This window comes from Manis javanica, chromosome 7, assembly GCF_040802235.1.
Source record: "Manis javanica isolate MJ-LG chromosome 7, MJ_LKY, whole genome shotgun sequence".
NCBI lineage: Eukaryota > Metazoa > Chordata > Mammalia > Pholidota > Manidae > Manis > Manis javanica.
The window spans coordinates 548333-688322 of record NC_133162.1 but is presented as its reverse complement, the minus strand read 5'-3'; the positions used below and the strand labels follow the sequence as shown (position 1 = coordinate 688322).

The 139990-nt window shown below is 58.1% G+C and overlaps 3 protein-coding genes across 10 annotated transcripts in view; all 3 read left to right on the top strand.

The window, feature by feature from the left end:
• Positions 1-27544, top strand: part of ADGRA1 (adhesion G protein-coupled receptor A1) — a 32390-nt gene extending 4846 nt beyond the window's left edge. Inside the window, exons 3-7 of the mRNA XM_017657678.3 lie at positions 3491-3618; positions 5144-5267; positions 9785-9930; positions 23890-23988; positions 24809-27544. Coding sequence (XP_017513167.3) covers positions 3491-3618; positions 5144-5267; positions 9785-9930; positions 23890-23988; positions 24809-26009 — 1698 coding nt within the window. The 3' untranslated portion in view covers positions 26010-27544. The remainder of the gene's footprint in view (positions 1-3490; positions 3619-5143; positions 5268-9784; positions 9931-23889; positions 23989-24808) is intronic.
• Positions 27545-45169: 17625 nt separating this feature from the next.
• KNDC1 (kinase non-catalytic C-lobe domain containing 1) lies at positions 45170-96518 on the top strand. 8 transcript variants are annotated; one of them, XM_037011628.2, is made up of 31 exons: positions 45175-45470; positions 51896-52094; positions 52695-52753; positions 61476-61622; positions 61981-62095; positions 63242-63870; positions 65064-65178; positions 65957-66028; positions 66113-66174; positions 69618-69776; positions 71580-71657; positions 72212-72302; positions 72764-72911; positions 72988-73646; positions 73893-74037; positions 74802-74902; positions 75622-76037; positions 80857-80886; positions 83899-83992; positions 84064-84161; positions 84331-84551; positions 86129-86242; positions 86903-87050; positions 87141-87320; positions 87842-88045; positions 88537-88619; positions 88850-89000; positions 92405-92527; positions 92600-92659; positions 93373-93530; positions 94921-96518. In XM_037011628.2, the coding sequence occupies exons 1-31, from the start codon at positions 45369-45371 to the stop codon at positions 95150-95152; spliced, it is 5193 nt and encodes a 1730-aa protein (XP_036867523.2). In that variant the 5' UTR covers positions 45175-45368; the 3' UTR covers positions 95153-96518. The 8 variants fall into 8 exon arrangements, with proteins under 8 accessions (XP_073096191.1, XP_073096192.1, XP_036867527.2 ...); XM_037011631.2 differs by having other exon boundaries at positions 45176-45470; positions 73522-73646; XM_037011629.2 differs by having other exon boundaries at positions 45176-45470; positions 74805-74902.
• Positions 96519-100306: 3788 nt separating this feature from the next.
• UTF1 (undifferentiated embryonic cell transcription factor 1) lies at positions 100307-101519 on the top strand. Its single transcript, XM_037010933.2, has 2 exons — positions 100307-100883; positions 100955-101519. The coding sequence occupies exons 1-2, from the start codon at positions 100307-100309 to the stop codon at positions 101446-101448; spliced, it is 1071 nt and encodes a 356-aa protein (XP_036866828.1). The 3' UTR covers positions 101449-101519.
• Positions 101520-139990: the final 38471 nt, after the last annotated feature.

The window sequence follows — 139990 nt, the reverse complement described above, 5'->3', positions numbered from 1 at the left end:
TTTTGCTTTATCTACTTTGAGGGTTAAATGTCGCCTCTGAAATGTAGAAAGGCACAGTTGATTCTCCAATTTAGAGAAAAGAACCAGGAGACAATGTCGTCAAAGCCCTGCCTCTCACCGCACGCATACTGTTGGTGTGGCCTGCCTCGCTGGCTCAGGGCCCGCCCCCCACCTCTCGCCCCTGTGGGCAGCCCCAGAACCGGTTCCTTGGACCAGAAGGAAGTGCCACTGAAGGCAGGTGACCTCTTGCCCGTGGAGTCACTGGCCAGGACACCGTGCCAGGTGACGCCTCTGCACCTCACCCTGGAGCTTTGAGACGTTTGTGGTTGGCAGGAAAACCCATTCTGATTTCGGATTCGGCCTATCTTGAGGGGCTCTGTGGTGCAAACAGAAGCTGGCACTTGAACAGGGGCTGGGGACAGACAAGGCAACAGGGAGTGGCCTCAGGGCATGGGCATGGTGGAGACGAGCCCCAGGCACCTGTGTTTGCTCTACTATCTCCCACTCCCGCCTGCCATTCCTGCCCCCCAGCCAGGAGTAAGGGGTCTGACCAAGGTCCATAGGGGGAGCAGGGCCTGGGCCCACCACAGTGACCCCCAAGAAATGCCATGAAGGGGCTTCTGACTGTGGGGGACTCTCCCCCAGGCCCTTCAGCTGCAGTGGCGAGCCACTGGGGACCCTGTCCTGATGGAGTCATGAGTGCACTGGGTGGCTGGGTGCTCTCAGACATGGACAGGAAACCAGTCCCTGTGGCCTGCGTGGGCCTATGTGGACGGTGGTGAAGTTCTTCGCCCCCCACCCCCACCTGCTGACATCACAGGAGAGGAAAGCAGTGGACTCTGAAAAGAATCACATGTACAAGGGCCTGGATACCGGCCACGGAGGCCTTCCTGACCCCAGGGTGCTCTTTCCCGGCAACAGAGATGGCTCTTGGAGGGAAGGGCAAGCAGAAGATAATCTGGTGTCAGGTTCTGACCAAGAAAACTCTCTTATCCCTGCTGGCAAGCACTCTGCGCATCCCTAGGAACAGACTTGCCGCTGAGGCTGGGCCTGCCGGCTCACCCTCACAGACAGTATTTCCTGCGTCTTTGGGTGGCTCTGTCTCCCATCACAGAAGCCCATCCTCCACAGACAGAAGCTCCTGCAGGATGAAGGGCCTGGCGGGTGCCCCAGGAGGGGGCAGCGTGAGGTCAGGACAGGCCCAGGGGATCCAGACCCCAGGCCCTCCCTCAGCTGAGAGTGGGGGCCTTCCTGGTGGGCTTGAGGGGCGGGACCCCCAGGCCCTGTCTCCTTGACACCGGAGGCTCTTGGCACATGATTCATGAGAATTTGGGCTGTGTGCGCAGCACAAGCCCTGCTGTGGACCCTTGTCTTCTGGCTGAGAGTCGTCAGCACCCTGCGCCATCAGCACCTGCCTGTGATGACAGTCAGGCCTGAAGGGCAGTGTCCACCTGCAGGATGCGGCATGACAGCTGGTCACATCTGATTCTGGGCCAGGGGGTGATATTTCTGGTGTGGATGGCAGGTCAGGACCATTGTGGTCAGACCGTGAGGCATCGCTGGGTAGCCGAGTCACTCAGTGCCTTTTCCCTGGGAACCAGGTTCCACCTGCTATTGTCACGGCTGTGAGTCCCCCCAGTCACTGCAGAGGGCACTCAAGGTCAGAGGCCATGGCTGGGCACCTGGGTGCCCTTGACTCTTCCCGAAGTCCTTCTGAGCACGTCCGATATCCTGTGGCTGGCCAGGCCCTATCTTAGCCACGCAGACAAGGAACTGCCCGCCAGGAGGGGAGACAGCTTGAGCTCTTGGACACACCAGCTTCCTGCTTCCCCACCTAGAAAAGGCTAGGGCCCTTCACAGGACTACTCTGTCCATTTCCCACAAGACAGCCTGGGTGCCAGCCTTGAGGAGGGGCCACTGCCTCCTGCAGCCTGGACTACCTGGGATACTCGGGAGGAGGCCCCTTGCCTGGGGCAGGTGCGTGGTGAGGCACCCATGGCCTAGGGTAGTGCGGCCAGCCTGGGGCAGAGACCCCGACCACTGTCGTCACAGTCAGGGCAGCTCAGTGGGTCTCACACAGATGCCAGACAAGCCCTTCCAGAATCAGACAGGCAAGCCCCTGGGGCCACAGAAGCACAGCACAGGTCAGAGTGCAGGTCAGCGCATGGGTTGGAGCCAAGACAAGGCCTCCCCTTGGGCCTGGGCGGGGGGTGAGAGGAGCCCCACAGGATCCACCTGCAGGGCCACAGCTCCACAGGGGGCAGCGTGAGAAAGGGCCTTCCTCCAGCCTGGGACGGGAGGCCAGAGGCTGGGGCGCGGGCAGCTGGACTTCTCCTGAGGCCTCCCTCCGGGCGTGTACTCCCAGTGCCTTCTCTTAGAAGGACACAGTCCCATGGGATCCCCTACCTGTGACCTTAGGCCCAGCCATAGAGGCCACACGAGCACAAGGACCCCGCTGTGGCAGGGACACCACGCATGACAGGTGACCGAGTCACAGCACCCGAAGCTCCTTGGGCAGTGCTGGGCGCCAGTCAGAGGGCAGAGGGCAGAGGTGAGAAGGGTTTGAGGCCTCACGCCTCCTGAGCCTGGGAGCCAGCACAGGAGGGCCAGTACCCACAGCCCCCTACTCCAGAGCTTGGGGCATCGTGCCTGGCCAGGCTCACGCAACCCCCTGCGATGGTGCACTTTGCCATGCTTGCACCCACATCTTGGGAAGAAGGCCCAAACAGGGGAGTCCTGGGGCTGCACGGGGGTGTTCCTGCCTCTGTACCCCAGTGTCCAGCACAATGAGCCCCCACCTATGGGGTGGGGTCTCCATTCCACACAGGTCAACCCATGACCTCCCACCCCACCCCACCCTGGGTTTTATCCTCACAGGGAAAGCGTGTTGCCCGCCGACTCTGGCCTTCAGCCAACACCTGACCACAGTGCAGGGTCGGGCCCTCCGCAGGTCAGCAGGCGTCAGCAGGCTCCAGCCGCCCCACACCCTCTCCACGGAGGCAAGTCAACTCCATGTGGACTTGCTGAAATGTGAGGCAAATTCTCCAGGGAGACACTTACATGCAGGCTCTAGGGGAGGAGTGGGATCTGGGGAACTGGGTGTGTGTGGCCGCCTCTGTCCGGCTCCATCCAGATCCCACTCGAGCAGCGTGGGCACCTGTGGGCATCAGCAGCACTAGATTGGAGCGGCTGGAGGTCTCAGTGGCACAGCAGGAATGAGCCCTTTGGGCGCCACCTGCCAGAGCCCACAGAGACGCCAGCAGCTGAGCAGACCTGGGGGGCTGGAGCCAAGCGTGAGCGGGTGCCCACGCAGTGGCTCCACCGGCAGGAGCACGCACCCGAGCAGGCTCTTCCTGGCAGGGCGCCACCTTCTGCTGAGACCCAGCAAACCGCTCGAGTCAGAAAACGCGGAGCAGGGGAAAGGCCAGGCTGTGGAGGGGCTCCTCACTCCAGGCCACGCTGCTCACCGGGCCTGTGGTGCTCTCCCCAGGATCTGAAGACCGTGCTGCCCCTGCCCCAGGCCCCGGGGGAGTTCCTGCACCCCGTGGTGTACGCCTGCACCGCGGTCACGCTGCTCTGCCTCCTCGCCTCCACCGTCACCTACCTCGTGCACCAGAGGTAAGGCCCCCTTTGCCCCAAGGCTTCAGCGCCTTTTCCTTCACAGGCAAACCCTAGTGTGAGACCCCTACCCTCATGTGGCCGGAAGCCCTGGGAAGAACATCGCAGATGGCAGCCAGCTCGAGCTGGCCCGGCACCTGGTGGCCCTGGTGGCAGCCACGGCTGGCCAAGTGCACAAGGACAGCCACGCCCTTCCATTCCGGGCCTCTGTCGGGGTCCTTGCACATCGGCCCACGTTCTTATCAAATCAGATGAAACAGGTTCCACCCACAAGCAAAGCCTGAGTTCAGACGGCCCAAGAGCCCGCGATCAGGAAGCCAGGGGGCAGGCAGAGCCCTCCGCAGCTCTGCACGGTGCTGTCCGTCCCAACAGCGGCCCAGGCGGCCTTCTGCTGAGCAGGGAGTGCTGGGCGACCTGGGTGTGTCTGCACCTCTTGAAGATGCTTTGGGAAGTGTGGGGAGGGGTCCTGGCCACATTAGAGTCCAGCCCTGAATCTTAGTCATGAGCAAAGCCAAGGCCGTGGCCAGAACCACAGTGGCGGCAAGAGGCCTCGGTGTATCCAAGGCCGCGGAGAAGCTGTGGCCACTGTCATACTCTAGGCATGGGCTGGCCACATCAGCCGTGGCCATGGCCGGGCAGGGCCCAGTCACGGCATGGTCACAGTGCAGGCGGCATCCTGGGACAGGCACGGCCACAGGGCCACACTGGAGTCAGCCCCACCAGAGCCCCTTCTTGAGGTGCCAGTGTCTGCCCAGGGCAGAAGCACCGTCTCCCTCCAGGACGGGACAGGTCAGTGTCTTGGGCATCGGTCCTGTCCTGCCCCCCACGACCAAGGTCAGGACCTCTCAAGGGCTTCTCCAATTCCAAATTCTGGGGTGGTTAAAGCCCAAGCATCCAGCTGCCACCAGTCAAGGTGGATTCGGCAGGTCCCCTTTCTGCTGTTAGCCTTCCCGTGTGTTACTCCCAGCCCCAACTGTCCGAGCTCTTCTCTTCAGTGCGGCTCCCACATGCATGGGGCGTGGACAGGGTGTGGATGGGTTGGGAGGGCATGGGCGGGGCCTGGACAGGATGTAGCTGGGCGTGGGTGGGGCCTGGACAGGCTACGTGTGTGGGCGGGAAGCATGGGCATGGCCTGGACAGGGTGTGGCTAAGCATGGGCAGGGCCTGGACAGGGCCTGGGTGGGGCATGGAAGGGTGTGGGCAGGGGGCATGGACAGGGTGCAGGCAGGAGGGGGTGGGAGAATGGGTGTGGCTTGGACAGGGTGTAGCTGGCTGTGGGCGGGGCCTGGACAGGGTACAGGTGTGGGCAGGGAGCGTAGGCTTGGCCTGGACAGGGTGTGGGCTGGGGTCTGGCCAAGGTAGGGGCGTGGGTCGGGAAATGGCATGGCCTGGATAGGTGTAGTGTGGTGGGTCAGGGTGTGGGCGGGGCCTAGACAGGGTATAGGTGGGGCGTGGGCGGGGCATGGGCAGGGCTCTGCATTTGCTCGTGTCCGCACTTGGCCTGAGATGCCTCCATTCCCCGCAGCGCCATCCGGATCAGCCGGAAAGGGCGGCACATGCTCCTGAATTTCTGCTTCCACGCGGCTCTGACCTTCACGGTGTTTGCAGGCGGCATCAACCGCACCAAGTACCCAATCCTGTGCCAGGCGGTAAGTGCCCTCTGCCTCCAGCTTGCTGAACGTGTGCTCACCACCCTCCCACCGAAGGGGAATCTGTGGTAATCGTCCTCTTCGGAAGTGCTGTTCGCGTGTTTGCTAAGGTTTCTCTTCAGAGGAGTAGTTCCGCCTCCAGTGAGCCTGGATCACAGCCCCCCCGCCCCACGACCCGTCTGATTATTTCCTCGGCATTCGATCTAAGTTAATTTACTGTGCGATGGGACGGGCTTGCGGTGACGTGCCAGGGTGATGTCACTGCCCAGCCCGTGGTGCTCACCCCCGGCGTCGGTCTGGCTCTGCTCCCCCAGAGCTGGGGCTACCTGCACCCCCACCCCGGCCAGGTGGGAGGCCACAGATGCTGATGCACTGTTCCTCATCAGGGAAACGCTCTGTGACGACACACGGGGGACCCGGCACAGAGCTCCCTGCCAGGGAAGGGAGAGCAGAAGCCTCCGCGCATTGAGGGCAGGTCCCGGAGGGGTCTTCTTCCCGCCCAGTGGCCCCCTCACCACCACTGACTCTCTAAATGGGAGAAAATAGCAACTGCCCTTGCGCTCCTGACAGAGCTCAAGGGAGGGCATTCCATCCCCTGAGGCCATTCCCGCCCTCCAGACACCCCATTTCCCTCCCCTCCTACTGCCCTGCCTGCCCGTGGGCCCTGCTCAGCCCAGGGGACAGTCACCTCCAGTGTGACCCCTGGGCAGACAGTGACCTCCAGGTAGTATTGGCCTTTGGGTGGACAGTCACCTCCAGGTGGATAATCATCTCTAGGATGGACAGTGACCCCAGGGTGGATAGTCACCTCCAGGTGGAACGTGACCCCACCAGGTAGACAGTCACCTACAGACAGACAGTGACCCCTGGGTGGTCAGTCATCTACAGATGGACAGTGACCCCTGAGTGGACAGTCACTGCTGGGTGGACAATGGCCTCCTGACGTCCAGGTGGCAGTGAGTTCTGGCACCCAGACAGTCCAGGTGCAGCTTCCCCATGGATCACAGCGTCTCTGGTCTGTATTTGGTGGCCGTGCATCTGGCCCAGCCTCATGGAAGCGTCCTTGGCCCGGTGCCCATCGGGAGGGGGGGTTGTCAGATGGCTCCTCTTGCAGCCTCAGGGCTGTGAAGTCAGCGAATGTTTATGATGGCCATGGGAGCTGCTGAGGCCTGCCTACCCACACCTGTGCGCACCAGAGCCACCCCCGGGCCAGTCTGTCCACTGAGATGGCCTGTCCCCTGCACAGGACAGCAGCTGGCAGATGGTGGGGGGAGAGGCTGTTCCCACTGGGGGCCTTGAGGAAGCATCAGCCGTGAGCCCCTGCTGCTCATGCCCTCCCACCTGCAGGCAAGGTGCCGTGGCCTGAGACGGCTCGGCTGCTCCGGAGCCCAGCTGCGGGGCGGCCCCCCCAGGGAGGGAGGGAGGGAGACACCCGCAACTGGGCCATACGTCCCATCTGGAAGCCGATTCTGCCACCTGTTCTTGGACCCCAGCAAAAAAGTCGGCACACCCTGAGCAGAGGTCCGCGGAGGCAGGGGTGCCTGGAGGAGCAGCGGTGCTCGGAAGGGCGGGTTTCCGCGGGTGCGTGCCGAGTGTGGGGTTCCGAGGACGGGGGACGGGGGAGAGGCCCACAGCAGCGGGGGCGTCCGGAGGAGCAGGCCCGCCCAGGTGCCGCAAGCTTCCTTAAGGCTTTTGGTGACAACCAGAGCGAGCGCGCAGGGAAATCCAGTTTGCACCGTAAATGCGGCGCCAAGGAAGGGGCCGTCTGAGTGCAGTGAGGTAGATTCTATCTGTGTGCCCACACTTTGTCATGTGAGTGCCCGACCGATGGGTGAGGGGCCCGTCACCAGCAGCCCCCCAGGCCCAGGCAGTGCCTCAGGGAACCAAAAACCTGGGAGCTGTCCCCTGCACCCATCCCCTGGATGCCAGTAGCTGTGGCATCTGATGCCTGGCAGGTTAGTGGGATGGACACCCAGGAAGCAGGGGTGGGGGTGGGTGCAGGCCTGGAAGGGTCCAGGAGGGCAAGGTCTGTAGGAATCGTGTTCCTGTGAGAAATGATGGACTCTCTTCGGAGGGGACTCTCAGGACCCCCACCAGAGGAAGCCAGTCCCTGAGTTCTGGAAGAGGCCATCTTGATCCCCCAGTTGCCCGTCCACAAGGCAGCAGGGGCACAGTGATTCACCCCTCCATTTGCATACACCTTCTGTCCCACTCGTGCTGTGGGGCTGCTGGGAACACAGCCATACGCCCCTGGGCTGTGTGGACCCGGGGGACAGACAGCAAACAAAGGCTGGAAACAGCCCCAGTGTGTCAGGGAATGAGCCGACAGCAGGGCTGGGGGCCAGGGAGGGAACGAGCTGCACAGACCCTGGCGAGCCCTCAGGACATCCGCCCTGGGGTGTCCGACATTACAGTCGCTCCGGCAGGTGCTGCACAGGCACAAATAGAAGTGTCCGTTACAGTTACTGAGGGTCACAGCCCGCCGGCTCGCTTCAGCTTGGCACTTGCTGGAGGAGACAGCCCCCTGGACACAGGTTGAAAACTGGACTGGGCAACTGGACTGGCCGTGGGCGCCCGGATGTTGGGGCAGCCTCATTCTGGGTGTGTCTGTGGGTCAGCACTTGCGAGGGTGGGCTGAGCGGAACAGACGGCCCTCCCAGTGTGGGTGGGCCGCTTCTGACCCCCGGCAGCCTGAGTGGAGCACAGGCACTACAGGAAAGAATCCTCCCAGCCTGGCTGTCCTCAGGCCGAGACGTCAGTGCCCTGCCTTTGGACTCAGGCTCAGACTGGAACTTAGGCAGTCCTGGGCCTCCAGCTCGCTGACAGCGGATTTGGGGCATCTCGGCCTCCCTCGCTGCATGAGCCAATTCATTATAGGAAACATGGTTTCCTTGGACTGGCAGCCAGGCTGGCCCCCACCCTGACAAGGGACACCACATCCCTGGTATGTGAACACAGACTCCAGCCAGCCTTCCCTCCAAGTGTCGTTCAGCCTTGCAGTGAAATGATTGATGTATGAGAGATGGTCCAACTCTCTGGCTGGTTGTTATGGCAACAAAAAGATGACTGTGAGCCTCATTAAAGTGCTAAGTGACATCACGGACACAGAGGCTGTGCTGGCCTCACGTAATGAATGTGCGTCAGCACTGGCCCTGGGTCCAGAAGCACGAGTCCCCCTTCCTAGCATGGGTCCCGTGACCTCTCCACTGTCCAGCCTGAGGTTGGTGTTTGGAGACAGAGTCTGGCTGTGTATCCCTCCCAATAACCCCAAATGTGCTTAGCCTGGCGCGGCTCAAAACAATAGCTGGAGAAAGCGCAGGCCGGCCCCGCTTGCTGCCCCGTCCCTGCTCCCAACGCCTTCACAGCCTGGGGTCAGCTCCCGCGGCCAAGGGTCAGGCTCCTCCGAGGGCCTGTCTCCCAGTGAATCATTTCTATTTACACTGCTGACAGACACACGGCTGTCCCCTGAGAAGAGAGCCAGGCCCTGTTCGGCTCGGGTGCCCAGAGCTCTTGGCCCTTGGCTCCCAGCACCTTCCCGCCTCGTGTGAGGGAGGGCTCCCTGCTTGGGACCAAGCTCGGCTCACCTGGCGCACACAGCCCCCTTCATGAGGCCCAGGCCAGCCCCCCAGGAAAGGGCCGGACTCCCCCACGTGCGGGGATCCCATCGGAACCGTGAACAGAGCTCGGGGATTTTCCCATCATGCCCCTTGGAATTTCCATCAGTTATTATAGGCTGTTCTCATAAGTAAAAACTGAACTCTGAATGTGATACATCGTCATCATGGTGCAACATTGACTTTGTTTGGGAAATCTCCATATTCCTTAAACGTTTATGTCCTTTCCAGTCGTAGCCATATTTTACTTGTCACTGGGAGATGTCAGGTCATTACTTCAAAGACGACCTCGTTTTATTGGGTCAGATGGAGACGAACGAGTGTGGAGCCCCTAATTAGCCAGTGCAGCCAGCGCCAGCCATGGGGCCAACGCGGGCTCTGTTGCCATAGTGATGAGCAACTCCGACTTGGAGACACATTGCCATGCGACCTCCCCTAATCCCCAAATCCCAAGGGGGCAGCCGCAGGCCTCTGTCCCCCTCCTCCTGGTAGGCAGCTGTGTGGGGCTAAGCCCAGGGGACATGCGCTCAGGGTCCCATGCCAGGACCACACTGGCCACAGGCACATGGCACACGGGTCCCACATGCAGGGACGCTGTGCATGCTGCCCAGGGACATGTGTGTAGCTGGCCCAGGCTGACTGCCCCTAGGATGTTGTGCACACAGGCCCATGGGACCCTTGCCCCTCTCTCTGCAGGACAGCAGAGCTTCACAGCCAGTGTCTGCTCAAGCTCTGAGGCCCAAGAAGGGTGCACCTGCCCCAGGACCCCCAGGCGCCTCCTGCTTGGCCCACTCCCTGTCACCACTGAGCTGTCAATGGAGGCTGCAGATGGGGCAGGGGCTCACTGGCCTTGGGGGGAGCTACAGTGTCCACAGGAGCGTGCTGACCAGCCTGTCCCCCTAGGTGGGCATCGTGCTGCATTATTCCTCACTGACTACCATGCTGTGGATCGGCGTGACCGCCAGGAACATCTACACCCAGGCAACCATGGAGGCCCCTCCGCGCCCGGGCGCAGGCCCACAGCCGTTCCCAAGGCAGCCCCTGCTCAGGTACTGAGTGCCCACCAGGCTCCAAGAGCCCCCAGCCCAAACCTTTTCCCTGGGTCTCCGCAGACTGGCCACAGGGGAACTAGGAGCCCGGGGCCATCCTATCTACATGGATGGCCAGGAGCAGGGGGTGGAGGCAGAGTGCTGGGAAGGGGGCATTGGGGTATCGGGGCAGGGGCTGGGAAGGTGGTGGGTGTGCCCCGTGCTGCCAGCTCCTTGCCATGGGCCATGGTAGAGGCAGGTCCCGGCTTCTGCTTATTTACGGGCCTCGGGGAGCTAAGGCACCTGCTCTCTGTCAGAGAGGAGCCTCCGCCTCTAGCTGCAGGGGGACTTCAGGCCAGGTGCAGGCAGCTTTGGGGAGGGGCCGCTGCTCCAGCCTGCAGGAGGTTGCTGTGAGGGGCAGCTGCCGTCACAGAGATGGAGGCCTGTGCCGGGAGGCCATGGACGCCCAGCCCCTTGGACTGAGCTCTGACTGGCTCCACCTCTGTGTGCCTAAAAATGGTCAGAACTCATTTTGAGGCAGATAAAACCTGCCCTTTGTTGTTCAGTAAATCAGCTGACCTCCACCAGAGGTTTGTGGCACTGATTTTCAGACCCAAACAGACGCATTGCCGCATAGTGACCAGGTCCGCGGTGCCTCTGCACAAGCATGGGCCCGACAGGCAGGATTTCATTATCTCCTGTCTCTTGCCTGGATGGCGCCGGGTCCCAGGGCTTAAAAATCGCTCACAGAGGGTCTTCTGGTCTGTAGCTGACTGGAGCGTCGCCTGGTGCTTAAAGAACGAGGCCGAGGTCTTGGAGTGTTCTGGCTTCGAGATGCACAAAGCCCGCTGGGAGTCTAGGAGCTGCTGGGCCCGCGGGGCTGTGGGCCTGGGCTTAGTGGCCATGCCTTGGGCCAGTGGTGTCAGACCAGAGGGTGCCCTGGGAACTTGTATTGCCTGAAACCATGGTCTCCTCCCTCCCCTCTGCATCCCCTCCTGTTGGCACAAAGGCCTTAACCTTGGGGGGCATGTGGCCCTGTGACCCCCGTAGCTCCCTTGGTGACCAGCACATCAGGTGGGCGTGCGGGCCTCTTCCAGGCGCAGACACCATGGCAGGGATCGGCTTTGGGCTCCACAGGGCCTGCCTCCTGCACTGCCCTCACCGGCTCTCGCCTGGGGCTGGGTGCACCAGGCTTGCCTTTCGCATGGACCAGACCCCAAAGGCTGGGGGAGTGTGATGGGGGCTGGGGCCTTCCCTCCCGGGATCTGCAATCTGCTGTCCACATGCGGGGTCGGAGGCCTCTGCCCTCCTCGTCCGCATGACCCCAAGGCAGAGGCACCCTCACTAGGGACAGTCTCCTGCCCTGGGAAGGGTGCCCGTTGATTGCATCGCTGACCCTGCTCCCAAGGCTGGAAGTAGCCTGTGCGCTACCAACACCCTGAGTCTTCCCGGGGAAGAACCCCAAGGCTCATGCTATTGGGTGAGGCAGCCCGTCATGTGCAAGCTGACTGGGCAACACCCGGTGTGGGGCTGGACCCCCGGTGGGCCGGGCACGGCGGGCAGTGGTACTGGCTCTGCCAGAAGGAGCATGTCACCCCCTGGCTCTGCTCTGCAGTTTTCCAAAGAAAGACAACAGGAAAGGGAGTGAGAAGTGTCTGTGTGAACTCAGAGCAGCTGGTGTTTTGAGAAGCGGGCAGCCGATTGTCTGATTTCTTACACTGACCCTGGCTGCCCGTCAGCCACAGAGGGGACACCCGCTGGCTTCAAAGCCACCAAGGGGTCTGTGCACGGAGGAGTCCGTCTGTGGGACCCCATCAGCCCTCACTGCCCTGCGGCCCACCCATCCTGGGGCCTGGCCACTCTCTCAAACCCTCTGCTGCTCAACTTTGGGGAAACCAAGCCCATTTCAGGGATTTCAAGGAAACTGCAAGAATATGAAATTCTGCAGGACTGAGGAGAAGGAAGTTTCAGGCACAGCTCCCCTTTCTGTGTGAGCTCTGGGGCCACGTGTGGCCAGGCCAGCTGTGGGGGACTCCTACTGGCAGAGGGGCTGCCAGCACTGAGACCCCCAACTCTTGGCATCGGCCGTGCTGCCCTCTGGCGAGGGCCAGTCCAAGGAGCAGAGAGGACAGCCTCCTTTTCCAAGATCGTTTTGGCTGCTCAGGGCCTCTTGCAGTTCTGTGTGAACATTATCAGTTTTACCATTTCTGCACAAACAGCCATTGGAGTTTTGATCGAGGCTGCGCTGAATTCACAGGGCATTTCAAGAATTCTTAGCATCATCCACCACATCCAGTCTGTAAATACAAGATCCCTCTCCCCTGATTTGGGCCCTTAATTTCTTCCGGAATGTCTCACAGTTCTCCGGGCACATGCCTTGTGCTTCCTGGGTTACATTCTTTCCTAAGCATTTAATATTTTCTGATGCTGTTGTAAGTGGGACCGTCTTCGTTTTCTTTTCAGATCGTTCCCTGCCTATGAATAGAGATACAGCTGACTTCTTGTGTTGGTCTTAGGTTCTGAAACCCTGCTGACTTGGTTTTTTAGCTCTGGGAGCTTCCTCGCGGACTCCTAGGGACGATACATAAGTGGTCATGGCTTCTGTACGTGTGGAGAGCTTGATGCTTCCTGCCCACGTTGGACGGGTTTTGTTTCTTTCTCTTTCCTAGTGGCTCTGGCTCCAATGTCCAGCCAAGGTTAACCTGCCCTGTCAGTGCTGCTGAAGGCTGGTGGGTTTCGTTGATCCTTGAAAGAGCCGGCTTTGGTCCCACCAATTTTCTCTATTGCTTTCCTATTCTCTATCTCATTTACTCCTCTCATCTTTATTATTTCCTTCCTTCCTTCCTTCCTTCCTTTTAGTTTACCTGCCTCTACCTTTTTCTAGTGCCTCATGGTGTAAAGTTAGATTATTGACTCGAGAGATTTCTTCTTGTGCTGTGGACACTGACAGCTGTAAATTTTCCTGAGCACTGGTTTGGCTGCAGCCCATAAGTCTGGTATGTTGTAGGGTTTTTTAATTCATCTCAAAGTAATTTCTAGTTGTCCTTGGGATTTTTTCTTTGACCCACTGGTTAATTCAGAGTGCACTATTTAGTGTCTACAGTTCATTAGGTTTTAGGGGGAAAATCCTCTAGAATTGTGCTGAAGTTTAGCGGCAAGCAGAATGAAGGAAACTGGCCGACAGAAGCGGGACGTGCGGTGTAGGTGGAGAGGGCTCTGCTCCGTTCCTTTCTGTGCTTAGAACACTCGGTGGGCAGGGGGCAGGGGCGGGAGGCTCCAGGGAGTGTCCTGCATGTGGCCCACAGGGAGGATGGAGTGGGGGCAAGTGATGGTCCTATGGGGGCCCCACCTTTGGGGAGTGTCTTTCCTGAGGCCCCAGACCCAGCCCAGAGGTCCTGAAGCAGAGCCACCAGCCACCACACGGATGTGGCCGTGGCTCAGAGTGAATCGGGCCCCCTCCCTCCAGCCTCAGCCCCTGGCTGCAGGGGTGGGCTTCAGACCACAGAGGCGCAGCCCCTCAGCCCTGCAGGTGGTGGGTTTGGGAGCAGAACAGGTCCTGCTCGTTGAATGTTGAAACCAGGTTCTGGGAATGCAGCGGCTGGGCTTTAAGGCCGTATGGCTGTAGGGGGACACAGAACGAGGTTTGGAGGAGGACCTTTCTTACGCTCACAGAGAGGGGACCACAGCCAGCCCCCTGGGGGTGCTCAACCCAGTGGGAGGACTGACCCCTTCACAGGGCCGGGGTGGGGCCGAGGGTCATTGGCACTGGGGAAGTTCATGGAACACAAACCAGACAAGCAGAAGCTCGAGTCCCGGGGCTGGCTTTGCTCCCAGGGGCTCATCTGGCTTGGATGGGTTCACAATTAGGGGGGTCAGAAGGTGCTGAAGCCCCAGACCTGAGCCCCAAAAATGGATCCCTCTCCCAGGAGGACCACACAGAGCCCACTGCATCCCCCCGTAACAGTGGGGTTTCTGCCCAGGAAGTGGGCCCCCAACCTGGCCCGGGACTCCACTGGGGACTGGCAGCTCCACATTCTCACTACTGCCCCTCCAGGCCCCAGAGGAAGGCCAGCCCAGCACAGGAGCAACCTGACCAGGCAGCGGGGTAGGAATGCACCCCGAGCTGGGTGCCTGCCACCAGCCCAGGGCCAGCCCCACCCGCCCTTGCAGAGAGCAGACCGGGCCCTGGGCAGCCCTCCTGCTTGGGCGCTGGCATTTTCCAAGGCCAGCTCTCCAGCTCCCTGCTCATTTCCAACTAGATGGAGAGACAGAGATGGGCTGAGAACTGCTGAGATACAGAGGGCCAGGCTGATATTTCTGTCTCTGAGCCAATCGTTTCTCCACAAAGCTGCCACAGGATTGTTACCACACCAAAGACTTTAGGCCAGAACTTCACAGCCTGTGTATTTCCCAGAATTCTCTTCAACTCTGTTAAATCATCTTCTCCCTCCGGGTCCCCATTCTGCCTGCCAGCTAGTCCCTGCAGCAGACATGGCTATGTAATTCAGTGGTCACTGGTCCCAGCACGCTGCCCCATGGTGGTGCCAGCTCCCAGTAGCTGGCACTCGGGAACACACTGAGAAGCCAGGCCATTGCCCTCCCAACCCCATGGCCATCTCTCTTTGGTGGGGACTCCTGGGGGTCCCTTCCATATCTTCCAGCCTCTCCCTGAGAATCCTAGGGCACCTCTAACAAAACCACAGCCCAGGACGCTTGTAAACTCAGGCATTTATCTCTCACAGGCCTGGAGGCTAGAGGCCTGAGCCCGGGTGCCAGATGCAAGGTGAGGCCCTCTCCCGGGACGCAGACCTCTTGCCGTGTCCTTGCCCGGAAACACAGCCAGGAAGCTCTGTTGCACGGGCACTGACCCCGTTCACCAGGCTCTATCCTCACCACCGAACCATCTCCCAAGGGACCCCTAACACCACCACCATGGGGGCTTAACCATATGAAATGAGGGGCATGATTATTCAGGCCACCGCACTTGGCCAAAGGGAAGCTGCTTCCGAATTAAACACTTTCTGGCTGTGATTATATTGATGCTCAGGGGCTAATTCCCAATTTAGCTACATGTAATTACTCCTGAATTTGCAATCTGTTCTGCTCCTTCTGATAAAGTGCGCCTAAGTAGTTTCCTATTGTTCAAGGTCTGAGCCAACCCTGTCTCCACAAAGCTGCTACAGGATTGTTACCTGTGGTTTTTCTATTTGAAAAATTGCAGCTGTGCCAGCACCGTGGCGCTCACGTCAGATGCTCTGAGCCCTGCAGCATGCAGTTCGCACCAGCTCTCAGGGCCCTGCTCAGGGGCAGGACTGTTCCCCCAGACCTCCTCTGCAGGAACCCCTTCCCAGCAGCAATGCACATTCTGAAATGGGCAGAGCTGGGCAGGCGCTCATGGCCACAGTCTGGGTTAGGTGGCACTGAGGCTGCTCAGCACGGCCACAGGAAGCCGGCGTGGCACCCAGGTGTGTGGGTGCCCTGAGCAGGAGCAGACAGCTCCAGGGCCAATCAGTGACCCAAGCAGCATGCACCAAGGTGACACCTGGGTCCCCCAGTGGCCCCGAGAGGCCGCACCTGGGGCAGACATCCTGATTCACAGACATGGCTCCAGAGAGGACAATTTTAAGGCACCTGTCCCAGCAGCATAGCAGGCGTCATCTCAGAGATCACACAGTGTACCCACTGTGCTGTGTCAGTGCCCGGGCACACTTCCAGCAAGAGACCGTGGTCATGGTCGGTGCTCAGCACAGGAGTCACTCTCTCTCTCCACGTGACCCTAGGTCTTTGTCAGCTGGCCCTTCTCCAGCCACCAAACCCCCAGTGGCTTTCACCTGCCTCCACCCATCTCGGTCGTCCAAGCTTTGGAGGAGTGTGCCACGCATTTCCGAGGACACTGGTGGCTTCACAAGGCAAGTGGATGAAAATGGCACCTTTGGCTTAGCTGAAACAGTCGACTGATTTCTCGCTGCAGAAGTCCTGATAACACAATGCTGACTGGACCAGGAGCAGACATCTCTGGGACCCCGCATCCCAAGGGCGGTGCCTGGGATAGGTCCCCACAGTGGCCGCAGCCCCCACAGCCACACGTGCGGCACTCAGCTCCTTCTATCCCCCTGGCTGCACCGACCACATGGCCGCTCCTGCCAGCCGCTTCCCTGCGACAAAGGGTCCCGGCGCTCTGCTCTGTGAGTGGGGTGGCTGGTGGGGCAGCACCAGGCCAGGCAGTCCTGCGGGGCATTCCTCAAGAGAGGACATGCCTCTGGTTGTGGGGTGGCCCAGGTGGGGTCTGAGGATCTGAGTGGGCAGATGTCAGGAGTACCCTTCTTATCAACTGTGTGGGACACACAGAAATGGCCCAGGGCTTTGAGCATGTGGAAGCTGGACCCTGAATCTGCAATCAGCCTGGGCCCCTGGGGACAGTCCAGGGAGGGTGGCCACTGCTGGCCAGGCCCAGCTGGCTGAAGGATGCATTCTGCAGGCAGCTTCCCCCACAAAGACGTGTCACAAGACCCAGAGGAAGCATCATTAAGAGCAATTGAGGAAAATTAAGAGGGGACATGCAGGGAAGGTGTCCCCGAAGCAAGACCAGGTGGAGGAACAGCTCCAAAGCCCAGACGAAGGGCTGGCCACAGGGCAGCATCCACACAGCAGGGCCAGCAGAGCCGTTCGCTGCACCAGCACAGTCCCAGCCACCCACCAGGGCCTCTGCAGGAAGACTGTCCCCTTGCCGTCCTCAGGAGAGCCTGGCCCAGCAGCCCTCCCAGCTTCTGAGACGTCCACCATCTGCCACTGTGGCCACTGAGGCCCCTGGGACCTGCCCAAGCTCTCCGAGGCCACCCCATCCCACCCATCAGTGGCTTCTTGTCTGAGCGCCATCCCCACCCACCCCACCCATCTTCTCCCTCCAAGGACTCAGGGAGGACCTAGACACAATGACCGGAACACCAAGGGTCTCTGGTGCTGACCGTTCATGTCGGTGCATCCTGCCTGCAGGGACTGTGGCTCCATGAGGGCAGGGGTGGGCTGCTGTCTGTCCCACGTGGTAGCAGCTCCCCAGGCCATCCTTGGGGATGGGCCATCTCAAGAACATCTGGCCAGTGGACAGACCACCCAGGAGGACAACCCCACCACCGAAGCCAGGACCTCACCGTGGAGGCCAGGACCCCACCCCTGAGCCCAGGACCCCACCATGGAGGCCAGGACCCCTCCATGGCAGCTGGGACCCCACCACAGCGGCTGAGACACCATCATGGAGGCTGGGACCCCAGTAGGGCACCTGGGACCCTGCCATGGCCCGGCACACCTGCTCTAGGGTCCTGGCCCCAGGGGCACATTCACCTGCTGGTCCTTTCTGATGCCGGCAGAGAAAGAAATCAGCCCGCTGCTCAGTCTCCATTCTTTCCTGTGGCCCCCCAGACTTGGCCAAGCTGCCCACTGTGTCCTGTCAATGCTGTATCCCCAAGAAGAGGCGTGGTGCCCCAGTGCAGTGGGGGTCAGGCACCTGGGTATCAAGGTTAGGCTTCCAGGACCTCGAAGGCTGGCTAATTACTAGCTCAGCCCATGAGAGGGATTTCTGTCAAGTGACCCACTTATTAACGTGGCTGGACAGATCTGGGATACCAGGAACGAGGACCCCATGGGCTTGGGGCCACCAAATAATCAGACACCAAATCCTGGCCTGTGGCTGGGGACCCGCGGCGCTGGAGACTGGCACGGAGCAAGAGGCGCCATCCTGGGGTTTGTCCCTCTTTCTAAGGCTTCTCAAGGAGCAGATGTCAAGAAGGGTGGGACTGCAGGGGCGCCTCAGCACATGCCAGTACAGGCCCCAAGCGGCCCGCAAAGGCCCCACCCCCTCCCCCTCTGCCCCTCCTGCCCGTCTGGAGGGCCAGTGGCCTGTGGCCGGCCCACCAACAGCTGCCCCTTCTTGGTGGAGAGGGAGCCCCCAAGCTGAGCGGGAGTAAGTCCACAGGACCTCAGCAGGGCTCGGCTGTGCTCCGTGCCCCACCCCGCTGGCCTCACCAGCCCTGACCAGGCTTCCCGATCACCCTCCGGTCTCCACCTCAGATTGGAGGCCACAGGTACCTCCATCTGCCCAAACTCCCAGACTCACCTCTTCATTACAGGGCAGGACCCTAGCGCTTCATGGAGGCCGCATCCCTGGGGCAAAGACTCGCTTCTCTCAGCACTCGGTTTCTCCGGAGGTTGAGCCATGGCTGACACCCCAACCTGTGTTAATGGCTCAGCACGGTCCCTGGGCAGGGCACTCTGGGGCTGTGGGTGTGCACATGTGCCTGGGATGAGAGGCCACCATGTGCCAGGCCCCTTCTCTGAGCCCCAGGGGAGTAGGCTGCACTCAGAGGACCTCACTGTCCATGGTGCCCAAGGGCCTGGACACCCAGTACGTCCCCAGCTTGCTCCCTGCCGGGCACCTGCGTGTCATGCCCTGTGTGCATCCTGGACGCTCACGGTCTGGTTCACCGAGTCACCAGGGCAGCAGCAGGGGTTTCACTGGGATTCGGATTCACACATTTTTTCTAGAAACTTCAGCCAAAAGAAGAGGCCAGTCTGACCCCAAGGAACCAGGTCAGCACCCGGCGTCCCACAGACCCGTGGGGAGGCACCGAGATGCAAGCCAGAGGGTGTGTGGTCCTAAGAGGGTCCAGCAGCAGCCAAGGGCTGGTCCGTGGGAACTGGTGCCCTGAGCAGACAGGCCTCGCTGTGGTCTAAACCGTCGTGTAGGCACCTGAGCAGGACCAGACCCAGGAGGAAACCTGGAGGACCAGAGGCCAAGGCCGGGCTGAGGACCACGTGAGCCGGGTGGCTGCAGGGGCAGGTGGCTGGCCGAGAGGGTGTCCAGCCAAGCATGCTGAGGCCGGTGCAGACGGGCCCTGCTGGGGCCACAGAAGGCGGCCACGGACCAGGTGGGGCTCCATGGGCCTCCTGCACACCCGCACTGCTGACCAGCCTCCGCAGCAAGAACAGCTGCCCAGGCCTGGGCATCTGCTGCGGCCTCCAGCGCCCCCTGCTGACCGAGCCTGCACCGCACCAGGGAGCCGAGCTCGGCCAAGGTCCCCAGGGCTGGCAGGTGCCCTGGAGCAGGAGCAGCTCAGGGAAGGCCAAGTTCGCCCCTGCAGAGGAAGAGGGTCCCGATGGCTCTGGGGGTCCTGGCCAGAAGCGGTGGAGAAGCCATGACCGCTTCACCCTGCAGGGCGTGCTGGAGGTCTCACCAGCCCTCTGGGACTGTCCCTGGTCAGCGGGGAAGGATGGGGTAGAATGCTGAATCACCCAGGTGAGACCCTCAGGGTCTCCTGGGCAAGCTGTCCCCAGGTGTCGCGATTAGCAGTTCACCCCTTTCTCCACCCACCACGGGATGCCAGAGGGACCAGTGTGGGGGCTTCCCGTGGGCTCACCTTGGCCAAGGGGCTGGTTGCAGATAGCAGGCTTGAGCAGAGCAAGCCCCAGCCCATTCTTGTCACAGTGTTCCCATGCCACCTGCTGACGTGCCTCTTCAGACGGCCAAGGGAACCCCCTGATCAGAACCTGAGGATCTTTCTCAGGTGGAAACTGACTTTCTGCGGGTTCAGAGGGGCTATGTGGGAATGGAGCCACTGCGGGATGTGCCACAGTGACATCATGTGTCCACCGGACGTGGATGCGGCTGGACCAGGGCCACTCCGGGCCACTCCCCAAGCCCACTCCTCTGTGAAATTTCCCTCCAGCCATTGAAAGCAACCAGCGATGTCTCCCTGCAGCTTTGCCTGGCATGGCCCTCAGCCCTGCTTCCTGTCCTGTGCTGGGAGCACATGAGCCCCGTTCCTCTCCCTAGTTCACAATCAGAAAAAGGCCAAGACGGGAAACACTTGTCAGCGGGAATGACCCCTTGGCATCCAGCCCTCGGCTGGACCCTCTCTCAGGCCTCTGGGCCAGACCACCAGACAGTGTCGTGTAAACTGGCCTATTTCCCTTCACTCCTGTTCTGGGCTGGCTGCATGGGACACGTGCCATCCTCGGAGCCTTGGATAAGGCCACTGAGCTGCCCGGCACATCCAGGACCCACCCCGCCTGCCCAGTGCACCTACAGATGGTGAGCATCCTATGGAAGGAGACTTGACACCCCACTCAGATGGCTGTGGGTGTGCGGCGTGCTAGGGGCTGGTCCACGGTGGCAAGGTCCTGCCTTTGTGCACAGCAGGGTGACCTCAGGTGTGCAGGAATGATAGCCACTCCACAGGTGAGCAGAAGGCTTCTCAGGGAGCCGAGCCTGCAGCATGGAGTCACAGGACAGACCAGCAGGCTGGCCAGGTAGGGGTCCAGGCAGGAGGTGCATGGCCATGGGTCGCCGTGGTGTCGTTAGGCTGGGAGTGTTGCCTGGCAGACCGGTTTTGGTGTCTCTGGCCTGCCAAAAGGAGCCCTGGCACTTTCTGGTCAGGCAAGGGGCCCCAGCCGCACCCAGGGAGAGTGGGGTCTGCGGGGCAGCCCTTGGCTGTCCTCTCCACAGGGGCGCGAGCACGTGGGCAGGGCTGGAGCAGAGCCAGCCTGGGACATCCTGTCCTGATCCTGGGGCGTCACGTCGGTCCCAAGCTCAGACCCACGAGTCCTCTTCAGAAGGCTCTGGTAGTCCATGTCCTTATGGTTCCATGTACGTTTCAGAATTGTCAGCTTGTAAAGAAATCTGCTGCACTGCAGTTTTATCTTGTGAAAGCTTTTCCTTCCCTGCGGTTTCCTGCTCCCGTACGAAGTAACTGGTTTACGTGGAAGAGCTGCGCCCCCTCCCTCACTCACCCATTAGTCCTCGGGCTGTGCGGCTGTGCGGCCGGCTGCTCGGCCCCTCTCAGGACACCCTCCTTTGCTGGACACAGCGCCGGGGTCTCCAGGACAATCAGCAGGGCTGGGAGGGTGACACCCTGGCCTCGTTCCCGACCCTGGGGGACACTCAGAGCCCACATCAGGTGTGCTCCTGGGGGCAGGGCCTCTTAGCAGGTGGAGGACACGACGTGCATTCCCGGCTTGCTGCGGCTTTTTATGGCGCATGTGTGTCAGGTTCCGTTGCTTTCCTGCATCTGTTAAAGGGTCGTGGTTTCTTGATGTGTTTTGGTGACAAAGCACATGGGCTGCTTTTTATGAATGGCACGCTTTGTATTTCTGAGAAAATCTCGCTTGGCACTGATGTTTTTCCTTTTCATAAAGTCCTAGGTTACATTTGCCAGTATGCTGCTAGAGATGTTGGTGTCTGTGTTCGTGAAGGTGGGCACCTTACTTTTTTAATGTCCCTGTGGGTTTGGTCTCAGCTTACGCCTCACGACTGGTCGGGACCTATCCTGTCCCTCGTTTCCTGGAAACCCCCGTGCAAGACGGTGTCACCTCCGTAGATGGTGGTCATGCCCACTGGTGACACCGAGGAGCCTGGAGCTTCTTAAATGTCTGTGGATATGGAAATCAATCCTTTTTCTAGATACAGGGCATTCAGATTTCCTAATTCTTCTCATTTCAATTTTGGTAATTTGTGTTTTTTCTCCAGGAATGTATCCACTTCTTCTAGTCTTCAGCATACATGTTCAGTTCTCATTTATTTCATGTATGTACATGAAACATATGCATAGTTGTTCGTAACACGCTCACCTCTCCTGCCCAGGGGTGGCGATGGCGGCGCACCCCTGGACGCTGGGGATGTGTGTTCTGTCTTTTCCATGATTTTCTAGCCAGCCATAAACTTTGTTGATATTTTCAGGAAGTCACTATCCCTTGTTTCCTTTTTTTATCTTTTCCTTTCTGGTTACTCTCCACTTTGGTTCTGCACTTTCCTGCCTTGTTGAGGTGGCATCTTAGGTCACCAGGCTGCCAACCTCCCCTTTTTCTCATAAAAGTGCTCATAGCTGTATTTAGCTGCTTTAGCTGCATCCCAGAAATATTGAATTGTTGCATCTTCTTTCTCATCCTGTTTAAAGCATTTTCTAAATTCCCTTGTGATTTCTTCTTGGATACATGAATTATTTAGAAGTGTGTTGTTTCATTTCCAGATATTTGTGGGTTTCATGATTATCTTTCTGTTACTAATTTCCAGTCTAATTTCATGCAGTAGGAGAATATACCGTGTATGATTTCAATCCTTGCCAAATGTTGGAGACTTGTTTTACGGAGCCCCACCCTCCCTCAGGACGAATGAACCACATGCCCCAGGTGGGCAGCTGCAGGGTGTGATGTCCTGGAAGGGTCACCCAGGCAAAGGGGCGTCCTCGTCCAGTGTTCTGGCCCTTCGCTGACTTTTGCCTGGTGGTTCCATCAGTTGCCGAGAAAGGGGAGTTAAAATGCCAGCTGTGACTTTGGAGGTGTCTGTTTCTCCCTTTAACTTTGTTCACTTTTGCTTCCCGTGTTTTGGGCCTTTGGCGTCACACAGCAGGGCCGATGCCTCCCTGTGAGCTGTGAGCCGGCCCTGGTGTCCTCGCGAGATGCCCCTCCCCCTCTTCCTCTTGCGTCCGTCTGTCAGTCCTGACACAGCCTTCTCTGTCCATGAACGTCCAGCCCAGTGGACAGCATGCCGCTGGCCCTGCTCGGCCATCCGCTGCGCTGACCATCTCTGATTTTGTGGGCATGTTCGGTGGGCTCCACGGTGGTTGGACTCAGGTTTCCACTACCTGTTCCCACTTCTTTTTTTCTTCTGTTCCTTCTTTATTCTTTTATTTCCTTCTTTTGATTATTTAAAAATTTTTAGATTTCATTTCAATTTATCTATTAGCTTTTGCCTATTAATTTTTCATTGTTGCCATAGGAATTAAAGCCACAGCCTCTTGACAGTTGTTCTAGTGTGGAAATTGTACTATTTTGTGTAAAATACATATAGAAAGCTCAAATGGGCCATCTGCCCACCACCATTCTTAGGCTGAAGACCCGTGTCCACTGCCCTCACACACTACAAGCGCCTCCAGCAGTGTTGAAATTCTTGCTTTAAACAGTCACATGTATTTTAAAGAAATTGAGGGACAGCAAAACCTTGAGTATGCACCCCAGTGTTCAGGCGTCCGGACTTGCTTGTCCCTCTGAGCCCCGCCCCGTACAACAGCCCCTAAGCCTCAAGGACGCCCCCCAGCCACTCTCCAAGCCCAGTGGGCTGATAGGAAATTCTCTTTTTTATTTTTGTCAGAAAACATCTTTGTCCTTTCTTTTGAAGAGTATGTTCTCTCCCCGACAATTAAGGGAGGCACAGAGCCCCAGGGGTCACCGGGAGTGACCGCAGCAAGGTCATCCCACTCCCTCCTGCACACCTGGGCCCTTCTCATTCCCCACTGGGGACGTGGAGCCGTGGTGTTGACCACAGCGTCCTGGAGGACGGCAACCCCCTCCCAACCCCCTGAGAGGCTGCTAGGCACCCACCCCTCAGAGCCCACCGCCCAGCCCCCACCCCCACCCCCAGTGCCCATCCCCAGCCGACTGGATGTGGCACATTCTCTTGACGGCTCCTGGTCCCCGCATCAGTGGGCCGGCACAAGGACACTCCTGGTGGAGCCATTGGCTGAGGCCGCATGCATGAGAAGTCAGCGCTGCCCAGGCAAGGAGGGGTCAACATCTGCTCCTGCCCCCAGCAGCCAGGCAAACCCCAGCTTCTAAACACAGCCCGCCTGAAAGGCATGACCCAGAGGGAAGCTCAGCGGAGAGCTGCCAGTGCCCAGCAGGACGAGCCCCTCCACCCAGAGGGGGCCTGGGCCAGTGTCCCAGCTGGCATCCTGTCCCCTGGGCAAGTGGCCCCAATGCCCTGTCCTCAGCCATCCACATCCACCCAGGGCCTTGTGCTGCTCTGGTCACTCTTGCTGTATGAAGCCCCGCCTGCCCTTCGTGTGGGGCCTGCAGAGTGGGACCCAGGGTGGAGAGGACCAGCAGGGCAGCTGCGGGGGGTGCTCCTTGGTCCCCCAAATGCTATAAAGATGGTGCCGTCTTTGGGACCCTGGTGGGTCTCAAAGGGCAGCAAGCAACTTCTGCTCCCGACAGGTCCTACCTCATCTGTGGAGGCGTTCCTTTCATCATCTGTGGGGTCACAGCCGCCACGGACATCGGGAATTACGGGGCGCAGGATGAGGACTCAGCATAGTGAGTACCGGGTGCCAAGGGGGCTCCTGGCCACCCCCAGGGCTTCCCCATGCCCAGACCCTTGCTGGCGGTGCCACCCTCTGCCCATCACAGCCACTCTTAGAGGATAGACTGGAGCAGCTGAGACCTGTCGGGGGCAGGGGTCCAGGAGCCACCCAGTGACCGTCCCTAGGCATCCCCAAGCCGACAGTGAGAGCAGTGAGGCCTGGTCCCCTAGGCTGGCCTCCTCTCTCAGACTTGGTCTCCTTCCTGGCCTCTTCATGGGCACCACGGCTGGTTTTCCTGAGTCAGGAAGGGTCCACAGGACAAACAAGGGTAGAGTGGGCCTGACGAGGCTGGCGCAAGTGCAGACGCCAGCCGTGCAGAGGGACAGGTCACCGCCAGCCTGCAGCAGACCCTCAGGACCCTTGAGCCAAGCCCTGCCCCCAGCCCCCCACAGTCCTCTCTCCTCCCTCAGTCGCCCCCGAAAGAAAGGCCAAGCCCCACAGAGACCTGGGAGTCAGGCTCTGGTGCTGGGTCCCTGGCCACGGTCCTGCTGAGGAGGGGAGGCAGCAGCAAAGGCCAGCACGCGGCCCGAGCACAGGCCTGGTCCCGCCCAGGCGCCCACTCCAGAAACCCATGCACGCTGTCCAGCACCCCGAGGCTGCAGGGCGACCGGCTCTGCCCTGCGCCCCTCTGCCGCCCCAGGGCTGTCCTCACCACACAGCTGCATGCACCCACCATGGAAAACAGCCCCATCCCGTGAGCCCAGGAGGGCGTGGAGCTGGGGCTGGCCGAGCACCTGCCCCCAGAGACCCCTCTGACACCTGTTGTCCCGCAGCTGCTGGATGGCCTGGGAGCCCAGCCTGGGCGCATTCTATGGGCCGACGGCCTTCATCACCCTGGTCACCTGCCTGCACTTCCTCGGCGCCTACGTCCAGCTGCAGCGCCACCCCGAGCGCAGGTACGAGCTCAGCGAGCGGGCGGAGGAGCGGCGGCTGGCGGAGCCCGAGGCGGGCCCCAGCCCCCCAGCCGGGCCGGGCAAGCTGCCCGCCAGCAGCCCCCTGGGTGCCTCGCTGCTGCAGAACGAGCACTCGCTCAAGGCCCAGCTGCGGGCTGCCACCTTCACGCTGCTCCTGTTTACGGCCACCTGGGCCTTCGGGGCCCTGGCCGTGTCGCAGGGCCCGTTCCTGGACATGGTCTTCAGCTGCCTGTACGGCGCCTTCTGCGTGACGCTGGGCCTCTTCGTGCTCATCCACCACTGTGCCAAGAGGGACGATGTGTGGCAGTGCTGGTGGTCGTGCTGCCCCTCCCGCGGGCACACCCGGGCCACGGAGCTCAGTGCCCACCCCATGCTCGACGCCAATGGGGACGCGCTGGGACACGCGGCCTGCCTGCGGGACTCACCATGTCCCGGCAAACTGTGGGGCTTTGGCCACCTGCCCACCAGCCACTGCAAGATGACCAACCTCCAGGCCGCCCAGAGCCACATCAGCTGCCTGCCACCGACCACACCGTGCTGCGCCAAGATGCACTGCGAGCAGCTGATGGAGGGCACAGCCCACATCCATGTACATGAGGAGGACGCCTTCGCACGCGACCCACACCTCCACGGGGCTCTGCAGGGCAGAGCCAAGCCTCACTACTTCAGCCGGCACCGGGCAGCCACGGCCGAGCAGGAGTATGCCTACCATATCCCATCCAGCCTGGACGGCAGCCCCCACAGCTCACGCACAGACAGTCCCCCCAGCTCGCTTGAGGGCCCAGTGGGGGTGCACACGCTGGCCTGCTGTGCCCAGAGTGACCCCTTCCCCTTGGTCAGCCAGCCTGAGGGCGGTGAGGCCAGCTCCACGCTCTATGGCTGTCCCCCACCACCCAGCAGGGAAGTGGCCCTGGGCCCTGCCCACTTTGAGATGCTCGGGAGGACACAGTCCCTGCCCTTCAGTGGCCCTGGCCAGAACGGACTGCTCAAGGGCAGCACATGTGAGGCCGTGCCCTACAGCATCCGAACAGGGCCCTGGAAGAACGAGACCACTGTATAGCTGGCGACTGCTGGCCACCACCCCAGGACTCGCCTCAGAGCAGAGAGCGTCTGCCGCACGAGGCCAGCTGGTCACCGAGCACCGAGACTCGGAGGCGGCTCACACCCCCTGGCCCCACGTGAAGGCCCCAAGCAGGAGACGCGTTAGGCCACATGTGTTGGCAAATCCTAAGGTCAGACAAGGTCGGTAAGCCATCCACATCACAGTCACCATGGCGCCCGGTCCCCCTACCCCCTGCCCCAGGGCCACCCAGGACCAGAGCAGGGCTTCTACCCGGGGACACCCACCTGGCCACAGCACACACCTCCCAAGGTCCTAGTGTTTCAAGTGTACATTTTGTTAAGTTTTGTTCCTCAGGTGGCAGTCTGCTGGCCAGTCCAGGGCGCTCTGATCTGGGCGTCCCCTCCACCATCTCTGTGTCTGAGACACGGGGACCCACGACAGGGTCTCCACCTGCAGCCCCGGCCCCCCAGGCCTGAGAGCTAAGGGTGCTAAGGATGCAGCCACCATCTAGGAGCATGAAGGAGGGGGGAACAGCCGTGACTAGGGGCTGACAGGGTCTCCAAGGGCCCAGCCTCTGGAAAGACCCAAATGTCTTTCAACGGAGACTTAATGTCCAAAGCCAGCCACTGTCAGGACTGGATCCCCTGACATGAGGGTTCGGGGACAACAAAAGAGGGGGCTGGCATCCCCGTGGACATTTGGGCACAAAGCCCTGAGTCAGGACGGCATGCCTTCCATGAAAGCAGGTGGCATGTCCACAGGAAGGCCCAGACCCCTGGGGCAGAGGTCTAGGCTCCTGGAGGAATGCATGCATGAGACTGCACGGCCCACCCCGCCTCCCAGGTCTGCGGCACATGTGCAGAAACATGCACACCACACCACGCACGTGTGTGCACATGCTACATGCATGCACACGTGTGTCACATCTGCACACAGGCACCCACACACCGCACTGCACACAGCCCGAACACCAGGCTTCCTGGGCTGCAGAGCCATCCACACAGACTGGTGGGTGCTCTGCCCTGGGCGCAGGGGCCTGGCCTTCCTGGCACCCACCCAGGAGGAGAAGGGTGTCGGGGGTCCCCAGGGCTGATGCTCAGTATCTGAGCACAAGCAGCCACACTTTCCGGACTCACATAAGCCTGATGGTGGTGGTGTGACCTCAGTGTCCTGGGTCTACCACACACCCACGTGTCCTCACAGGTCACCCGATGGGCAGCCGGCCCCACAGTCCAGCCTGTTCACTGGCCTCCATCATGGAGACAAGCCAGAGGCCCTCACTGTGCTGTGTACACGCTGTAGACGCAGACCATCTGACAAATACAGTATTTTACACTTTCCCCCCTTTGTGAGGCTGGTTAATGGCATCTGCTCCGTGCCCTGGGGCCCCAGGGCGGGTGGGGCTACTCCTCTCTGGCCTCCAGCCCCATGGGAGGCACCCACCATCCTTTCTGCCCTGGCAAGGCCTGCACTTCCATCACTCAAACCAAAGAAACTCATATTAAATATTAAACCTTGCGTCTCAGCATTGATTCAGCCTCTGTGTCCACCTGGGAGCAGTGGCGGGCTGTGTTCCATCTGCATGCAACGTTTTTGGGGTATAAAAGCCCAAGCATGACCGTGTAGGAGCACTGCACATGGATCAAGTCCCAGCAGCACACGATGGGTCTAACAGCTGCTGCTTCCCCCATGTGTGAGTCACGTGTGAGCATGAGGACATGCATGAGCACGCTCACATGTGTGCACGTGCGGGTGTACATTCTGTAGGTGTGCCTGAGACTGTAGGGATTCTGAGTGTGTGTAGACAAGCATGCGTGAGTGCTGTGTGTTGAGTGTGGGTGTGCACTAAGTTGGAGTACATGTGCATGTGTGTGTGTGCACGCCCTTTGCAGAGCGTGTGTACCACTCCTGCCAACGCCTTGATGTGCCCCGTGTAACCCTCCAGGTTGGAGCGTAGGGGCCACATGGGTGCAGAGCTGACTAATCAGCTGCAGAGGGCAAAACCCACAGGTTGAACAGCCTTCGCTCCAGTGGTTCGGGCCAAGGAGGCCGTGGTCAGTCCAGGCACTGTGCTGGCATCTGCCCAGCAGAGCCTCAGGCAGCGCACTGCAGCTGTGACCCTGGGCACAGCCTCATTCCAGGCGTGGCCAACACTCTGCACGGAGCACTGGTGCCCAGAGGTTACATTAAGGGCCCCTCTGCCCAACATCTCGACTGCAAGAAGCCCACAGCACCACCGCTGAATAAGCCACCCCCACCCCAGGAGCCCCATGGGGTCTGTTGGCCTTAGCACTGCCTGCACTGTTGGAAGGGAGCCCGATCAGAGTCGGGCCCACCAGCCCTGCCTCTCACCCCATCACCCCATGTCCTGCCTGCCTGGCCAGGACTCTGTAAGACATAAATGGTCCAGGAGTCCCCTGGGCCCCCAGGATCCCCACCTTGGGACAAGAGCTCAGAAGGGTGTGAATGTCAGGCTGGGGTGGAGGGGCAGGGCAGGCCCAGGAGCAGCCTCTGGGGTAGGGCCTCTGGGTAGGAATCCCACCCACAAAGGCTGCTGCCCTGGGAGCTCCCCGACATGCCAGGCTCTCTGCCGGGCTGCACTGCAGCCGGGAGAGGTCTGCCCTCCACCAGGCCAGGGACCCTGGGAGGCATTAGTGTGTCCAGACCACACACAAACTTGGTGGCTTCAGCAGGGCTGCACCAATCCCTACTCTGTACCCAGGTGTAACTACAACCCTGCCCCTGCCCTGTGACCCTCGGGTTACTTGGGATGGGGAGGAGGGTACTGCTGGTCTCAGGACTGGGTGAGAGCCAGGACCTGTGAGCTGTTAGCCGCCCTCAGCGGGCCCCCTGGAACAGCTCAAGTGTCATATCCCTGGCCTCCCAGATCTCTGCCCTGCTGTAGGGTGACATCAGGCAGCTATGAGGACACAGTCTCCAGTGTCCACAACCTCAGGAGAGCTGGTTTTCGGAGGAAACACAGGGCTGAGAGGTCCCTTGAGGCCAGACAGCATCACCCCAGGCCCATCCCACACTCACCCCAGGGGCCCACCCTGGCTAAATGGTGCCACCGCTTGGCATCCAAGAGCCCCATGGCCTGGCCCAGTCCTGGAAAGTTCCAGCCCCACGGAGAACCGGCTCAGGCTAGGGCCTGGACAAGATGCAGACACTCGCTGGGCCAGCTGCAAATGCAGGGGCCGCAGGCCAGGGACCCTGGGAGGAACACTGCAGTTACACCTGGGCACAGGGGCCCCTGCAGCTGTTCTGCGGGCAGGGTCTGCATGCCCCACAGGCTGTGCAACAGGAGGGCTCTGCAGTGAGTCATCCACAGGTCACAGGGCGACTGGTCATGAGCCCAGCGTGGTCAGCTGGCCCTGAAGGCCCATCCCGGGTGAGGGTCCCCTTTAGGAGGCCCTACTCCTCTAACCCTGGGCCCAGCCCACCCATCCTGACCTCCTTCTAAGCCCTGTGCTGAGCAAATGGGCCACAATTAGGAGCCTGGTAAACGCAGGGGGAGCTGAACACTCCTAGGCTGACACCAAGCCGTGTGCCCGCTGGCCTCAGCCCACTGGACAGGGGCCTGTAACAGAGATGCACACGCTCAGGCGGTCCCTCAAGGCCTGGCCGCTGCTCTCTCCCGGTGGCCCTGTCCTAGGCTCCGAACACGGGAGTGGCCAGTGGCCAAAGACGACACCAGGGAAGCTGAGCGCCCGGAGCGCAGAGCCATACAGCCCCTCGGGGCAGCGCTGCAGCTGGGGCATGCGACCAGCACCCCAGGCCTTGCTCAGTGACTCACAGCATCTGGAATTTTGTCCTCTGTGCCCAACTTCCAACTCAGGACCAACCAAGAAAGCCCAGGTGCCAACCGGGTAGGACCCTCTCCCCGGGGCCCCTGAGCCTTACAACCCCAGTGACGAGGCACCCCCGGCGCTCTGGGAACCAGCCTCTGCGAGCACCTGGGGGTCCTCCTTGGCAAGCAGGTGCCCTCCACCCAGCACACGCCCGGCGCCCCCGCTGGCCACCTGTCGAATGCCAGGCTCAGAGAGGCCGGGTGACCTGCCCAGGGCCACAGAGTCAGGACGTGGCAAGGTCCCAGCACCCCGGAGCCACTCGGGCCGGCGTCTCACTGCGCAAGCGCTCCCGGGAGCAGCGCCGAGGCGGGCCCGGGGCGTCCGCGGCTGCCCGCGCACAGGGACCTGTCGCCCGTCGCCCAGGGCCCCTGCGTCGCTCGTGCCGCCCTCTCGGGGACCCTGCCGCACCCCTCCTCGGCCCCGCTCCCGCCTGACGCGCTTACACCTGGGGGCTGCGGGGAATCCAGCGACCCGAGATCCGCGACGCCCACCCCGTCGGCCGGAGCTCCGGGTTGGGGAGCAGGAGGAGCCTCCGTCCGGAGCCGCCTTGGGGGGCGGGGGGAGCCCTCGGGCGGAGCCTCTGAAGACCCCCAGGCAGACTCGGGGAGACAGGGCGGGGCGGGCAAGGCGGGTTCCCTCGGGCCCCACGGGGCCTGGTGTCCTGACGCCTGTGGACAGCGGCTTCTGAGGAGGTCCCAGAAATTGCAGACCACCCTGAAGAGCGCACCCGCGGACTGGAGGGGGGCACCCAGCGGAGGGAGCCGGCAAACGGAGAGGCGCCTCCCGCCGCCGCGAGGCTCGGATGAATGAGGCTGAGCGCCCGCCCCGGGGACGAGGAGCAGCCAGCCCGCAAGGGCGCAGAAACAGGGGCCCTTGTCCCCCGGCGGCGAGGGTACCCCGAGAAGCCCGGGAGCTCAGTCTGGTAACCCAGGGCTCCCTGCAAACGTGGCCAAAGCCGCGGCCTGCAGAAACTTTGGGGCTTCACGGACCCCCGGCCAAAGGAAGGGCCTGCATGGCTTTTGGAGCAGAGGGGAAGCCGTGTTTCTGCTCCTCCTGGGGCCCCAGGCTGGGTTCCATGCGGCTCCTCGTGTCCCGTACGTCACGGAGCAGAGCAAAGAGGGAACACAAGCATGTATGTGTCTGAGTGTCCAACCACTTCGTGTTTTCCTGAGAAATGTATCCACTGGAGGGAACGAAATGGAGTATTCTACTGTTTCCTAGAGACGTGCATCCATCCAGGAAAGATGATAGCATCTTAGCATTTTATTTGTAGTGACCTACAATATAAAATCGATTTTGCTCTTCATGCATTGGGGGACAGCATGGCCAACAATCTCCTGGCAACATCTTGGTCAAACAGCACTTCAGTGAATTTATTCTGGAAATTTGTTTTTAAATATCAACCATGTTTATAATGGATTAGTATTAGCCTGAAGGCCAAGAAAGACACCTGCCCCTGGTGTCTGATGAACGGCTGCCTTGTGATGGCAAGTGACAATTGCCCCTGCACTGGAGAGGGAGTCCCCATCACCCATAAAAGCGGCTCCAGGCATAGAAAGAAGGAATGAAGGAGCAGCTAGCTCACAGGCCTGCAGGCGTTGTCCTGCTCACAGGCCCAGGACGGAAGTGTCAGCCAACTCCAGCTGCAGAGAAGGGGCCCTCCAAATGCACCCCAAAACCCATGCTGAGCAGTGATGGATTTTTAATTACAGAGAATCCCAGGCCTTGAAGGGATGGGGAAGAGATGCCAACAGGAAAGCAGGGACGGGTGGGGAGCCCCCAGGCAGCACTCATGACTCCGCCTGCTGTTTACTGGGCAGCAGGAGGCCTCACCTGCTGAGCTCGGGGGCTGGACGCCAGTCAGGCCTGTGCTGCCCACGCCAGCACTTGTCCTTGGCGTAAATCATGCACCAACCGAGTGCAGTGAAGACAAGGAAACAGGCCATGGGTCCTCCGTCATTAAACCTGCGATTGGCACAGAGGCAGCCAGCGTGGGAACAGCCGAGGTGCTGGAGGCAGGTGGGCTGGTGGGCCCAGGAGCTCCACCGACCCGAGCCTGTCGTAGGAACCAGCTGAGCTGAACAGGAAGGTCCACCTGGCTGCCAGGTAAACACTATGCAAACATCTGCCTAGTAACTGCACGAAGCTGGACCTGCACCGGTCCCAGTCCTCTTTCCCAGGAATAAGTGCTCCTCAGCCAGGAGCCCCCCAGGGAAGGCTCCTGCCTGCTCCAGGAGGGGCGCTGCACATGGCCTTGAGGCAGGGAGCAGACAGAGGCAGCCCCTGTCTAGTTAGGACAGGATAAGGGGCCCTGGGAAAGAACAAAAGCAAGGCGCTTCCTGAGGGTCTCGGGCATGCACAAGAGCAGGATGCCTGTGGAGAACACCCTTGGGCTTTTTAGTGTTTTTTTATTTTTTTGCTAGCAGTAAGGGTGGCAGCAGCATGCCAAATCTGGAAATACAGAAAACTTTCAGTAAGATCGGTTAAAACAAGGAACAGCATTCCAGCGGGAACCAATAGAAATTAGACAACTCAGCTAAGTCTGAGACGCATGCCCCTAGACCCAGCGCAAACACGGGCACTCTTGCCCCTCCCAGCATGCACTGAGAGTTCTGTACTACGGCTTTCTCTAAATAAAAAACCTTTTTTTCCTGCTTGCCTACCTTGAGCGTTTGTGAAGTTCCTTCTTCAACTCCATGAACTAGAACCCCGGCATCAGCCTCAACGCAGGGAAGCTTTTAGAGCGGCAGCGACAGGAACAGATGCGCACAGCCACCTCAAGCAGCGAGGAGGGCTGCACCGCACACCGGCCACCCAGGGACCTGCCACCGCCGGGCACGAGCTCAGCACCACACTCCAGCGAGCTGCCCTCGGCCCCCGCAGAGCCCACAGGCCAGTGAATGGGCTCTGGAGCACTGGCAGCTTCTTCATGGCTGCAGGACTCCCTGCAAGGACACTGTTCAGGTGGAATTGGCGTCACGCAAAGATATGTCGAAATCCTAATTCCAGGCACCCGTGCATGTGACCTTTTTGGAAGTAAAGTCTTTGCAGGTGTAATCCAGTATGACTAGAGTCTTTATAGAAAGAGAGAAATTTGAACACAGACACACAGAGCGGGCCGTGTAGCGGAGGAGGCCGAGGATGGAGTGATGTGTCCATGAACCGGCATCTCCAAGCATCCGGCCCCCACCAGAAGCCGGAGACTGCGTGGGACAGCCCCTCCCAGGGTTCCCGGAGGGAGCCACCCTGCAGCATGGTCCTGCTACGGCTGTGATTTCAGATCCCCGCCTCCAGAGCTCTTCAAGAATAAATTTCTGCTGCTTTAAACCATTTATTATTGTGACAAATCTTAGGGAATACACACTGACACCCATTCTCCTGACGCACTGCAAGCTTCTGCCACCACTCAGATGGCATCTCTTCTCACCCCTGATGGCTCTTGCCTCCTTGCTCTTTCCCTGCCCACATGTGCCCCTCCAGGCCTTGGCACCGGCTGCCCCCTTTCCCCAGGTGTCTGCGTGATCACTCCACCCCCTCCAGATGCCAGCCAAGTGTGACCTCCCTGAGCCCCTCCCTGACCACCTGTTTTAACTGTGACCTGCACACCCCCAGCCCTGGCCCCTAAAGTGCTTGCTGTTTCTGCAAAGAGCCTGTCAATCTTTAAGACAGAAAACCTTGGGGATACTGCAGGGCTGGTTCCAGACCACCTCAACAGAGTGACTCTCACAGCAAAGTGAGGCAATGAGCTTCTTGGTGTCCTGGTGCATATAAAGGTTATGTTTACACTATACTGTAGTCTGTTATATGTGCAACAGCATTATATCTAAGAACAACATACACATTTTAATTTTAAAACACTTTATTGTTAAAAAATGCAGAGCATCCTCTGAGCTTTCAGTGAGTCATAACCATTATCACATAACACCAAAACCAAGAAAGCAATAATGAAAAATTTGAAATGTTGAATTACCAAAATGTGATGCAAACACAAAGTGAGCAAATGCTCTTGGAAAAATGGTGCCAATAAATGTGCTTAACACAGGGTTGCTGCAAACCTTCAATTTGTAAAGAAAAAAAAAAGCAATGTCCTCAAAGCACAATAAAACAAGGTATGCCTGTGTACTGCATAATTTATGTTTTGTAGTTATGTCTAGAGCTTACTTTCAAATATTTAGCATAAACAGTGCCAAAGGGACAAAGGTTGCTCTAGGCCTCAAAGTATTTCCAAGAATACCCTTGTAAATATAACAACTGGCACATAAGTTTAAATAACCAGGCACCCAAAGAAAAAGACCACATAAGTAAAAATCAGTAGAACAAAAGACAAAGATTCCCAGCCAATGGAAGGATCAGACACACACATTAAAATAACCTGCTTAACCTGCTTCCCAAGCTCAAGGACGTAAAAGATAAAGTTGAGAATTTTAGCAGAGAACCAAAAACCATTTTAAAAAATTAATATAAATAAGGTCTAGACCTGGAAAAAAATAACTGAAAGAATGGGTTCAATGAATGAGTTTAATGGTAGATCAGATACAGCTAAAGAGGGAAATTATGAACTGAAAGATATACCATCTGAAAACATCCAGAACAAAACATTAAAAGAAAAAGAAAAAAAAACAGAAGAGGGGTTAAGACATACAGGATAGTTTGCAAAGATCTATCATGTATGTAATTGGAGTCTTGGAATGGAGACAGAGAGAGAGGGAGAGAGAGAGGGAGTGAAGTCTGAAGTAGTACCTAAAGAAATAATGGCCGAGAACTTACCAAAACTGATCTAAAAAATACAAACCATGGATTCCAGAAGCTCTACAAACCTCCTAACATAGAGGAAGATGAAATAATAAAAGAATAGATGGAGGAGAGACAAGAAACAAGACAAAAAAAGGCAGGAGAGAGAAAAAGGAACATAGAGCAAGTGGAAAAAATTGTATTTATTAACCAAGTTAACACACACACGGTAGATTCAATGCAAAAGTCAGTAATTAGACTAAATATAAATGGACTAAATGCTCCAATTCAAATACAAAAATTGTCACACTGGGTTTTTTTTATTATTAAGGTATCATTGATACACAATCTTATGAAGGTTTCACAAGAAAAACAATGTGGTTACTACATTCACCCATACTATCGAGTCACCCCCAGATCCCATCACAGTCATCATCCATTAGTGTAACAAGATGTCACAGAGTCCCTATTTGTCTTCTCATCACACTGGGTTTTATTATATCTTTATATCCATATATGTAACATTTACAGGACATGCAACTTAAATATAAGGTTATAGAAAGGTTAAAAATTAACAGGTGATTGGGAACAAGGCAAGGATGCCCATTCTCCCCACTTTTATTCAACATAGTCCTGGAAGTCCGAGCCACAGCAATCAGACAAAACAAAGAAATACAAGGAATCCAGATTGGTAAAGAAGAAGTTAAACTGTCACTATTTGCAGATGACATGATGTTGTACATAAAAAACCCTAAAGACTCCACTCCAAAACTATAGAACTAATATCTGAATTCAACAAAGTTGCATGATACAAAATTAATACACAGAAATCTGTTGCATTCCTATATACTTAACGATGAACTAGCAGAAAGAGAAATCAGGAAAACAATTCCATTCACAATTGCATCAAAAAGAATAAAACACCTAGGAATAAACCTAACCAAGGAAGTGAAAGACCTATACCCTGAAACCTACAAGACATTCTTAAGAGAAATTAAAGAGGTCACTAACAAGTGGAAGTTCATCCCATGCTCTTGAGTAGGAAGAATTAATATCGTCAAAATGGCCATCCTGCCCAAAGCAATCTACAGATTCAATGCAATCCCTATCAAAATACCTACAGCATTCTTCAATGAACTAGAGCAAATAGTTTTAAAATTCATATGGAACCACAAAAGACCCTGAATAGCCAAAGCAATCCTGAGAAGGAAGAATAAAGTAGGGGGGATCTCGCTCCCCAACTTCAAGCTCTACTACAAAGCCACAGTAATCAAGACAGTTTGGTACTGGCACAAGAACAGAGCCACAGACCAGTGGAACAGACTAGAGACTCCAAACATTAACCCAAACATATGTGGTTAATTAATATACGATAAAGGAGCCATGGACATACAATGGGGAAATGACAGTCTCTTCAACAGATGGTGCTGGCAAAACTGGACAGCTACAAGTAGGAGAATGAAACTGGATCATTGTCTAACCCCGTGCACAAAAGTAAACTCAAAATGGATCAAAGACCTGAATGTAAGTCATGAAACCATAAAACTCTTAGAAAAAAACATAGGCAAAAATCTCTTGGACATTAACATGAGCAACTTCTTCATGAACATATCTTCCCGGGCAAGGGAAACAAAAGCAAAAATGAGCAAGTGGGACTACATCAAGCTGAAAAGCTTCTGTACAGCAAAGGACACCATCAATAGAACAAAAAGGTATCCTAGAGTACGGGAGAACATATTCATAAATGACAGATCCGATAAAGGCTTGACATCCAAAATATATAAAGAACTCACACACCTCAACAAACAAAAAGCAAATAATCCAACTAAAAAATGGGCAGAGGAGCTGAACAGGCAGTTCTCCAAAGAAGAAATTCAGATGGCCAACAGACACATGAAAAGATGCTCCACATTGCTAATTATCAGAGAAATGCAAATTAAAACCACAATGAGGTATCACCTCACACCAGTAAGGACTGTCACCATCCAAAAGACAAACAACAAATGTTGGCGAGGCTGCGGAGAAAGGGGAACCCTCCTACACTGCTGGTGGGAATGTAAATTAGTTCAACCCCTGGAAAGCAGTATGGAGGTTCCTCAAAAAGCTCAAAATAGAAATACCATTTGACCCAGGAATTCCACTTCTAGGAATTTACCCTAAGAATACAGCAGCCCAGTTTGAAAAAGACAGATGCACCCCTATGTTTACCGCAGCACTATTTACAATAGCCAAGAAATGGAAGCAACCTATGTGTCCATCAGTAGATGAATGGATAAAGATGTGGTACATATACACAATGGAATATTATTCAGTCATAAGAAGAAAACAAATCCTACCATTTGCAACAACTTGGATGGAGCTGGAGGGTATTATGCTCAGTGAAATAAGCCAGGCGGAGAAAGACAAGGAACAAATGATTTCACTCATCTGTGGAGTATAAGAACAAAGCAAAAACTGAAACAAAACAGCAGCAGACTCACAGAACCCAAGAATGGACTAACGGTTACCAAAGGGAAAGGGACTGGGGAGGATGGATGGGAAGAAAGGGGCAAGGGGGGAAAAAGGGGCATTAGGATTAGCACACATAATGTAGGGGGGGAACGGGGAGGGCTGTACAGCACAGGAAGACAAGTAGTGACTCTATAGCATCTTACTACGCTGATGGACAGTGACTGTAATGGGTGTTTGGGGGGACTTGGTGATGGGGGGAGTCTAGTAACCATAATGTTGCTCATGTGATTGTACATTAATGATACCAAAATAAAAATAATAAAAAAATGAAATAAAATAAAGAAAAATTAACAGGTGAGTAAAGGCTTGTTCTGAAAACAGTGAGAAACAGGTGTGACCACATTGATATCAGTAATATGGATTTCAGGGCAAGAAGTATTTCTACAAATAAAGAAGTGTATTTTATAAAGGCAAAGGATCATTTCAACATAAAATATAACAATTGAAATTTCATGTATATATAACCACAAATATGTCATATATAGGAGAAAACTAAAAGGAAAAACTGACCAATTAGAATCATAGTGGTTTTCACACACCCTTGTTAGTGCTAAAAGAACAAGCAGGCAAAATCAGAAGGATATAGAAATGAAACCACGTGACCAGTAAGTTTGAACTAATGGCATATAGAGAACGCACAGAATCTATACCAAAATGGAGCATATTCTGAACCATGAACAAACTCTCAGACATTTTCTTATCACAATGCATTTAAGCTAGAAATCACTGACATGAGATAACCAGAAAATTCCCATATGCTTGGAAATTTAGAAGCAGATGTCTAAATAAACCATGGTCCAAGAATAAATCACAATGGAAATTAGAAAACATTTTGACCTGAATGTTAATGAAAAATATGACATATCAAACCTTGTCATTAGACCTTAAAAGTCCTCATCACAAGGATAAAAAATCTGTGACTCTGTGTGGTGACGGCTGTCACCCAGACTTGTGGTGGTCATTTTGCCATAAATACAAACACTGAATCATTATGTGGTACACCCGAAACCAGTATACTTATATGTCAATAATACCTCAATTTAGAAAGAATTTACCCTTTGTCATGCCAAAATGTGACCACAGGAAATTTATAGCTTTAATAAATAAATATATTGAAAAAGAGTAAGGCTGAAAATTATGCAGTTAGGCATCTGCTTAAGAAATGAGAAAAATTATGGTAAACTAAACTTCTCCTCCAAAGTGGAATGAATAAAATAATTAAGACAAGAGAATAAATTAACAAAATAAACATACGTTTCTTAAAAGGTTAATAACATCGACATTGCCTGGCAAATCTGAATGAAGGAAAGGGGCTACAGGTAACGGATGTCAGGAACTAAAGGGGGTGTCACTCCAGACCCGCAGATGCTAGGAGGTAAAGAGGGGAGGTTAAGTGACTTCCTGCCAGTGAACTCAAAAAGTTGGATGAAAAGAAGAATCCTTAGGGAAGCACAACTTAACTGACTTAAGAAAAATCTAGAAATGTCTTTAAAAGTGTATAACTGCAACTGAGTGAAAAACTTGGCCTCTCTGCCTTCACGTCGTCTCTGTCTCCTTCGCTGCCTAATCTTTGGGTCACAAGCTTCTGCTCAGCCCTGCAGCCCTGCACGTGGGCTTGTTAACCACCAAAGGGGATTTTGCTCAGGACTTAGTCTGATGGGACCAGCCCCTCACCGGAGCCTTGCCCCCCCCGGGGGAGATAAAGTGGTGACACAAAATGACCACGGGACTGGCAAGGCCTCACAGGAGCATCGGGCCAGACCCACGTCACAGAGTGGACCTGAGTCACTGACCGGGCAGGACTCGCTGCCGTCCTCAGACCCTTGCTGATGTCCAGATGTCTGGTCACCCTCCAACCTTGGCCCCTCCCGCTCCCCCTTCCCTAAGACAAACAACCCTGACATCAACCCTGAGCGAACACGGGGCTTTGGGACATGAGTCCTTTCCTCTTAATCTGCAGCTTCAGAATAAAGTTGCTTTCTCTGCCCCAAAACCTTGTCTATCAATTTATTGGCATGTCATGGGGTGAGTGTCATGAGCTTGGACTTGGTAACGTAACTGTTAAAGAATCTATCATTTAAAACCTTCCCTTTAAAAAAAAACAGCCTCAGGTCCAGATGCCCAGATGGCTTCAGGAAGAAATCATGTGCATTTCACAAGAATAGAAAAAGAACAAACGCATCCCAACCCGTTCATGAGGGGAACATGACCTTGATACAACAAGGACATTATCTGCAAAAGACAGCGCATCGCTGCTGGAGTTGCTCCCAGCATACAAAATGAGCTTAGCGGTAAATATTTATCGACATGATCTAACAAAACAGCATAACGGAGAAGAACCTACAATCACCTTAACAGATGCAGAAGAACATCGGATAAAATTCAACATCTACTTGTGGTATTAACAAAACACTTGGCAAATTCACAACAGAAGGGAACTGTAGCTTCGGTGGGGAGCCGCAGAACCCTGCTCAGAATCGCCCTTCATGTCGCGAAAGCCTCCCGCTCACGTGGGGAACTCCGCGTGTACCCGCCTGACAAGTGGCACCTCCACCCACTGCTCTGTCTGTCTCCTTGCTGCTGGAACCTTTGGGCCAAAAGGAAAAAAACGGGAAAAGGCTTCTGCTCCTCCCACAGCCCTGCACGCAGGCTTGGTGATTGTCAAAAGGAAATTTGCTTGTGGTCTGAGATTCTGCAAATAGCTCCCCACCCAAAGTGTGCCTCCTGCAGGAAACAGGAAAATTGGTATGAAAATAATGATTGCCCTGTCACAGAGCTTTAGTGACACTGTGACCAGACCTAGGCCGGCAGGAGTCAGCTCCCCAAAGACACGGAGTTACTCCGCCCTCCTCCCACCCTCGCTGGCCAGAGTCTGCAGCCGTCAGCCACCGCCAGCCTGCTCCCCCTCTGTCCCCTTCCCCCAGCATAAAAGAAGCTTGACGTCCACCCTGAGTGAAGATGGGGCTTTGGGACATGAGTCCACCATCTTCCTGGTAGGCTGGCTTCCAAATAAAGTTGTTTTCCTGGCCCAGCACCTCGTCTCTCAACTTGGTGGACTGTCTTGAGGTGAGTGGCACGAGCTTGCACATGGCATCCAACTAAGAAGACCGTGGTCACTGCTTCTATTCCACACGGCCCTGGGGGTCCTGCGGGCAGCGAGGAAAAGCAGAACAGAACGGAGCCGCCAAGCAGCTGTGACTCGGGCAGCGCAACTGCTGGAGCGGGAAGCCAGAGCAAGCCGTGTACGGGCGGGAAGCACGGAGCACCACGTCTTAGCAAAGTTCCCGGATACAAGGTCCTTTGACAAAACCTATTTTATTCCCATAGATCAGCATAAAACAGAGAGCAGAACTTTTACAAAGACACAATTTACAATAGCACCATAAAATACAAATGTTCACGATAAATATAATAAAAGATACACAAGACATCCTCACAGGAAACTGCAAAACATTACTGAGAGAACAGCGGGAGGACCTGAATATGGGAAAGATACACATTTTGTGGATTAGAAGACTCATTATTACAAAGATTTGTGGGTGTGTAGATCCATGTCATCCCAATCAGATCCCAACTAGATGTGTAAGACACACAGCAAGTGAATTCTAAAGTGTGCATGAAAATACAAAGGGCCAAGAACAGCTGAGCCATTCTTGAAAGAGAAAAGTGGAGAGGGGAACAAGCCTCGTCATGGACGTGGGCAGTGATTGACAGAGCGGCACTGTCCCTCGCCGACGTGACCCACCAGGGGGAACAGAGCTGCAAGCCATCAAACGTGCTTGCTTGATGGGAGACCATCCAAAAGGCAAAGCTGAGGGGAAAGTGTCCCCCACAGCGGAGGCTGCTGAGCTAGGCATCTGTGCAGGATGTGGGGGTGTGACTTGTGCGTGAATCCAGCCCAGCAATCCCACTTGTAAATACAGACCCAACAATATATTTTTAAAGAAAAAAAAAAAGAGCAATCATTTCTGTAAACACAGGACAGCGACTGCCCTCCAGGGTCGTGACTGGAAGGAGGGCCTGAGAGGACTGTCACCTGCTGACCCCACTTAAGTCCGAGGGCCGCCCCCCGCTTCTGCTCCCCTCCACAGACATGATGATTCACACCCTACAGTCAGGATCCCAACGGCCCTTCCTTGGTGCCCTGTGTCTGCCCTGCAGGAACCGTGACACCCACTTGCGTGGAGCCAGCTCCCCCACCTGCTGACAGTTTTATCTGTGTCCCCCCAGGAGGCGGACTGATCGCTGTCACTGGGTTCTGAGCAGGGGGCTCCACAGTTCCGGACCCCAGCCTCTGCACCTGGCTCTGAGCTCCATGCCAAGAGCCACCTGCCTGTTCACAGAGGCAGCCAGGACCACTAATGGGGCAGGCAGTGAGCTCCACAGCCAGCGTTAGGGACTGTGGCCAAGCCAGGAGCTCATGCTGAAGGGCCAGAATGCAGCGCGTGGCAGGGAAGGCAGATAAACGCAGGCGAGGACCCGGCGCCCGCCCACCACACTGGCAGCACATGCAGGAGGTCCCAACCCGAGGGCTCCCGAGCGGCACCCTCTCAGGAAAGGTGAGTTCGCTTATGCCCCAAGTCTGTAACTCAGCTGTACTCATGCCGGATTTCAACAAGAAGGTGGTGGCAGACAGACGCAGTGTCCTTGAGTAAAAGGAAGTGGGCCTGCTGGACCCCGAGGGAACCACAGAAGTCATGCTATTTCCACAGAGAGGACGCGCTCAGGGGCCTGGGCACAGACATCAGAGGCAGGTCAGAGGCTGGATGCGAAAGGAGCCTGAGCAGGACCCCCAGCAGGTGGTGCGAAGGGAGACGCTGGTTCTAAGGGTGGAAATGGGACCCAAGTGCCAGCCTCTGCCAACAGATTACAGGGGTATAGGGCACCTACTCTCCAGGCCCCAGTGCCCCTACAGGGAGAGCCCAGCAGGACGGGACAGGCCAGAGTGTGCAGAAACAGTGACACCACAGAGCAGCACCAGAGTGACACCAGGTGACACACAGCCCCAGCACCCAGCAGAAGCAGGACGGCGGCACCGTCCTTGTTGTATTTGCACCTCTAGGGGAAACATGATCACTTTTTTGCCAAATGGCTTCATATTATAAAGTAAGACCCTGAAATTTAAAAAAGGTTAAAATTTTATTAAATATTCAATGTATTAAAAGTTACATGCGTGTTTGTTGAAAGGAGTGTGGTGGGGGATGTACAGAAACCTTTAAGCATAAGAATACAACAGCTGAATAAAATTCTGGCCAAAATCAGGTGACTGCGATGAGTCTAAAGGACACGGCTGTGAAGATTCTTACAATTCAGAACGCGTGTCTCACTGCTTCAGTTTTTTCCTTATTGGGTACATTTGCAAGAGTGAGTAACAGCTTTATTTCAAAATGTCAATATTTACACTACACCAGAAATTACATTTCTTGCAATTATTTATATATATATATATGCATATTTTTTAGGTGTCAACTTCAGACTGAGCAAGTGGTTTGACGCCTCATTTAAGCAAAATTTTCTATCTTCATTTAGGGGAAACGAGAGGCACGGCTGTGATGCCCTGGCCCCATTTGCGTCGGCATGCAGCACGGTCAGGCTGAGCACCTACTGCTCTAGGACAGGAGGAAGCCCCCAGCCGGTCGAGAGGGGGCTCAGAAAAAAAGACAGAGTCCAGACAGTGTCCGAGTGTGAAGGCATGTGTCCAAGTCCTTGAGGCCGGCATGGAGCAGGCTGTGCAGGAGGAAGTGTGGGCAGGGGCGCCGACCAGGGCGGGCGGCTCAGGCCAGGAAGTGCAGTGCCCCAGAAGCAGTGATGTGGGAGGCCTGGCCACGCAGGAAACAAGGGTGGGCAGACAGTGAGCAGGCCAGCGAGGAGAACCCCTAGTCCTCGCCTGGGACGGTGGAGCTGACCGTGCGCCACAAAGCCCCTGCAGGACTCTGACGTCGCCTGAGAGTACTCAGGAAAAGGCGTGTTGGCAGGGCACTTGGGATGGAAGGGAGAGGCGGGCATGGAGACCAGAGCTTTGTGAGGGCTGTGGCCCCGTTTGGACCTGAGCTTGGAAATGACTTCGAGTAGACACCCAGGGCCTGCGTGGTTTCTGCCACGCACTTGTGTGGTCTCACCAGCTCCGGGAAGACGTGGCATGCCTGATCTAGACTTGCTCTGACCTCCAGATGCACACCCTCACCCGCAGCATGAACAGCACCAACCACGTCTGAGGCACCAGAATGCAGGGCGGACCGTCCCCCGCAACCGTCACCGCAGGACGAGCAAGATGAGCCGAAGCGGGTCTGCGTCGCTCCGCTGGACAAGGAAGGCCGGCAACCACAAATTTTCAGCTAAAGCAGGCAGCAGTGGGGCTCCCGGGCAACCCCCTGCTGCTCCTGCAGCCAGTCCGGTTCACACAGCAGCAGGTGTGCTGCACCACAGATGTGGAAATGCCCGTGGCACCAGCCACAGCTGACTCGGCCGCCAGCTGCCTGTTTACCAGACGGGATGCACCTTTGCCCAAAGCAGATGCCGCATCCTTAGATCTGGGACCCCCATGACGCACCTGCTCCCTTGGTCACGGGGTCGTCTCTGGCCCGCCCAGTATGCCTAAATCCTCACCCCCAAACCCTGGGCCAATGGCCAGTGGCAAAGTGATCCAAGAACCAGATGACAAAGGGTTCAAAGCACTCCCTTTGTGACCACATCAGCTGAAGCCCCCCAAAGGGTGCTCAGGCTGGCTTAGGTGAGGGGGCATCAAGGCCACACCCAGGCCCACTGGCCCTAGGGAGAAGGGCAGCAGTCCCATCCTGCAGCCAGCATGCTCAGCTCCGCGGACCCGCTGTCCTGGCGCAGGGCCTGCCTGCCATCAGCCGCTCCTTCTGAGACCCTGTGTGGTGGCCACAGAGAGCTCAGGGGTGCCTGGCCATGTCACTCATCTGTGACATGCCTTTTCTCCACCTCCGCGGCCTCCACCCCACCCACCACCTGGCTGCTGCTCTGAGCCACCAGGCAGCCCAGGAACCAGGGGGCTGCACCCAACTCCTGCGTCTGTTCACTGGGGCAGACTCAAAGGTCAGCACCCAGCACAGGGAATCAGTCACCCTGGCCGCCAGCCCAAGGCCTCGCCGTCACCCCTGTGAGCGGGGTGCCCCGGGGGCTGGGGCCGCCATGACCTGACCAAGCTCTGAAGGTCGGGAATCAGTGCCCCTCCCACTGGCGCCCAGACTTTGTTGGGCCTGCCACCAGCCCTGTGCCACTCGCACGAGCATCACTGATCCTACCGTGCCCTGGCCAGGCCAGGCTGCTGGGACCAGGCTGGGCATGTGGAGGCAGGCAGCCTGGCCGCCGCTGTCCCACCCTTACTCACGCTCAGCTAGAGGGGCACCCAAGTCCACCCGGGGGGGGACAGGGCGTCCACCCTCCCAGGAAGGAGAGAGGGCGCTGTCCAGCTCTGTGCCCAGCTTGGGGCATGCAGGACCCCAATGGGGCAGTGAGGGGGTTAGTCACCACGGCACGGCTGCCAGGCAGACGTGGGGGCCCGTCTGGCCCTTGGACTTCCCTCCCAAGCCTGTGGGAGGGCTGGCCGGCTGGGTGGGGGAGAAGCTGTAATCGTTGGTCCCTACGTGGCGTCCTGAGACCCTCACTGACGCCAGGAGGCGGGCCGACCCCAGCCGCTCGGCACAGCCCTGCCCTGGACGGAGCGAGCATACTGGGACGCCAGGGCGGGGCGGTGGGGGTGTCAACGACACTAGGAGTGGCCCGCGGCCCTGAACCCTCCGTGCGCCCAAGTGGGCGCTCAGAATACGGCCCCGCCCCAAACGGTGCCAGCCGCGCCCTGGCCGCCGGCCCGGGGCACCCCCAGAAAGCGGCCGAAGTCCCCGAGGGGCGCAGCCCCCGAGAGCGCCCGCGGGGCCCCAGGCACCAGAGCGCCCGCCCCAGTGGGCGCGGCCTCGCGCGAGCCGGGACCCCTGCGGCCTCCCCGCGTGCCCGGCCCCCGCCCGGGCGGCACTGCGGCAGGAACGGGCTGCGCGCGGAGGCGGGGCGGGCGGGGCCCGGGGGCGGCGCGGGGCGCGTTGCCATGGCGGCCGGGCGCGCGTAGCCGGAGCGGCAGGCGCGCGGAGCGGACCCGGCGCCGAGCAGACCCCGCCGGCCCGAGGCGCAGGGCGAGACCCGGAGCGGCGAGACCCGGCGCGGAACGCGGACGACGGAGCGCCCCCCGCCCCGCGCGCGGAGGCCCGGGGTGGCCGAGCCGCGGCGCCGCCGGCGCGTTGGCAGGATGCAGGCCATGGACCCGACCTCGGGGAATTTTTATCAGGAGGACGGCAAGGACCTGGACTTCTACGACTTTGAGCCGCTGCCCACCGTGACCGAGGACGAGGTGAGTCCCGGCCCCGTGGGGGGACCCCACCGTCTCCGCAGACGGTCGGGGGTGGGGACGCCCCCCCGCCCGCAGGTCCCTGCGCGGGGCTGGGCCTTGGCGGCAGGGGGTCCCTCGGCCGTTCTCAGCAGCCCTCCCCCATGCCCGTAGCATTTTCTCCTGGAGGGGACAGGGCCCCAGAGAGCCGCGTGGGACAGCCGTGGGGTGGGCGGTCACGGCAGGAGGTGGCCCCTGTGGGGTGGGCTCCTGGCGATAAATGCCGGGCAGGCATCGCCATGGGGGAGGGGCTGAGCACGGCTTTCTTCCCTGGGGGGTGGAGGGGTGGGGGTGGCCTCGGCGGGAGGTGCCGCTAGCCCAGCCCAGGCGGCCAGACTGGACAGGGGCTGGGAGTGGGCAGAAGCCCCCAGGACCGAGGCTGCTTCCCGCCCACTGAGGGCAGCAGGGGCTTTCGCCAGGCTAGAGGGCTCCTCACGGGGGCCTTGGGTCAGTGACTGGGCCGGTTTGCCTGAGGCTCTGGCAGAGGGCCCGTCCGCACCGACGGGGTTCGTCTCTGTAGCTCTGGCTGCCCCACCGGGCCCCACAGGCTGTGCCTAGAGGTCAAACGAGCAGGCCCGGGCTCCACGGGAGAGGCGGCCTCCAGAGGGTGCGGCTGCCCCCGCCAAGACCCAAGGCCACAGGGCCTGGCGGAGGGCCTTCCAAGCCTCCACCAGGCCAGCCAGGTCTCGGGGCTCCTGAGCTGTGCTGAGCACCAGCAGTGAGCTGCTGTCAGGGGGATGAAAGGGCTCTAAACAGCGTGGTGCTGACAAGGCCCCTCCACATGCCCATCTGGCCACAGTCAGAGCAGCCAGAGCCCGCCTGGAGTGGAGAAGGGGGTTAGGAGGACTGAGGGTGCAGCACCCGGGGCCCTCTGCCCACCCTGCTGCCCACCCCGCACGCTTTCCGGGAGAGCTGGCCTAGAGCTCACGCTGCACAGGCGTGGCCCTCCCGGGCCACAGAGTCTGTGTCCGGAAGCCCACTCCGGCTGGTCTGGGGGCCATGGAGGCAGTGCACCCCCACCCCCCACCCCCACAGTGGCCTGGTTTGGGGAGAGAGAAGGCTGCAGAGATGAGAGGCAAGGGGGCAAACAGCCCTTCGCACAGCTCCACGGCTTTGATGCCAGAAGAAAGCCCAGGCTTCAAAGTCCTCCCCAGAGGACGACCTTCAGTGTCTGTTAGGAGACTCACCTTATAAACTGCCATCCAAGCAGACACAGCATGTGGTTCTCCATACAGACCCTCTTTGGACCAGCTGCCCCACACTTAGAGGGCCTCCTCTGTACCCAGTGCCCGGGACAGTGGCTGGTGCCAAGTAACAGAACAGGCAGAGTCAGGATCTGGACCCCTCCTGTGTGATCTCCATGGGAGCGTTCCTCGTGCCCCATCTGGGTTGGAGCAGCCCCCCAGCTCTGCACAGTGCCTGCAGTCAGGGGTCTCCCTCATCCTGTGCCCCCAAATGAGGTGAAATGCCACTGCCTTAGCATCATCCAGCAGGAAAGTTCAGGTGGGCACTTGAAGCCTCACACACCCTCTAGAGATAGAGGTGCTGTCACTGGGTGTGCTCCCATGAGACAGCAGGTCCCTCCAGGCTGCAGCCTGGAGCCAGCCTGATGTCCGGTGCCTGAGAACAGAGGGTCCAGATGTCGTGTGTCCTGCACGCACTGGCCTAGTTGGTGCTGGAGCTTCTACATCTCTGTCAGGGACGCGGGATTCTGTCTGCTACAGGGTTACGGACTCAGGTTGTGTCTGCAGAGCCATCCTGAGCAGGTTGGGGGAGGCAGGGGTAAGTCTACAGCATCATCTCAGGTGGGCCGTGCTAAAGGAGCCCCTGGAGAGAACCAGGATGGCGAGGACATGGGGCAGCTGTGCAGAGGGACAGTGGGTGCCAGACGAGGACATGTACAGACCGCACAAGACGTGGAGATTCATGTTATACAGCAAATAATAACTGTGTGGAACCGAGAGGCCCAGAAATGGAGCCCCTGCAATGTGCCTGCCCAGGACGACCCCAAAGGAAACACAAGAAGCTGTTGGACATATGAAAAATGGAAAGATATTTGAGTTCATTGCGATCCAGGAGCACAAAGCATGCCCACCATGAATACCTTCCCACGGGCACTGGGTCACTGAGGACCAAAAAGCTGGATGTGGCACAAGTTGGTGGGGACCAGCACAGTGGCAGCGCCCCTGTGGAGAATGGCTCCGCACCTAACAGTGACGTGGACGATGGCCGCACTGTGTGGGTGCAGGCTCCGGCGGCACATGCCATGGTACGTGGGGCACATGCCTGAGCTCTCTGAGCCAGAGGCTCTCATGGTCCCCAGTGAGTGGATCTGCACAGCCCCACAGGGCCTGGAGGTCACAGCTGGGCCAGTCCTGGCCACCTACAGGCAGAGGACAGGCCCGGTTGAGCCAGCAGCTGCAGGAGGCAGATGCCAGGCAGTGGAAAGGCAGACAGTGCCTCTGGCCTTCAGGGCCTTCCGGGGCGACCACAAGGGCAGGCTTAGAGACAAGGTCGTGCACAGGTTTGGGCATCAGGGCAGGGTGTCTCCTGGTCCCCAGGCTCCCCAGAGGGCTAGGGAATGTTCCTATCCCTCCTGAGTGCAGGGCGCACCTCCCAGCATCTTGGGTCCGGCCCTGGGCTGGGCTGGGCTTCGGGTCTGAACGTGGATGGACACCCTGTCGCCTAGAGGAACAGGAGGCTGGGCGGTGCCCTGTGATGAATTCGGATTCCCACTGTGCCCTCCCAGGGGAGGGGCGCATGACGTCTGTGCCCAAGCGGCTCCCAGCCACAGGCAGCTGGAGAGCTGGAGAGCTTCGCAGTAGCGGGGTGGCTCTGGGCCGCGGTGGGGGCACTTCGGGCAAGCAGGCACCCCCCGCTGGGCATGTGCAGAGCTGCCTGGGCCTGGGGTCTGGCAGCCTGGAGGAACCTGCCAGTGGGACTGTCAGCAGATGTTCTCAGCAGTGATCACATTGTGTGTTGGCAGCCGCTGTGAGAATGTGCCGAGGTTAAAAAATTAAATGACAGAGTATGTTTGAAATGTGAAGCCATGCGGGGGTCCCTGTGGGCCCCCGTATAACCCTGGCTCATGGTCTGTCCCTGAGCGGGAGGCGTCCTGCCGGCACAGAAGCTCCTGAGCAGGCACTTTGCAGTCACCACACAAGGTTTCCCAGGTGGGAGGCTGGTCCTGCCTCCTGGGACCCGCGGGCTGGCTAAAGACAGGCTCCCCTGGGGAGCCGCCTGCTCGGAGGGGGCACATCTGTCTGCCTCCCAGACCCCCTCTCCCAGCCAGGATGGAGAATGGAGTTTGTCTGAGCAACACCTTCCCGCCCTGCGAGGAACGTGACTTCAGCGTCCCCTTCCTCAGACCAACTCCATAGCCCCCCAGGCAGCTCCGTGCTGGGGAGCAGCGAGGGGCAGGGTGTGAGGCCCCATGGGCCAGGCTGGATCTTGAGGGGCCTTCTGGGCCTGCCTGAAGGGCTAGCTCTGTGGTCAGGAGATGGACCCACCAGAGGCTGGTCAGCGATGACAGGGCCTCTTGGGAGCCTCGGCAGCTTTACTGTCCACAGCACGCCACTCCCTCTGGCTGTCTGCCACAGCCTCCTGTGATCCAGCCTTGGACACCCTGCTGAGGTGTCTCTTGGCCGTGGAACAGGAGCTGGCAGTGAGGCTCAGAGCCCATGGGGTCCCCAGGCAGCCCCTTCTGGAGGCGGGCATGGACGTGCGGGACTTCTGGCATGCCTCCCACCCACTAGGGTGGCCGTGGGGGCATCACTGGAGTTCTGGTGGGGGCTGGGGACTGAGGGGGCTGGAGCGCCTGGCACATGCCACCAGATCTCTCCCCGCCATCCCTGGCCCGTTAACCAAGGCTCATCCAAGGTACCCACCTGCCCTGCTTGGGCTGTGGGTTCAGGCAAGGGAGGGCGGTTCCTCCCCTGGACCAGAGCAGCATACCCAAGGGGCTGGTGCCCAGGGTCCAGGCTCTGTGGGCACTCGGAAGGACCCCCTCCCCTTGGTGTGCCAGGAGAACCAGCAACATCCCCCAGCTCTGTCTGGAATGGTGCATCACTGAATCCCGCCTTCCTGTGGCAACAGCAGGTGTCAGAGGGGCTGAGATCACCCTGTCCGTGAGTGGGCCCTCAGCCACACACAGCAAGCAACGACTCAGGACCGTGGAATGCACCCCATAAAGTCACAAAGCGTGCCCCCATCTGGGTGCTCTCACCCCATGCTGGGGGCGTCCCCGCTTACAGGCCTCTCCCCACTGGGCAGGGGCTCAGGGAGCAGCCTGGACCTGACAGGAGGTCATGCTGGGTCGTGAGATGCCCTGCGGGCACGCCTGACCTGAGCTCCCTCCTCCTGGCAGCTCACCCAGTCAACAGGTGCGCCATCAGGCAGGCTCGCTGGGAATGTGGGCTGCAGCCAGCGGGTGCCAGCAAGGCCCCACAGCGGGACTGGCTCAGGCCTGCGTCGTAGGCAGCTCCGTTCTCCTGAATAACACGAGCCACGGGGTCTCTGGGCTATCTGTTAGTGTGTGCCCACGCACATGTGTGCACTGTAGGTGTGTGGTAGTGTGTGTGCGCTCTGTGCATGTGCATGTGCTCACAGGGCACCTCTTTACCCAGGCCCTGCAGGCACCGCTGCTCCCCTGAGCCTTGGGGAGTCCTGGGGTAGTGCAGAGAGGCCCCCGGATTGAGCCAAATCAGGATCTTTGGGGCTGAACCTCCAGAAACAGCAGGGAGACCTGGAAGCTGCAGCATTGGGGTCCCTGCCACCCACCACCCACCTGATGTGTGCTCTGCCTGGCACTCTGGGTGCTCCTTTGAAGACTGTCCACCCTCCTGCAGGGGATGCACACATTTCCGGGCTCTGGCCAGGAGCACTCTTCTGGGAGCTGCATTTGAACCGGCGTCCAGTGAGCTGCCCTCCCCTCATCCATCTACCTGCCCCTCTGCAAAAAGAGCCGGAAGGGCCTGGGAGCACTTGGCCTGGTTGGAGCTCCCTTGCTGAGCTCAGAGGAGGAAGCCAGCGGTGGGATGTGCCCGGTCTCCTAGAGCAGGGCAGACCAGGCACCGGCCCCTTGTGTGCCCCCCGCCTTGCTGAACCCCGGAGGCCTAGCCAAGGTGTACACGGAAGAGCCCTGACTCTCTCCCTATCATAGTTTCAGCCCTTCACACCTTTGCCAGTGGCTGTGGGAATGCCTTGAAGTGCAGGTGGGGGATTCTGGGACAGGAGTCGGGAAGGGCTTCGTGGGACCCTGCAGCTCAGCTGTGCCTTAAGCACAGCCCTGTGTGCTGGTGGGAGACAGAAGCTGGACCCGGGGGCTCATTCTATCTGCATCAACTCCCAGTCGTCCCCCTCCATGCCCTCCAAGTCCCCATGCCCAGATCCTTTCCCGAACCCACATGCATGCCTCTCCCAGGTCCAGCCTGGCTCCCTTGGCACCTCTCGCCCCTCTGTAGGCCAGTGTGCATGAGCGCACAAACACACAGATGACCAGGGCATCGAGCAGCGGGCCAGAGAAGGACCCTGAGGTCTAAGGTGTCTGTGTGTGTGAGTGGGTGTGTGTAGTGTTCTGCGTGTATGTGGGTGAGTGTGCATGGTGGGTTTGTGACTGCACAAGTGTTCAGGTGGAAGTATAGATATGTGTGCAAGTGCACGTGCATGAGACTAGTATGTGCGTGGGTAGGCGAGGGTGTGTGCACTCTACGCGGCTGCGTGTATGCTCTGTGTGAAATGTGGGCACATGGATGTGATGTGTGTGTGCTTCATGTTAGTAAATGTGGGAACTGTGCACGTGTGTGTCCCTGCAGGCATGCAGAGGGGGTGTGTGCATGTGTGACTGCATCAGGGTGCTCTGTGGGTGTTGGCGCACACGTGTGTGCCTGTGTGAGTGAGTGTCAAAGACAATCCCAGCAGGTCCCCCGTGTGAACTGCCTGGAGCTGCATCCAGGCAGCTGTGCAGCCACCGTGTCATAGGTGTGTTAGTGTGGCTCGTCCCTGGCTCTGCTCACTACCATGGGCTCCCGCAGCCACTCACGACCTGAAAGTGTGACAGCCCACCGAGTGCCCGCAAGCTCGTGTGGCCAGCCTGTGGGGCCAGGGGATCAGAGCCACAGCAGGTCCCAGGGAGGCACAGCTTCCGGAACAAGAACTTGCCCCCAGCTGTGTGGTCTGCCCACCAGGTGCTCAGTAGCTTCCTACATCCAGGGAACAGTGGGACTTTCTGCAGGTTTTTAAAGACCTTGCCTCCAAGCCCATTCCTGGTGTCACTGAAACACTGCACATGGCATCTGCGTTCCCAGACTGCCCTCCGTGGTGCCAGGCACTCCTGGGGTTATAAAGAGGGCCTGACCCCACACCTGTCTCAGCCGGGCCTGTCTTGGCAGGAGAACGTGTCCCTGGCCGACATCCTCTCCCTGCGGGACAGTGGCCTCAGCGAGCAGGAGGCCTGGGCCGTGTGCCTGGAGTGCAGCCTGTCCCTGAGGAGCATCGCCCACGCGGCCATCTTTCTGACGCTGTGCATCACCCCCGACACCCTGGCCTTCAACACCAGCGGGAATGTGTGCTTCATGGAGCAGCTCAGCGGTGAGGCGCGGCGGGCGGGGCAAACAGGGTCGTGGACGGGCCCCAGGGACCCGGCTGTCAGACAGAGCGTGGGCTTATGGGAAGTCCTGATGGGGTCTCCAGTGGGAGGATGAGGGGCGGAACCTCAGGGCTGGAGCTGCTGGTGGGGCCGTCACACTGCCCCACCGCCCCCAGAGAGGCCAGGGACCACCAGCCCCGATGGCTCAGTGAGGATCCTGGCGCAGTGGCCTGCTACCCGGGCTGGGTCCTGCTGGCCCTGTGGTGAGGGACATGGCCCGAGCAGGAGACCACCGTCCTGCCCACTGCGGGTTCCCGCAGCCCCCCTGTGCCAGGGACAGCGCGCGTGTCCTTCCTAACCTGCCACTCACTCTTTCTCTGGAAGCAGACAAACCCCTCTCTCTCCTTTGGGGACCCACTTTCCCACATTTCCCTTTTTTGACCTGCTGTTTCCTCAGGGACTCGGGCACCAGCGGGCGGGCTGGGAGGACCGAGCCGGGCTGTGGGCTGCATGTCCACAGGGCCCTGGTGGCCGCCTCCTCGTTTGTGGGTTTTCTCTTCATGTGGGGTGTGTGATCAGACGCCTTCTCTGTTCCCTCCCAGATGACCCTGAGGGTGCCTTTGTCCCTCCAGAGTTTGACGTGACCGGGAACACCTTTGAGGTAAGTGGCAGCAGGTGACCCAACCTTGACCAGGTGGGTGGTGAGCATGTGGGATTCCCGCAGGAAAGGGTGCTGCAGTGAGGGCCTCCCAAAGCAGGTCACAGACTGGGGGCAGAGCAGCCACCGCCCAGCACAAGGCGCCCCCACAGGGGCTGTCTGTAGGGCACAGTCCCCTGTGGCCAACTCGGGGTCCCCGTGGGGTGGCTCAAGCCCCAGCTTGGGGTTCGGAGGCGCCTGTCATTACGGTTGTAGAACATGTTTTCCACAGTGTGAATTTACTATATTTAACACATTAAATGTGCTTGAAGTTACTAGTGTTGGCTGGCAGGGAACTGTGGTTTCTCCAAGGGGATCAGCAGATGGGTGGCTGCTGTGCTCCAGAAAGAATCATTCACCAGCATGCACGGCCGCACGCCGGCTCTCCCCAGATGCCACACAGCCTCCGAGAGGCCCCTGCTCAGCCCCAGGGCTCCCTGAGCACCTGCCAGTGAGAGCGGGGCTGGGGGCATGCCCCAGTGCACACCCCGTGTCCATCTGCCTTGGGTGGGTTCACACTTTCTTTAAGGCAGTGGTTCTCAAACTTTCTGGTTCTTGAGACCCCTCTACACTCCCAGAAGTGATGAGTGCTGAGGTTCTGTCCACGTAGGTCACATCTACAGTGTCTGCTGTTCATAGATTGAAAACAAGACATGTGTAAGATATTTGCCTGTCAGTTCATCTAAAACAATAAATCCACTGCATGTTAGCACACACAACATTTTCATGAAATATAGTATTTTCCCCAAAAAGCAACGGTAATGGCAGTGTGCCACATGTTTGTGAGTCTAACATGTGGCTCCGCAGGGATGCCAGGCTTCCTGGGCAGCTTTTGTTCAGCTGTCACATGAGGCTGCTGGGGTCTGCCCCATGTGCCTGCCAGTGCTGTGCCAGGAGGGACACCCCAGAGCCCCCGAGAGGATCGTGCCCGCCCTGGGACCACACTGCGAGAAAAGCTGTGCGAGGCCATCCTCTGATGAGACTGTCTTCCGGAGCTAACATGGCCCAGGGTGCAGAGCTGGCCTTCCCCTTAGCGATTCTGTGCCTTATGAGACCCCCTTCAGCTGAACCTTCTACCACAACTTGGAAGGCTTTGTTCTTCACATTTCATCTTTACTACAGTGTGAGGTGAGGATCCAATCTCACCTTTTCCACACCAATAGCCACTTTTTCCAGCTCTGTTACCAGCTAGCCAGGTGCACAGACCTTGTGCCACATGCCACAGCTGCAGACAGGCCTGCTCCCTGGCCCACCCAGTGCCCAGGAGGTCTGCCCACCCCTGCGCTGAGCCGCATGGGGCACAGGCCCCCCGCCTCGTCAGGGAGAGTGCCAGCTCTGCTCCTTTTCAGAAGAGTTCTGACTGCTCTCAGCCCTTTATTCTTCCACATCAATTTCAGAATTAGTTTATCAATTCCACAGGATGCTCAGTTGGCATTTCGACTGGAATGGCACCAAATCTATAGATCAATTTGGGAGAGTTCACATCTTTGTAATATATGGTCTTCTCTATAAATTCTTTATACTCTTCATTTACCTGGGTCTTATTTGATGTCTCAGTGACACTTGAATTTCTGCCGTAGGACTCTGGGATGTCCTTCATTAGCTCGTCTCTGGAATTCTGTGTTTTCTGCATCTACTCTGACTCGATGGTCCTGGTGATGAACTGCATTTCCCTGCTCGTCCCCAGCCGACAGAAGTGCCATGCACTTTACTGTCTCGATCTTATATCCAGCCATCTCACTAAATTCTTTCATTATTTCTAGTAGCTTATAGATTCTTTCAGTCTTTCTGTTTAACTGATCACATCACCAGCGAAGGGCAGCAGTGCCCTCCCTCAGCCAGGGGCAGTGAGATGCCCGCTGGAGTGGCATGCAGGCCGGCCTGTCTCCAGGGGACACCATGGCTCCCCCAGCCTGAAAGGGGCATTCTCTGCCCTTTGCCCTCCGGGACGTCGTTGGCTGTAGCTGCATGAGGTCCCCTCTGTGCCAGTGAGCATTCCATCGTGAATGCACGTTGTTTTTTTATGAAATGCTCCTGCATTCTTTGAAATGACCATTAAAATGTTAATCCTTACATAGATTTTTTCTAATATTTAATCATCCTTTCTTACTAAGAAAAACCTAAGCCGGCCAAGTGTCTTGCCCTCTTCATACACCACCATGTCCGCACTTCCATGTATTTCCCACAAAAGCCTGGTGGATTCCAGCAGCCTTGTTCTTTCGGGTGCCCGCCATGGGGCTTGTCCCAGTCCTGTGTCGGCGCCTCCCCTCTGTGCCCTGCTCCGCTCATGTGAGCACAGGCAGTGCTGTTCCTTGACGGCCTGGCCAGACTCACTTAGGAAGCCATCTGTTTCCTTTGAGGGAACAATTGTAATTGCAGCTCAATTTTTAGTAGCTAAAGGATTAATCTGTTTTGTATTTCTCCTTGAGCCAGCTTTTTTGGTAAACTATATATTTCTAAATTGTATCCATTTTTATCCATGTTTCTGACATTGTAGACATACAGCTACAGGCTCTCCTGGCCTGAGAGGCGCCCTTTGGGGGGCCAGCTCCCTGGGCAAGCCAGGATCTATGCCACACGGTACCCTGAACATTCATCCTGCACAATGTTTGTCCATTTCCAAATACACAAAACTTTTCATTTTAACTTTTAACTGAATCAAGCTGTGGTCAAAGAATGTCATGGTGGATGGATAGATGGACAGATGGATGGAAGGATGGATGAACGGACATATGGATGGTGGATGGGTGGAGGGATGGACGGATGGATGATTGGATAGATGGATGCCAGTGTGTCTGGAGGGAAACGGAGTGGAGAGAAGACACCCTGCCTTGCTGGTATGGCACCCCACCAGGTTTTATTCTCACAGTCATGATTTTCTTGGGACCTCACTACAGCACTCACGCCTCAGAGCCTTAGCTGGGTCCTGCAGATGGGGTCTCACAGCTTTCCTTTCCTCCACCCCAAGCATCAGCACGCAGCAGGGCCCCCAAAACAAGTCTTCTGCCCTGAGTCTGTGCAGCAGTTTGACTTAAGTGTCTGTCCTAAGTGTTTGACTTAAGGAAGTGCTGGATGTAGGCTATGTGGGGATGCAGGAAGGGCACCTGGGGTGATCAGTGTGTGAGGGGGAGCAGGCTGCCCTCTGCATGGGGACCAGGGTTGGGGGTTGCAGTGCCTTCTGTGAAAGGTGGGACAGCAGCAGAGGCTGCAGATTCAGGGGCCGTCAGTGTGGCTGCACCGTGTCCCCGGGGGCTGGAGCAGACAGGAGGGCGCCGTGGGGCAGTGTGAGCAGCAGGCGTGGGGTGGCATTGTCTGTGGATGACGAGTCTGTGGGCCTGAACTCTAGAGGCTTCAGTGGAAATGACAGAATAAGAAAACTTCAGAGGCCAGCAGAAAACAAATACATCTCCCAAAATAAATTGGTTTCCTTTGTGTTAGTAACTGCCAGCTGGAGAGGAAATGGAAAATGTTCTATTTATAATAGCACAACAGCTACAGAAATTCTAGGGGTAAATACAGCAGGAGGGATTGGAAACACAGTGAACCATTTTTCTAAAGATGAGAAAACAAGACATGAGAAAATTAGGGACAGACCCTGTCCCTACACCTAAGTATATTTTTCCAGCTTTATTAAGACATATACTATTGTGCAAGTTTAAGGCATACAATCAAATGATTTGATAAACTTATATCTTGCAAAATGATTTCTACTACAAGTAGGGTTAGTCAACACCTCCTTCACATAATTACCATTTCTTTTTGGTTGCGAGAACATTTAAGATCTACTCCCGAAGCAGCCTTCAAGTACGTAATACAATATTGTTAACTGCAGTCACCATGCTGTGTATTAGATGTCAAGAACTCATTCATCTTATAACCAAAAGCCCTTTGACCAACGTTTCCGCATTTCCTCACCCCAGCCCCTGGTGACCTCCATTCTACTCTCTGATTCTGTGAGTTCAGCTTTTGTAGAGTCCACATATAAGTGACATCACAGTATTTGTCTTTCTCTGGCTTATTCCACTCAGCATAATGCCTTCAGCACCATCCTTCTTTCATGTGGCTGAACAGTGTTCCCATGTACCTCTATTCCATGTTTCATATCCATTCATCCATCAACAGCACCTGGTTGTTTCCACGTCTTGACATCTGTGAATCAGGCTGCAGTGAGGTGCAGGTGTCTCTCTGAGATCCTGATTTCGCCACCTTCGGATTCATACCCAGACGTGGGATTCCTGATCACATGGTAGTCAACATTTTTAATTTTCTGAGGAACCCCCACACTGCACTTCACAGTGGCTGTACCAGTTTACACCCCCCACCAACAGTGCATGAGGTTCCTTTTCTCCACATCTTTGCCAGCACTTGTTGTCCCTTGTCTTTTTTAGAACAGCTGTTTTGACAGGTGTGAGGTATATGGCACTGTGGTTTTGATTGCATCTCCCAATGGTGTTGAACATCTTTTCATGTACTATTTATCATCTATATGTATGTCTTCTTTGAAAAAATGTCTATTCAGTTTCTCTGCCCATTTTTTAATCAGATTAGTTTTTTGGCTATTGAGTTCCTTTTATATTTTGGATATTAACCCCTTATGAGATAGATAGTTTGCAAATAATTTCTCCCATTCCGTAGGTTGTCTTTTCATTTTTTAAATTGTTTCTGTCACTGAGCAGAAGCTTTTTAGTTTGATGTAGTTCCACTTACTTGTTTTTTCTTTTGCATATGCTTTTGGTGTCATAGCCAATCATCATTGCCTAGATCACTGTCAAAGGGCTTTTCCCTTTTGTTTTCATCTAGGATTTTTATGGTTTGGGGTTTTATGCTTAAGTTGTTACTCCATTTCAAGTTAATTTTTGTGAGTGGTGTAAGATAGGGGTTCAGTTTCTTTCTTCTGCATGTGACCATCCAGTTTTCCCAGCACCGTTTATTAAGGAAACTACCCTCTTCCCATTGAGTATTATTGGCTCCCTCGTCAAATGTTAGTTGACTGTATATGCAGGGGCTAGTTTCTGGGCTCTAGCCTTTCCATGGACTCGTGTGTCTGTTTCTATGCCAGTACCATGTTATTTTGATTACTGTAACTTTGTAGTATAGTTTGAAATCAGGACGTGTGATGCCTCCAGCTTTATTCTTCTTTCTCAAGATTACTTTGACTATTTGGGATGTTTGGTGGTTACATATGAATTTTAGGGTTGTTTTTTCCCACTTCTGTGCCTAATGCCTCAGGAATTTTGATAGAGATTGTATTTAGTCTACAGAAGGCTTTGGGTAATATGGACTTTTAACAATATTAATTATTCTGAACTGTGAACATGGGATATCATTCCATTTATTTATGTCTTCAATTTCTTTCATCAAAATCTTGTACTTTTCAGTGTATCGGTCATTCAGCTCCTTTCTTGGTTAAATTTATTCCTAATTATTTTATTGTTTTTTATCGATTATGATGAATGGGATTGTTTTCATTTCTTTTTCAGCTATTTCACTATTAATGTATAGAAATGCAACCGATTCCTGTATGCTGATTTTTGTATCCTGAAATTTTACTGAATTCATTAGTTCTAAGAGATTTTTTGGTGGAGTCTAGTATTTTCTATAAATAAGATCACATCGTCTGCAAATAGAAACAATTTTACTTCTTCCCTTCCAGTTTGGATGCCTTTTATTTCTTTTTCTTGCCTAATTGCTGTGGCTCACTTCCGGTACTGTGTTAGTTGGAGCAGTGACAATGGGCAGTCTTGTCTTGTTCCTGATCTTAGAAGAAGAGCTTTGAACCTTTCACCACTGAGTACAGTGTTAGCCATGGGCTTGTCATATACAGCCTTTATTATGTTGAGGTATGTTCCTTTTATACCCAATTTGTTGAGTTTTTATCATGAAAAGATGTATTTTATCAAGTGCTTTTTCTGTGTCTATTGAGATGATCATGTAATTTTTATCTTTCATTGTATTAATGTGGTGGCTCACATTTATTGATGTGTTAAACCATCCTTGCATCCTAGGGATAAATCGCATTTGACCATAGTATATGGTCCTTTTAATGTACTCTTGAATTTGGTTTGTTAATATTTTGTTGAGATTTTTGTATCTTTATTCATCAAGAATACTGCTCTATAATTTTCTTTTCTTATAGTATCCTTACCTGGCTTTGGTATTGGGATAATGTTGGCCTTGTAAAATTAGTTTGGAGTTGTTCCCTCCTCTTCAGTTTTTTGGAAGAATTTGAGAAAGATTGGTATTAATTCTTAAATATTTGGTAGAATTCACCAGGTAAACCACCTAGTCCTCAGTTTTTATTTTTTGGAAGGTTTATTATTACTGACTCAATCTCCTTACTGCTAATAGTATGTTCAGATTGTCTATTTCTTCATGATTCAGTCTTGGTAGGTTGTATATTTCTAGGAATTTATCCATTTTTTTTCTAGATTATCCAATTTGTTGGCATATAATTGCACATTGTAGTCTCTTATGATCCTTTGTATTTCTGTGATATCAGTTGTAATATCCCTGCTTTTATTTCTGATTTCATTTATTCGAGTCCTCTCTTTTTCCCTAGTCAGTTTAGCTAGAGGATCCACAGCCAGGCCTGAGGTCTGTCTGCCCACTACCTGACACACAGAGGGGGGAGACTTCTGCAAAGTCCCCTGTTGCAAGGCGCTGGGTTTTACAGCCCCTGCTTTTGTCCGTGGATGGATGCCAAATTGTTGAGGGAGGATAGAATCTAGGACCTCTTATGCAGCCATCTTGTTGACATCCTAAGTATTTTATTTTGTAAGACATTGGTCCTTCCCAAATTCTGCAATAAAATCCTAACCACTTTTTGGCTTGTTTTTTGAATGGGAATGGGGGAACTTATGTTTGCTTTTTAAAACCTAAGAAATGTGTAAATAATCAGACTTTTTGGAAAAAAATGAAGAGCAACCTGTTCTCGGGAGAGAAAATACACGCTGAAGCTACTGTAACTAAAACGGCATCATCCAGGCCGACGGCAAGACACACAGAGCAGCGCAAGCGGAGAAGGGGGGGCCAGCACCTGGACCCCAGGGAGGGCAGGGCAGTGCAGGCGCAGTTCAGCCAGCAGAGGGTGGCACCTTCTTCCGCGCTGCCGGCATCCGCCTTCCTCAGAAGGAGACAAGCCCAGATGGCTACAGTGGGTCGGCACACGGGCATACTTCAGCCAGGTCAAAGCTATGCATTTAAAAATTACAAAGGTATTGGACAAAGAAGGCTGTTTTTATCCATCTTCGGGGAGGGAGGGCCTCCAAAGAAGCTGCTAAAGAAAAAAATGATCCAGTTTCATAAATTAAAATCATACTCTTTGAATGTCAAAAGACACATGAACAGAGTTAACAGAGTAAGTGATAGACGGAGAGGACATGTGTGTGACACACAGGTCAGGGTCAGCCCCCTGATGCACCAAGAGTGAACCCCAAACAGGTGACAGCTCTGTGGAGAAATTAGCTAAGTCCATGAATGGGCATAAAGAGGAAAAATTAAAACAGCAGATGAAGATGAACAGATGCTCCATCTCATTCATAATTACAGAAATGCAAATTACCAGGAGACACATTTCCCCTAAGAGGCTGGTAAAGCTGCAGAGGTGGCAGGCATGGGGGTGGGGGCAACGTGGCCTCACACGCACGGCCAGGCAGGCCTAAGTTCTCCAGTCACGGGGGAGGGAAGTCTGTCAGCAGCTGTCAAAACTGTAAGTGGGTGCAACCCAGAACCCCCACTTGCTGGGACTGGGCCTCATGAGCGTTACACAGGTGCATAATGGCCTCCGCTCAAGGACGTCCACTGAAGCATCTGTTACGAAACATGGGAAACGCCCTGAGTGGTGAGGGTAAGCACGGAGGGGACAGACCGCTGCATGCCCAGCACCTGAGACCCTGGCAGGTCGGGAGCAGGGCGTTTCAGCCGGGTGACCAACAACTCCTGCCCACCTTGACTCGACTCTAGACCTAGTGGGCAGCAAGGGTCTGGAGCAGGGGACTCACCCGGGAAGGTGCTCGGGGCCAGGAAGGTGGGCCAGGAGCTGTGTGACCTGCCTCTTGGGGGTCTCCTCCCAGCCTGGCTCTGGCTGGGTGGCCCTGGGCAGGGTCCTGAGCCTCTCTCGGCTCAGCTCCCTGTCAGTAAAGTGGGGATGATAAGGTCCCAGCAACACTGTTGTGAGATGAGGCAGAAGGCAGTGAGGTCAGCCGACGCCCAGCCACGGGGAGCGACAGTGGCCCTTGCCAGCCCCCAGGCAGGGACCACGGCCTCGGATATGGCCCACCCCGGCATGCACGATGTGAGGAGCCCACGCTCCCAACGTGTGTGGGTTGGAAAATTGGAAAACACGCCTTTCCTCCTGCTCAAATCCAGTTGCAGAAGAGCACACCACCGAAGAAAAGGCCCTGCCCTTGGAGGCGCGGCGGCCTTTGGGAGAGGGGCTCCGGGTGTCCGCATGCCTGGGCGCAGGGCCGAGTGAGCTGCAAGGGCCAGCACAGACACAGATGGGAGTGGGGCAGCTGCCTTGGTGCCGGGAGACTCTCTGTGGTGGGGAAGGTGCCACCTTCATGTTCTTGTGTGGTGTGGTCCCTAACAATGCAGGTTCCTGGCCAGAGGAGCAGTGACTGTGGGGATGGGTGCATCCCATCCGAGGCCGTGCTCTGCGGCACTAATGGGCTGTTTGGTGCTGCAGGCTCACATCTACTCCCTGGGGGCCACGCTGAAAGCTGCCCTCGAGTATGTGGCTGAGCCAGAGCAGGAGCCCAGGCTGAGCAGAGACCTGGAGGCGCTGCTGGGCCAGATGCAGGCAGAGGACCCTGGGGACCGTCCCGACCTCGAGGTACACTCACCCCTCACCTCAGCCCAATGCCTGCGTGCACACGCACACACCCAGCACACACACAGGGCCCTCCTGCCCCACCACCACTGTCTCCATCACATGGCTCCTCATCTGTGATTTGGTGACATTGCATTTTGTTTAAGTAAGAAGTTGACTTTTTTATTATATGTTTTTGTTATGAAGAGGTTTAGCTTGTAACTCATGGGGCAAACAGAATCTCCTGGTTTGCTGTAACCCCAGGATGCACCACTTTTTACACCAGAAAATAGACACAGTGGGAGAGTGGGGGTCTCTCGCAGGGCAGGGCTGCCTCCACGGACAGCTCCCACATCTGAGCTGCACGTACGTGCGTCTGCAGAACATCATCGCGCTGTGCGAAGAGAAGACACGGCTCACATCCTGCCATCTGTGCCGGAGCCTCTCAGCCGTCGGGAGGCGGGTGCTCTCCATCGAGTCCTTCGGAGCGCTTCAGGGTAAGCATGTGCACACGTATGTGCAGGCCTGCATGCACAGGCATATGCATATGGATGCGCACATGCACACATAACTGTACACAGCGTTAACACAGATCACACACACATGCTCATGGCAGTGTATTCACACTGCATGCAAATGCCCACATGCACATGCACACAGACGTGATCACGTGTGTGCCCCACATGCACACATGTCCTCCTTCACAGTCACACACATGAACATGCATGTGTGGACTCATACACACCTACTTCTACTATACACACACGTGCACACTCACATAAAAACACAGATGCACACACACAATGGACACGCTGTCCCACATGCACACAAACACATATGCAGACGTGCACACAAACGGACAGTGTGAGTCTGGCAGATGCTTGCACAGTTGGAGGTGACACTCAAGGTCACGCTGGGAAGTGGTTGAAGGGGACAGTCATTGCTTAGTCTCTGAGTCTCTTGCCCACATTTCATTTTCATTTGCCATCACCTCACAGCGTCTGGTAGGCCCACCATGCCCACCATTGGGGACGGTCTGGGGTTTTCATGCTCACGTGGGACTCTGGCAACTGCTCTGTGCTGTGCCTGCAGCAAGGACCCCAGAGGCCCCCAGAGGAGGCAGCAGAGAAGCCCTCCCACCCAGCATGCCCCCACTTCCCACAAGTCAATGTTTGTGGAGCCACAGCACCAGGCGACCGCCGCGGCCCTAACAGCTGACAGGCAGGCGCTAAAGCGGAGCACGGGCCACCGCAGGAGGGGCCCTGGGTCTCCAGAGCCACTCACACAGGGACACGTGTGTGGAAGACTGTGCCGGGACGGGGTGTGCTGCAGCCAGACTCCATCTGCTCTGGAGAACGGCTCTTTGTCGCTGTGCTAGAAAGCAGCGCACCATGTGGGGAACATTGGCTGGGCTTAGGAAGCCCCCGTGGGGAGCTGAGGCTGGCTGCAGCGTGCCACTGAGGAGGCAGGGGGGGTTTCTGGGCCAGTCCCGAGGGCTGGGCGCCTGGGAGGCCCTGTGCTCAGGGTCTTTGCTGGTGGGTGGAGGGCCGGGGCCCTGCAGAAGTGGGGTTCAGGGGTGGCACGGGCAAGACAGCCCCTGCCTGGGCTCACAGCCCTCAGTAACCACGCCTTCTTTTACCCAGAGGTCAGCGAGAACACATGGAGGGGGAGCCTTGCTCCAAGAAGCGGGGGCCCCAAGAGGCAGCCGGGCGCCCACGCCATTGGCCCAGAGTTCCCGCCCACCCTGGAGCACTCCCCAGCTCCATCCACCAAGCCTCTTCTGTCAGCCCCCATGGAAAACAGAGAGAGCACCCTGGACGCGCAGCACCCCCCAGGCGACCCGGACAGAGGCTTCCTGGAGGGGGGCCGCCTGAGGAAAGTGCAGACCTTCCCCAGGCTCCCGCCTGAGAGCCCCGAGACCAGAGCGCTCTGCCTCACGCTGGCCAGCACGAAAAGCCAGCAGCCTGCACCCAAACCCACCCCTCCAGACCCCAGGAAGGAACTTCCGGAGGGGACAGATGGCCTCTGCAGCTTCAAGGCACAGCCCAAGGCCGGACCGCGGCTGGAGCTGCAGCCTAAGCCTCAGCAGGCCAGGGCCAGAGGCGCGAGCCACAGCGAGGACCGGGGAGCGGGGGCGTCGGGCCAGAGCCCCACCAAGGAAAGCCCCCCGCTCCCTTCTGAAGCCCCTCAAGACGCAGACCCCAGGACCCCCAGGGCTGACAAGGGAATCCCAGAGGGAGCCGGGGAACTGGAGAACGCAGCCACAGAGCAGGTGAGTGCCCGTGCGTTCAGGGGGGTGGGGAGCCTGCAGGCTCAAATTCTTGTTCAATGCTGGTCATTTACTACAAGGAAGGCAGCCTCAGCCTTCACACCTGCTTAATGATTTGCAAGTTTTAAGCAAGCTGCCCGGGTCAGAGCCCCTTCCCTCAGCCTCCCTGGAAGTGGACCATCGTCTCAAAGAGCACCCCAACCCCAGCCCCCACCCAACCCAGGCCCCACCAGCACCCTGCCCCACATACCCACTGAACGAGGCACATGGTGCCTTGGGGTCAGTGGCCCCAGCAGGCCAGTTCTGGGCTCTGCCTCCCCAGTGCTGGTGCTGGGCAGCTGCAGCAGCGTCCTCTTCTGATTGTTCTAAAAGACAGAAGCTAACGCTGGGCTGAAGTGGATCACCTGTCAACCTTCAGATGAGAAAGCCCCAGGAAGGGCCCTCATTGATGCTGGGATTTTATACGGCTGCCAGGACAGGGTGTCCCAGACTCGGTGCAGTGCCCCCATCAGCTGTAAGGGACAGAGGACTCTGTTAGGACCGGTGCTCTGGGAGGTCTGGGGTGTGTTCCGCATGACCACCAGCACTGAGCAGATGGCAGCTGCCAGTCCTGGGCCAAGACTGGTGAGCCTGCTGTCCCACTTGGCTCCAGCAAGTCACTCCCTGAACCTCTGTCCCTGTGAGCTCCTCAGGGCAAAGCCATCAGGGAACCGGTGGCCCACCTATGTGGGCTTGTCCACGCTTCAGCCGGCGTCAGAGTGGCAGCGTGTGGGCAGGCCACCTCGTGTCTATCCAGGGCCCACCAATGGACACTGGGGTCATCCCCACACAAGCCTTTTGGATAATGCTGTTGCAAGTGTGGGTGTGCAGATACCAACTTGAGCCCCTGCTTTTAGTGTTTTGGCTGCACTCCCAGAGTGGAATCGCTGTCTTGCACAGTAATTCTGTTAAACTCTTTGAGGAGCCTCTGTGCCACTCCCACAGCTGCACCGTGTCACATCCGAGTGGCTATGCACTGGGTCCCCAAGCCTCACAGGCCCCACACCTGCTGCTGGATGTGTGACGCTGCCCAGCCACTTGGCCGGGAATGTGCTGGTGCCTACAGGGGTCCTCACTGTCGCCATCGCTGTAAATCCCTCCTGAGATGTGCGCGGAGCCCGCCTGCCCCTGTGACTGACCCACAGCTCCTTCCCCAGGGCATCTCCCTGCAGGACCTCCTGTCCAAGCTGGGCCGGCCCTTCAAGGAGTACGAGCTGTGGGCTCTGTCCCATGCCTGCCTCAGCAATCTGCACAAGCACAGCCAGCACCCAGGTGACCCTTCCGAGCCGGCGCCAAGGGGCCACGTGGCCTCCACCGGCTGTGCTGGGCTGGGTGGAAGTGGCCGTGCTGAGCCGGGGCCCGGGGAGTGTCTGCTTCGGTCCCAGGGACTTGAGGCCTGGGGAGCAGCAGGGGCCAGGTGCTTGAAATGTAGGCTTTAGAGCAGGCGGCCCTGCTGTAAGGAGGGCAGGGGCTGCGTGTCTGGCCCACAGTCCTCAACAGGGCAGCACTGTCCCAAGGAGGTGGCAACTGGCTGAGGGATCTGGGACATTTACTCTGTTGTCGACCGCAAACCCCAATGCTGCCCGATAGTGTGACAGGTCTACAGCCCCTCTAACAGTAGGGTGTCCCGGGGAGGGTGCCAGGAGGAGGGCGCCACAGGGGGCCAATGAGGAGGAGCGCCACCTGGCTGCCCAGAGCCTGTGATCCGTGGCCACGGCCCCCAGCCCCCTCTGGGACCCCCCCCAGGGCAGTGCTGGGCAGTGGGCTGGTGCTCCCCACCCTCCCCTTCCCTCACCTCCCGTCCCTCTCCAGCTGGATGTGGCTGTAGTGGCAGCCCTAGGGGGTGGGAGGCTGGCTCAGGGCTGCTCTCCATGCCTGTCCACCTGGCAGCCTGCCTGGGCCTCTGGGGAGGGGTGGAGACTGAGCCAGTGTGCTGTGCCCAGTGGGCCTGCTGTCTGGGCGGCCCCTGGAGGCCCAGGGCCACAGGGTGGCCCGCCCTAGAGCAGCGTCCACACAGCGAGTGTGGTGCCCTGACCCCCTTCCGCTGCAGCCTACCTGTGTCTGGACTCGGTGCTGGTGGCCGAGGACGGGGCTGTGATCTTCGGGCCGCCCCCAGCCAATGGTGTGTATGCGGGGTCACCCGGGCCAGCCTCCAGTGCCCACAGTGAGGCAGGAAGGAGAGCTCAGCCGGGTTCTTCTCTCTTAGGCGCTTGCAACTCCTTCTTCCTGGCTCCCGAGGCAGCAGAGCAAAGGCTGGTCACTGAAAAGGTGACTGGGGCCCCTGACCCTTCCCAGACCCTTCCTCACCCCTTCCCCAGCCTCCTGCCCCCACCCTCAGTGCTGCCCACCCCCTCTGTCCAGAGCACCCGAGGGGTGGGGGAGAAGCATGAGCAGACGTCATGATTCAGGGGGAGTCAGAAAGGCCCCGAAGGCAGCGTCCGTGCCCAGGGCCCCAGATCAGCTGGCCTGGGCTGCACCCACCTGGCAGGTGCTCCCCTCACGGGTGATGAGGTCGGCTCTGGTGATGTCATCCAAAGAGGACTTCGGCGTAGACAGGTCCAGGCAGCACGTCCTGGCTCAGGAGAGCCCATGGCTAAATTTCCAGGAATATTTACAAGGCACTTACTAAAAATTAAAATGTACAAACTTACAATTAAGGAAATTATATTCAAAACCAAGGTAGAAGTGCTTCTGAGAAGGTGGGGGAAATGCAACTTCTCTGCTCCTCTGAGGACATCTAGAAACCCCTCACACCATTCCCAAGACAGGTGTGGGGTGACTTCTGTGCAGAGGGCAGAGGGCAGCCTGACCGGGGGCCTTGGCCCAGGGAACACACTTTCTTTCTGCCCCATACATGGAGACTGAAGAAGCTGCAACTGGGAAATGCCAGTAGACACAGACAGAAGCCAAAGCCTGCACTCCCGAGCCAGCTTAAAAGAAGGCCTGTAAAGACCCCACAGGTGGTGTCAGAGAAGGCTGAGCATCCCCATCAGCCCACAGCAAGGACCCTTTCCATGAGGTCAGCAAGCACACGTGGGAAGCCTGGCACCACCCCACCCACCAATAACAAATGCCCCTCCCAGCTGGGGCAGTGTCAGAGGCAGCCTCCTGGACAGCTGGGGCTCCTACCATCCCCCAGCAGCAGCAAGGCGCCCCACCCTGCCCCCACCATGGTGCCAGAGGAGGCAGGCAGGGGGCAGTGAAGAGCATTCTTATGCCCCTCCACCCCCACCACCAGCGAGAGGCTGTCAGTGGAGGTCCAGCAGGAAGCTGAAACTCCCACGCCTGCCCAGCAGTGAGTTGGAGCCCCCTCTTTAGTGTCCACTGGGGCCAGTGGGGAACCTGGACTTCGGGCCCCACCGGCAATAATGACATGCTTCCTTCTTGCCAGCATGGTGCAAGAGAAAGCTGGAGGAAACAGAAGGTCTCATAACATGAAAGTGCCCAGGTTTCAGTCAAAAAATCACTTGCCGTATCAAGAACCAGGAAGATCTCAAACCAAATGAAAAAAGAGAATCAGTAGATGCCAGCACTGACACTGTGGGGCGCAGCCAATGTGAGGCCAAGAGGAAAATTCATAGCACTGAATGTGTATGTTAGAAAAGAGGCAGCATATCAACTCAATATCTAAGTTCTACCTCAAGAACCTAAAAAAAGAAGGGCAAAAAAAAATCCAAAGCAGAAGGAAGGAAATAGTGAAGATGAGAGCAGAAGTCAATGAAAATAGAAATAATAGAGAAAACCAATGAAATGAAGAGCCGGTTCTTGGTCTTGGAAAAGACCAATAAAATTAACAAACTTCTCACAAAACTGATAAAGCAAAAAAGAGAAGACACAAATTACCAATATCAGGCATGACGCAGAATACCCCTCCAGACTCTGCAGACATCGAAGGAGTAATGGAATTCTACAATCTACACACACAAACTCAACAACTTTGATGAAATGGACCAATTCTTCAAAAAACAAACTACCATAACTCATCCAATATGAAATAGGTATTTGAATACCTTCAAAACACACATCTGATAAAGGGCTTGTATCTCAAGTATAGAAAGAACTCTTAAAAGTCAATATTAAGGTAAGAAAGCAATCAACCCAGGTAACAGTGGGCAGAAGATCTGAACAGACACCCCCACAGGAGGTGTCGTATGGGCTTATGAGCTACGGAAGATGATCGACTTCCTGTGGCATTTGGAAAATGCAAATTAAAGCCAGGAGACCCCACTGCACACTCATTAGAGCAGCTAAAATGCAGAACCCTGGCACCAAGTGCTGGTGAGGATGCAGGACACCAGGGGCTCGGCTCGCTGCCGGTGGGAGGGCGGAGTGACTCGGCCTTCGTTATACGGTTTGGTGGCTTCTTATAAAACTACCGTACAACCAGACACTGCAGTCCCAATACTTATCCTAGAGAAATGAAACTCAGAATCCTGCACGTGAACGTTTATAGCAGCTTCATTCATCACAGCCCCAAGCCGGAAACAAACCAGGTGATCTTCAGCGGCCAGACAAGCTGGGGGTCACCCATACCGCAGGTGCTCAGCAGAAAGAGGAACAGGGCGCTGATGAGGCGACGCCCTGGATGGACCTGCAGACGGTCAGGCTGAGGGAAAAAGCCGATCAATTCCCTGGACAGGAAACCACAAAATTGCAGAAGTGAAGAACAGATTAGAGTTGCCAGGGGTTACAGTGGAAGGGTTACGAGGGAACAGGAGGCTTGCTGGGGCCAGAACCTGCACCTCCACCACGTCAGTGTGCATGTCCTGGCCGTGGCGCTGGCCCAGCCTTGTAGGACTTCCTGCTGTGGGAAGCTGGGCAGGAACATGGGGCCTCTGTGTGTCTAAGGGCTGCGTGTGTAAGTACAGTTGTCTCCCCGCCGGGTCTGCTGCACCTCCTTGCAGCCTGACGTCGGCCATGTGGCAGTGTTCGCACCGTGGAGTCAGCAAATGCTAAACCCAGGGCTTGGTTTATGTTGGCCCATTGTCTGCACCTAATGGAGGAAACGTCAGAAATGCAGTTGACCCACCAGTGTGTGCAGCCGTGGCTGCGGGCCACTGTGTCCTACCGCTGTGATCTGGTTCAGCAGAGCCGCGCCGGAGCGAGCGAAGCCCCAGTGCGCATCTCCCCTTTCACTTTCGTCCTGCTTACTGACATGAACAAAAATACCAGACAGAAACAAGCACGTCAGAGCCACGGGTCCGGGCCAGTGAGAGCGTCCAGTGAGAATCAGTTGACTGTGTGGAACTTTAATACAGAGCGCCATCCCGTCCTTCCTCCTAAACTGCGCTCTGCCTCCTTGACCTCCATGAGATTCGCAGCAAACCTGCGTGTGCACAGGCACGCTTTCTTGCTCAGAGAGCCTGTCGTTACCACTTAGCAGCACAGCACTAGCTCAGAGGGACTTGGCCTCAGACCTCCCACTGCCCTGAACTGCAGCCGCCACATTCCTGAGAAGTTTGCAAGGTGGGACGGTCCAGCTGCTCACTCTGGAGTGTTCGAGCCCTGTGGACACTTGTAGACATGCAGACCCCCTGGCCATGCCCGTGGGGACGCAACACGTGGGGTCTGTGGTGGGGCCTCCGGGCTCTGAGGAAGTGCCCGGCAGGGTTCCCACAGCCGTGGTTCTGTGGGCACACGCCCCAGGTGCCCTTGGGGGTGCCTGGAGTGGGGGCAGCTCTGAGTATGCCAGCATCTCCTCCTCCACCCAGGCCTCCGTGTACTGTGTGGCTGCAGTCCTGTGGATGGCAGCCAAGTTCACCGTCCCCCGAGGCCGCAAACTGGTCCTGCCTCGCAGGCTCAAAGCCCTCCTGCTGGACATGGCGAGATGCAGTGCCCAGGAGCGGCCGTCTGCAGCTGAGGTCATCAAGGTAACCATGTGGCAAGTGGGCAGCTAGGCAGGGCCATGCTGGGCAGGGAAGGCATGGGCTTCAGGTCTGCTCTCCCGGCCACCCCCACGTCTCCAGCACACCCACCCATCTGGAGGAAAGGGTCCCGGGGCCAGCCCGGACCCCTGCCTCAGGCCCTGCCAGAAGGGAGCAGAGCGTCCCCCATGGCCCATATCCCCACACCTCCTGTGGGGTCCACCCAGCTCCCGTCCCCATCTGCTCCCTCCAGGCTGGGTAGGAGAGGGTGGGAGGCCAGTGGGCCGCATCCTGGTCCCCTCCCAGGGGGACCTGCCCTGTGGCTTGCCACTGCTTCGGTGGTCGGGAGGCCATGGGACCTTCTAGCAGGGAGGACAAATGCAGCCAGGTGCAGGGACAGCTTTGGGGCAGGGACCTGGGGCGGCCTGGGCAAGCGCTGCATCTGTGGGCCTCTGGCCTGCTCTACCGAGCGAGGTGCCCCAGGCTGGGACCAGGTGGACAGGAGCTGCAATGGTGAGACCCCGCCCAGGCCCTGCTGCGGAGGACAGGGCTCCGTCCATCCCAGATGCCCTCAGGTGACAGGCAGGCTAGAGGAGGGCCCGGTGAGTGGAAGCCTTTGAGGGCCAGTCAATGTAGGCACACTGCTGACCAGTGCCCTGGGCATGGGACACTGCACCCCCCTCCTGATAGCCACACCTCAGAGGGACAGGACAGGCCCCTGGACGATTCCTGGGCTGTGGGAGACACACACGTACATCTCAAAGGGGCAGAGGGACACGCAGGCCTGAGCCCTGAGTACACCCCTAAGACAGGGAGGTCGGCACACCTGCCAGGTGTTGGGTGGAATGCACAGTAAATTCTGTTGATGGCCCAGAGCTTTTCTGACTGGTGGCCCAAGGGACTCCCCATCCCGGGACTTTGGCCACCAGCAGCTGTGCTAGGCCGGTCAGGCTGGGGTGGCACCATTGTCTTCTAGGGGCTCAGCCATGGCTTTTGCCAGCTGTGGGCCTGTACGGATGGTGTAGGTATCTAAGTCCCCTTACTTGGTGTCTTTAAAAGAAGAACCTTTGTCCTCTGTTCAATACTGACCAAAAGCCTAGATGAAAAATAGAACATTGTCATCAGTGACATTTTTGTCCCCAAATATCAGGCTGAGCTTGCGGAGCACCAGTGCTGGGAGGCTGCGTTTCGGGCCGCTGAGCGCCCGTCCTGATGAGGGTGCCAGCGTGTCCCCTGCAGGGGCATGGGGGCGCAGGTGTCTGGCCAAAGGCCCTGGCACACAGCAGAGCCACAGCCGACCTGACCCTACAGGCAGCCGCCGCCTGGTTGTCAGGCCATAAAGGGCTCCAGCCAGCCAGGGACAAATCATGTTAACTGTAATCACTTACAGAAGTCTTCTCATTTTCTAGGGTGCAGCCTTGGGTCCATGCTGTGTGTGTATGTGACTGATTCTGACCCTAATTCTGCTGCTGTTCAATAACACACCTCTCTTGTAGTTTTTAAGGGACAGGCTGGAAAGGTCACGTGGCCCAGCACCATGCAGGTGCCTGTCAGCGAGGCAGGGGCCTGGGGAGAGGCTGCGGCCATTCTCTTTAGTTTCTATTCCCAGCTGAGGTCAGCCACTAGAAGCATGGAATGCCAAGGCAGCAGCTGTGCCCAAGAAGGGGTGCCCTTGGACAAGTCCCTCCTACCTGCCGCCGCGCACTGACGGACCCTGTCCAGCATGGTGCCCCTCTGCAGCGCTGGAGAGGTGGCCGAGCTGCCGTGTGCCTCTGTGTCAGGACGTGTGGCCTCTGTCCCTGCTTTCAGATATGCAGCACTTACCTCCTCCAGCGAGGCATGGACAGCAGAGAGATTCTAGCTCACCTGAGGTCATCCACCTGCAAGGTGAGCCCGCGGCTTCCGAGCAGGAGCCTGGGGACGAGGACCTTGTTTCACTGTGGATGTAGTTTGGGGAGCAGGTAGACAGAGCTTTCGACATGACCTTCTTCTTAGCTTTGCCTCCCGCAGCCCCGTGGGTCTCTGTGAACCGCCAGGTGGGTGTGGGTGCTTCTCACACAGTACAGGGGAGGGGCATTCCTGGGATCCCACAGAGTGACACTCAGGTAGCCAGCATTGCTTATAAACATGCCTGTCAGCTTCCCGGTCATGCTGACCAGGCCTGGCCGCACCAGGGCCAGTGGTCGTATGCAGACACATCCCCCCAGCAGCGCTTAGGAGTCGGGTTCTGGCTACTGGGGTCTCAGCAGCGCCATAATCTTCCCATGCCCTGGAAACCTGCCAAAACCTGTTGAGCTGGGAGGCAGAGGGCCCCCAAACGCCCCCGTTCCAGAGCCTATGAGCCAGCATGTGGCCCCAGCTGCCGGGGCCAGGGGGCTGCTAACAGCACCTGCCCCTCACCTCCGGGGCTCCATTGGGGCCGCCATGTCCTCCTGCCACAGATTCTCCAGGAGGAGGAGACCGTCCATCTGCAAAGTGCTTTCTCTGCGGACCTGAGCCCCAGCATGGCACCCGATAGCTGGCCTGGCACAGGTGGGCTGCAGGGACCGGCCAGCCCTGCCCATGGGCCCCTGAGCTGCACCTGACTGGCCTGATGTTCAGCTCTTGCCCCTGTCTGGACCCTCCACTCCGATCCTCTCTGCCATCTGACCCCGATCTCCACCCACACAGCCCTCCACGCACTATGTTCTGCCACCCCGCACCCCTCCAGAGCCGCCACGTCAAGTTGCAGGCACCCACCTAGCCTGCGGGGCCGCTAAGACCCTCCTCCATGGGTCGGCAGCTTCTGGCCTCTGCCATCTCTCCAGCTGCCCCAGCACCAGGCACCCACCCTCCCAGCTCGGCCCCCAGGCCTCCCGTGAAGTCCCCTTGGAGACACGGGGGAGGGCCTGCACCTGTGTTGGGTTGGGGGGCCACCGCGGTCTTACAGGGCAGTCTCTCTGGAGAGTGTGCATGCCGGCCCCCAACCCGCACTCCCCCACATTTGTCCCCAGGCATTGTGCAGGTCAGCAACACCAGGCTCCTCGCCCTCCGGGGACCCACCTCCTGCCACAATGGGGCCGCGCTGCTGCCTGCAGCACTCGCCTCCCAGGCCTCACACTTTAAGCCCACCATCCTCATGCCAGATGCAGGTGTCCCCAGGTGAGGACCTGCCACCCTGGGAGCTGGTGGGGACCAGTGCCCCTCCTGAGGGTCCCTCCTTCTCTCCCACTGGCAGGGACATGCTGGCCCTATCCTCAGGTCTCCAGGAGAGGAGAGGCCAGCTGCTCGGGGAGGGCAGCAGGAAGCAGCCCCCTGAGGCCCACGGAGGGGCCAGCAGCCTGAGGACACCTGAGCAGTTGGCACCCAGCCCAGAACCCTTCAGAGAGTCAGGGCCCAGAGACTCAGTCCAGGGGCGCCCCTCCCCGCCACCCCTTGCCCCAGCCAGCCCTCCAGAGGTGCCAGCCCCGGAGCAAGCCTCAGACCCACTGGTCGCGCCTGGAGGCTCTGCAGGAGGCCCCGGAACCCACCCTCCAGGGCCCGGCGCAGCCCACCACGGCCTGAGTCGCCCAGCCGAGCCACCCAGGAGCACAGCCCCCGAGGGCCAGGGCCAAGAGCCTGAGGGCGCCCTGTCAGCCCCTCGAGGGTCCTCCCTGGCCTCTGCTGGTCCAGACAGCCCCAGGGATGCCCCTGTCCAGGGGCAGGATGACCGGGCCCCCGACAGTCACCCTGAGCAGCCCCAGCCAGTGGACGGCAAGCTCTGCCCCTCCAGTGCGGACGCCTTGCCCCCGTCGACAAGGTCGGCCTGCCCATCGCTGCAGGAGGCCACACGGCTCATCCAGGAGGAGTTTGCCTTCGATGGTTACCTGGACAATGGGCTGGAGGCTCTGATCATGGGTACTGCGGGGGCCCCAGGGAGCGCCAGGATCAGGGGAGGTGGCCGGTCAGTGTGAAGGAGACGCGGGGCCCCCACAAGGAGGGGCAGGGGCAGAGCGGGGTCAGCAGGCAGTGAAGCCTTGGGTTCAGGGCCCAGCCTCCCCACACCCCAGCTCCTGAGACCAGCCCCCTGCCCCCAGTAAGCATGAGGGAACCGGGTGAATACCTGCACATGTGGGACTTGCTCCTGTTGTTTTGCAAAACCAGGGGAATATATTTATGCCTTGCGAGATCTAACCTATGCCACCTTCTGTGGGGCCATATCAGAGAAGTTCTGTGACCTCTACTGGGGGGAGAAGCTGCTGCAGAATCTTTTCCAAGTGGTGAACGGCAAGGTGTCACCCTCTGAGAGGTGAGCGTCCCCCCGGCCGGCCCTCAATGGCCATGTCCCACCCAGAGGCCCGCTGTGTTCCCCTGGCCATGGGCGTCCAGCCCGTGTTCCCCTGGGGCCCCTGTTGGGCTTGAAGCCCACCCTCCTTCCAGAGCTCTCCTCCAGCACCGGCTCCTCCTGGCAAGAAGTGCGGGCTCTGGGGTCACGGGGGTGTGGGCACCGCTCCCACCCAGGGCCCAGCTCAAGGAGGCATGGTAGCCAGGAGCCCAGGGGGAGGATGCCCACAGGGTGCAGCGCCTGCCCCCATGCCCGCCACACGGACGGGCGCTGGGAGACAGCTCCCCTTCTGGTGTCAGAAGGTGGGTGCCAGGGGGCGGCTGAGCGTTTTCTGCAGGAGCAGTGAGGGCACCTTGTGATGTTCACTGTCCCACACGGTTCTCTGCTCGCGTCTCAGGCCCCACACACCCGGGGCTCCAGACACACCCATACACAGTGAGGTACACACCTCCTATCTTGTGGCACCGAGAGGGGTGTCTGGGGGCCTCAGGAATGAACCGGAAAGCTCTGCCAAGCGCCCTTAATTACCCCAAGGAGGGCTGTCCCACAGCAGGGAGCAGGGGCAGGTGGCAGTCTGCCCAGTGGTGTCCCAGGAGGGCCGCCGGGCTCCTGTCCACTTCCCAATGCTTTGGGCCTGAGGTCCGAGCTGGAAAGCAGCGTGGGGAGACGCTGTGGCCCAGGGGTGGGGCCACGGGCGCCGGGCGCCTGCAGATCCCCTGTTCTGGCAGCAGAGCTCTGGAGGAGGCCGGGCCGCAACCCATGGGCCAAAAGACCTGTGCTCCGAGTGACCGCTCACCGGGAGGCAGAAGGCCCTCGCTGCGCGGAGCAGGTGAGAGGCGGGGGCTCAGGTTCACCGCAACCCTCTGGGTGCGGCCGGACAATTACAGAAAGACCCTCTATCCAGGGGGTCTGCTGGGGGTGCAGCAAGCAGGCCGCCCAGCAGAGGGGCTGGGGCTGCTGGGGGCGCCTCCTGCCTCCTGGATGGCCAGCCAGCATCTCGGTGACCAGGGGTGTCGGGTGAGAGGTTGGGGGAGTGAGGGGGTCCCTTGCATCTTTCCTGGGAAGGTGCCACTTAAACACAGAGGCCTATTCTAGACTCTTAGCCGGGAACACCAGGTTACTGACATCTTTGTAATTCCCCAAAATCTGGTCTCAGTGGGACAGAACCGCAGGGAACAGGCTAGGCGACTATGCTCACATGTGTGATGGCCATCAGAGCAGGTGGCCAAGAAGGTGCCCAGCCCACCCTCCCGACCACTGCAGGCAGCACCTCGGGCACTTGCCCATCCATCTTCAGAATCCAAAGGTCTCCGCAGTGGACTCCACCCCAAAGGGCAGCCAGATTGGGAGGGATCCAAGGAGCCTGGGGGCCTGGGGGCCTGGGCAGCAGGACGGCAGCCTCAGACCCTGACAACCCTTTGGGACACCTCTAGAGCTGAAGGGGCCCCTGGCTGCTCCCAGGGGCCTCAAGCCCTGACCCAGCATGAGCGCTGGGCGAAAGCTTTGCCAGCCTCTTGCCCAAGCCTGTAAGCCTCCTGCCCACTCCAGGGAAGGAGAAGCCGGCCGCAACCCGCACCAGCCGAGGTCCCTGCCCGACCCCATCACTGCCCCAGGTGGACGCAGACGAGCTCTCACGGGGTAACTTCGAGGTGGGATTTCGGCCTCAGAAGTCGGTAAGAGCAGAGAGGGGGCAGCAGCCCGAGTCAGGACAGGCCCTGCAACAGGGTGGGGGCCCGGAGCCAGTCGGTGGGGCCTCAGACTCGGGGGCAGGGGCCCAGCTGGCCAGGCCTGAGGGAGGCGGCCCGGCCGTGAGCCCGAGCCCAGCTGAGTTCCAGAGCTGCAGGCCCGGCTGGCCCAGCGCCTTCTACGAGGCCGACTGCTTCAGCACTGACGTCCACAGCTACGTGGAGGAGCTGGCCCGGCAGAAAGCCAGCGGGGCCCCCGATGCCAATGCCCGCAGCCTGGTGAGTCCCAGGCTTCTGCCCAGGGCTGGTGTGGGAGGCAGCTGTGGCCTGCGTGGCCTGTGTGCAAGACGGAGCTCCGGCGCACTCAGGTGATGAGGACACAGCGCAGGTGTCCTCCCTGGGCCCAGGGACCCTGAGCTGGGCTGGGCACCCTCCCCATGCGTCCCTCCACACATCCACCACACCCTGCACACCGAGGGGAACAGATGGCTTTTCTCTGTTAGCTGGGCACGTGGTCTCAGGTGAAGCTGGCGGAGGTCACCAGGTCCCGGCGACCACAGTCAGGCAGGGCCAGGCAGGCACAGCCCTGCTGCCATCAGCCCCCCCAATCCCGTCTCTTAGCAGCGTCACTCTGAGATGCAGGGAACCCAGCAGCACCTCGCCCTTGGCCCTGCGCTCAGGCCAGAGCCCAGGGTCGGTGCTGCCCGAGCTCTGCACAAATGCCCAGAGTTGGGGCTCCCTGCTCCTCCCTGGCCAGTGGGGTGAGAGGAGGCCACAGACTTGAGAGTAACCAGGCCTGGCAGCCACTGTGCAGAGCAGCCCCAGAGCTCTGGACCCATGGCTGGCACCCTCAGTGACCAGGACCTGGGAGCTGGGCTACAGCCCCCCATGACCCAGAGGGTCACACACAAGGCCTAGGACCCCCAGGGCACAGACAGGAGGGAGCCCATTGGTGGTCAGGTGTTCTGCTCTGGCACCTCTACCTGCCCACGTTTGACTCACCATCTCTGGCCTCTAAGCCATGAGCACCAGGGAAGCTGCATCTCCCCAGCCATTTCAGCACCCATCCAAACCTTCCACAAAAAGGTGGCAACTTAATTGACACTGGCTCAGCTGGCTTGGTGGTTCATCCCAAGTTAGGAGCGGCTCCTGCCATCTCAGTGACGTGACCGCAGGCCTCATCATGCACCAGGGGCTGCATGCAGAGCTGGCAAGGCGTGTGGCCCACACCTCAGACACCCGGGGCCCACATTAGGGCATGAGGCCCCGTGGAAGCTCCGTGTCACTGCACTCAAATCTGGAGCACTGGCCAGAGAGAGGGAGGCTCCCAGAACCGGACTCAGACCCTGAAACCTCCCCGGCTTCTGTCCTTCCTTTGGGGGCCTGGGGGCCTTACCCCACTTCCTTAGCATGCATTCACGCACAGTGGTGCCTGCTCCAATGGCTAAATGTCTCATCCCAGCAGCGCCCAGTGCCCAGGAGGAGAAAGCCAAGCACGTCAAAAAGGCAGGGAGCGCACCTCATCCCCCTGTGATAGGAACCTGAGGCTCAGGAAGGGAAGGCGGGGATGGGCAGCCCCACTTCCTGGATGAGCACAGGCCCCCCAGCCTCCCCACATGGGCTGCCCTGAGGCCGCAAGGCCCTAGGAGGCTGGGGCGCTGGGAGGAGACTGCGGTTCGCCCACAGACGCGCCCGCCAGAGTCCAGCTGCCAGCTGAGTGGCCCGGGTGCAGTGACACGCCAGAGGCAAGCCCAGGGCCCGGGTCCAGGGAAGGACCAGGGCTCCTGGAGACACTGCTGACCTGGGGCTGGGGCGAGAAAGGCACAGGATGAGCCAGGAAGTGAGGAAGTGAGCGAAGCGCAGTGATGGGGCCTGTCAAGGGTCCCAGGAGGCGCCGGGAGGCTGAGCACAAAAGGAGCACAGAACCGGATCCTGACCAGAGCAGGACGGAAATACAGGTGGTCGAATTAAAAAGGGAGGAGGCCCCCCGATGTCTTTGCAGACACAGAAAGCCCAGCCCACAGTCCAATTCCAAGGGGCCCAACAGCCAAAACCACCGTGAAAAAGAAGAGCGACTGGGGAGGTCCTGCGCCCTCATCTCGGACCCGACCACAAAGCCATCCCTGGGACAGGGTGGCGCTGGCACAGCCGGACAGAGACCGGCGGGGCAGCACAGGGCCCAGGCATGTACGCGGTGGGATGATTCTTGGCAAGGGCGCCAAGACCGCCCGACGGGGAAGGGCCGCGTGAAACACGCTGGAAGGCCACGCCCAGAGGAGTGGGGCTGGGCCTGTATCTTGTGCCGTTCCCAAAAATTACCTAGAAAATCAAGAGCACCCAAGCCATACAGACTTGGGAGAAAACACGGGGAAATCTCCCCAACGGGGATGTGGCCGTGATTTCCCGGGTGGGACCCCAGAAGCACAGGCAACAAAGGCGAAATGGACAGACTGGACTCAATTACGATGAAAACTGCTCCTCACGGTGATGTGGAGCCCCCCACTCCCGCCTTCCCCAAGGACAGAGTCTGGGGGAGACACGTAGAGAGTTGAATCTGCAGGGGGTTTGTTTAGCAAAGCAAGAGGCAAGCAGCCCCGGAGACGGAGGAGGGGCTGACCCCGAGGCGGGCAGCCGCCCGCGTGGTTTCACGTGGCGTCTCTCACGGGGTCTGTGCAGGTCCCCCTCCTGCCCGGTCGCGCTCGCACCACCCTGAGGATCTGCCATGGTTCCCCCTCTCCAACCTCTCTGCCTGTTCGGGTGTCATCTTCCCAAGAGCAGCTAAGACCTGTGAGGGGCCAAAACCCAGATGTGAGCGGGGCCACCACAGTGACGAGTCTCCTTAGGCACGCATGTTCCAGAACTACAAGGGGGTTCAAAGGGGGCTGGTCCAAGGGGCCCAGGGCGGCCTCTGGGTGGGGACTGGGGGGGCTGCCTCCCTCCTTTCTCCCGTCCTGCTCGTGTCCGCCTGACTGCTGCTCTGACAGAGCCTCTGTGCCTCAGAAGACAGTGTCCACAGAGTGCAGGGCACCCCCGGCACGTGGGCGAGTGTCCGCAGCTCATCTGCAAAGGGATTAGTAGCCAGAGGACGTGAAGAACTCAGAATCCAGCCTCCACCCAACCAAGAATAGGCAACTGTAACAGATGTTTCTCCAAAGGGATACACTGGCCAGCAAGCACTTGGGAGAGACACTCAAGGTCATGAGTCACGAGGGAAGAGCAGGTTCGGACCACAGGGCTGCGTCCCTTCACACCTACTGGAGGGCTACCGTGAAGATGGGACACAGACAGCGTGCTGGCGCACATGCGGAAAAATCAGAACCCTTGGCCACTGCTGGCAGGACCATAAGACAGGGTGGCTGTGGAAAACAGTGAGGCAGCTTCTCGAAAGAGTAAACACAGAATACCGTGACCCAGCAGTGTTCACGTCCAGGTGTGCACCAGAGAAGGGAAAGCAGGGATGCGGAAATGTGCACCCCAGGTTCACAGCAGCAGGACTCAGGACGGCTGAGAGGAGCAGCAGCCCAGCGTCCACCACGGAGGCCCGGGTAAAGGAAAGCAGAGTGTGCGTCTGGCGGAGTGACCCTCAGCCATCACAACGGTGGGCATGCTGCACAGGCCACACGGAGGGGCCTGAGGACACTGTGCTCAGGGCAGCAAGCCAGACGCAGGACAGACGCTGTGTGACTCACTCACGGGACGTCCCCGGAGCACCACGTCCATGGGGACAGCGTACAGCGAGGGGGCAGGGAGGCAGGCAGCGTCCGCGGGACAGAGTTCGGTGCTGCAAGAGGAAGGGCCCTGGGGTGGGCAGCAGGGGTGGCTGCTCAGTGGGAGTGCGCCTGGGGCCATGTGGCTGCAGGATAGAAAATCCTTCAAATGGTAGATTTTGTTATGTATACTTAGTCAAACAAAAATTTAGAAATGAGTTGAGAACATAGAGGGGGACAGATGAGCGCTGCCTGGGGACCTGAGGCTCACGGACCAGACGTCAGGGTGGCTGAGCCTACGTGGACAGGAGAGACCCTACGGGCAGCATCCTGGGGTCACCTCGCCCTCCCCGGCTGTCCACACCACCCCACCGGCATCCCTGTTGTGGGGGGCTGGACCATGAGACGCGAGCCCTGCTGACACGGGGCCAGTGCAGGGTGGAGCCCGTGCCCAGTACCCAGTAAAGAGGAAAGGGACCCAGAGGCATCTCACCACACCCTCATGGATTTTCCCAACCACTTCCTCCAAACAGTCATGGGGAAAGCACGTGTGCCAGTCCTGTGTGTCCTCCAATGTCACGGATCACCCTCTGATGTCATAGATCATGCCCTCTGATGCCACAGGTCACACTCTGATAGCATAGACATGCCCTCTGATGTCACAGGCCACCCTCTGATGTCATAGCTCATGCCCTCTGATGCCACAGGCCACACTCTGGTATCATAGATCACACCCTCTGATGTCACAGGCCGCCATCTGATGTCATAGATCACGCCCTCTGATGTCACAGGTCACCCTCTGATGTCATAGATCATGCCCTCTGATGCCACAGGCCACCTTCTGGTGTTACAGGTCATGTCCTTGATATCACAAGTCATGTCCTTTGACATCATAGGTCACCTTCTGATGTCACAGGTCACATCCTCTGATGTCTTGGGTGGGCCTCACTGACTGCAGCCACATCCTTGTGGACAGGCAGCACCTCCACGGGGCAGCTCGCTGTGGCCCCTCGCCGGTCCCCTGTGCAGAGTTGGGTGTGGGCTTACAGGGCCCTCTCCTCTGCCCTGCATCCTCCTCACGGTGGCAGCCTGTGCAGGGACCCACCAAGAGGAGCCCCAGGTCACCTGTTCGCCACACTTAGATTGCCCTTGAAAGTGGGCTCGGACCAGCTCAGCCCGAAGCTACGGGCCAGCGCCTGCCCCTGTTTGGACGTGATCCTGTGGCTGGAACAAGGTTCCCTGGGCCTAAAAGGCCCTCCCTGGGCGCCTGGTCCGTGGTCACCCTGGGGGCGTGGGCGGCAGTCGGAGGAGGGAGGCGTCAGGGGGGAGAGCAGCAGGGCGGGCGGCCAGCAGTGACCTTGTCTTCCCCCTGCTTCTGCCCCCCGTGGAAGGCGTCCCTCCTGGAACCAGAGTGCCGGCAGGTGAGTCCCCACGCCCTCTGTATCGGGTGCGCTGGGAGGCCCCTGTGGCCGCGGGTCCACATTTCTCTGAGAACCCATGTGTCTGTTTCAAAATAGGAGCCTCAGAAAAACGCGACAGGTATAAACCTAGTGAGCCCACTTTCACACTTGCTACCTAAAGGGAGGGCACGAGGGGCACAGGCCAGGCACTGGGCGTGTGCGTGAGCAGCACACAGCAAGGGAGACAGTGGGCCACTCTGCCGGCGTCTGTGCCTCGCCTGCTGCTAAGCAGGCTTTGCCTTCGGTACCTCAGTGAAGGGCGCTCTCTCACTCTGCCCACGTCTCTGGCGTGCCCTCCAGTGTTGACCGGCCTTCAGGCACATGTACTCCCACTGCGAGCGGTGTTCGGGGCATTCCTACTTAGTTCTCCCACAAGCTGGGGCTCCTTCCGTCCCACAGAAACACCCTGCGCGGTCAGGCCAAGGGCATGCCGGAGCTCGCGGCCCAGGTGCCCTCCTCAGCCCCGCTGTCCGGCCGGCCTGTGCCCGAGCCCTGTGCTCACCTCCTGCCCATCATCCCGCGTGTTGTGGGAATTGAAGTTCACATACATTTACTTTTAAAACCCTCAGAACAGTCTTTGTCAGGAACTGGTCTGCAGTTCAGTATAAAGTTCGTACCTAAGTTAATAAACTGAGGTTGCTCAGACCCCCAGAGCGCGCCTGGGCACACGGTGTCCAGGGGCCAGGACACGTGGACGGGGGACGCTGGATGGCCCTCCAAGGGTGTTGTCCCCACATCTGTCCTGAGCTGCGCGGGAAGCCCTGGGAAGCCCGCCAGGGTCACTGCCCTATCCCCAGAAAGCCAGGACCCCAGGGGAGTGTGGGTGGGGCTGCAGAGACCCCAGCCCTCTCTCCAGCTGCGTGTCCAGCCAGGGGCCGAGCCCCACTGTGAACACAGCCCTGCAGGGCCACCTGCCTTGACAGCTGTGTCTCACCACCCACGCCATCCAACAGGCCATCCCAGTGCTGAATGTTCCAGATCGGCTCAGCCCACAGGGTAACCACGAGAGGGACTGACATGTCCTTTCATTCAGTACTGGAGATGCCGCATGTGGCGGTGGCTCCTGCACATCCTGCCCTGGGTGCATGCTCTGTCCCACAGCCCAGGGGCTCATCCCCCACCCTTGCGGCTAGTCTTGGGGGCCCTGCAGATGTGGGGGGCGGGTTTGGACCAGGCTGTGAAGGCAGGGCCCACACCCTCCTCCAGAAGCATCTGCCACATGGAAACCTCGGGGTGGTCTCAGGCGACTTTCCCCACCCTCGCTTCCACAGAGACAACTGCCCACTGTTCCCAGTGTGACATCCTCCCCCTGCAGCCTATACATGACCGAGTTAGAAGGGGGTCCAGAGATCTTGGGGGACCTGGTTTTGCAACTGAGGTTTGGCAGAGGGACGTGGTTTTGTGCTCGGTCAGCTCCCTTCCTCCTCCGCCTGGCCACCCCCTGCCCCACGGCCGCCCTGGGCCTGGACCTTCCGACATTGGGTGGGGCTGTCTGCCACGTGTGGCTAGAACAACAGCACACAGACAAAGACAGACACATAAGCCACGTTTTCAGTAAAACCACCAGATAGACAGCACTCAAATATTTAAATAAAAATACCACCTGCATTATTTTACAAAAATGTTCAGAAACAAATGTATCACAAAGCAAGGCATGTTGCTGTGGGATGTCAGCTGACTCACTTCCCAAACGGCCACTGTGAGCTTGGCCTTCAGATCAACGCCTCTGCGGGCATGGTGATCAGGGCCTGGGGCTGCCCTCCTGGGGGTGCTGCGGGCTGCTGCCCAGGGAGGGGCTCCCGTCCTGTGACAGCGCCCCCTTAGCAGGAATGTTCTCCTGATCTGAGCGGCCCTGGGCCTCTGCCCACCTCCCCAGGCCCACCTGTCCTCCCTCTGGCCCCCCGCCTGGAGCCCAACACCTTGCTGGGGTGCACCCCTCCCACTGCAGGGAGCCCAAAGCTCCCAGACCCCTCACTGCCCAGGACCATGTCCGCCTCAGCCTGGCTAGCAGCCGGGCAGCTGGGCGAGGCTGTCCCTGTGCTCACCTACTGAGGGAGGCCCACATCTGCACCCAGCCCTTCTGACATCCACTGTCCCAGGGCCTTCTGCCCCTCCCACACCCCGTGCAGGCAAATGGGGACCAAGGATGGGGGCTGGGGGCTGCCCCTGCCAGAACGCTCATGGCAACTTCTTCCTGAAGGAGCATGTGGCTGAATGCTCTGCTGGGCGGGGGCTTGGCTCCCTGCAGCCTGGGGGTCCTGGGTCCTGCGTGTGTCAGCCTGAATAGAAGCCCCACAGCAGCGATTGAGGGGCTGGAGCAAACCCCGTGCATGGTGGCCTCCAGGGTGTGAAGAGGGGGTGCATCCCTGGACCCAAGGGCCAGCCACCCACAGGGCCTGGGGCGTCATCTTGTCCCAGGATGCAGCCCTGGGCAGGGGTACCGTGGGAAGCTGGGGGCCGTGGGGCTGTCTCACCACCTCACGTGCTTGGGCGGGGGAAGTGCCGCTTGCTGAGTGGACCCCCACCGTGCCCCACAGGCCCCTGCCCGTGGCTGATCCAAGGACCAGTCAGGCGTGGGCCCGGGTCCCCGGGACAGGACCCAGCAACGGTCACTGTACCCCCTCCTCTGCCCACTCGTCCGCAGGGGATGGCAAGGGCCTGGCTTCCTGGGGGAACAGTTGATGAGGGTGATTTTCCACCAGTTGCCTCACTTTGGCCTCATCTTTTTAAAGCATCTGATGGGATCTGCTTTCCAAATGCGCCTTCCTGGGACGGTCACATCTGCACCTCGTTCCTCGTCACTCCTCGGCTCAGCCACAGCAGGGCTTCTGACCCCCTGCGGGCACACCCCTGTCCCCATGTGCGGGTCCTTCCCACGTCCCTGCACCTCCCTTTGTGTGGGCCCTGCTGACCGGGGGCTCCCAGACAAGGGACAAGGGGTGCCTGCGGGCTCACAGGCTCTGTCCCCACCAGGAGCTGGAGCAGCAGCTCATGATGGAGCAGAGAAACTACCGGAAGACTGTGAAGTTCCACCAGAAGCTCCTACAGAAGGAGAAACGGAATAAAGGTAGTGGCGGGCGGGTGGGTGGGCGGGCCATGCGCCTCTCGGCCACTCTGCACTGACTCTCCCTGCCCCAGGCTCCGAGGTGAAGACCATACTGTCCAAGCTGAAAGGGCAGCTGGACGAGATGAAATCCAGGGTCCAGTTCCTCAGCCTGGTCAAGAAGTACCTGCAGGTGAGTCTCTGGGCTGGCGTCACCCCAGGGCCCCACGGGTTCCTGGGTTACAACCTCAGACATCCATCCAAGCTAAGTTGTAAAAATGTGCCCTGATTTCTGAGGGGCCACAAGCTGTCCACTCCTGGGATCAGCGGCCACCCAGACGGTGACGCCCCCCACCCACCAGGTCACGTATGCTGAGCGGTGGGGCCTGGAGCCTTGCACCCTGCCCGTGATTGTGAACCTCTCGGCAGCGCCCTGCGACACGCTGGACTTCAGCCCCCTGGACGAGTCCTCATCCCTCATTTTCTACAATGTCAGCAAACACCCTCGCGGCGGCCGGCAGAGGAAGGCCCGCGTCCTGCAGGCAGGCACGCCCCTGGGGCTCATGGCATACCTCTACTCCAGGTGCACCTCCAGTGCCGTGTGGGGAAGCGGAAGGGGTGCGGGCTCCCGGGTCCCCTCAGGCCTTTTGAGAACAAAAGCCAGAAGGAGAAAGGGGGCAGAAGAGGTGGAAAGGTGCCTGCTTTCCCTCATCTGAAATGTTTGCACTCTTGACAAAGGCTTTTCCATCAGCCTCAAGGTGCCCTGCGTCAGCACCTCCCTGTGTTAGCACCTCCCCATGTGTGTCAGCATCTCCCTGTGTTAGCACCTCCCCATGTGCGTCAGCACCTCCCTGTGTTAGCACCTCCCCGTGTGTCAGCACCTCCCCGTGTTAGCATCTCCCCGTGTGCATCAGCACCTCCCTGTGTTAGCACCTCCCTGTGTCAGCACCTCCCTGTTAGCACCTCCCCGTGTGCATCAGCACCTCCCTGTGTTAGCACCTCCCTGCATCAGCACCTCCCTGTGTTAGCACCTCCCTGTGTCAGCACCTCCCTGTTAGCACCTCCCCGTGTGCATCAGCACCTCCCTGTGTTAGCACCTCCCTGCATCAGCACCTACCTGTGTCAGCCCCTCCTTTACTGAGCACCTGCATGTCTGTGTCTTAGGTGTGCCCTCAAGGCTTTGGAGGAGGCCAGAGAACTCAGTGGGCCTAATTAACACCCTGGTATACTTTTCAAGGCCTGGAACCATAGGCATCACCAAATCAAAACATGCCATAGTTAGCCATCTGGCTCCCCAGGACCCAGCGTGGCTGAGCCCCGTGCCACCTCTCAGCACGGCACCGCAGCTCCGACTCCCTGATGGGTGCAGGTGTGCATGCCTGCCCTGCAGCAGGGGCCAGTCCACTCACTGCAGGGCCACAGCAACATCAGCCCACCCAGCATCCCAGACCCCCAGGCCTGCCAACAAGGCCCCGTGTCCCACACGGACCTCAGCCTCACCCCACTCCTTGGGGCAGGGACTCCTGGCAGGCTCCCTGGACCAATGGCCTGGCCACCCCCAGCCTGGGGCCCTGCAGGTCTGGGGGTACAGACTGCCTTCCCAGACAACAGTGGAGGCCTCACCCTTCTTGGCTTCTGGGGACTCCCAATGCCACTTCAGAGGCCTTGGGGTTTCTTTGGGTTGGAGGCTGTGGTGACCCCAGAACTGATGGCCAGGTGTCAGCATGGTCACCGAGGGAGGCTGTTAGGGTGCAAGGTCCTCCGGGGAACGGCAGAGAGCAGGGAGGCCCTCCCAGGGCAGCTCTCTCTTTCCTCTTCCCACCGGCCCGTCCTCCCGAGCGGGCTGTGCTGGTGGTGACAGGCCTCCCCTGGCAGGGACTCCGGGCCAACCTCAGCTGCTGCCTCCTCTGCAAGACGGGTGCATCACACCCACTGTGGTGTTACAGGAGATGCATGCATGAAGTGCAGAGCGTGTGCATGTGGAGGGCGTGAGAATTGTGCATGTGTGTGCGTGTGTTGGGGTGTCATGTGCTGTGTCCTGCATGGTGTGAGTGTGCACAGCATCTGTGAAGGGTTGGGAGATGCTGCACAGCCAGAGGTGAGTCCTGGGCACCAGGCAGGCAGAGCTGTGCAGCCTGACATCTGACTGTCCCTCCCCAGCGATGCCTTCCTGGAGGGCTACGTGCAGCAGTTCCTGTACACCTTCCGATACTTCTGCACACCCCATGACTTCCTGCGGTTCCTCCTGGACCGCGTCGACGGCACCCTGTCCAGGTACGCTGCCCCATGGGGCAGCCCAGCCCAGGCACAGCCCCGGTGCCTTGCTTATCAGCCATGAGGGGCAAGACGGACCCTCTGGAGGAGGAAGCAAGGGGACACCGGGCCCCAGAAGGCAGACGGCAGTGGCAGGAGGGAGTGGTGGCCCAGGAGAGGCCACTGATGTTGGTGGTGGGGCAGGTGCAAAGGTGGGAAGGTGGGAAGGTAGAGAACAACAGCGTCCCTCTGCATCAGCCCATGGACAGGGGCGACTGTGCTGGACGCCTCAGGCCTGTCTTCCAGCTTGCCTGCCACCACCCGAGACCCCCCAGCAGCCCACTCCCAGACCCCCAGGCGTCCCCTCGCCAGGCCCACCCCCAGATCCCCGGGTTAGGAGCCCAGCAGGCCACCAGCAACCTCACGCTCCGCCTGGCTCCCACCCTGTTTCTTGGGGGGCCGGCGGGTCTCCAGATGGGGTACCAGGCGTGGGTGAAGACACGTCAGGGGCTCTGCCCCAGATACAGAGCCTGGTCCCAAGGAGGACAAGGTAGGACCGATGTAACCCCTGGAAGATGGAGCCTCATTCAGACCCTGCACAGACCTGCTTGCCTGATGCCACGGTCCACGTGGTGGCTGCTGGCAGGGCCCCGGGGCTCAGGCCTCCTCTGTCTGCTCCAGGGCTCACCAGGACCCCACCTCTACCTTCACCAAGATCTACAGGAGGAGCCTCTGCCTCCTGCAGGCCTGGGTGGAGGACTGCTATGCTGTGGACTTCACACTGGATGCTGGGCTCCTGGGGAGGCTGCAGGACTTCATCTCCTCCAAGGTGCTGGGCCGGTGGCAGCCATGAGTGGCACTTGGGGTGGGAGTAGCTGCCCCCGGAGGGGCCACATGACCGTTCTGTGCTCCTGCCCAGATCCTGCCCCTGGACGGCTCCGCTGAGCACCTTCTGGGCCTCCTGGAGGTAGGCACCGACTGCAGGTTTGAGGGTGCCCCACGCAGCTCAGACCCGGACGACCCCAAGGAGGCCGAGGAGGACACCAGGCCCCTCAATGCCCTCTGTAAGAGGCTCTCAGAAGACAGCATCTCCCGGAAGGTGGGGACCTTTCTGGGAGAGGGCCTCCTGGGCAGGCGGGTTGCTTCCTGGGCCCAGCCCAGGAGACACACATGCACATGCTCACACACAGGCATGCACACATTTGTAATGTGCTCACGTGTGCACATACACAAGCATTCGCCTGCACACACACCTATGCATGCCCCTGTGTGTACACATGCTCCCCATGTTGTCAGTCCTGGGCACCAGCCATGTGGGTCAAGGACCGCAGGGAGAACCCACCAGGCGCTGAGACCACCCACCTCCCTGACCCTGGGGTCAGGGGCCCGGCGGAAGAAGCAGCTGGTCAGGAAGCCGCGGGGATGGGGCTGAGGGGCCACTCCCTAATTTACCGCGACATCCTGACTTCAGTGGCTCTGAAATGCGGGGTCCAAGTGTCCCCGAGCCACCATGGCCCAGGCAGGATTCGCTCTTAGCTCCACCTGAGCCCATCTGAGGGGTCCTGGGCCGAAACGCCCACGGCCAGGCCTCCGCTGGCAGGATGTGCACCTTGCCCGCAGGGCTTCCCCTGGCGACTGTCCCGCGGCAGCGGGCCGGCCCTGCCCCACAAGGGGCACCAATACACCATCGCATCAGCCCTGCCCAAGCCCTGCCTCTTCGAGGACTTCTACGGCCCCTATGCCAGGGCCAGCGAGAAGGGGCCCTACTTCCTGACCGAGTACAGCACCCACCAGCTCTTCAGTCAGCTGACGCTCCTGCAGCAGGTGGAGCCGCAGCCCCAGGACGGGGGGTTGGGGGGTGCACATGGCTCCCCTGCAGTGTCACGGGGAGGGGCCTGCTGCAGCTCCCCAATGTGCGCTGGTGGCGAGGCGAGGGGGTGGGGGGGCTTTGGGCCCACTCTGCACACAGGGCTGCCCCCACCCCCTCCCCCACCTTGACACCCCCCGCCTCACACGCACCAGGGGGGCACCCTGCATGGCTGTGGGGCACAGCCTCCTCTCTCCTGGAGCTCGGTACACCACCCAGAGCCCAGCCCCCAGCCCCCTGCTGGCCTGGGTCCCCATGTCCCTTGGCAGGTGAGCAGTGACCCCTGACTGTCGTCCGGCTGAGCAAGCCTGGAGAATCCCCCAGGGCTCAGCCCTGCAGCACTGGCAGCAGATGCTGACCCCGTGACCGCAGGGGGGCCCCATTCACCCCGAGGTGGACACAAGGCCTCAGGGAAGGTGCTGAGCCTCTGTGTCCTTGTCTCCGGTAGGAATTGTTTCAAAAGTGCCATCCCGTCCACTTCCTAAATTCACGGGCCCTGGGCGTCGTGGACAAGAGCGTGGCCGTCCCCAGGTGAGTGTGCACCCGCAGGGTGTTGCCTGGAGCTCGGGGTGGGAGGGGCGTGGGGGCACTCTAAGTGCCGCGTGCACACTCAGAGATGCTGGTGTGAACAGCCTTGGAACCAGACCCTCCCCACTGGGCAGAGCCCGCCCACCGCCGCCTGGCTCTGCAGAGCCCTCTGTGCCCCAGGGACTGGGCAGTGGGCAGGTCCTGGCTGTGACATGCCCCTATGCCCCTCCCAGAGCCAGCAGCTCCGAGCCTCTGTCAGCCAAAACCTGCAGCTTATTTCCACCCAGCTGCATGCAGGACAAGTACCTGTTACAGCTTTTGAGGAGTGCGGATGACGTCAGCACCTGGGTGGCTGCCGAGATCGTGACCAGCCACACCCCCAAGGTCGGTGCCTCACAGCTCCAGCCAGCGCAGGCCTGGGGCACGGGGGTGGGGGGGCAACACTCCTGCGGCCTGCATGCACGGTGCACGGAGCCCACGCCCAGCCACGGGGGGCAAGGCTGGAGCTCCTGCTGCCAGTGACATCTGGCTGTCCACATGCCCACCTGTCACACCAGCCCAGATGGCCCAGCACTCTACTGGGGACAGAGCAGGCCATGGAAAACCCGTCATCTCATCCATGGAGCGTTCACACACGTGCACCTGTCTCATACGTGTACATGCTCACTCCTTCTCACCAGGGGTCCCTCTAACACAGTAACACACTATGTCACACACACCATGTGTCAGTCACATACACACCACCAGTCGCACGTCAGTGTCACAGTCACACACACTGTCATTCATACATTATACATAGCCATATACACCACTTCACGTGTCACAGTACCACTGTCACACACACGTCACACACAGTCATATATACCATGTCAGTCACACAGGTGTCACACAGTATCAGTGTCCCACAGTCACACACACACATCACACACTGTGTAACCCTCCATGTCCCACACTTACACACCTGGAGCTGGGAACTGTGGCTGCCAGTTGTCCCATTAACCTGAACTCCAAGGGTGTGAGCATCTCACTGTCCCCCCTGCACAGCTGCCCTCACCAGTTTGTGGGGTAAACAGGTCAAGGTCAAGCTCCTGCCATCCCGGGTCCAGGCCCAGCCTTCCAGGCATGTGGACTGTGCATATCAGGCTGAGCTGACACACCTGCTCCAGGCAGGGCGCTGGGCAGGCCAAGAGGGACCAGCACCCATCTCGAGACCAGTGCCCCCACCACGGGCTCCTGCCCCTAGGGAGGGCTCCGGCCCTGGGTCTGCACCTCCGCCCAGTGAACACCTGTCCTCACACCCTAGGCCAGCCTCAGGGTGCGCTGTCACATCCTGCTGGTTTGAGGTGACCCCACGGACGTGGAGGAACGAAGGCAAGGCCTGTGTGATGCATCCTGTGGGTGGACGCTCACCACCTCCTGGGCAGCAGCTCCCTTAAAGCAAATGCAGCCCAAACAATCAGGCTCCGGGGCATGAACCCTCTGCTGCGGCCCTGGAGCAGGCTGAGCGTACTGAGGGGCTCAGGGTGCGGGGCACTGCCCAGGAGCTGCCTGGAGTCCTCAGAGGCCACCCCGCGACCCAAGGGCAAAGCCAGGCTGTACCCAATTCCAGCACGAGCGGCCTCGTCCGGGCACTACCTGCCCCAGGGGCAACCCCAGGCCCACCAGCGGTGCAGTTTTCTTCTCTTTCCCCCTTTGGGGAGAATGTTTGAGCTGTGGTGGCTTAATCGCTGCCCAACTGACCCGTCCTCTTCTGCCAGGACGTGGGGCAGGGACCCTGGGCTTACCTGTTTGTTCTAACCCATAACATTATCAAGTGACCTCAAAATATGGGTCCTCGATTTGGGGTCTTCAGGCGGGCCTGTGCGACTGGGCATGACAAGGACCCTCTAAGGGGACATGAGCAAGCACGTCGGCAGCCACTTCACGGCCCTTGGCTGCCTGGGCACATCCCTCAGCCCTGAGCCCCCAGGAGGGGGTGGGCTCCCCGTCCCGAGTCTGCACCCCCGGAGGCCAGCACGAGGGAGCCACCTGCCGGCACACACCCAGCCCCAGCCTCCCTAGGCCCAGGAGAGGCGGAGATGCCCAGACAAGTGAGTCGAGCCACCGGCGGGGAAGCCCCACCTCTGTCAGCGGGCTCCCCCGTTCTGAAATGCATGTTGCTCTTACTGTGACCTCGGACCGACCCGGAAGGCTGGCTTCCACGCTTGTGAACTGTGGTCACAGAAATTGTTGAAATTCACACTTTGAATTAGAGATATTTGGGCGGCCAAAGAAGCGCTCAGTGACAACAGTACCTTCCCTGGGGGCAGGGCAGGGATGCGAGGCGAGCGTGAGGCAGCATGGAGTTCCTCACCTTAAAGGAAATCTTGTCTTTTCTTAGATGAATAGTGGTGGGTTTGAAAGCAAAACAGGGTCCCAGTTTCATCAGATAGGTTTAAAAGTGATGGGACACAGCAGCTGAAAGGAAGACACAGCCCAAGTCCACTGACGGGCGAATGGCTGGGTGTGGCGCATCACACGCTGGAATACTACTCAGCCCCAAAAAGGAACAAAACCCTGGCACGGGCACATGGATGGACCTTGGGGGCGTGCCAAGTGAAGTAAGCCAGGTCCAGAGACAAATACCAGGGCTCCCAACGGCCTCTGAGGTGGCCGGATGAGAGCGGGAGGTGGGGTGGGGGCGCCAGGGCCAGGCAGCGGGAGGCGGTGGTCGTTTGATGTTCAGTTTTTTCAGACAAAACAAGCCTCTGGGTCTGTGGCCCAACGGGGTGAGCACAGCAAACGCTACCAAACTGTATGAACATGGTGAGGAAGGTAAACTTTGTATCATGCATTTTTTTACCACAAACATTTTGTAGAAAACAAAAATGTGAGGAAGTTTTATGTGAAAGTGCTGGAAATTACATAGTCTCCATCTATTCAAACACATGGAGGAAAAGTTGAATCGTCAACATGAGCGTCCAAGTGGGCACCTGTTTCCCGAGCCCCTGCACCAGCCCGCTGGGAGGCTGTGACCGTGCACAGCCTCGGGGCCTGACTGGCAAGCTGCCAGCCCATCAGGATCACCACAAACGGCGCCAGGCCCTGTGGAAGGGCACCTGGCTGGGAACCACCGGCACTTCCCACCTGAAGGGTGGCCTGGCCATTGTGACAGTCCAAGAGTAGGCGACTCTGAAATGAGGAGTTGGCTGAGCGCTCCAGAATCTTCTAGAAGTCTCTGGAATTGTGTGAAACCCAAGCACTACCTGTGGGTTCATGAGCTGGGCCCCTCGGGTCTGCTCTGAAGCCGCACAGCCCCTTTGGGAGTGAGAATCCCACTGGATATGGTCTGTGCTCCACCAACTGACCAGCGAACCATGGAGGATGTGCAGGACCTGGTGGGAGCAGACCCCCAGGCAGGCGCTGCCCCCTCACCCTGCAGCAGATACGGCGGCAGGCCCTGTGTCCAGCCGGCCGCCCCACTGTCTCTGGCTGACATGCCCTTCTGGTCCTGAAGCTGCCCCCAGCCCCAGAGCATCCTGCACCTAGTGCAGAGGTCTGCCCGGGAGTGAGTTTGTTTTAGAGAAATGAGGGTGACTTCTTCGACACCTTTGTGCTCACAGAGCATCTGCCTGCTTGTTTCTTCAGGTAATGCCCGCCTGCCACCCAGCGCCCCCCATGGCCATCCGAGACCCGCGCTCCCCTGCCCACCTCCTGCCCCACAGAGGGAGGGGAGCCGCTGCGCGCCCTGGTGCTGGGTCATTTAACAGGTCCTGGATGTTCCCCGCCCACCCGCCCTCTGCTCTCAGCTGCAGGTGGACCTGCTGTCCAAGTTTTTGCTGATAGCGAAATCTTGCTATGAGCAGAGGAACTTTGCCACGGCCATGCAGATCCTGGGGGCCCTGGAGCACCTCGCCGTGAGGCAGGCCCCTGTGAGTCGCCGGGCTGGGCGGGAGGGCTGGGCAGGACCCAGGCCGGGGGTTTCACCAGCGCTTTCATTTCAGGCCTGGAGGATTTTACCCGCAAAGACAGCTGAGGTCATGGAGGAGCTGAAGGCCGTGGAGGTACGCCGCTCCATGTGGGCTTCTGCTGCCCACGTGCACCGGGGCTTCTCCCCGACCACAGACCCGCACACGCTGTGTCACAGCGCCCTCAGTGTCACACATGGAGCAGCCCGGCTAGCGTGGCCTCACCCTCTCCCCAAGGGGCCTCTGCCAAGGGTGGCCACGAAGCTCTAAGAGCCCCCCGCTGGGCCACTGGCCCAAGATCCAGGTGCCCAGGGGCCCAGCCTGAGCAGGGCTGACCCTCTGGTCTTCTCGCCATGGGCAGAGGCAGCCTCATGGGACTGTAAATGAGGGGGCGCCGCAAACAAGGCAGCCGGGGCAGGCAGCGGCAGACACCCAGGCAGCCATCTGCGGGTGGGAGGGCAGTGCGTCCGCAGCTGACACCAGACACAGGGGACCCTGCAGCTGGCTGGGGGTCTCATCCGGGCAGGTGGGCCACTCGGACCGGAGGTCAGGGATCTGCCGTGTCAGCAGCAGGAAGCTCAGAGCTCTCTGGTGGGTGTCGGCGCACATTGTGTGCCTGCGAGCTTAAAACTGCTGGCCTTCCAATCCCTAATCCAGCAAACCCAGGGGCATTTTGGATGGGATATAAGTCGGGGTGCTGTGCAGCCCCCATGCAGTGGAATACAGGGGTCAGTGGGACTGTCTGGGCCGCACACTGGGCCCTGAGCTCTCGGCTGTCTCTCCGGCCCGCGCCCCTGGCTGGGTCCCAGGTCTTCCTCAAGAGCGACAGCCTGTGCCTGATGGAAGGGCGGCGCTTCCGGGCCCAGCCCACTCTGCCCTCAGCCCGCCTCCTGGCCATGCACGTCCAGCAGCTGGAGACGGGGGGCTTCACCATGACCAATGGGGCCCACAGGTGGAGCAAGCTCAGGTGAGAGGGCCCAGGGCAGAGCAAGCTCAGGGGGTCTCCCTGTCCTCCCCGCCCCTCACTCAGCCCGCACCCTAGCCCAGGGCCTTCTGGGTGATTGCTTACCACCTCTTTCCAAAAACAGTGGGTTTCTCACACTGCACCCATGGTCCCAAAACACTGCTCCAAGGTCACCTGACCAACCCATTAAGAGATCCGGGCCCACCCTGAACCCCACTTCTGTGGGCATGTGGCCACCCTGCCTGATCCCCCAGGTGTCCCCTCCTCCCTCTCTCCTGGCCTCTGATGATCCCCTTGGGCCCCTGTCCCTACAGCTATCCCCGTAGGATCCGGTCAGTCTCAGCCTGCTCCTTCCATCCCACTGTCCCCCGACCAGTACCCCCGGGGACCCACGCACCTGGGGACCCCCTGGGAAGCACAGACAGGGGCTGCCTGCGAATCCACCACAACCCTAGCCAGTCCCCAGCCAAAGAGGACAGGTGCAGGCAGGCCCTAAGGAGCCATGCCTCCAGCCCAGCCTCACCCTGGGGCTCCAGGCCTGCCCTGGAGGCCTCGGGCTGTACCGCAGAGCAGGGCCAGCAGCCTGTCTCCAGGGGTCCTCACCCCCAGACCTTCTGCCCCACCCCATTCCCCTCTGCTCTTCCTCCCCATCATGCACACGGCAGAGAGCCTGGCCAGGCCACCGTCCAGCCACATGCGCCTCGGAGGCACAGGCAGACGGCCTCACTGGGCGAATAGCCCAGGTAACTGGAGCCCGGTGGTTCCAACCTGCTCTGTAGAGGCCCCCGTTTAGTCACCAATGTAAGAGGCACCACACATACACTAATCCACATCAGCAAAATGGAAAACTGCAGGAGCGCAGAAGCAGCAGCCAGCCCCCCGACCGGCTCACACGTGCACAGGCTCATCTTCACCCAGCAGGAACATGAGCGCTTGCGCCCCAGCAGGAGGGGAATGTCTGCCAGCGTTAGCCGGTTATCAGGCTGCCAGCACTCCCTCGGTGGCTCTCGAGCTGCCCCGGGACATCAGACGTGCAGCCAGCAACCGCTCGTGTGCCCCACGTGACCCCACGTATGCTCATCTGCCTCTGCGCCCTCGGTGCTGCCCTTGCTCTGATCCATGCTGGGATCCTTAGTGCTGACCAGGGCCCAACACAGACATCCAGTGAATAGTGTGGGATGAGAAGTGGATGGACAGAGGGACAGGGCAGGAGGACAGACAGGCCTGGGTAATGAAATGAGCCTTGGCCTTGGGAATAAACACAGCAAACTCACCCCCAGCCTGTGCTATGAAGGTTTGGTTTAGATGACAACCTCGGGTGTCCTGGGGACCCCCAGAATGCCGCCCTTTGTGACTTGTGCAAACTTAGGTGTCATTTCTCCCCCCAACGCAGAAACATCGCCAAGGTGGTGAGCCAGGTCCATGCCTTCCAAGAGAACCCCTACACGCTCGCCCCCGACCCCAAGCTTCAATCCTACCTCAAGGAAAGGATCGCGCGTTTCAGCGGAGTGGACATTTCCATTCTAGCAGCAGACAACAGGGCCACCTCCCACCAGATCGCCAGCGACAAGCATTCGAGGAAGATTCAGGACAAGTTGCGGAGGATGAAGGCCACGTTCCAGTAGCACAGGACAGCGGGTCTGGGCATGGGATTCCAAGCAGGGCAGGCCTGGGGTAGGAAGGGACCTGCTCCCGGCCCAGAGCCCCAGGACACTGCCACTTGGTGGGGACCCACAGCCCCCGGGGGAGCCGAGGCTCAACCTGGCAGTGGGCACATGCCAGCAGGGCACCAGAGACAGGCTCAGAGCAGCTCACCGAGGGGAAACACAGATAGAGGGGAGGCTGGGGGTTCCTGCACCGTTGTGGCTTAAATCTAAAAGCAGAAACAGAACTGAAGTGAGCCCCAGGGGCCTCACACCTCCCTACACCTCTCAGACCTCCCTGTGACCCAGCCCACCCCGGCCACATGCCCAGCCGCCCTGACTCACTGTGTGTGAACTCACCCACTGAGCAGGGTTTTCACAAGGCTGGCCTAGGTCTGTCCAGCAACCAGGACCTAGACTGACCTCTGACCCCAATACCAACCACAGGTTCCCGGGGTTTCCAGAACCTTCCACTGAAGCCTGAGGCTTCCCATTGGTCAAGCCCCAACTTGGGGTCACACTCCTACTTCCATTCCTACCTGCAGCCCCAACTTCCCCTGACCACCTGGGGAAGCGGTTTCCAGAAAACCGCACCTGTGCCCCAGGCCAACACCTTCCTTGGCCAGGCCCCTGCCGTCCAGCTCGGCTCACGTCCTTCCCCCAGCAGGCCTGGTGTTGCCTCCGCCCACAGCCAGCATCCTGCCGCTGGTAAACGCCTTGCAGCTCCTAACTGGCACCTCTGCAAGCCCCAGGGCCTCAGCGTGCCCAGTGTCCCGCCTCTGATAGCAGCTCCTGGTGAGGCAGGCGTGCCTGGGCCCAGGCTCTGTTTCCCGGGAGGGCACGCAGGACACCACAGCAGCCCTGAAACAGGGGTTCCCTCCACCCCGTCTGGGGGCTGCAGCCTCTCCGCTTCAACAGCTGCATGCGATGCACGCGCCACACCAGGCTCCCGAACCTGCCCTCACTGGCACTTTGCCAGAACTAAGGGAAAACAAAGTTTGCTCCTTTCCAGGGTTCTGCTTCCAAACAGTGAGTGCTGAGCATTTGCTCAGCAGGTGGCAGATGCCCTCAGCCAGGGGCATGGGGCCAGGACAGTGAGGTCACATCCCACAACAGGGAGGACGTGCTTGCACTGCTAATCCCTGCAAAACCCAAGATTATTCTCTAGAGTTTGGGAATTATGATTCTTTAGAGCAACCAGCTAGTGGTACTTCTAGGAAAACTGTTAGTTGTGATAAAAACACTGAATTTTTAATGTCAAGACATGCTTTCCCACATAAATTCATTTGAGACACACTGGTTCTGCTTAAATGAATAAAAGGGGACTTGGCCCCCTTGGCCACGCAAATGTGTGCACTTTCTTCGGCTTTTTTATGAGAATTATGTTCTACCAATCCTCTCGACCATTTTCAGAGTTTGAATTTAACGAAGACAGTGTCACAAAGCCTGAATGGAAGCCAGCATCCAGCACAAACACCCCAACAGTGAAGACCTGTGAACAAGGACCCACGGAACTTTCAACTTGAGCAGTGTCCACATGGCACCCAGACACCACATGCAGGTTTCTAAACAAAATAATTTCTGCCGACACAGCTTTTCATATGGCTCGTTTTGTCTGTCTCCAAAATGACTCCTGCCTTGGGGGTTGGGGGAACCCTTCATGGCCGGACAAGGACAGATTCAGGGGTGCTCCAGAAGGTGGCTTGCTCCTGGTGCAGGCCCAGCCCCACAGCTCTGGGGCCTGTGAGCCAGCACCCGCTCTGCCTGCCTCCAGAGGACACCACAGACCGCCCAGGCCAGTTGCCACCAGGCCTCAGTGCCAGGACCTCAAGGCTGTCCTGCCACAAACCCTGCGCATCCCCAGCCATTCCCACCGGCAAGCCCTGCACCGCACGCCCACCACCCAGCCTCCCCCAGAGCTGTGGGCACACAGCCGGCTGTCCCTCCCAGGCCATGGCGGGTGTTCCTGTGGGGCATGGTCACCAGGGACTGTCCTGGGGGAAGGGTTTAGGACTGGGGGACACTGAAAAGGAGGGGTGGAAGGCCAGGGGTTCACAGAGTTTTGGGGTATACACCATTGATGTTTTCTGTGAGTCAGCAGGGAAGTCCTAAAATGAACAATAAAGTCCCCTGCCCCATAGGAAGGTAAAACTCTGTAAGCCTGTCACATGGACAGGAGCTGTGGTGTCCAGGTCACGGGTGGCCTGGGTCCTCACCCACCTTAAAATCACTAAAGCCCAGGACGTCTTCCCTCCTGAGACATGAATGAAGCACTGTGAAGACTGGGGTCCCCTTTAGGGCACCAGGTCCAATCAAAGCAATGGGTTTTTCTTTCAGAGAACTGACAGCCCTGTTGAGCCACAGACCCCAGGCTCCCACCCTGTACCTTCCTCTCCTATGCTAAGCAGAGTCTGGCCTAGTGAACCGACGCTCTGGGGGAGCCCCCACTGCATCCGCGGTCTGATGGCCCGAGGCCATGCTGGGGGCGAGCCCAAGGTCACCCTGGGTAAGCTGCAGAGAGACAGAGATGTCAGCCCGGCCCAGCGGCCACCGGGGCATCAGCACACGCCCCTGCAGAGGGCCCGTGGGACCCCTGCCAGGCCACAGTCGGGAATCAGTGCCCAGGCTGGTGGGGCACAGGCCACCCAGCTGCCCCAGTCACAGGGAATGCCGTGGAGCCCACCCTCGCCCTCATCCTGGCCCCAAACACAGAAACACTCCTTGAAGAGGCTGTTCCCGTCGCTGAGACTTGGGCAGGACTCCACGGCTGCCCCTGGGGTTCACCCTCAGGGACAGGGGGCTTTCGTGTTGTTTCCATTACTGTTGCTACACTGGAAGCCTGCTCAGAGGAAGCGGGAATCCTTGCTGATGTACATGCCTTGCGCGGCCCACCTTCCCACCGCCCCCAGCTCCCCAGAAGCCTCTCAGCAGCCTTGTTACCCTAAGTAACAAGGGGAAATGGTGTTTGGACAGGAAGTGACCGTGCTGACCGGGCGAAGGATGCTGGAACAATAGGTACCCAGAATGAGAGAGCCCTGCCTCCTGCTATCAGAGAGAAGCTGCTGAAAAGCCAGGGGGAGGCAAGAATGAACATGCCCTGCAGGTGCAAGGTGCCCAGGTACAGAAATACACCCAGGCGTGTGGGCATCTGGGTCAGTGCACACAGGTGCCTGCCCACGTGCCCCTGTAGGGCCAGCACAGGGGTCCTAGGTCACAGCACTGCACACACCCTGGGCGGAAGTTCTGTTGGGGACCTCTGGGACACTGCATGAGGTTTTGTGCCATCTAGTCTCTACCCTCTAGATGCCAGCGGCACCCTTCCAAGTTATGACAACCAAAGACACCTTCAAATATCCCTGGGGGGGGACAAAATCCCCCTGGGAACATTGGCTGGAAACTGTGACACCCCAGTAGCAGCAGGTGTACCATACCCAGACACCATTCTCCAAAAAGGACCACAGACCTCTGGAAAATCTGTCTGAGTGCTAATCGTAGGGCTGGGTGGGGAAGTAGATGAGCCAGGAACACCTTGTGGTGCCACAAAGCAAGAAGTGCTTGGAGTGGGATGGGTGGGGGTGCTGGGAAAGAGGGAGAGAGCTGTGAGGGGCTCTGAGTGGTCTGAGCCAGGCTGGGTGATCTGAGCACCCGGACACAGCAGTGTCAGACTGTGGCCCAGGCGTAACAAGCATCCGGGAGGCCACACGGAGAAATGGGCAGCTGAGCAGGTGAACAAATGAAGAGAATCCAGGAGAATCCCAAACAGCATGTGTAGGTGCCTCCATGGTGCAGCATGGTTATTACCCCCAAGGTGGGGTGGACTTGGGGACGGGCCGCCTCAGCAGGCACTGCCTTGACTGGTATCAGGGTGAGCACCACGCTGTGAGCCCTACCAAAGTCACACACGTGCCCTCCGTGGTCTTATTCCAAAAACCCACAACCCCAGGATAATCAGAAGATGCCAGATAATCCCAAATCAAAGGACATGAAACGGCCACAGTGCAGAGAGGAGGCTGAGGAGGCGGAGCACAGCACCCTGCCTGGGATCTGGGCACAGAAAAGGGGCTTTGGTGGAAAGCCTGGTAAAACCCCAGTGCAGCCTGGGCTTGTTAGTCAATAGTGTCGCGGTCATATTGATTCCTCAGCTTGGACAGACATGCCGTGGTTGGGCAAGATGTTTGCCCAGGGAAGCAAGAGGGCGCTGTGCTGTCATCAAAACCTGGCTGTAAATCTTAAATTATCCCAAACTAAAAAGCTTCATAAAACTCCTGTAGCTGGTACACAAAAAGACAATTGGGTTTTGTTTATTGCTCTATTTAATGGCCTTGCTAAATTCATTTATTAGTCCTAATGTGCTTATAGTTTATTTTACTTTCCTTGCATACAATGACATCATCCACAAATCATTACTTCTTCCTTTTCAGTCTTTATGCATCTTATTCCTTTTTCTTGTCTTACTGCTCTGGCCAGCATTCCTAGAATAATGTTTAACAGAATCGGTGACCTTGGGCATCCTTGTCCCCTAATCTCAGGGAGGTAACGCTCAACACTTCATACTAACCATAATGCTAGCTGTAGGTACTCTTCGCGAGAGTAAAGAAGCTTCTTTCCGTTAAGCCTGTGAATTACGATACTAATTCTGATGACGTGGCGATGACCTCCACCTCCCGTGCACACACTCAACCCACACCAGAGGCAGGGTCGGAGCCAGCACATGGTTATAGCTACAAACAACGCACTAGGTCGCAACAAAGGCAAAAAGCAGGGGCGCAGGGGACCTTCCCGGGCTGGCCTGTTCGGGGGCCTGACCCGCGCGGTGGTGAAAGGGCACGGCTCCTGCGTAAGGACGAGCTGAACCCTTCGCCCCCAGCGCCCGTTCCCAGAATCGCCGGCGCTCCGTCCAGAGAGTTCAGGAGGCCAAAGCCCACCCCCTCCGTCGCTCCGGCCCTCCCCGGCGGGCGGGGCCGCGCTGTGAGCGGCGACCTCCGGCGCCCGGAACACCGCCGCGTTGAACTTGGGCGGAGGGGGCGGGGCCGCGTAGACCCGGCTCGGCGCGGCGGAGGGCGGACGCGCAGGGTCCTCGGAGCGCGTGGGCGGCCTCTCCCGCCAGGGCCCCCGCCGAGCGCGCGCCGCCCCAGGATGCTGCTCCGGCCCCGCAGGCCGCCGCCGCCCGCCCCCCGCGAGCCGCCGCCGCCCGCCAGCCCGGACTCGGAGCCGAGGCCGGCCGAGGGCGCGCCGGGGACCCCGCCCGAGCGGCCCCCGTCGCCCGGCGCGCTGGCGGCGCCCGCGTCCCCGTGGCCGCCCGCGGCACCCGGGTCGCCCGTGTCGCCCGTGTCCCCGGGCTCGGCGCAGCGCACGCCCTGGAGCGCCCGCGAGACGGAGCTGCTGCTGGGGACCCTGCTGCAGCCGCCCGTGTGGCGCGCGCTGCTGCTCGACCGCCGCCAGGCGCTGCCCACCTACCGCCGCGTGTCCGCCGCGCTGGCCCGCCAGCAGGTGCGGCGGACGCCCGCCCAGTGCCGCCGCCGCTACAAGTTTCTCAAGGACAAGCTCCGCGACGCCCACGGCCAGCCGCCCGGGCCGTTCGACGCGCAGATCCGCGAGCTCATGGGGCTGTTGGGCGACGACGGGCACCGGCGCCCCCAGCGCGGCCGCCGCTCCCCCGGACCCCGGCGCCCCCAGCGCGGCCGCCGCGCGCCGCACGCGCCAGCCGAGCCAGGTAGGCGGAGTGGGGTGGGTAGGGGCGGCGGGGCCCGGGAACCCGACCCGACCACGCGCTCCGCCTTCCAGGCGCCCCGCTGCTGCCCGCCAGCCGAGACCTCGACGCGGACCCCGCCTGGACTCCCCGGTTCGGCAGGTCCTCTCCCAAGTCTGCCGACGATCCCCGCACCCCGGGCTCCCCGACGGCGCTCTCCACCTTCGCCCCCACATCCGGCCGCCGGGAGGAGCACGCGCCCATCCGCGTCCCCAGCTCCCCTCCGGCGCCGACCCCCGACCCCTCCCACGAGGACCCGGACTCGGTGCCCGGCCGCCCTGAGGACCAGGCACCCTCGCAGTCCGCGCCCCCGTCGCTGAATGCCGCCCTGCTGCAGACCCTGGGCCACCTGGGTGACATCGTGGCCGTCCTGGGCCCACTGCGCGACCAGCTGCTGACCCTGAACCAGCACGTGGAGCAGCTTCGCGGCTCATTCGACCAGACCGTGTCCCTGGCTGTGGGCTTCATCCTGGGCAGTGCCGCTGCCGAGCGGGGCGTCCTGTCGGACCCGCGCCCGGCCCCTCTGTAGGTCCCTGACCCCCCTCGGCCTCGACCCCATCCTATGGCCCTCCCTCATTCCAAACTCAGGTGTACGTTCAATAAAAAGGTTGCTTTTTCAGATTTAGTCCTGTGAATGTTTGCGGGTCGTGTGCTAGGTAGGACTGGCCCGGGTGGGTGGGGCCCGCAGAGGTCACGGCGAGGTTAAGCCGCCTCCTGAGACGGGAGGGGCGGGAAGGCCAGCACTGCGGGGGCCCTGCGGTGGGCTGGGTGCCTCTCTGGTGGCCAGGACCTTCCCGGGAGGCAGTGGAGCCTGAGGTCAGGTCCAGAAACGCCACACTGTCCTGAGGTGTCCCCAGACCCTGCCCACTGGGAGCTTTCCCGGCACAGCACAGCAGTGCTGGGCCCTCCCCCACTTCCTGGGATACCTGCTGAGCTGGACAGGCGTAGGCTGGCCCTGGGGCAGTAAGCCCTTAGGGGCTGTGAGCAGTCTCTGGGCTACATAGGCGGGGCGTTCTCCAGGGTCCCACCCTTGCCCTGGCCAGGAACGAGCCTCTTGGCTGAACTGGGTCCAAGAATCTGGACTCCTCAGAGGTTCCGGAGCACAGGTGCAGAAGAGCCAGTGACGCGGAGGAAATGGCTCATTTGTCCCCGGAAGGTAACTGGTCTGGGCAGCCCAGGGCAGCGCAACCTGGGGGTCTGAAACCTTGGACCTTGGCTGGGGACCAGGATCCCTGCAGCTCTGAGAGGACTTTATCAAAACTGCCCTGGGAGCATTTTCCAAATAGTAACTGACGGCCCCACCCTAGACGGGCAGATCAGACAGGAGGGGTCTGGGTGGTCTGGAGGTGCTCCGCCCAGGTGGAGATAAGGAGGCAGCTGGAGGCGCCTGAAAGGTGGGGCCCATTCAGAGGCTAAAGTGACTGCTGGGCCCCAAAGCTTAACGGGATTGGGTGTTCAGCGGTCCCAGAGAGCTCCCGGGCGGGAGGCGGGGATTGCAGCCCCTCCCTCAGCCCTTTCCCAGGGAGACCCTTGCCCTGCAGAGATCTCCAAGCCAGCCATGGGTGGTCTCCCCGACCCCAGCTGACCCTTGTTGTCAGCCACAAACTGCCAGTCCTGGGGGCGCTGAGACCAATCCCGGGGGACGGAGCAGAGCCTCACACGGGGACCTCTGCAGCGTGATGCTGTTCCGGCCGTGGTCCCCGAGAATCTGTAAGCTGCCAAAAACCCTCAGGGCAGTCTGAGCTTGCAGACACACCCGCACACTCCCACCCCCTGGAAGGTCAGAGCCACAGGCTGGGGGGCTCCGAGGCCGCATAGTAACCAACTCCCACCCCAAGAAAGCCGCAGGCCGCCAAGGGTGGAGACCCTTTGCCTGGAGAAGGGCTGTTTCTGGGCTGAAAGCTGAGTCACAAGTTTGGATACTTGGGAGCACCGAGGAGCACCGTCTGCCTTGCTGGCCCCTACTGCCCGTGGGGCGTCCCGCGGCTTCTTCTGGCGATGGATCTGAACACTCCCCGGGGCATCTGCAGGGCGCCCACCAGGCAAGGGAGGCATAGTGGTTAACTGTTCCCGTGGCTCACCCGCGCCCTTGGCCAGTCTCTCATCTTCAGCCCTGCCGGCCCGAGGCCCTGGAGTTCCCCAAAACTTCCTCTGCACCACTGGGTCTGACCCTGTCCTCTGCAGGCATGTGGGGTGAACACCCCCTAGTGGGAACAGTGTCCCTGCCCTCGGCATGTGCAGCCACAGGCCTGGCCACAAGGGCAGGGTCATGTGTCTCCAGCTCTCCTAGAAACACTCCTGGAATCATTACCCCTTTCGTCTCACTGGGGGGCCCCTTGACACACAGATTCACTCTTTTATTGTAGAATATACATAACAAAATTGGCCCACTTATGAGCACAGTTCAAGTGCATCACACAATGTGCAGCTGTCCCCTCCACCCCTCATCCACCTCCCCTGTCCCAACCTAAAACTCGTCGACACAAAGCCTCCACCACTGCCCCCCACATCCCGTCTCTGGCTGCGGCTCCTCTAGGGACCTCCTAGGCGCAGAACCACCCAGAAGTTGTCCTTCTGCCTGGCTTATTTCAGCACAATGTCCTCCATGACCACCTCATACCTGCGGTGTGACTGTTCCTTGTTAAGACTGGATAACAGTCCTTTGTGTGGATGGACAGCCAGGCTACTTCCCACCTCTTGGCTGCTGTGAATCCTGCTGCTGTGGACAGCGGGGTGCAGATATCTATTCGAGACCCTGCTTTCGATTCTTCGGGATGCACACCCAGAAGAACCGCTGGGCCCTATGGTAATTCAATTTCTAATGTTTTTAGGAACCACCACAGCGGCTGCACTTTCACATCCCGCCAGCCATGCACAGGACTCGGCTTTCTTCACCTCTGCTCCCATATGTGTCATTTTCCAGTTTTGATAGCAGCCATCCTAGTGGGTGTGAGGCGCTTATAGCATCGGAGTGACAGCAGTGGTAGTAAGCTGACACTCATGTGCGTTGCCTGGTGGAACCACATAGCTAGTGTTTCTGCCAGGGGGCTGCTCTCTGGTGTTGAATACCTGGTGAGCCCAACCATGTGCTCATTCTTCTCTGCTGTGTGCTCAGTGCCACGACGTGTGCACCTCGCCTGTGTCCCTGACCAGCATGAAGGGCCTCCAACAGGGACCGCGGGCCTTCTGCTCCCAGCCGTGGGGGCAGCTCATCCACCCTTCCGCTGCTCCCTTTGGGGTTGGTACCAGATGGAATCCGTTTCTACACCCTGGGGCTCCGTCAGGGACCAGCCTGCCCCTTGCTGAGGAGCAAGGGGTCACTGTGCTCATATCTATGAGGACACCTCCTGTTCTGACTCCTGCACTCACATGGCATGTCTCTATGCCTGTGGCAGTAACACCCAACAGAACTCTCTAGGATAAGAATGCTCTAGAGCTGTTCTGTCCAGCACCACAGCCACATTCACAGGTGGCCACCGAGCCTTCGGAGCGTGGCCAGGGAGACGATGAACGTGGGCCTGCTAGGCTGCGTCAGCTCACATGGCCGTCACGCCTCAGGGTTCTGGCATCTCCACACGGAACCACTCAGAGCACCGTGCGCCCTTGGCCTCAGACTCCTGGCTTCAGAATCTTGCCTTCACACGTGTGTTTGATGCATCAGGAGGTCACCCCCCGGACCCTCCCCAACCCCGTGTCTTTGAGGTCCTGGGCCTGGCTGCCAAGTGACTTTCAGTCGCTTTCACCCATAACTGGCCTATATGGGGCCCTGCACCTGCAGGGGTGGGCAACGGCGTCAGCCAGTCACCCTGACAGCAGCACAGCCTCTGGGGGCCACAAGCGTTAAAGTGCAGTCCACAGCACTGGTCAACAGGGGCAGGTGCACGGGCAGCGAGTGCAGGACAGGGTGTGTGCAGAGGGCCTGCCCTGGGGCCCCCCTGCAGCTCCCACCCGTCTGCTGTCAGCCTCACTCAGCAGGTGCCACGAGGAAGGTGGTGGGTAAGGCTGGGGCTGGGAGGTGCCTGGGGCCCCCGTGGACAGGTGCCCCCAGCCCCAGACACACTGCAGAGTGGCCCGTGTGTCCCGCGAGGGTCCTGGGCATGGCGGCATCAGCAGAGGGCCCTGTCCGGGCCTGAGGCCACTGCCCACCACCACCATACTGGCCTGGTCTCTGCCCTCCTTTCTGCCCAGCCTTTCGTCAAACCCCACACCCCGGTATTCGGTCTCCGACCTGGCCTTTTGCGGACCACCAGCTTGGCCTTAATGCAGATGCGTGCGCATCGTCCTCATCCTGGTGCCCCTTGCCTCAGCAGACCAGGGTGCTCTCAGGTGACCAGGCAGCCACAGCTGGCCCGGGAGACCCACTCCTTGGCACCGAGGGCCAGGGCCTGACCAGCACACCTGGGGTGGGGGGCTGCCAACCAGATGCCCCAGGGTGCCCTCCCTGCCCAGGCTTCCCGCTCCGGTCCTGGGCACTCCCGGGGGTCCTTTCAGGTGTGGCCTCCAGAGCCCCGCCTTCTCTGTGGGGGCAGGAGGGAGCAGGCGGGTCCGGGGCGCGAGTTCCCTGCTCTCTCCTCCGCCCGCGCCCCACCGCCCGGCGCCTCGGGCGGGGGGGGCGGGGGGGCGGGGGGGGTGTTCCGAACCGGCCTGAGGCAGCGGAGGAAGAAGGAGCGGTTCCCACTGGGACACCCGGACAGACGGAAGAGAGCGGTTCTCTGGGGCAGCGCCCTCCCGGTAGGGGGGAAGGGGTGGCGGGCTCGGCCTCCCCGCGACCCCCGGGAAGCCGACTCCCCCGCCCCACGCTCTCCTCTCCCGCCCGGCTCGGGGGGCGGGCCGCCGGGGGGCCCGGGGAAAGGGGGCGGCCCGGGCAGTCCCAGTCCCGCTGGAAGCCGAGAGGCGGCCAAGGCCTAGCCTGGTGGGACAGGGCGAGGGACCCAGACCTCAGGGTGGCGGGGACCCCAGTGGCCTGGAGCCCTGGTGGGAGGCGGCAGGCCTGCGCCCGGGGCGGTGCCCTCGCGGGGGGAGGGCTCAGGAGCGAGGGGCCATCCGGCCTGCCCGTGGGGCCGCCTTCCCGCCCGCGAGGGCCTCGGGCTGGGGCAGCCGTGGGCGCGGGAGCTGGGGAAGCGCCCGGAGCGCTGGGGAGGGCCGTCGGAGGGCTCCCCACTGCTGGGGAGTCCCCAGTAGGGCTGGGGACGCTGATGAGGGGGATCAGGCGGGGGCTGGCGCTGAGTTGGGATGGGGCAGGCGCGGTTGCTGTTGGCATCATTTTTTTTTTTTTTTGGTATCATTAATCTACAATTACATGAGGAACATTATGTTTACTAGGCTCCCCGCTTCACCAAGTCCCCCCCACAAACCCCATTACAGTCACTGTCCATCAGCGTAGTAAGATGCTGTAGAATCACTACTTGTCTTCTCTGTGTTGCACAGCCGTCCCTGTGCCCCCGACATTATACATGCTAATCATAAGGCCCCCTTTATTTTTCCCCACCCTTATCCCTCCCTTCCCACCCACCCTCCCCAGTCCCTTTCCCTTTGGTAACTGTTAGTCCATTCTTGGGTTCTGTGATTCTGCTGCTGTTTTGTTCCTTCAGTTTTTTCTTTGTTCTTATGCTCCACAGAGGAGGGAAATCATTTGGTGCTTGTCTTTCTCCGCCTGGCTTATTTCACTGAGCATAACACCCTCTAGCTCTGTCCATGTTGTTGCAAATGGTAGGATTTGTTTACTGATTATGGCTGAATAATATTCCATCGTGTATATGCACCACATCTTCTTTATCCATTCATCTACTGATGGACACTTAGGTTGCTTCCATACCTTCACTATTGTAAATAGTACTGCGATAAACATAGGGGTGCATATGTGTTTTTGTTTTTATGGGGTTTTTTGTTTTGTTTTTCATTAAGATATTGACACACACTCTTATGAAGGTTTCACAAGAAAAACAAAGTGGTTACTGGAATCACCCTTATTATCGAGTCCCTCCCCATACCCCATTGCAATCACTGTCCATCAGTGTAGTAAGATGCCACAGAGTCCCTACTTGTCTTCTCTGTGCTACACTGTCTTCCCCATGACCACACACACACCATGTGCACTAATCATGATACCCACAATCCCCTTCTCCCTCCCTCCCCACCTGCCCTCTCCCACCCCTCCCCTTTGGTAACCACTAGTCCCTTCTTGGAGTCTGGGAGTCTGCTGCTATTTTGTTCCATCTGTTTTGCTTCGTTGTTATATTCCACAAATGAGGAAAGTCATTTGGTACTTGTCTTTCTCTGCCTGACTTATTTCACTGAGCATAACACCCTCTAGCTCCATCCATGTTGTTGCAAATGTTAGGATTTGTTTACTGATTATGGCTGAATAATATTTCATTGTGTATATGTACCACCTCTTCTTTATCCATTCATCTACTGGTGGACACTTAGGTTGCTTCCATGTCTTGGCTGTTGTAAATAGTGCTGCAATAAACATAGGGGTGCATATGTCTTTTTTCTGCAGCTAGCATCTCTAGTCAGTGCGTCTGGACACACACCTGTGCTGACTCCCCAGATCTGAAGAGGACTTCTGATACTCATGTGGGGGCATCCCTTCCCTGGGCCAGTCCTTAGGCCCCTCTCTCCACCCCATTTGTCCTGAAGAAGCCCTGGGCTGCCCGCCTCTGTCCCCAGGAGCTGGCAGTGGGGGCGCCACTGCACCTGGTGCTGGAAGCCTGCCCCACAGTGTCCCTGAAGCAAGCCCTGGGCCATGTGCAGGCTAAGGGACCTCACTGCCCACTGCCCAGACACCCGAGCATCACCCTGAGGGGTCCAGCAACCAGACAGGGCTGGCCCAGGGGCCATAAAAGACCTTGGTCAGTGGTGGTGTGGCCCATCCCCAAGCCTCGGCTGGCACTGGAGTCAGCTCCAGAGGTTCCCCACTGCGCCCGTCTGTGGAGGCCTGGCTCCTGCTATGCTGCCCCCTCCCCTACCGGAGGGGCTTGGGGGGCAGGGTTGGGGAGTGTTGATCCTGGGCGAGGCTGGCAGGGCCTTTGATCTCAGCCCAGCAGGGTGGGCTGGGGGTTGGCCATCGGTGTCCCACCCTGGCTGGTGCCAACACCCCCGGAGTCAACACTGCTGACTGGTCCCATCTGTTTGAAAGCCCTGCAGTGGGCTCAGGGCCCGAGCGGCACCCACAGTGGACACCAGCCGCTAAGGTGCCCAAGCCTGCGAGGGAGTCTGCAGCGCACCACCCCACCGTCCCTCCGGATGCTCATTCAGGCCAAGGCTTGGGGAGAGATCGAGCCAGGTGAGCCGAGCCCCGGCCAGAGCTCGGCCACCACCTCCCACCAAATACTGCCCCCTCTCCAGCTCCCCAGGCCAGGGCAGCTCCTAGGACACAGCCACAGCCTGCTCAGGAGAGGGACAGGGTGACCATCCCGAGGGCACCTCCCCAGGCTGGAGCTCCACCGTCCCCCAGCCACAACAGGGCAGCCCGAGAATCACAGACCTGCTGTGGAGGACTGTGCCCGTGCCCTGGCCCCACAGATCCCCTCCGTGTCCCTGGAATCTGGAAGCATCTCCCATGGCACCAGTGTGAAACCAGCAGAGGGGGGAGGGTGACTCCTATTCGAAGGAAGCCTGGCCCGGACCCGGACTCTCCGGACGGCCCTTCCCACCTGTGCTGGCTGGACACTCCAGCAGACACTGACCGCTGGGCCTGGCCCATCCTGGGAGCAGGGACGCCCCAGCTTCAAGCCACCCCTCCCTCAGGTGGGCACTCCTGTCACCTTTGGCCCTGCAGAGCCACAGGGCAGGGGGGACATGTAGCACCCCACCAGACAAGCCTCCCACGGGTGCTGCAAAGGGAGAGAGAGGGTCAGAGGGCCAGACCGGGTGGAGGTGGGGGCAGATGAAAGGGCGTAGTGAGTCCCCAGCCACACAGCTCCCAGAACGGCAGGCCCAGCCCCACCCCTCCCCCAGACATCTCGGAGCCAGGGGAGGCGTGAATGGCCTCCTTTGTGCCTTTGAATTGAAAGCGATTAGGTGCTACTTCTCTGGGGTGGGGGTTTGAGCCGTCCACACAAATCTGTCTCCCAACCCCTCCTCCTACAGGCCTCATAAATGCAGGCCAGGCTTGCTCAATCTCCAGAGACCCTCGTTCCTGGCCCCCCGAGGTCTGCTGGTCGGTGAGCCCTGAGCGTGGCCCCCCCACCCACCCAGCCATGCTTCTCTCCCCCACCCTCCCCAGTGGCCACAAGCCACCCTCCAGCTTCAGCTCCATGGACTGTCCCTCCCAGAGCAGCCACGTGGGCCGTTGCGCACCTCCGGACCGCTGAAGTCTCCTGGGGGATCTCTCTCCCAGCCAGCGTGTCTGGCAGCGGGGAGCCCCCGCAGACCATGAGCCGAGAGAAGGGTGAGCGCTCAGCAGCGTCCGCACCAAGGCTGCCTTGCGGCGGCGGGTAGGTCCGGGGTCAGGATGGGGAGGGGGCGACTGTTGTCTCCCCAGAGTGGGAGGGTGCAGGGGGGAGTTGGGCTGGAGGGAGTGCACCTCGTGTGCTTGGGCAGCAGGTGGGTCGTTCTCACAAGGACCAGGGTTTGAGGTTCAGCTGGCCCCTCTGGCAAGTGAGCGCTTTCCCTTGGAAGCAGGAGCTGCTGCAGGGCTTCCCCCCTTCGAGCAAGGCCCCCTGGGGCTCCTCTAACCCACTCTTCTAGGGGGTTTGGCCCCCTGCCCTCTGGCCAGGCTGGCTGCTCCTGTACTGCCCAGAGAGTCACCACTGTCCCTCCCCCGCAAGTCCTCACAGGGTCAGAACGGAAGCACCTTCGTGCACGTGCTTTTAAAGTTCATAGGATGTCTCTGGGACCTATCTCTAGAAGAGTCAGAGTCGTGGGTAAGTGTTTCTTAAAGTTACAGCACCTCTCCGGCTCAGAGGGGTCCCTGTGGCCAGACACCATAGCTTGCTGTCTAGACCCCAGCCTGCCCAGAGCCCCCCTAGAACCTACAGGTTCGGCTCGGGGACCAGGGCTGTGCCCTGCAGCTCCCGGGAGGCCTCCGGCTTCCTGAACCTCATACCTTTGTCGTTTGCTGACAAGACCCTGCTCGGTTTGCCTTTTATAGTCTTTGTGACATAATCCTTGCTTTTAGGTTTAAATTCCCACGTGGTTGAAAGTGGAGCTACTACATATAAGTTTTCATTTTTTTAAAAAGTTTAATACATATGGGATAATTTATACTTCAATGAGGAGAAATTTTAAGTGGTCCATAAAGAGTACCCACCCAAAAATGCCAGCCAATGACCCCTGTATCAAACCTTTCCTGCTGATGATACACCCATCACCTCTCCACCCACTCCACAGCTTTTGTGCCTTTTACCTACTGTATGCTCCCAGCTAAGTGTTAAAACTAATTTTGTAAAACCTGCTTCCCCCCAAAGACAGATCATTGGCACCTTGGCCAGACACTCAAGTGGTGACCACGCAGGCCGTCTTGATCACACTGACTTCCTTCACCTCCGAGGTCGGGGGTGCTTAGTCCCACCCCCATCTCCTAATTGGGAAATTAGAAAACAGGCTTACTAAATTTAGACACACAACTGGGGGCAGAGCCTGGGTTGTGGTGCCAAGGGCGAGCCCTTAGCTTCCCCGGCCCTCAGGCCTTTGCACAGAGTGGACTCCACAGGTCCTCACTGCTATCCACCCAGTCCGCCTAGTGAATTGGAGTTCCTTCCATGCAAAGAACTGCTCTCTGGAAGGGACCCAGGGTGCTGGGACATGAGAAGGGGAGCTGCTGTCCATTGCACAGTCCTGTTGCTGCGATATCCATGTCCCCAAGAGTGTCCTGAGCCCAGTCTCCAGGCCTTTCCCACATTCACAGGGTCTGTCGCCTTGATCGACTGCGCGGGGCAGCAGAGCAGTGGAGGGCCACTATAAAAAGGCCTCCACCATGCTTGTCACTGCCTGCCATCTGCAGCCATGGAGCTTGGGCCTTCCAGACACAGGGAGCACGCCCCATGTGTGGATTTTTAGCCAAATGCATGCCTGCCTTCCCTTTCTCAGGGCTGAGCAAGGACGCAGACCCCACGCGGGCTCCACGCTTCCACACGGCCTTCACAGCGGAGCAGGTCAGCACCCTGGAGAGCTCCTTCCAGCGCCAGCACTACCTGGGCCCCCTGGAGTGCAGGAGGCTGGCCTGGGAGATGCGGCTCTCAGAGGTGCAGGTGAGGTGCTGGGCGGGGGCTTGGCTGGCGAGGGGGTGGAGGGGGGCAGTTGGGTGCAGAGCCTGTTATGGCCTTTGCTCCGGTCTTATTCTTCCCACAGATAAAAACCTGGTTTCAGAATCGCCAGATGAAACACAAGTGCCAAGTGCAGGACTCCCAGCTGAGCATCCCCTTCTCTGGAGCTCTTTACACACCCCTGGCTTTCTGCCCACCACCCTCTGCCCTGGGCAGCTGCCTGCAGCTCCTGTACCCCTGGGCATCCCTCCCTGGGCCCCTGGCTTTGGTACAGCCCCCTGGCTGCTCCTGGGATCCCTGCCAACTGGAACAAGCCTCCCTGGCTTCAGCATGGGCCTCGTGCAACCGCCTCCGACCTGCTGCCTCCCAGGCCCTGGGGACCAGATGCACTTGCTGGGCCCAGCCTTGTCCAGGGGATCCTGGGGCCTGTGTGCCCAGCCAGAGACTGGGGATGTCTTCTGAGGAAGCATGGCAGCCAGAAGCCTGCAGCTGGGGTGTCAGACACCATCCTGTCCCTCAGTCTCCCTGGAGGGGCATTTGCCATCTGTGTTCTTGCCACAGTGACACCCTGGTGTGGGCCTTGTGCTGACCCACAGGTGGGGCCTGAAGCCCTGACCTGCCTGCAGGGTTTAGTTGTTAGAAGACATTTTAAAGCTATTCCTTCACTGAAAACTGCTAACGGGTTAGTTTAGGAACTAAACAGCAGTCAGCAAACAGCAGCCAGAAGTGGGCTTGTTATGTGTGGGGCTTTCAGGGCAGTAAAAGCGTAATTTATTCCATATAAGCTGTTGGAAGACCTGGTTTCCCAGTTGGAGAAGATAAAGCTGGGTGCTTTCCTGTGCTGTGTATGTGACCTCTGCACGTGCGGACGGACAGGTCAGCACGTGAAGCTGCTTGTCTTTGTCTCCTTGGGATCTGACTTCCACAGTAGCAGTAGCCCCAGTGCTGGAAGCCAAAAAGAAACAGGTGGCTGCTTTGCCCACAGAAACATTGAAACCCCGTGGCAGTGGCGCCTCTGCCATGCCTTCCTGGGCATGTGCCGGCCAGCACTGGGCTCCTCGCATTGGTGAGGAAGACTGGGGAGCCAGCATCCAAGCCTTTCCTGATCTGGCTCCAGGGCGCAGCCCTGCTGGGTTAGTACCCCTGAGCCATCCCCCAGCAGGAGGTGTGTCTGGCAAAGGCAGGCTTCTTGGGCATAGTGCACCTGCCCAGGAGCAGGAAGGAACTGACCCCTCCCGAGTCAAAGCCGGCCCTGGCACACCTGGAGGGTTTTCTGGAGGGGTGCTGACATGCACCAGACTTAAAGTGAGTGCGCCTTTGTGCATGACTCACTGAGCCTGTCTGCACTAAGTGGGTGTGTGCCCAAGTGCCAGGGTGGGGGTGTGAAGGCCCAGGGTGCCGCAGTGGAGAGCCAGCTCACAGAAAGGGGAGCCAGGAGTTCGGACATGCAATGTGCCCGGGTGATGGGTGCTTGGGAGGAAAGAGAAGGTGCAGGACTGAGGATCCAGCCAGGTGTCCAGAAGCGTTTGTGATGGGCTGCCTCAGAACAGCTGGGAGAGCAGGGAGAGAGGTTCCCTGGAACTGCTGGGAAGGAAGCCAGCAGGGCAGATGCCGTGGCCCCCATTCATGCTGGAGGATGGGGGGTGGGGACGGTGTAGCCACCAAGGGCCAGTTCGAGGTTTTTGGACTTGGACCAAGTTCTCTACAATCTTCCCGTGTGGACTGTCACCCATGACCTTCACATTACAGAGGTGTGGGACTTGAAGCTAAGATTCCTTGTGGGATCCAGATTTGCTTGAACACGCGCTGTTCAGGTGTGGTGTATGTTTTCATTTGTCTTGACATTTGTTTCAAAGTAACCTAAGTGATTATTTTCTACACCCCTGAAACTCTGAACCAATGTCTAGTTATCTTGACCACCCAAAGTGCCTGGTTTTTCCAGAGAAGATGAGCAATTCAGTATCATGTATGTGTTGACCGTGGTCTCCGGTGTGCCTGAGGGCTGTGTGGTCTGTGCTCCCGGGAACCGGCCCTCGGCAGCTCTAGGCATCAGGTGAGCCCTCTGTAACCCATGCATTGTGCCCAGCAGTGACCATAGGGCCCAGGGGTGTGGACTGACTGGTGGGACATGCTTCCCAAGCCATCCCCAGGGTGGCGTGGCCTCCCATCACACTGGGCACATTAGAGCTGGCTTCGCCCCAGGGTACAGATGGCCTGGACACAGAGTCACCCCTTGAAAGTCTTATCAAAAAACAAAATTCCAGTTTACAGGAAATGGGGACTTTGTGATGGTGGACACTGGCTGGAGCTCCTTAAGAAGCCAGTGCAGTCAGACGGGGATACCCCGCAGCCATGGTGGACCTCATCAGATCCCTAGGAAGGGATGGCTGTGAAGGCAGCCGTGGGTCAGCTGCCTAGGTGGCCCGGGGTGGTCTGCCTGCGGCCAGGCTACAAGCAGGTCAAAAGGTTCAAACTAACAGCAAAGCCAAGTGCGGTGCTGTCACTGCAGAACACAGGTGGCGGGCATGTGGGCATCGAGGAAACTAGTCAGCCTTTCCACGTGGGACACGGGGTCTGGTGCAGCTGGCTGGACAGTGGTGGGTGAGCCAACCCCAGACACGGCAGCCATCAGCCCCGCTCCCCTCCAGGCCAAGCACAAACCCCCATTCTGAGCCCTGCAGTTTTCAGAGCCCACTGTGAGTCCCAGGAAGGTGTGGGTGGGGCAGGCGCCCTCTGCCAGGGACTAGGGCCCCTCCCAGGCCACCCTGTGGACCCCACAGAGTAAACGTGGTGGGCTTGCCAAATACATGTGGCCCCCACCAAGCCTGCCCATCGGCATTTGATGTGACTCAGCTCCCCATAATAATCACAGCCTGCCAGCGCTGCGCATGTCCCATGTCAGCCTGGCGACCTCCCCAGTACCCAAACCCCACCATTCCCAGGGCAAGGACCACTATACTGATTGCATCTCCAAGAGCCTCTCCAGCCCAGTCCTGGCCCCGGGGCTGCCCCTCAATACACCTCCACTGGGTGGGGCTGACACGGAACCTCTGCTTGGTGTCCTGGTGGGGACTCCCTGCCCTCCCCCCGGCCCAGGGAGCTGCCCACCCAGGAGCCCCACCCCCTGGGCTAGGGCAAGGCGGCCCACAGGGCTAGGCGAGGACTCAGGATCCCGGCCTTGGTGACTGGGAGGTGGTGCCCCCAGTGCCCCCGAGCCAAGGCTCCCTGCAGCCGCCGTCAGGACTTGAGCACCCTGGATCAGCTGTGCCAGCCTCCTGTTCTCCCCATCACAAGGAGAGGGGTGTCTGGATGGCACTGAGCCAAACTGACACCTGCCCCCACTTCCACACTGTCAAGGGCCCACAGGGAGCTTCACCAGCAGAGCTAGCAGCCCCCAGTCCCTGGGTGAGGATGGATGGCGGGGCTTGGCACTCGGTGCTATCTGAGCGGGGAGGCTGCTGGGGGCTGCCCTCCCTGCTCCCCCTACTGCAGGCCTTCCTCTCCCCTGCCTTCTCCCAGGAGGCTGGTCCTTGGATGGAGGAACTATCAGAGTGGGGGCCAGGCTGGCCTGGGGCCAAGTGCTGGGGCCAGGCGATTAGACGGTAGAGGCCGCGATCCCCGCTGGAGCCTCTGCTCTGGAGGGCTTCCTCCACTCCAGGAAGTTCAGACTACAGGCTCCAGGCCAAGGGGGCTCCCAGCCTGCCAGTTTCAGGGCCCCCAGTCCAGCCTGCAGACTGCTGGCCCACCCTTCACCGCCCTCTACCACCAGGAGCCCCGGGAGTGTCTGCCTGGTAAAACAGGTTATCACTGAGGTCATCAGGAAGCCCAAAGCCCATTGTCCTCCCAGCAGCATTGCTCCCCTTGTGTTGATGGGTTTTTTATTAAGTTCCCCCAAGACCACTCTTACTCCCCAACCAGCATGGACAGGAAACTACCTCACAACAGGGCAGCTTTGTCCTCTTACTGTCAGGACTTTCCCACATGCAGTCCATGTGAAATCAGCTTTATTGGCATTGCTGATCGGAACATCAAGTCACACTTACACTCAAATACAGTTGGAAGTGCAAGAGGCAGAAATGGCCTGTGCCCAGCCCCCAGGGCAGCCTCCCCGGGCAGTGCCCCCACGCCCTCCAGCCTCGCTGGGGGAGAGAGTCACGCCCGGAGAACACACCCTCCCAGCAGCACTGACTCAGGCTGACCCAGTTTTTTTCTGGCACCTTCTGTAACTTCAGGACACCCCGAGATTCATCACAGCCAGACTGATCTCTGCCATCCCTGCTTCAGTTCCAGGGGTGCAGAGACAGCCGCCCCAGACCTCTGGGCACACAGAGCAAACATTAACAGTTTCAGCCCCCTGAGAATGCAGTGCCCCCGCCCCCAGGGAAGGCCCCTCACCCCGTCCACACAAGAGAAGAGCAGGGCCGGATGCAGCTGCGGCTGGGGGACCCCGTGGCCCCGTTCTCCCATGCCCTATACCTCTTCAGGCCAAACCCTCAAAGAAGTATGTGCATAGGAAAACGGAACCACGAGTGGTTCTGGGCTGGCTCCCGACCAGGGTCCGTGAGGTCAGCAGAGTCTGCAGCGGGCAGAGGAGTCTGTGGGTGAAGGCAGCCAAGTCTCCGGGTCCTGGGTGCTGGGTGGCGGCGAGGACGGCTGGCTGCTGACCGTGGGCCTCTGCCGCCAGCTGCACGCCCCATTTATGTGAAGCAGAGACCTTGGCCCCACGGGCCCAGGCAGCTGCTGTCACCTGTGGTCACAGGCTGCGGCATGCCAAGGACCCTGTCCACCCCCACGCCCATGAGATTGGGGCACAAAGACCCACTCAGAGCAGAGCGCTGAGAGCAGGTGGCACGAGGCCACGGGGCTGGGGGCTGCTGCTGGGACCTGGGGCCTGGCCAGCGCCACCCTCCTGCACTTATCTCCCAGCGTGGCTATTGGCGTCAGCACCCGGGAAACGCATGCGGGGGAGAACAGGCATCCAGGAGGCGAGTCCCTCCCTCTGTCCTGGCCAGGGAGCTGCCGGGTGGTGGCGGGGCCCTCTGCCTGCCACACTGCCCAGGTGTGCTCACCTCTGCCCCAGAGCCCCGGGGGTGAAGGGGACCAGGTTCTGGGGTCTTGGGATGAGACGCAGGGACGGGCCAGGGGGCAGCTTCTCAGAGACCCAAGGCTGCCCACGGACACACAGAGACTCTCTCTCTCTCTCTCTCTCACACACACACACACACACACACACCACCCCTCCTCCAGGCAGGTGTCCCAGGTGGAAGCACTGGGCAGGGTAGGGCAGTTCCCGCAGAGCTGGGAAGTGCCCAGTCAGTACCACTGGGTCCGGGGGCAGCTGGGTCACATGGGCCACGTCCACTCTGCTCACAGGAGTTCCCGACCTGTAGGTGGCAGAGGCGGCTGCCTCAGTGTAACCTGGACAGTCTTCAGCTTCCCCCCCTGTGTCCTGCCCTGCTCTCCCCTCCCCTCCCCCTGGTGGTCCACACCTCAGGGAGCAGGGACTGCCCCACACCCTGGTGTTCCTCCAGGGAGGCCACTGCCGCACCTGCCCTTTCCCTTGGCCCTGAGGTGGCTCTTGTACAGGCCTGAGTTTGTGCATCTGTCTGTGTCTGTGTGTCTGTGTGTCTGTGGGTGTGTGTCTGTGGGTCTGTGTGTCCGTGTGTCTGTGCACAGCAGCCCCTCAAGCTCTCACCACACCCATGGGGTAGGGGCAGGGGCTTGTTGGGCTGTTACCACCAAATCTCCAACAGCATGCAGGCTCCTGGGTGGGCAGAGATCTTTGGGGGGGCCTAGGGAGACCCATGAGAAGACGGCCCCCCTGACGCAGCCCCAAAGGCTGGGCTCTTGGGCTGCAGGGTGTGACAGAGCTGCAGACCAGGGCTGGGCAGGACATTGCTTGTCCCCCAGTCCTGCCAGGTGGCTTGTCTGCAGGCCACCGCCTCTGGGTGGCCGCCCTCCCTGGACACTGCAGCTGTGGGCTGCTGTGCACAGAGTAATAGAGAGGGTCTGTGATGTGGTCAGGAGCTCTCCTGGACGGGTGTGAGGGGCCTGAACCCCTCTGAGCTGGACATACCCTGAGGCCCAATGGTGTGGAACAAGGGGAGTGTCAAGTTCCATCCTCTGCTGGAGTGGGGGCCCCCCACTGGCCCCACTGGTCCCCCACTTGAGTGGTGGCTCTGGGACCATCTCTGGCCACTGTTCTCTGTAACAGCCCCAGGTCCTTCTACCAGCCAGCGCCTTCCCCGCCTGGCCCTTCCCCCGGCTGGCCGTTCCATGCAGGCCCTTCTGTCCGGAGCCTGCATCTCAGCATATGAGCTCTCCCCCTGCAAGGCTGCCTCCCAGGGCTCCTGGGAAATGCACTGCCACCCTTGACCTTGGGCTGCTCGGGCCAGGGTCTGGAGGAGGGAAGGAGGTGAGAGGCAGGGTGGGGAGAGGGCCTGGACTGTTTGTTCTAAAGTATCACCAGTTTGTCACTTTGTTTTCTTATTTTCCTAAGAATAAAATAAATGCCTACTTGCTGCACTGATGGACAGTGACTGCACTGGGGTGTGGGTGGGGACTTGACAGTGTGGGTGAAGGTAGCAACCACATTGTTTTTCCAAGTGAGACCTTCATAAGAGTGTATATCAATCATACCTTAATAAAAAATTTTAAAAACAAACAAATAAATGAATAAATAACATGCCTGCCTATCACAAAGCACTTTAAAAATTGAGGAAGGTGGCAAGATGAGTAACAGGAGGAACCGCCCTGCACAGGCCCACTGTGTGGCCCTGCCCCCTTCCCGCAGCTCCCCTATGTGGGCCCTGCCCCCCACTGCTGGGTGTCCCTGGCCCCCCGCCTCTGCCTCTCCTTCCGCGGACTGGACAGCGGAGGGCCTGTCCTTGAGTGGGGTGGCCGGTCCCCCTGGCTGGAGCCTGGGACTCGGGTAGGAGGCCAGCCCAGCACAGGAAGGCCAGACTCACCGTCTTGTTTCCCGAAAGGCCAAGGGAACCAGCGGGTGATTCATGGCCCAACTGTGTGGGGCTGATTGGAGGGAGGCGGTGGCCGAGGGAGCAGAGTCCACTGGGGGATCCCAATCACGGCCAGCCGACTCGGCAGCCCCTGGATAGCCCTGGCCCTTGGGGTGAAAGCCCCACTCCGACACTTGCTTTGCAGATCCAGGAGGTGGAGGAATGGACTCAGGGACGGCCCGAGCCCCAGGGGGACCCTTGGCAGCTGCCTGAAGGTGCGGCCCACGCAGGCCCCACTCCAAGCTGCTGTGTGGCCCTCTCGGCGTCGAGTGAGACCCAGACCCAGACCCAGAGTGGGAGCAACAGGCCCCAGGACAGCCCCTCCTTGCACACCGAGACGCACAGCCTGGCTCCGTGGGAGCAAAGCAGGGGGTCACACCGAGTACAGACCCCCAAGTGGTGAGGACAGTCCTTGCTGGACAGACACAGAGGCTGATTTCCGGGCGGCTGGATGAGGCACAGGCTCCAGCTCACATGGCGCCCCCACCCTGACACTCCTAGGCAACCTCCACCCCTGGAAGCCTTCCTGCCTGCCAGCCCGTGCAGGACCGGGTGCTTCGTCCTGTACCCTGTCATCTGGGGCAGAACCCCTGCCGGGTACAGCCATACCTGGGTACCGTGGACACTGAGAGCAGCCCCCCCACCAAACACAATGGGCCCCGCCTGCCTTTGCCTACCAGACAGAGTACCCTTGTTGGCCCTGAGAGGATGTGCTTGGCACGGAGTCCACTGCGATAAGGGTGGCCTTCAGGACCACTTTCTCCCCCTCCCGCCCCATTCCTGGGGGTGGGGCTCCCACAGCTGTCTGCTCAGCTCAGGCCAACCTTCCAGCCCCCAAGAAAGGGAGGCTACCATTAACCCTTGGTGGATTCTCCTGGCCCATTCCCAGAGAGGGTGGCCCCCTAGTTGCTGGGACACAGAGACCTGGGTCTCTGCAATGACCCCAGTCCCGTCTTCACCCCAGCTGCCTTCACCCCTGGGGCTACTGAAGCTCCTGGGTTTATTAACCATGGGTGCTCCATCCAGAGGGGTGGGCCAGACAGGGCCAGTGGCTCCTCCACAGGACTGACAGCAGGTCCCATGGCTGCGCTGTGCATGCACCTCTCCTGGCCTCAGCTTCCCCACCTGAAAGGAGGTGCTGGAATGCCAACCCCTTTGGAGCCGTAAGGCTCGCTGTGTGCCCGGCCTGTGACATAGCAATTCCACTCCCAGACGTCTGCCCGAGAGGAGCAAAGGCCCTGGCCCCAAAGAGGGCCGTGCTCTGCCAGGGCCCCTCCAAGTCCTGCTCAGAGAAGGGGATAAACCCACCAAGCCATCTGGTCCACGCAGTGGACACCACCCAGCAATGGAGAGGACACACCCACAATGAAAATTATTCACTGTTTATCTGAAATTGGAATTGAACTGGGTGTCCTGCATTTTGCTAAATCCGACATTTCCACACCCTGTTTATGGAGAAGTGGGGTAGAAAACCAGGTCTGGACCTCAGCCCAGGCACAGCGAGGGGACCTGTGGCCTGGCAGGAAGCAGAGGCCGCAAGACCACCAGGCTCCGGCTCCTGGAGCGGGGTCCCTGGGTGGGCCATTTCGGGAGGGCAGTGCAGCCGATGGGCCCCCACAGGCAGCCCCCTGCAGGTGTTGGGTCCCCAGGCCTGTGCTCCAGGTGGGGCAGGGGCTGCTCTCCGGGCTCAGAGGGTGGGCCCAGGAAGGGTGGGAGGGGGAGCGCAGGGCTAAGCCCAGGCCCTGGGAGGCCCTGGGAGGCCCTGGCCTCTGCGTCAGGGTTTCAAGGCTGCGACGTGTGACTCCCTGGAGCCTGGAGATATCACAGTTCCATGCTATCAGGACATTTGCTGGCCATGGGAACCTTCCTCCACCCTCCAAGGCCAGGCTGTGCCCAGCTCTTCCCAGGGTACTGTTGGCCTTTCCCGGGCCCCCCACCCCAGGGAGAACTGTGACCCCTTTGTCCAGACTGCTGACCTGGCAGCCCTCCCCCGGCCCATACGGAGCCCTTCTGAGCCCCTGGCCCAGAGCCTGGGCCCTGGGCTTACCACACAGGCATGCATACACACACACAGGTGTGCACACTCACACGTGTGTGTACACACGCTCAGGCAGCCCCTCCCCACCCATTCCCCCAGGCCCAGACATCAGGCTCAGCCCAGGTCCCTAGACCCCTGTCTTGGCCCCAGAACTGTCACCACTGCCCATGCCCTGGGGACCTGGGGTCTTTTTCCCACGGAGGAAGGAGGCTGGGCCCCCTAGGTTTGGGGAGGGACCTTCACACCTCCACAGCCCTGCTCAGGGCCTCCTCAGGTCCTGGCCAGCTGACCCACAGGGAGGTCCTCTCCTCAGGCTCCAGCTCAGGGTCCTGCTCCTCCGCACCCCCCAGGGCCCCTGTTCCTGCCCCCACTTTACTGCAGGTCCCTCAGCAGAGGCCTAGAGGGGATCAGTTAGGGACTGGGAATGCTGGGGAGACAAGGCCTGAGCCCCGCCAGCCCTGCCTCCATCAATATTGACCAGACCTGGGGGGCCCCGACCTCAGCCCCCACTCTCCTGAGGAAGAAACAGAGCCCCAGATCGACAGCGGAGCCTGGCTTCCCAGGGACAGGGTAGCAGGGAATCCCCAGCTACCCAGGGTCAGAATCCTCCCACCTGAGGTGCTTCTAAAAGAGCTCTCTCTCCTGACCTGGCACCTGTGGGGTCTGTGGAATGCCTCCCCCAGGAGCCCTGGGCTTACCTGATGTGCCCTGTGTCTAGGGAAAGGGCGGATCAGGGCCTCCGTCGGCAGGGGTGGGCTGCATATTGAAGGACAAGAAAACTGGGTAAGGTTTGCCTCTGTGTGTGCACAAGTGTCAGGACGACGAGGTCCAGGCCCCACCCCTGCTGATCTTTGCCTCCAGGAACCAGCCCTGACCTGTCCTGGCTGCCAGGGCTGAGGCCTTCACGGGAGGGCAGCCAGTGACTCTCGCACTGCGGACAGTGCTGTCACAGAGAAGAGGAGCAGGCGGGGTCAGAGCAGGGTGGCAGGAAACAGGAGGGAGCCCTGGGGGGCTGGTGTGCACCCTACACACGTGTGAGCAGCTCTGTGTGCGCCCCGTGGAGGCCTGTGGGGGCGTGTGGGTGAGGACCCTGGGTCCGGGGCAGCGAATGTGGAACTTGGCCCTGGAGGGTGGTGGTAAAGGGCACCAGGCTCTGAGGCCTGGAGGTGTGGGTGGGCGATTCCCCACCTTCAGCTTCCACAAGCAGGGCAGAGGGGTCGGTGGATGGGCGGAGGCAGAGGCTGCAAGAATAGCGGCATGGCCAGCAGCTTCCCAGTGGAGACACTGTGGGAACCAGGGCTGGGGGACAAGGGAAACCAGGAAGCTGGGGGCCAGGGTAGGAGGCAAGCCCTGGGAGCCTGAAGCAAGCCTGCGGCTGTCTTCCAGGACCCACCCACCCCACCCCAGACCTCTGCCTCTCCTGGGGCCAGGCCCAGAAGAGGAGCTTCCCTCTGGGAGCCCAGACAGGTCAGCACCACCAGCCAGCTGCCTGGGGTGGGCTGCACATTGGACAGGGGGCAAGCTGACCTGGTACGCCCAGGGCTGGGGCAGCACTGCCGCTCTGGGGATGTCCTGGGGTGCCACAAAGCCCCACCCTGGCCCTGCGGCCCCCTCCTGCCCTCCTAGACCTCCAGGGCCCACTCAGCCCTCCCATCCCCTGCCCAGGTCAGGGTCCCTGAGGCCACACTTGACCAGTTCATGTGGTGGTTCTCTGAGGCAGTGTTTGAAAAGGAGTATGTCCTTTTCAGAGTCTCTGAAAGGAATTAGCTCCCCTAAAAAAGGATTTCAAAGACTTGTGGGGCAGATCAAAGATCCCTTCCAGGCAGGCCTGAACCATTGTTTTCATTTCCCCAATCACAGAACACCTCCACTCTGCTAAGTTGTGAATAATACAGAAAAGCAATGGTCATTTGCCACCCCAAGGCCATTGCTGGGAAGCACCCAGGTTTTCCATCCAGCCTGTAAGTCAGGTGTCGTTTTACTGAGTTTCTGCACAAGTGTGGACCACCCCTTCTGCAACAGCACCTGTGCTACTCTGGGTGCCCACAGTATTGGGGCTCCCAAGAGCCCACCACCAGGCCTGCGGGGTTGAACACAGAGAGGCCCTCGGCCCCAGGCACCATGGGTGCTCCAAGGAAGGGGGATCTGCCACCGTGTCTGGAAGCTTCCTGCCCACATGCACCCAGGTAGGTACCTGTGCCCTTCCCAAATGACTCGCCACTGTCTCCATTTCCAGGCAGTTTCAGCCCCAGCCTCTGCTCTGCCAGTTGACTACCTGCCAGTATTTCAAGCTCTCATCTAAGCAAACTTTATATTTTAAGTGAATCTTGAAGTTTCATGAAAGCAGGTTGTTCAGCAATGAGTTCCTAATCACCAGATCTCGTTTTGCATGCTGCAGTGGTTTTTCCCCTAAAAATGTTTAAGTGTCACAAATATTTCACACATGCAAAAAGATGCCAACTGCTTAAGGAGCATGCACCTCCCCAGCTCTGCATCCAAACCCTGAGCGGAGCCTCTGACTCGGGGTTTTCGTTCCAGCTGAGAACGGCTTTGACCCTTTGGTAAAAGCACAATGCCCCCACTACCCCGCTTCCTGGAACCCTAACTGTGCTCGGTCAACGGGGTTCAGGATCTGCGCCTGAACGTTTCCTTTACAGCCAATCCTGCCGGCTCTGCTTCCAAAGCACACCCAGAGCCCACGACTTCTCAAACCGGCGCCGTCCCCAGGCAGCTCGTCCTCCTGGGTGCTCTCGGTGTCCCTGCTGACCAGGCCCCCACCCTGCAGCTTCGCGCCTGCTTGGCACCTTCCGATGGCTAAGTGCCCCCACTGTGATGCACCGGTCACAGCCAGGGGTCGTGACACCCTGACCCTGGCGTTTGCACCTGCTGCTCCTCTGTCTGAACCACCAGCCCTCTCCTTCTCTTCACGTCTTTACTCAAAAATCAGTCTGGGTGGGCCTCCCCGGCCCCCACCCTAAAGCATCAGTCTCTCCTTTTCTCCTCTCCTCCCGCTCCGTCCCTGGCTGGCTCACCGGAGCTTGGTCCTACACATCACACTGGGTCTCTGCCCCCGGAGGGCGAGAGCCACCTGCCGCCCTGGCTTTCAGGGTGCTGGAGCCCCAGCAGAGCGGGCAGGGAGGGGCTGTGTCTCCACACTGGCAAGGCACTGCCCTGGCACCACAGGGCCTTGGGGGAGCGACCTTCCTACCTAAACTGAAGCTTTGGGGGCTTGTTCGGCCCCGTGGGAGTCCAGGGCCAGCCTCAGCCTGCAGTCCCCAGGGTGTGCCCACAGAAGGGCTGTGTCCAGCCTAGACAGGCTCAGGGCCACCCCTGTCCATCTCACACAGAAGCTTCTGGGAGTGGGAAGTTGGATGAAAGAGCACAAGGTTTGATCAGCTATTCCAAATTCATGAAAACGTACAAACTCAGGAGCCCAGGGGTGAGGTGGGCAGGGGATCCATGTGGGAGTGGAGGCCACGCCAGGCTTCCGAATGTTCCTGCACACACAGTGGGGCTGGGGGAGCCCTGCTGCCCTCATTCGGATGGAGGTGGCCTCACAGGCTTCTGGCTGACATGGGAATTTCAAGTGCTTTCTGGTCAGGAAGGGACCGAGGAAGGCCAGGCCCGGCTGGACTCAAGGCCCCAGGCATTTATGTATCACAGCCTGTCACCAACTTTTAAGAGTCTCCAAGGCCTGGTTGCTGCACTGGCCACGGTGGCCACCTGTGGGCCCATTACCAGCACCCTGTGGGCACCTTCGCTTCCCCATTTTACAAATGACGCAGTGGGTTCAGGACGCCCAGGCCAGCCCAGACTTCCACTGATCCTGGACAGTGGGCCAGACAGGAGATGCCAGTCTGTGGCCCAGAGACACCCCCTGCCACTCGGCCATCGCAGTGGGTTTCCGATCACCTCTGCACCTCTGTGAATCTTAAAGTTTCCCCCTTTAAAAAGTGTTTTAGGGGGCGGAGCCAAGATGGCGGCGTGAGTAGAGCAGTGGAAATCTCCTCCCAAAAACACATAGAGCTATGAAAATATAACAAAGAAAAATCTTCCTAAAATAGAGACCACAGGACACAGGACAACATCCAGACCACATCCACACCTGCAAGAACCCAGCGCCTTGTGAAGGGGGTAAGATACAAGCCCCAGCCCGGCGGGACCCGAGCGCCCCTCCCCCCGGCTCCCGGCGGGTGGAGAGAAACCGGAGCGGTTTTTTTTTTTTTTTTTTTTTTGGCGAGCGCTTTTTGGAAGCCTTAGACGGACGGCCCCCGTTGCTGGGGAGGCAGGGTGGCGGGACCGGTGAGGAGGTGCCTGGGAACGGCGCCGGAGGACAAAGAATATCCCGCGTTTCTCCCTGCGAGACCTGGGGGCGGGTGCCTGAGACCGGTGCCTGAGGACGGAGGAGGTCGCGCGTTTTTCCCCCTTTTTTTTTTTTTCTCTTTTTGGCGAGCGCTTTTTGGAAGCCTTGAAGGGACGGGGACCCCAGTGCTAGGGAGGCACGGTGGCGGGACTGGTGAGCGGGTGGCTGGGACTAGCGCCTGAGGACAAAGAATATCCCCCGTTTTTCCCTGCGGGACCGGTGGGCGGGTGCCTGAGACCGGCACTTGAGGACAGAGGAAATCGCGCGTTTTTCCCCTTTTTTTTTTTCTCTTTTCTGCGAGTGCTTTTTGGAAGCCTAAAAGGGACAGGGACCCCGGTGCTAGGGAGGCAGGGTGGCGGGACTGGTGAGCGGGTGCCTGGGACTGGCACCTGAGGACAAAGAATATCCCGCATTTTTCCCGGTGGGACCGGTGGGTGGGTGCCGGAGACCAGCACCTGAGGACTGAAGAAATCGCGCGTTTTTCCCCTTTTTTTTCTCTCTTTTTGCCGAGTGCTTTTTGGAAGCCTTGAAGGGACAGGGACCCCGGTGCTAGGGAGGCAGGGCGGTGGGACTGGTGAGCGGGTGCGTGGGACCAGTGCCTGAGGACAAAGAATATTGAGCGTTCCTTCCCTGCGGGACCGGTGGGTGGGTGCTTTTTGGAAGCCTTGAAAGGACAGGGACCCTGGTGCTAGGGAGACAGGGCAGCAGGACCAGTGAGCGGGTGCCTGGGACCGGCACCTGAGGACAAAAAAAAAAAAAAAAAATCGCTTGTTTTTTCCTTTTTTTTCCTTTTTTTTTCTCTTTCTTTCTGTTCCCTCTCTCATTGTTGCTGTTGTTGTTTTGGTTTGGAGAGTGCTTTTTGGAAATCTTAAAGGGGCAGGACAGGTCACTTAGACCAGAAGCAGGGAATCTGGGGATCTCTGGGCACTCTAACCCCCTGGGCAGCAGGGAGCACAGAGGCCCCTTACGGAGATAAATAGTCTCCTGGCTGCTCCCCCTCCAACGGGGCTCCACCATTTTGGAGGAACAGCCCCAGCCAGGCCAAGCCCACAGCAACAGCGGAGATAAACCCCAAAGCAACTGGGCAGGAAGCAGAAGCCCTGTCTGCGCACAGCTGCCCAGCACAAGCCACTAGAGGTCGCTATTCTCCCAGGAAAAGGCTACAAACCAACAAGAAGGGAAGCTCTTCCAGCGGTCACTTGTACCAGCTCTGCAAACTATCTCTATCACCATGAAAAGGCAAAACTACAGGCAGACAAAGATCACAGAGACAACACCTGAGAAGGAGACAGACCTAACTAGTCCTCCTGAAAAAGAATTCAAAATAAAAATCATGAACATGCTGACAGAGATGCAGAAAAAAATGCAAGAGCAATGGGATGAGATGCAGAGAAAAATGCAAGAGCAGTGGGATGAGATGCAGAGAAAAATGCAAGAGCAGTGGGATGAAGTCCGGAAGGAGATCACAGATGTCAGGAAAGAGATCACAGAAGTGAAACAATCCCTGGAAGGATTTATAAGCAGAATGGATAAGATGCAAGAGGCCATTGAAGGAATAGAAGCCAGAGAACAGGAACGTATAGAAGCTGACATAGAGAGAGATAAAAGGATCTCCAGGAATGAAACAACACTAAGAGAAATATGTGACCAATACAAAAGGAAAAACATTCGTATTATAGGGATACCAGAAGAGGAAGAAAGAGGAAAAGGGATAGAAAGTGTCTTTGAAGAAATAATTGCTGAAAACTTCCCCAAACTGGGGGAGGAAATAATCGAACAGACCATGGAATTATACAGAACCCCCAACAGAAAGGATCCAAGGAGGACAACACCAAGACACATAATAATTAAAATGGCAAGGATCAAGGACAAGGAAAGAGTTTTAAAGGCAGCTAGAGAGAAAAAGGTCACCTATAAAGGAAAACCAATCAGGCTAACATCAGACTTCTCAACAGAAACCCTACAGGCCAGAAGAGAATGGCATGATATACTTAATGCAATGAAACAGAAGGGCCTTGAACCAAGGATACTGTATCCAGCACGACTATCATTTAAATATGATGGTGGGATCAAACAATTCCCAGACAAGCAAAAGCTGAGGGAATTTGCTTCCCACAAACCACCTCTACAGGGCATCCTACAGGGACTGCTCTAGATGGGAGCACCCCTAAAAAGAGCACAGAACAAAACACACAACATATGAAGAATGGAGGAGGAGGAATAAGAAGGGAGAGAAGAAAAGACTCTCCAGACAGTGTATATAACAGCTCAATAAGCGAGCTAAGTTAGGCAGTAAGATACTAAAGAAGCTAACCTTGAACCTTTGGTAACCACGAATCTAAAGCCTGCAATGGCAATAAGTACATATCTTTCAATAGTCACCCTAAATGTAAATGGACTTAATGCACCAATCAAAAGACATAGAGTAATAGAATGGATAAAAAAGCAAGACCCATCTATATGCTGCTTACAAGAAACTCACCTTAAACCCAAAGATAAGCATAGACTAAAAGTCAAGGGATGGAAAAACATATTTCAGGCAAACAACAGTGAGAAGAAAGCAGGGGTTGCAGTACTAATATCAGACAAAATAGACTTCAAAACAAAGAAAGTAACAAGAGATAAAGAAGGCCACTACATAATGATAAAGGGCTTAGTCCAACAAGAGGATATAACCATTCTAAATATATATGCACCCAATACAGGAGCACCAGCATATGTGAAGCAAATACTAACAGAACTAAAGAGGGAAATAGACTGCAATGCATTCATTGTAGGAGACTTCAACACACCACTCACCCCAAAGGATAGATCCACCGGGCAGAAAATAAGTAAAGACACACAGGCACTGAACAACACACTAGAACAGATGGACCTAATAGACATCTATAGAACTTTACATCCAAAAGCAACAGGATATACATTCTTCTCAAGTGCACATGGAACATTCTCCAGAATAGACCACATACTAGCTCACAAAAAGAGCCTCAGTAAATTCCACAATATTGAAATTCTACCAACCAATTTTTCAGACCACAAAGGTATGAAAGTAGAAATAAATTCTACAAAGAAAACAAAAAGGCTCACAAACACATGGAGGCTTAACAACATGCTACTAAATAATCAATGGATCAATGAACAAATCAAAATAGAGATCAAGGAATATATAGAAACAAATGACAACAACAACACTAAGCCCCAACTTCTGTGGGATGCAGCGAAAGCAGTCTTAAGAGGAAAGTATATAGCAATCCAGGCACACTTGAAGAAGGAAGAACAATCCCAAATGAATAGTCTAACATCACAATTATTAAAACTGGAAAAAGAAGAACAAATGAGGCCTAAAGTCAGCAGAAGGAGGGACATAATAAAGATCAGAGAAGAAATAAACAAAATTGAGAAGAATAAAACAATAGCAAAAATCAACGAAACCAAGAGCTGGTTCTTTGAGAAAATAAACAAAATAGATAAGCCTCTAGCCCAACTTATTAAGAGAAAAAGAGAGTCAACACAAATCAACATAATCAGAAATGAGAATGGAAAAATCACGACAGACTCCACAGAAATACAAAGAATTATTAAAGACTACTATGAAAACCTATATGCCAACAAGCTGGAAAACCTAGAAGAAATGGACAACTTCCTAGAAAAATACAACCTCCCAAGACTGACCAAGGAAGAAACACAAAAGTTAAACAAACCAATTACAAGCAAAGAAATTGAAACAGTAATCAAAAAACTACCCAAGAACAAAACCCCGGGGCCGGACGGATTTACCTCGGAATTTTATCAGACACACAGAGAAGACATAATACCCATTCTCCTTAAAGTGTTCCACAAAATAGAAGAAGAGGGAATACTCCCAAACTCATTCTATGAAGCCAACATCACCCTAATACCAAAACCAGGAAAAGACCCCACCAAAAAAGAAAATTACAGACCAATATCCCTGATGAATGTAGATGCAAAAATACTCAATAAAATATTAGCAAACAGAATTCAACAGTATATCAAAAGGATCATACACCATGACCAAGTGGGGTTCATCCCAGGGATGCAAGGATGGTACAACATTCGAAAATCCATCAACATCATCCACCACATCAACAAAAAGAAAGACAAAAACCACATGATCATCTCCATAGATGCTGAAAAAGCATTTGACAAAATTCAACATCCATTCATGATAAAAACTCTCAGCAAAATGGGAATAGAGGGCAAGTACCTCAACATAATAAAGGCCATATATGATAAACCCACAGCCAGCATTATACTGAACAGTGAGAAGCTGAAAGCATTTCCACTGAGATCGGGAACCAGACAGGGATGCCCACTCTCCCCACTGTTATTTAACATAGTACTGGAGGTCCTAGCCACGGCAATCAGACAAAACAAAGAAATACAAGGAATCCAGATTGGTAAAGAAGAAGTTAAACTGTCACTATTTGCAGATGATATGATACTGTACATAAAAAACCCTAAAGACTCCACTCCAAAACTACTAGAACTGATATCGGAATACAGCAAAGTTGCAGGATACAAAATCAACACACAGAAATCTGTAGCTTTCCTATACACTAACAACGAATCAATAGAAAGAGAAATCAGGAAAACAATTCCATTCACCATTGCATCAAAAAGAATAAAATACCTAGGAATAAACCTAACCAAGGAAGTGAAAGACTTATACTCTGAAAACTACAAGTCACTCTTAAGAGAAATTAAAGGGGACACTAATAAATGGAAACTCATCCCATGCTCATGGCTAGGAAGAATTAATATCGTCAAAATGGCCATCCTGCCGAAAGCAATATACAAATTTGATGCAATCCCTCTCAAATTACCAGCAACATTCTTCAATGAATTGGAACAAATAATTCAAAAATTCATATGGAAACACCAAAGACCCCGAATAGCCAAAGCAATCCTGAAAAAGAAGAATAAAGTAGGGGGGATCTCACTCCCCAACTTCAAGCTCTACTACAAAGCCATAGTAATCAAGACAATTTGGTACTGGCACAAGAACAGAGCCACAGACCAGTGGAACAGATTAGAGACCCCAGAAATTAACCCAAACATATATGGTCAATTAATATTTGATAAAGGAGCCATGGACATACAATGGCAAAATGACAGTCTCTTCAACAGATGGTGCTGGCAAAACTGGACAGCTACATGTAGGAGAATGAAACTGGACCATTGTCTAACCCCATATACAAAGGTAAACTCAAAATGGATCAAAGACCTGAATGTAAGTCACGAAACCATTAAACTCTTGGAAAAAAACATAGGCAAAAACCTCTTAGACATAAACATGAGTGATCTCTTCTTGAACATATCTCCCCGGGCAAGGAAAACAACAGCAAAAATGAGCAAGTGGGACTACATTAAGCTGAAAAGCTTCTGTACAGCGAAAGACACCATCAATAGAACAAAAAGGAACCCTACAGTATGGGAGAATATATTTGAAAATGACAGATCTGATAAAGGCTTGACGTCCAGAATATATAAAGAGCTCACACGCCTCAACAAACAAAAAACAAATAACCCAATTAAAAAATGGGCAGAGGAACTGAACAGACAGTTCTCCAAAAAAGAAATACAGATGGCCAAGAGACACATGAAAAGATGCTCCACATCGCTAATTATCAGAGAAATGCAAATTAAAACTACAATGAGGTATCACCTCACACCAGTAAGGATAGCTGCCATCCAAAAGACAAACAACAACAAATGTTGGCGAGGCTGTGGAGAAAGGGGAACCCTCCTACACTGCTGGTGGGAATGTAAATTAGTTCAACCATTGTGGAAAGCAGTATGGAGGTGCATCAAAATGCTCAAAACAGACCTACCATTTGACCCAGGAATTCCACTCCTAGGAATTTACCCTAAGAACGCAGCAATCAAGTTTGAGAAAGACAGATGCACCCCTATGTTTATCGCAGCACTATTTACAATAGCCAAGAATTGGAAGCAACCTAAATGTCCATCTGTAGATGAATGGATAAAGAAGATGTGGTACATATACACAATGGAATACTACTCAGCCATAAGAAGTGGAAAAATCCAACCATTTGCAGCAACATGGACGGAGCTGGAGAGTATTATGCTCAGTGAAATAAGCCAAGCGGAGAAAGAGAAATACCAAATGATTTCACTCATCTGAGGAGTATAGGAACAAAGGAAAAACTGAAGGAACAAAACAGCAGCAGAATTACAGAACCCAAAAATGGACTAACAGGTACCAAAGGGAAAGGAACTGGGGAGGATGGGTGGGCAGGGAGGGATTAGGGGGGGGAAGAAGAAGGGGGGTATTAATATTAGCATGCATGGGGGGGAGGGAGAAAGGGGAGGGTGGGCTGCACAACACAGAGAGGACAAGTAGTGACTCTACCACATTTTGCTAAGCTGATGGACAGTAACCGTAATGTGGTTGTTAGGGGGGGACCTGATATAGGGGAGAGCATAGTAAACATAGTATTCTTCAGGTAAGTGTAGATTAAAAATTTAAAAAAAAAAAAGAAAGAAAGAAAGAAAAGGGGGATTACTCCTTAATAGGATAAAACTATTGGTAAATCAAAGATCAACGCATGCTTTAAATATCCTTAATGTTGATCACTTAAAGGGTGTCAGATGATCAGCTATGGAGGTACTCTTTTCTGATAATATTCCTTTCTCTTAATTAAAAAAAAAAAAAAAGCAGTTACTGTGTGCTGACCTCCAATGAGTTCTGCACAGTGGTATAGAGGGCATGTCAAAGTGTGGGCAAAGGGTCTGTTTGTTTCTACGCAGAAGATCAAGGCCTAGCTTGGATACCCAGAAAATGAACTAAGATACGATATGAGGAGGAGCTTCCGGCATCAGCACTCTCTGGAGGACTCGTGCCGGGGGGATGATCATCAAAAAGCCTCCACAGGGATCCGGACGATGCTGCGGTTGTGGCTGCATCCAGCCCACCGTCTCCTGGACTTGCCATAAGAAGGAGGAGGGAGATGTCTAGGCTGGCATGTGCATACAGTGAGACAACGAATTTGACTGGATCTGTACTGTTGGAACTCAACCAGGAGTTGGGAGGGGTGCAAGTTGTAGCACCCCAAAATCTCATGACTATAGACTATCTATGGTTAAAAGAACATATGGGATGTGAACAGATCCCAGAAATGGGCTGCTTTAATTTGTCTGATGGTTCAAGTACAGTTGGAAAATATCCATCATATCATAGATAAATTTTCACAAATGCCTAGGGTGCCTAAATGGTTTTCTTGGCTTCACTGGAGATGGCTGGTAATTATAGATTTGCTTTGTTTATGTCACCGTATTCCTATTATGTTAATATATGTGTGCAAATTAGTTAGTAGTTTAAAACCTATACATACTTAAGGTACTATACAAGAAGATATGTCAAAGAAATAATCAATCCTCCCAAGTTTCCTTCATATGCTACATCTATAGCTTTTCTTCTTCCTTCCTAATTACAAACCTTAAATAGAATTCGTGCCTCATATCGAATTTACCGAGTATCATAATTCCTCCAGGTGGTAAAGATACCTCGAGACAAGTGCTGGGCATAGAAGCCACAGGGCATAAATCTGCAAAGAAGTAAAAAGCTAACCTTTGCAAACAATATGGCTTCTCTCTCACTTACCAACTTTACATTTCCCTGTATGGCCCCGGAAGATGACTGGTTAGCCAGAGACGGGTAAGATTCCTCAAGGGAGGAACAACCTAAGACAGGCACAGTCGCAGGGGGGCCATCAGGTGAGAATTTGGGGATCAACAGAGGTGAGGCTCAGAACCTCACCCCCCCTGCTTTGAGAGAAATCTTCTGCATCCGTGGATGTCTTGCTGCCCTTGTCTAGCCTGGATTAATACTTAGTCCATAGGCACACACCTGATCATCTGATCATCTACATTTGCCTTCTTACAGCACTAAACTATGTTTTCTACCTTTATCTTGCATCTACCTACCACTTCAGCATTTTATTAAAAATAAAAATAATAATAATAATAGGAGAAATGTGGGATCAACATATAAATCAAGTACAAAAATCAAATGAATATTCATATTTGACCTGATGGTTTATAGGTCATATTGCATGATCAAAACCGAAAGTTTCTGTGATGAATGCCCTTGTACTGTTCACCATGTAAGAATTTATTCACTCTGTAAGAATTCGTTCACCATGTAAGAACTTGTTCGTTATGCTTCAGAAGATTGGAGACTGACGAGAATTAGGCTTGAGATGGATTAATGATTGTACATTGAGCATTGACCCCCCTATACTGAATTTTATTGTTGTTAACAACCATTTGATCAATAAATATGAGAGATGCCCTCTCAAAAAAAAAAAAAAAAAAAAAAAAGTGTTTTAAAATTATGAAATACTTAACTTGAAAAGGGCTGCCAAAGGGAACCCCATGCCGACCAGCCTCCCGCTGGACAGACACCAGCCAGGGGGACAGACCCACGATTCTCTCTCTAACTTCTGATTCTCAGGTGGCAGCTTCTGCTCTGCACGGAGGGTCAGTCTGAGCCCGTGGCCAGCAGCTGTGGGTCTGAGCGAAAGGCGGGGTGGAGACCACGGCCCGGGCAGGCACCAACCAGCTGCTCCCGCTCCTCCGGCGCTGCCGACTCAGCCCACCTTCTGGGGGGACCCCCACACCCCCTGTGCTCGGCCTTTATCTCGGGCATGGGGACACTTGTTAGGATGCAGGGCTTTGTGCAGACCCTCACTCGGTGGCAGCGTCCCCTTGCTCCGTTGGCTCCGACGCGCACGCTCGGCCCCACCACAGCCCCCTCCGTGCTGCAGTGGGCACGCGGCTTCAGCGGAAAGTCAGGTCTGGCTGAAGGCGAGGCTGCCCGGATGCCACTGCCTCCACCCTGCAGGGGGGCTGGCCCGCCTCCCGATTTTGTCCTAAACTGGGCCTCCAGGTTCCGAGCTTCTGGCGCATGACAGCGTGACTTGCACGTGACAGCAAGCACATGCCTGTTGGGGCTGCTTCCTCCTAAGGCTGTGGCCGGGGCAGCCTGCAGTCAACTGGGTGAGCAGCCCCGGGCGCCTGCGGCGGGGCAGCCCCTCAGGGTCTGCGTCCTGGCGAGGCTGGGGACCCAGGCCCAAGCCCACCCACAGCAGTACAGGACAGCAACGCCCCTTCCATCAGGTCTGCGAGAGCCTCCCTGGTGGGCATGGGGGACTTCGGACCCGGAAGCAAGTGCTCCCGGGGACCCTGTAGCAGTGGTGCCTCGAGAGCCCAGGGTCAGGCATCTCCAGGGGAGTGTTCCCTGCAGCCAAGGTGGGAGGCCCCAGAACTGGGAGCAGGGTGCTGAGGTCCTCCCTCCCCACAGAAGGATTCGGAAGACTCATGGGCCCAAGACTGGCTGGCCTGACTGGGAGGTTTCCTCGGGGACCCAGGAGCATCGGTTGGGTGAGGGGGACCCGCAGGGCCGCCCCCGCTGGTTCGCTTTACTTCAGCCTTGTACAGGCCCCAAGGAAGCCCCACGCTCAGCCCGAGACACACACCAGGCCCCCTTCCGGGTGGTCCCGAAATGAAGGCAGGCTGGAGCTGGCCTGCGGTAAGGGGGCCCAGGCCCCTGCCCTCCATGAGCCCAGGACAGGCTGAGCACCAGGTGCCCAGAGGCAGAGGGCTCTGCTCTCCATGTGGTTGGGGGTGCCCTGGGCCCTCCAAACCTGGAATCCTGTGTGGCGTCCCCTGGGCAGCACTGGGCTTGGCCATCAGCCCCTGGCCTCGTGGAGGGGATGCAGGCTGTGCACAGGAAGTCCCTGGACAGAGGTCACAGGCAGAGTGGCCCCAAGCCACAGGGACAGAGGGAGTGCCGCAGGGAGCCCTCATCCAGGTCCCATTCTTGGGGTCTTTACTGGCAAGGAGCAGCAGAATGGGAGTGGGCAGCAGCAGCCCCTCCCCCTCCCACAGAGCCGGGAGGGCTTCCCAGGCCCAGGTGCCTGGGATCCACAACACCTGCGGGGCCGTGGCACCCTGGCTTCTCGAGACTGCTGAGGCCCAGGCCTGAATCAGCTCTGCCCATAGCCAAGAACCCAGACCCAGAACCACCTGTCAGCCTGTCCACTAGGGCCACCTTCTGGGGCAGGGGCTGTCACTCCAGGAGTGGGGCAGGTGTGGGACAGCCCTGGCCCTTGAATCAGGCCTCTGGGACTCCCACCCAGGGCTGCTCCTCTGTTCCTGCCCCTGCTGGTGGCAGAGCTCAGTGTCCCTTCAGCCAGGGTGGTGTCCATACCCCTCCAGAGGTCTCCGTGGCCCCTGGTCAGCCCACAGCCTGGCCCACTGGCCCTCCCCTCTCCCAGCCCCCAGGCCCGGCTGAGCCCTCACGGAGCTGGAGGCAGACAGGGACCCCGCAGAGGCTGCCAAGGGGCTTGTCTGCAGGCCAGGTAGCCAGGGCCTGCCTCTGGGGTGAGGCTCTCCTCACCTGGGAGCAGCCCCCTGCCTCCAGGCACCTGGTGCTCAGCCTGTCCCAGGGTTATGGAGGGCAGGTCCCTGCCGGGATGGCACTGTCACCTGGGGCCACATTCCCCAAGCTTTGCCCCATCTCCACCCCAAAGCACAGCCCTCGGGAACACCCCACAGCCACCTCCGCCGGAGCGCCCGGCGTGCACACACACAGCAGCCTGCTGCTTCAGCGAGGGACCGGCCAGCCTCGCGGGGGTCACAGTCAGGGCCCCGGAGCAGAGCGGCCGCGACCCCTGCTGGACCAGCGAGGCAGCAGGAGAGGCGGGACACGCCCACGGCGTCTGGCACCTGCGGGGGCCCAGGGTGGCCGCACCTAAAGCCGGCAGGTCTGTCCTGATTCCGCCCCCGGCCAGGCCCCAACAGGCATCCCCTGCCCTCTCCTCCTGCTGCTGCGAGGGCCGAGCTCCAGCAAGGGAGACCCCGTGCCCTGGCAGCTCTCCCTGCTCCCAGCACCAGGAATCAGTGGGTGCCGCTGCAGCCCAGCTTCCCACAACCAGTGGAGTCTGGACCCCTAACAGAGGCCTGGACCCCCAGTGGAGGTCTGGAGCCCCCCCCTTGGGCCTGAACACCCGGACACTAAGGCCTGGACCCCCTTCGTGCACTGTGGCTCCTCTTTCTGGGGCAGGCTGTGGAGGGAAGAAGTCCGAGACAGGCCCCCCAGGGAAGGCAGCCCTGCACGCAGCCCCCTGCCCCGGGCACCAGCCAAACCAGCCGTCAGGGGGCCTTCCTGACCGATGCCCCCAGTGGGGAAGCAGACCCTTTGCCTGTGTTGTCCTTCCCGTGGCTGGGGGACCCACTAGCTGACTGAGAGCTGGAGGGGGCTCTGAAACCCTGACAGAGGTTTGCAGCTCTGACGCTGCTTCCCCAGACTCTGAGGGGCCAGACCCCCGATCCATGGGGAGCATGGGGGTGCAGTGAGGCAGCGGGAGGGGGAGTAGAACCAGGGCTCTGGAATGTCCCCCAGACCCCGACTGGGTGCAGGAGCAGGGACGGTGGAGTGCCAGCAGGACACAGCCCCCTGCCCAAGCCCCCGGCCAGCCTCAGCACCTGGGCATCCCGGCCACACCATCCCACTACCCTGAAGGCCCCATCCTTGGGCAGGAACAGCCCGTGGGCTGAGCGGGGCCTGCCCCACAGTGAGAGGCCCACAGCACGGCAGGTCAGGCCAGGCTCCACTGGACCTGCAAGCTCTCCAAGCAAAGCAGAGTAAGCACCCCACCCTGGGTGGACGCGAGGTTCCTCCAGATGTCCAGCGCCTGCAGCCTGCCGAAGCTCCTTCCACACAGGACAGGCACTCACCCCAGGGACACGGCTGCCCAGGGAGCTGTTTCTACGTGCCCTCCGCAGGATTTCAGGTTGGGGGGGCCCCACACAGCACCTGCAGACGAGCACTTCCCGTGTTCACAGACACAATGATAAGACATCTCAGGCCCTGAGGGGAGTCCCCTGCCTTCACGTCCAGATGGTTCCTGGTGGGGACGATCGTGGAACCTCAGGTGAGGCTGGGCTGGAGGCCCCAGAGGGCCTGCACACGGGTGCTGGACAGCACGCAGCCACTCTGGGGTCCCCTGGGCTGGAGGCATTCACGGGGGCTCGATTCAAGGTCCAGCTGACCGGGGAGGGGTGACCCTGTGCAATCCATGGGCACTGGGGTCCCCTCTGGGAGGAGCCCTCTCTGGGGCCGTTCTCTGTCCCTGGGACTTTTCTGTGTGTCCTGACAGCTCTGCAGTCCACTGGTCCTCCAGCTGTACCAGGTGTTCTAGCCTGACCACCTTTGGCTGCAAAATCTTCAGGAAAATACACATCTGAAAGACCAGGCACAGCGACGCCCTGTTCCTCTGCCAGCCAGGCAGTGTCAGCCTGAGGCCACACGGGGCAGTCAGGCCAAAGGCCCTTGAGTGGGGCCCCTGGGAAAGATCCTGCTGGAAATGAGGTCCAGGAACCAGCAGTGGCTGCAGGGTGGGGGTTCTGGGCCGTGGGAACAGTCAGGGGGAGGGGAATGGCAGGCATGTCCTGGGGCCTGGGTCTCCTCCCTGACCCTTGCTGCCTACTCCGAGTCCTCCTGGAGCCTCCCAGCCTCGTCCCTGCAAGTGCCAGGAGCACATTGCCGAACCGAGACACCTCTGAACAGCACGCATACCCGCTACTTATAAGTCAAAAGCCAATAAAACTTCATGCAGATGACAGTGCAGAAGCGAGTGCCCAGCTCTGTGTCCTTCCACTACTGTCCTGCCTGGGGCACAGCCACCCCATGGCCCTCCCGAGCCTCCTTTGGCACGTCACCAACTTCCCCTTACTGGAAGTACAGACCCAGCCACACTACAGCAAGTGAGGAAGGTGGAATCACTGGACTCAAAAGAGCCTGTCTGCCCCAAACAGTGTCCAAAGTGAAGTCCATGGCGTGGCGGCCCATGCTCTGGCTAAGTCAGGCTGCAGCAGGTGGAGGCAGAGCCCAGGGGGCTCTGGGCAGCACACCACCCCTGTGGCTTGGCCACAGCCTCCCCAGGGCCCAGACCCCTGTGACAAGACACGGCTCTCCTCAGGCTGCACGCTGAGTGGTCAGTGGTGGGGCCCCTGCCCCACCGAAGGCGGAACCAAGGGGCTGCCCGTGTCCCTGGCGCCTGCCTTGTCCCACACGGAATTCCTCACCCTGTGGCAGGCGTGGGGCCAGCACTCACTGTGCCAGCATTTTAAATGGCATGGGGCTGCTCTCCCCTGGGCTTAAAATGAGTCATGATTCACCCGGCTGGCCCAGGGGCAGGATGCGGGGCCGCAGTGGCCCTGCCGAGAAAGCAGCCGCACCCCTCCTTGTCGCTTCCTCTGGGCCGCCCTCCGGCAAATACGGACCACAGGATGAAGTCACCTTCCTGCCCCGCCAAGAAAACAGCTGGTCTGAGCACCCGACAGCCCCTTTGACCTGGGACCCCGTGGTGGGCCACCCAGTGCACAGTCTCAGGTCCGGAGCTGCAGCCTGGCGGGGAGGTCTGTCTGTCCTGCACAGAAGGAGCTGCAGGTCCGGCTGGGTGCTCCTGGTGGGGGTGGGGAGCACGTGGTAGTCACTCTTTACTGCAGTGAGGGACTTGACTTCCTGAGCCCAAGAACGCTGGAGACCCTGGTGAAGGAGCAAAGGACAGGTGTGCACCCTCAGAACCTGGTGCAGCCTGGGGGCTGTCTTCTGCTCCCTGACCTGCCCCAGCCCCTGGGCCTGCCGCCCAGCCCATCTGCGTGGTGACCCCCCCTGTGGTTGTTGCAGCCCCTAGAACATGAGCTTCCAGGTTTGGTAACTGGGGAGGCTGGGTGAGTTCGCAGGGGTCAAGGGTCCACTATATACTGTCTGCTGTGGGGTATGTCTGTAATATTCCATAGTCCACTGTTTACGAAAGATTCAAACTAAATGTGGGTTCTTCCTGGTCAGGAACCCTGCCTGCCCCACCCACTGCTGCACCCCACATGGGGTCCAGGCTGTGCCTCTTATAATGTTCTTACAACCAGTCCCTCTGCCCTGTGGGGGAAGCCCAGTGGTCCTACTTTGACCATCTCCTGCAGAATGGTCAGTGCCTGCTCCTGTTCCCCCAGCAGCCACTACACCCCTGGGTCCAGGTGCTCCCAGGGCCCCCTGGCTGGGTCCCAGCTAGACGGCAAATACCTGTCCTTTAACTGCAGGCTAGTGCCAGGGGAGGCTGTGGCAGAGGGTTCAAGAGACAGAGGCCCACCCTCCGCACACACAGTGGCCTGTCCTTCCCAGAGCCCTCTGACCCAGAAGGCTCTCACACCAGGTCTGTGGGGACAAGCAGACATGTCAGCTCAGAGCCTCAGACTCGGGGACGAGCCGGCTGAACAACAACACAGGTGGGGGTGGGGGCTGAGCCCGCCCAGCGGGCACCATGGAGGCTCACTCCCAGCCCAACATTACCCAGTGGTGTGGCCCTGGATGTCTCTGGACAGCCTCCCCTTTGGAGTCGTGTGCACTGAGCAAGGGTACCCTGCGTGGCCCGTGAACAGGGGCCATGGGTTCCCACTCGGGAGGCTGCAGCTCTGGAGGCCACGGCCAGGGCCACCCCACTGGTCCCCTCAGACCGAGGAGCTGCCCTCCCTGAAACCAGCCAGGCCCACGGAGCCCTCTCCCTTGCAGGCATGTGAGCCTCAGCTCCTCGGAGCTGCCCCTTGGAGAGGCCCAGAGGGGCTCTGGGGGGCTTGATTCCTCACATCAGGGGGTTTGGACCCAGCAGCGTGTGTTGGGGTGGCGAGCCCCACCCCGGGCCGTCAGCCCTGGTGCTGGAGGATCCTGGGTTCCGCAGGCTTTCCAGGCTGCTCCGGGAGAGGCCACTGGGGCGGCGCTCACCCAGTTCCCACGGCCTGTGACCCTCCCTGCGTTTCCAGCTCAAGGACTGGGGCATCAGGAACTAGCAATTCTGAAAAGCAAGCTTTCAGTGCCCTGGGGCAGATGGGTCAGGGTGGGAAGGGGCACCACCGAGGCCTCCTCACAGTCTGGGCTTCGGGGGAGTGGGGACAGGGGCTTCACCACCATGTATCTCCAGGTCACTCTCTCTGGCAAATAAGAAAGCCGTGGCCAGAGTGGTGGCTGCAGCAGGCTCAGAGGCCGCACAACTGCTGTCGCTGGGCAGCTGCGCCAGGCGCGTCCTCCACCTTTCCTCTCAGCACACACAAGATGGGCTCGATGGCGGGCGTGCTGGCCACCACCTTCCGGACATCCGCCTCCGAGACACACAGATGCAGCTTGTGAAAGACCTCCCTGCACAGGAAGTAGGGGTGCAGCCTTTAGAGCCATGGCCCTGCAGGGCCAGGTGGTGGACCGGCTTTCCTCGGAGAGGCAGGACTGGAGCCTCTTCTTGCCCTGGCACCCAGGCGGGCCCGGGGGCCATCTCAGCCCCAGCCATCCCATTCGAGGTCACAGAACACTGGGTGCCCCTGGGCCACCGTCTTCCTGACAGGACTTG

What these genes read in the sequence shown, in the direction of transcription:
- KNDC1 (XM_037011628.2), top strand. Translation starts at nt 45,369, where the DNA reads ATGCAGGCCATGGACCCGACCTCGGGGAATTTTTATCAGGAGGACGGC. An exon ending in TGAGGTCATCCACCTGCAAG is followed by an intron (nt 71,658 to 72,211) that starts GTGAGCCCGCGG and finishes CTCCTGCCACAG; the next exon opens with ATTCTCCAGGAGGAGGAGAC. An exon ending in ATGCCAATGCCCGCAGCCTG is followed by an intron (nt 76,038 to 80,856) that starts GTGAGTCCCAGG and finishes CCCCCGTGGAAG; the next exon opens with GCGTCCCTCCTGGAACCAGA.
- UTF1 (XM_037010933.2), top strand. Translation starts at nt 100,307, where the DNA reads ATGCTGCTCCGGCCCCGCAGGCCGCCGCCGCCCGCCCCCCGCGAGCCG. An exon ending in GCACGCGCCAGCCGAGCCAG is followed by an intron (nt 100,884 to 100,954) that starts GTAGGCGGAGTG and finishes TCCGCCTTCCAG; the next exon opens with GCGCCCCGCTGCTGCCCGCC.